The 143,309-nt window shown below is 43.1% G+C and overlaps 4 protein-coding genes across 35 annotated transcripts; 2 read left to right on the plus strand and 2 right to left on the minus strand.

Annotated features, from left to right (window-relative positions):
* Window positions 1-3,055: 3,055 nt before the first annotated feature.
* Window positions 3,056-50,463, minus strand: SEC31A (SEC31 homolog A, COPII coat complex component). 23 transcript variants are annotated; one of them, XM_054823632.1, is made up of 30 exons: window positions 50,227-50,402; window positions 49,655-49,877; window positions 48,915-48,997; window positions 48,258-48,381; window positions 45,112-45,310; window positions 43,723-43,818; window positions 41,694-41,834; window positions 40,257-40,399; window positions 39,153-39,252; window positions 37,737-37,898; window positions 37,399-37,551; window positions 35,759-35,992; window positions 35,102-35,176; window positions 32,620-32,670; window positions 31,758-31,835; window positions 29,151-29,220; window positions 28,310-28,488; window positions 26,270-26,396; window positions 25,117-25,262; window positions 23,115-23,288; window positions 22,365-22,538; window positions 19,644-19,736; window positions 18,859-18,988; window positions 17,489-17,845; window positions 13,997-14,044; window positions 12,189-12,247; window positions 9,740-10,006; window positions 9,234-9,350; window positions 5,763-5,834; window positions 3,056-3,805 (listed from the first exon to the last, which is right to left on the minus strand). In XM_054823632.1, the coding sequence occupies exons 3-30, from the start codon at window positions 48,991-48,993 to the stop codon at window positions 3,626-3,628; spliced, it is 3,828 nt and encodes a 1,275-aa protein (XP_054679607.1). In that variant the 5' UTR covers window positions 48,994-48,997; window positions 49,655-49,877; window positions 50,227-50,402; the 3' UTR covers window positions 3,056-3,625. The 23 variants fall into 23 exon arrangements, with proteins under 23 accessions (XP_054679607.1, XP_054679606.1, XP_054679609.1 ...); XM_054823631.1 differs by having other exon boundaries at window positions 9,234-9,353; window positions 49,676-49,877; window positions 50,227-50,401; XM_054823634.1 differs by having other exon boundaries at window positions 9,234-9,353; window positions 17,534-17,845; window positions 50,227-50,400.
* An 88-nt stretch (window positions 50,464-50,551) lies between these two features.
* Window positions 50,552-56,430, plus strand: THAP9 (THAP domain containing 9). Of its 3 annotated transcripts, none has more exons than XM_054823653.1 (5): window positions 50,552-50,916; window positions 51,023-51,218; window positions 51,307-51,601; window positions 52,367-52,520; window positions 53,965-56,430. In XM_054823653.1, exons 1-5 carry the CDS (start codon window positions 50,678-50,680, stop codon window positions 55,925-55,927), a joined length of 2,847 nt encoding a protein of 948 aa, XP_054679628.1. In that variant the 5' UTR covers window positions 50,552-50,677; the 3' UTR covers window positions 55,928-56,430. The 3 variants fall into 3 exon arrangements, with proteins under 3 accessions (XP_054679628.1, XP_054679629.1, XP_054679630.1); XM_054823654.1 differs by having other exon boundaries at window positions 52,370-52,520; XM_054823655.1 differs by lacking the exon at window positions 52,367-52,520 and having other exon boundaries at window positions 50,777-50,916.
* A 4,874-nt stretch (window positions 56,431-61,304) lies between these two features.
* Window positions 61,305-99,772, minus strand: LIN54 (lin-54 DREAM MuvB core complex component). Of its 5 annotated transcripts, none has more exons than XM_054825401.1 (14): window positions 99,633-99,772; window positions 86,081-86,808; window positions 81,090-81,210; window positions 78,030-78,175; window positions 76,368-76,526; window positions 73,822-74,038; window positions 72,972-73,045; window positions 72,621-72,818; window positions 70,732-70,823; window positions 69,436-69,507; window positions 67,016-67,118; window positions 66,688-66,825; window positions 64,572-64,774; window positions 61,305-64,003 (listed from the first exon to the last, which is right to left on the minus strand). In XM_054825401.1, the coding sequence occupies exons 2-14, from the start codon at window positions 86,771-86,773 to the stop codon at window positions 63,802-63,804; spliced, it is 2,418 nt and encodes an 805-aa protein (XP_054681376.1). In that variant the 5' UTR covers window positions 86,774-86,808; window positions 99,633-99,772; the 3' UTR covers window positions 61,305-63,801. The 5 variants fall into 5 exon arrangements, with proteins under 5 accessions (XP_054681376.1, XP_054681377.1, XP_054681375.1 ...); XM_054825402.1 differs by lacking the exon at window positions 99,633-99,772 and adding an exon at window positions 99,017-99,473; XM_054825400.1 differs by lacking the exon at window positions 99,633-99,772 and adding an exon at window positions 91,214-91,329 and having other exon boundaries at window positions 76,368-76,523.
* Window positions 99,773-99,911: 139 nt separating this feature from the next.
* Window positions 99,912-110,291, plus strand: COPS4 (COP9 signalosome subunit 4). Of its 4 annotated transcripts, XM_054825415.1 has the most exons (11): window positions 100,218-100,307; window positions 100,550-100,655; window positions 102,097-102,176; window positions 102,971-103,122; window positions 104,377-104,480; window positions 105,328-105,481; window positions 106,624-106,774; window positions 107,171-107,341; window positions 108,696-108,811; window positions 109,159-109,243; window positions 109,720-110,291. In XM_054825415.1, coding segments are annotated over exons 3-11 (1,068 nt in total). In that variant the 5' UTR covers window positions 100,218-100,307; window positions 100,550-100,655; window positions 102,097-102,175; the 3' UTR covers window positions 109,854-110,291. The 4 variants fall into 4 exon arrangements, with proteins under 4 accessions (XP_054681387.1, XP_054681389.1, XP_054681390.1 ...); XM_054825412.1 differs by lacking the exon at window positions 100,550-100,655 and having other exon boundaries at window positions 99,912-100,307; XM_054825414.1 differs by lacking the exons at window positions 100,218-100,307; window positions 100,550-100,655 and adding an exon at window positions 99,927-100,020.
* The last annotated feature ends 33,018 nt before the right edge of the window (window positions 110,292-143,309 follow it).

The raw sequence follows: 143,309 nt of genomic DNA on the forward strand, positions 1-143,309 counted from the left end.
CTTCTGCCAGCAAAACCAAGGTAAATCCATTACAGAGCTTTATGGGCAGAAAAAGGTTGTCGGTCAAGTACTTAGATGTTCTGCCCATGGTCAGCCTGCTCTGCAATACTGCCCCGGTTACATCCTCACCTATTTGCCTCAGCAGCAGGAGAGAACTGCATTAATGCTGCCCTTTCCCACAAACTCTCCTACTGGTGCTTTTGCCTGGATGGCAATAGCTGAAGTAGCAAGATACCTCCTCACGTCAGCTGCTGTTGAACAACACCCACGCTGCCGCAGATTACAGCTTTGAAATTCCTTCCATCCCTTTTTCTTGTAATTCTGCAGCCTTGGGGGGCCGAAAAGAGGAGTAGCTTGGTTGGTCTTAGTGCCGTGGTATAAATCTCTTCTCACTCAGTGAGATCAAAATTAGGCTATTTTGGGCCAAATTCTTTTACCAGCGTAAACTGGCAGGGCTTCATTGCCTTCTGTAAACGAAGATGGCCATTTGCATTTATAACATCAGATGGGTGGCTAATTGCTTGGCATTCCTTGAAGATATGAACAGATGGCAGCATAACTGATTAACTATTATTATTAATCTCAGCTGCTCTCAGGAGAGAAGTAGCAGATACTCACATCCACTTCTGTTATGTACTTGGGCAGTGCAGTTTTCCAGTCCTGAGCTGCTGAGCATGGCCGGGGCACAGGACAGCTTTCCTTTCAGCAAGGAGAGTGAGATTACTCCATTGCTGACATACGGTGTCCAGGCCAGTGGTGCAACGCCACCCAAAGATACTATCACCTCAAAAAACCCCATGTTTCTCTCTGATCCGGTGGTCTCATTTTTGACCACTTCAATTTCCAGACCAAGCTTACTTGTGGCCAGCCTATACCATGTTTGTTCTCATGCTAACACTGCTCTTTAGTTCCAATCAACCTGATTCCCTTGTGGTCTTCACTAGGTGAACAAGCAAAGTTTATTTAGTCTCTTCCCATTAAACAAACGCGTCAGTCCCCGCCATCTGTGTGCCTTGCTGAGTCCCTTCTCACTTGGCATCCTCTTTTACATGGATGGAAGTCTCACAAAGGCTTGTGCAATGCCATTAAATGTTCCTTGGCTTTTACAAAGCCACATCACACTGAGGAGCTGTTCCCAGCTAATCCTCTGAGATCCTGCTGCTCCTCTTATTCCCAACCTAAGAGCTTCCAATTTACAGCAATGCTTTTGCCCACAACCCTGCACACTGCACCTACTAGAAAGCGTCCCATTTCTGCCACTGCCGCCAGTCTCCCCAGTTGTTACTGCCAGAAACAGCTAGCTTCACAAACTGTGGACCATCTGCATGTCCTTCACAAGTGCCGCCTGCCACCACTCCTGCTTCTTGTCCAGGAGTACTCCCCAAAACACTCAGTGTGAGCATATGCAAGACCAGCTTCTGAATTCCCCTCCTAGCCTTCTCACAGCACCTCCCATCCACCAGTTTGATCCTGAAGTGCTCAGATTCTCTTTTGCTTTCCTTTCCTTGCTGACCAGCGTTATCACAGAAACATCAGGCCAACCCAGCACATCTGCTTTTCACCCTACTGAGGTTTTTTTATTCCTGTTTACCTTTGAATATCTTAAAATTTGTTCTTTCCCACCCTGAATTGAGACACAAGGGTCAGTGTTTCTCTGGCCAGACCATGCCCAGTTTGCTCTGAGGGAGGCATTAATACTGAAGTTCAGTGCAGCAGTCCCTTCCACATGTGCAGAGATCCCAGGGTACTAGGCTGTCCGAATTCTGCTTTTGCAGCAGATAGCAACATTTCTGCTTCTGTGCAGCCCTTTCCCTCCTGCCTTCTCCGTTATCAGGGCCCCAGCATTTCATTCCAAGCTTGCAGAAAGCAGTACCACAGAAGGAAAGGTGGAGCGCACCAAGCTGTTACCATTCTCACCTGCATTGGGAGGTACTGCAAAATATTTACTAGATAATGTGGTCACAGCAATCAGGATTGGGGCTGGTGACTTGAATGCTTTTCCCACCGAGGTAGACTGCCATTTCCGTATTACCAGTTTCTGGCAGCGTTAACATAATTCATGTTTTTGATGTGATTCAGCCAATACTAGAGGCTGCTGGGCAAGGATTTTTTATTAAGGTCACAGATGAATAAAGAATACCTGCAAACCTTCCAAATTACAGGAGCAGAATACAATCTACTTATAACACTACTTAGAAACATACAACCTAGATTAAGGGGAAGAAAATGACTCAAATTGTTTTTTAAACTCCTGACACAAAGCAACTCCAAATTGATGCTTTATGTTCACCAATTATAAAAGCTGATGAGCTCAGAAAATGCTGGAAAGGAAATAAAGTTAGGCTTAGTTTTGTCAGAGGAATTGAACTGTTTTGCCTGACAAATTTGTAACTCATAATCAGTTTAAGCCACAGCAGTCAGCAATGATTTGCATTGTTATTTATAATATTTCTTGCAGTACGTATTGCCAAATCTACATTCCACAGGCACTAAGTAGCTTTCAGGCAAAACTGCCTTTTTTTTTTTTAAAAAAAACTTGGACATTTCTTCCAACTGCTATTCTTCCTAGCCATACTTGCTATTCATAGCAGTTTCAAATTTTTAAAACTTAAAGCCAGCTCCAACCGTGCCACCGTGAAGGACAGTGTGCTGTGAAACACACCAGACCTAACTTGCTGATGGCCAGCAGAAGCACGCTGCAGATTCACAGCACAGCATGCCCTCACAATGGTAAGCAGTGCTGCAGGGACAGCAATCTCCAGGTTCAGGGGACTGCAAGAAACTATTTGCACCTTGTTTACACACTAAATATCTGTGTCTGAGTGGCTTAAACCACTCTGCATTATTTCCAGCCTTCACTTTTAAAAATACACACAGATATTAAGAATCCTTGCTAAACCTTTCCTTGAAATGTAAATCTCTCAGTATAAACAGAGTGTTTAGTGAAGATTATGGAGAAAAAAACCCCACACCCTTATGTGCCTAGGACACAACAGAAAGCTGCCCCACCATACTCTGGGTTCAAAATGTCTACGTTGCACTTCATAAAGACACATTTTAATAAATTAACATTTATTAAAAATATCACATTAGCCTTTATTTTGCTCATTTGCCTCAGTGCAAAATTAAGCTATTTAACATGTAAATTGTAATAACAGAACTGCAAGCAGCTTCATAAAATGAAAGACCAAATACACTTATAATACAATCAGACTGTTTAATCCGGTGGATAAGGAACAGTGGAGTGAAAGGTAATAATCTGTTTTAGGGTCTGATACACAACCTATCTTGTTATTTTAACGCATATATCTGTTATTAAAAGACACTGTTTTAGCAGTATAACATGCATCTAAAAACTGACAATATGAGGCCTCATCCATTAAATATACTATTTGTAGACAAGAATCATTAGGATGGAAAAAGGATTAAAATAAGAAGAAAAGCACCAGGGCTCCAGAGCCCTCTTAGAACAAAGTATTTTGCAGGGAGAGCGTAATGCCATTTGTCAGCACTCTACCACAACATGCCATAAGGACTAACATTTGGTCCATTTTCTGCATGTTTGCTGTAGAAAAGCACTTCTTTGGAAAAGCAACCGTCAAGGCTTTGCAAACGCAGAGTTACTTCAGACACCCAGCTTATTAGCCTGGGTGAGGACAACTTTCAGAACAGGCATGAAAGCAGAAGTCTCGCTGAAGTTGCTGGTGCTGACTATGTGCGTGTGGATGTTCAGTCCTTCCTGGTAGTTGCGGGTTTCGATGCTCTTCACAATGTTGTGCAAACCGCTAATGATGGTTGGAGAGAGCTGCAAGGAAGCCAGGCAAGGCAGGTCAGCAGGAAAAAAACCAAACCATCACATACATTAGTGCCAGAAAAACAGAAATCTTGAGTGTAACATTTGGCCCTCAGGAAGGTGCAGCAATTAATTCCTTTCTTTAAAGACAGTGATCTTCAGAGCTGCACCACACTGGGAAAAGTCACTGGGAAGTCTAACAGCAGACTTCAGCCAGAACATACCTTCTCTGCAGTACTGCAAAGCCCTGCAAGCCTGCACTGCCAGCCCCTGGATGCAGTTCCCTGAGGTGGGAAACCTGCTGTCACAGACTGTGGCACATGAAAAACCTACTAAGCTTTTATGGCTTTGGGATAAAGTTAGTTGTTCAGCAAAGATGGCCTGACAGTGACAGGATTAGACCACTTTAATCCTAAGATACTAAGAGATCTGGCTGGATGGTTGCACTCAAGGATTTGCAGTCAACAGCTCAGTGTCCAAGTGACGAGGGGTGTTCCTCTGGGGTCCGTATTAGGACCAGCACTGTTCAACATCTTTGTCGGCAACATGGACAGTGTGATTGAGTGCACCCTCAGCAAGTTTGCCGGCGACACCAAGCTGTGTGGTGCTGTCAACATGCTGGAGGGAAGGGATGCCATCCAGAGGGACCTTGACAGGCTTGAGAGGTGGGCCCGTGCGAACCGCATGAATTTCAACAAGGCCAAGTGCAAGGTCCTGCACAGGGGTCAGGGCAATCCCAAGCACAACTACAGGCTGGGCAGAGAATGGATTGAGAACAGCACTGGAGGAGGATTTGGGGGTGTTGGTTGGTGAAAAGCTCAACATGAGCCGGCAATGTGTGCTTGCAGCCCAGAAAGCCAACCATATCCTGGGCTGCTTCAAAAGAAGTGTGACCAGAAGGTCAAGGGAGGTGATTCTGAGACCCCACCTGGAGTACTGTGTCCAGCTCTGGGGCCCCCAACATAAGAAGGACATGGAGCTACTGGAGCAACTGCAGAAGAGGCTACAAGATGACTAGAGGGCTGGAGCGCCTCTCCTATGAGGACAGGCTGAGAGAGTTGGGGCTGTTCAGCCTGGTGAAAAGAAGGCTCTGGGGAGACCTTATAGCAGCCTTCCAGTACTTAAAGGGGGCCTACAAGAAAGCTGGAGAGGGACTGTTCACAAGGGCATGGAGTGATAGGACAGGGGGAATGGCTTTAAGCTTAAGGAGGGGAGATTTAGATTAGGTATAAGGAAAAAAACACCCTTCACTATGAGGGTGGTGAGGCACTGGAACAGGTTGCCCAGAGAAGCTGTGGATGCCCCCTCCCTGGAAGTGTTCAAGGCCAGGCTGGATGGGGCTTTGGGCAACCTGGTCTAGTGGAGGGTGTCCCTGCACATAGGATGGGGGGTTGGAACTAGACGATCTTTGAGGTCCCTTCCAACCCAAACCATTCTATGATTCTATGATCTAAGCCCAGTCCTTTATTCTGCCACAGACCTCCCGGAAGGCTTTGGAAAAATTACCAGATCTGCCTTCCAGTGAAGTCAGTGAGCCTCCAACATCTAAATCTTCTTGGGTTTTTTTGACCCCAGGTTGCATGTGTTTCACTTCCTGCTGGGAGTGGGGGAACTTGATGCGTTGGCTCATTCTGCCAGCAACTGGGGACAGGGACCCCCCTGATGCACTCACCCAGTGCCTACTGCAAGGAGCTCTGCTCTTTGGCTCAACACAGTCCCTGCACAGCACCATAAAGCTCATGACATGACCTCAAAACACTGCAAAGTCTGCACAGACACTTGAGGCCAAGCACTCTACCTAGCCATTTCTGTGAAATGCATAGAAACATATAAACGGATTTGAAGCACGCCTCCAAAGAACAAGGACCCGCTACATATTGCGAAGGGGTCCACCCCAAGTTCTTGGCCATATCTGCAATATTTGATGGACAGGAAAAAAACCAAAAAACCCCAAAAACCCAGAACTTACTGTCTGTTCTCTAAGTTTGTCATATAGAAACTCCAGGCGTTTATTTGCATCATCTAGTTTCCTCTTGGTTTGCTGCAAGAGAAATAAATACATTAACATATAGTGATTTTAAGACCACCACACTGATCTGGTATCAGTAGAGGTCCATGCAGCACATAAAATTCCTTTCTCAACAACATTGTCGTAATACATCATTTGAATTCTTTGCTCTGTATTTTTCTCCCCTGATTTTGCTAGGAAAGACCATGTGAACTGTAGCTCTCTACGTGTAACTGCTCTAGTTAGCTACAGAGGATAGTAAACTGTAGAGGTGCATCCCAACAGCCACTGGTCATTTGCAAAACACCCACTGGTATAGCTGCTATGGAAAGTGAGAGAATTCTGAGTTGCAGCACAAATTTTTTTTCTACAGTTCACTGGCAAAGCATAATGACAGCTAGATAAAGTTATTACTGGAATCAAGTATCCAGCAATGTCAATGAGAGCTTAAGGGCACATGCAGTCACTGAAGTCTAAGTATGTAAACTTGGTCATCATTTATGGCAAATCCTAATTATATTTTTAATTATGTGATTAGTAAAACCATGAGTTTAAGTTTTTACTGTCAACAGAAAAACTAATAGCCTAACCCAAATTGTCCTTACATGTCCTTTGCGCTTCCATGATTTTACACGGAGTAAACTACCCATTGATGTGTCCGGACTTACTTTGCCACCAAAGGCTTGTAAAATAACCCCAGTATATTCCAACTGGAGTGCCCACAGCAGCTGGTGGAGAAATGCATTTTTATCTGCTTTTTTTTTTTTTAAACAGCCAGCCACAGAAATGGAAGATTTTAATCCATAGTAATAAAACAGTAATACAACATCAAGGTTACAATTACAGAAGCACAAAAGAAGGTGGTCAGCAGCAGTAAAAATGGCATCAGTACACAAAAGTAATGGAATTTCCTCCTGTATCAGTATGCACAATCCATCTTCACTTAGGATAGTGCTATTCTCCCTGGCAACTGGAAAAGTTTCTGTGGATTAAATAATTGCCCAGAGAGAAAATAACAAAGCCTATGGGAATTCTCTAGCTCAGTGGTAAAGACAGATCGGTGGTTGCCTGCTGTGCTAAAAATTAGGGAAAGCTGTTGGGATGGCAAAGGGCATAAAAGAGAACATAGCACATGGATCTCAACTCACATGTAGAGAACCCCTCAGCAGTAGTTATGTTGTCAAGGAAATGAGACAAGTAAGGAAAAAGTACCGCAGGAGGAACAGATAAGAAACAAGCTAATTCTTTTGGACTCGCTAACTCTCTCAGAATATATGACTTCAGAAGATTTGTTTCAAAACCTATGAAAAGGCACACATGCTATTTTCATTCTACAGATGGTCAACTAGGACAAAGGAATAAATTGTGTTTAGTAAACAGGAATACATCTCTCCAGCCAAAGGAAGTCAGGTGGAAGAAGTGCAAACTGCTTGCTCTCCTCACTCTCTCCTTCCTGTTCCCATTTTCCACTTCGGAATGTAATAAATGAGTAGTGTCTCTGTTTGTATATATCAGTTACTGTCAGAACAGTCAGGCCAGCATCTCAGCACTGTGTGCTGGAAACACTGGCTCTGCCTAAGAAAATCAGAGACTTAACAAGAAGCAAGCAAAATGTGTTGACAGGTGTCCTGGTTTTGGCAGGGATAGAGTTAATTTTCTTCCTAGCAGCTGGTATAGTGCTGTGCTTTGGATTTAGCATGAGAATAATGTGATAAAACACCAATGTTTTTAGTTGTTGCCAAGCAGTCAAGGACTTTTCAGCTTCTCACACTGCCCTGCCAACGAGGAGGCAGGGGAGCACCAAAGAAGCTGGGAGGGGACACAGCCAGGACAGCTGACCCAAACTGGCCAAAGGGATATTCCATACTATATGATGTCACGCTCGGGATATAACTGGAAGGTTGGCTGGGACGTGAGGCAGCTCAGGAACTTGCTGAGCATCAGCTTCAGATGGTGACAAATTGTGCTGTTCATTATTTGTTTTGTATATTCCTTTTCTATCCTATTAAACTGTCTTTATCTCAACCCATGAGTTTTACTTTTTTCTTCATTTTCGATTCTGTCCCCCATCCCACTGGGGGGGGTGTTGGGTGGGGGGTGATCAAACAGCTGTGTGGTTGGTTTAGCTGCCTGCCGGGTTATACCACGACAGCAGAGCAGAAAAGCAGTCCCTGGGTGCAGATGTGAACTGAATGCTTTTGCCTTGTCTGTGTGTCTGGGAGTGGCACTCAGAAGGTCAGAGGGTCTGTGTGGTGTACGACTTCTATCCCTGAACTCTACAGCCTAACCTTTAAAGAAAGTATTTTGAGCAATCAAATGCTACTGAATCTCATGAGGTCTGTCCAAAGAAAGGTCTATGGCCTTGAGAAGCTTCTGTAAAGGAGTGCATGGGAGAGTCCACCCTGAAACTGCTGGGCTGAGACCCGCAGGGGAAAGGAGTACGGACAAGCAAACGTCAAGACTAAACTACAGAGCCAGCTGAAATTGTACTGTGAACATAAGACAGAAACGATGCTGAACGCCCAATATACTCCCACAGCCACAGAGCTCAGCTCCCAGTCACTGTAACAGGAGTGAGTCTGTGCTGCTGACCAAGCACATTTAGTGCACAAAGCCCTCTGCACACCACCACCCTGTCTTTCATCATCCACCTTTCAGCATGCAGCAGGCATGACCTGAACAGTCAGCATCTGGGCTTTGGGATAGCATGTTATTTGCTGATCACTGGAAATAAAAAGCTTTGAGATGGATGGCTTGTTTACAAAGTACTGACTGCCATAGGAAATGTTTTTCCTCTCCAGCTCCAGTGGTCATGTCAAAGCTCATAACCTTCCACTTCTCTGCCACCCATTGTTTCATTTTGAGATGAGTTTGTTATCAGAAATCACAAATCACAGATCAAAATCTGAGGCATGTACTTACTTATGTCTGTGATCAAACATGGCATAATACCAGCTGCTTCCTGCTCTGAATTATACGAAGCAGTTAAGCAAATGTACAGGGCACGCCTCCACAGTGATCGCTTCACAGAAGGAAGGACAGCTCTTTCTGAAGGTTTTAGAATTTTTTTTTTAAACCATCAACATCAGAACCTCAACTGTAACCAATTCCAACCTTCCTCCTTAGAGGAGAGCAGCAGAACAGGCCACAATGGGTTAATTCCCTGCCCATAAACAGCATCATTTTGCTCTGCCCACGATGAGGGCTGTAAGGTCTAGAGTTAAAGTACTCCGTCAGCTGGGCTGTGCTCTGGCCCCAGACTGCCACATCCTATGTGCATATGACTTTTCTAAGCATTGCTTTTGGCTGCTCGAAGCAGCCTTTAGAAGGAAAAAAGCTATCTCTAGGAGAGGCTGTGATGGCTAGCTGCACTGCAGGTACCAGCACAGTCACCAAACACAGGGATACTCTGGGAACACTGCAGAGACCTACCGGATCAGAGGCAGACAGCAGGCACCTCTGGATAAGAGCTTCAAATGTAGTCTTCAGAATAAGGTGCTCCTCAGGGATGGGCTTCTTGGTAATCTTCTCTGTTGGCAGTGCCTGCACCTGCTGAGAAACAGAGAGCAGGTGAGGCTTTTCCAGGTCACTGTGACCACATGTTGTTTTCAACTAAACCAAGTAGCATTATTCACCAGCTTGGCACAACTCCTATTTCTTCCCTGTGGGTGTGTGGAGGTGACATTATCAGCATCTACTGTTGCTCCCTCTGGAGAGCTATCAAGTTACAGAAGGGAGCAGCTTGTTGGTCCATACTGCAAAGAGGTAGCATCTAGGTGGAGATTACAGTAGCAAAATGCCAGCATGGTGCAAAGCTCACGACTAAAAACTCTGCAGTACACTTTGGAGGTACAAGAAATGTCTGACCAACAGGATCCCAGCCTGCAAGGCTCTGCTGATGTACAAACCAAAACTGTGCAGTGCTGGGGCTACGTTACCTGGATGGCATTGCCGATTGGGGCCCCAGGGGCCCCCTCCGTGCTGGATTTGGAAACAGTGGGTGGCATGATGCATGGCCCCAGGGGCTGGGGAGCAGGCGGATAGCCACCCTGCAGCACTGGCTGCCCTGTGGGGGGGTGCGGAGGCTGGAAGCTGGGTGTGCCTGTGGGTGGTGCCGGAGCCTGCTGCATCTGAGACTGTGGATCCACCAGTGGGTTCATGATGGGGGAAGTGATGGGAACCGGGGGCAGGAAGTTATCAGGGACCTGGGGAAAAAACAAACAGTAAATTTATGCTGCCATAGCTGCCACAGGCAGAGCGCAACATCCAGCTCCTACAGACTTCCCAAGCTGCAGCAATTGAGAGCTCTGCCAAGCAGAGTGCTGAGCCCCCAGGATACAGAAGTAACAGGGGCAGGCAATACAGGATTTCACTCTGGCTAAACAAACCCATTCCTCTGGCTGCAGCTGCATAGTAAGAAGTGCCCTAGGGCAGTAATATCCTCCAGCATTTCCAGTCCTGTGCGCTCTGCCTGTCCTCCTGCTCACACAGGGCAGGAACAGTCTGCCCATCCTGCCTCTGGCCACACAGGCTGAGTATAGCCACCTCAAATCAGAGCCACTCTCCCTCTGCTAAGGGCACAAAACACAGGTTAGACATACCAGCGCTAACATAAGAAAAGTTGCACTAATGAAAACTAACCCACGACTACATCTATTCTTACTATTGGGTCATTATATTTAGATTTTTCTGTCTCATTTTCAAGGGTACATTTTTGTCCATGCAGTACATAGGTCACAGCTATCGACACACACCAATAAAGCTTCTAAAAGCCTTTCAAGCTTCTGGCACACACGTTTGTGCTAAGACAGATTATGAGTGCATTTCAGATTCATCCCTAAGCATCTGCCAGTCTTTACACAGGGGTGTTTCAGAAACATTTGGTAGAGAAGAAACAACGAAATGAGCTGCTGGCCTCTACTACACATTATACAGGAATCCAAACAAACAAAAGAGGTCCCACAGGAATGCACGTTTCTGTGTGTACATGGAAAAAAAAGGAAAGATTACAGAACCCTGAATGAACGATGTCAGAATTAAACTAGTGGTCTGGGACAGCAAGAAAAATATTTCCAATCCATCACCAAAGTCAGTTATAAAAGCAATGAATCACAGCAATAAACTTTTGACTGGTGGATAAGTTCTTAGTTAGGTGGAAAACAGTTGCAAGTTATGCTGCGGCTTGAAAAGGCAGATGGTTGTATTTTACAATAGCCCATGTGGCAAGTCATTTTATAATATCCTAAACCACCTCCTCATACAGTGGACTTAAGGGAAACAAACATAGAAACATTTCTGACAGAGGTTTGTTAAATATGCAACAGGGAATGCAACAAACATGACTCCTAATTTAGAAGGGAGCCAACCCTCAAGCCCTGGTTATGGCAGACGTTCTGGCTGTGACACACACAGAGCAGTAGCAAAAACCCTGTTTGCAGAAGGCTGCTTCTTGAGCTCTCAGGTCCAGCAGTTATTCTCCCTGCAATTTTCCTCCTTCCACTTAAGAGCCTGAAGCCCTGAAAGACAGCATGCTGGCTGTGGTGCGACAAACGTCCCAGCACTGGGGCAGTCAGGAGCACACAAAGCATCCCCTATCTATCCTTGAAAAGCTGCTTAATCTTGAACCGCAGAGACCAAAACCCAAAGGGCAGGGGAGACTTCTGCCTTGACCTTCACCCAGACCTTATCTTGCCTGCTCCAGCTTTTTTTTTTCTCCCCACACTTTACACACTCCAGACTGACTCTTGCTTTCCAGATGCACCAGGCTCAGGCAGCAGCGGATGACACTGACTGCTGTGGAAATACACAAGACTACAGCAGCACAAGGGGATGAAAAGGCTCACTCTGATCTGTGCCAAGTATCCCGTTATTCTGTCCTGCTGCAAACTAAATCCATTTTATAAAACTACACTGTATCCATCACAAAAATTGTCTTACTCTCAGCAGATCTCTCAGAGTCAGACCCTTAATCAGGATAAATTGCTTTCAGCTCCAGCAAAGTCAGTAATCTATAACAATTTGCACGGCCTCATCATTTTGCGTAAGTATCATCTCCTGCAAAACTCATCTGCTTTACTGCAGATGAAAATAGTCCGAGGTATTTTCTTCCCTCAAACCTGGATCAATGTTATTATTAACAACCACAACTGTAGGAAAAAGCCACCATCTCTAGAGGCTTAAATATTTTGAGAGACAATGCAATATTTTGAGAAAGACAATGCAATACTTTGAGAGGCATAAAGGCCATTTCTGCCCACAAGGTGCAGCTTTTGTTTGCTGCTAACCCTTCTTTTTCCTTCTCCTGCCAACAAGTTTCCAGGAGCAGCTTAAGTTACTGCTTTTCAAGTGATCAGCACTCAGCTGTGTTGATAGAATTTCCTAGAGTACCTTTTTCTTCTTGGCAGCTCTGTTCAGGGCAGGAGGGTCATTCCAGCCATTCTGAGGCCCTGGGACAGAAAGAAAACAGAAACTGTAAGTACCTCAGAGAAGGGCAGTGATGCCTTCTTGAGCTCAGCTGAGCCAGCTCCCCTGCCACAGCTCTACTAGCAGGGGCTTGGCAGAGTCTGAGCCTGCCCTCACCTGCCTGCTCCTCTGCCTTTCGTTGGGGGCCAGAACAGCTCCTGCGCCAGCCAGAGCCTCCCAACGCCTCAGCCATCAGACCCTTTGGGCTTTGTGCCCACTGTGCAGGTTTGGCATCTTGACCAAGTCTTCTCAAGTTTGACAGAAGTTGAATTTTTTTTTTTTTTTATAAATAATTAACTTTCTTATCTTGCAGGAAAAAAAATAAAGTAATTGAGTAGACATGCCCTTTGAAAGGGCAGGCAGTTCCCTACCATGCCCAAAACAGAGCTCTGCTACGCAGACTGTATATGTGAAGACAGCTTCAGTTACCGATGAAAGTTTCTCTCATCTATATCATATGAATAGATGTGAGAACCAGTTTTGAACTTTTTTTCCATGATCACTGTAACATCATTATAAATACTAATCAACAGCAGAGATGTCAGAAACCATGGATGAATAAGAACATCATTAAGCTGCATCCATCTCCCAAGAGTTGCTGCTGCGATTGCATGCTGTCATGGATTTATAGATGACAGTTAAGACATGTTCGCCAGCAACGCAACACAGCAAGAAGAGGCCTAAGAGGCAATAGGAGCCTTAAACATTTCAGGGCAGTTTCACCCAGCCAACCCTGGAGACACAAGAGAACCATAAAACCAGGATTTCCCTGCCAGCTACAGGATATTTATGGTTGCTTTGTGTCCCAAAAGCACAGCAGAGCTGCTAGAGCAAGGTGACAAAATCTGGCTTTCTGAACCAAAGGCAATTTGTTTGAAACTGGAAGAAGCACAGAGGATGTCTGAGGTGTTGTTCTGTACCAAACCTTCTGCTCTTCCAAGAAAGCACGTTCCATGACACTGCAAGATTTGTATACCAAAGCTCATGTTAGGGCATTGGAAATAGTTCCCCATCTCATCACGGAATGCATGTAATCAGGATGACAGCATTATATCTCAGCATTACCATGGCCTCATCAAGTAATCAGGATTTATTGCACAAAGCCCCAAAAAGCTAACAAAACCAAATCCCTGCTCAATGGACTTTTTTACCACAGTGTTTTTCACTTAGAAGCTGATGAATTCACCTTAGACAGCAGAGCTTAACATCACTGCAGAATTTGCTCAATTTACCTGAAATTTCATTTGCAAATTTCATTTGCTCCTGAGCGTTTGTTAAACAAAGTTCCACATCCATGTTAAAGGGGTAAATGAAAAACAATTTAAAACCCCTTTCACATCTGCTTTCTCTTTAATCGAAGGCAGTGCCATCTCCCAACAGCCATGTGCCCCAGGGGCTCCTCTGTTCCTCCCTATCCAGAAAATTCCAGAGTATTTCTGATATAGGAAGTTAATTTCTGCAGTGCTGACAGTGGTAACACATTAAGAAAATCTCCCAGTTACTGCTGTTAATTTCCTGGAATAATTTTGTTTAAAAAAGGAAAACCAGCATTTGTTTCTGTGGTTAAAAACTCCAGATTTGTTGTTATTGGTTTTAATTAAGGAATTAAAAATTGATTTAAGTATAATTGGCAAACAGCATCGCACTTAATGTTCTCTGAACATGTGCATTATTGGTGTCTGGTCAATTAATTTCATGTAGTGGCTGTAATTATTTTTCAGGTTAGGTGGTACCTAGTTCACCTGCAAAGGGAGGGGCCTGGTCTTGAGTTGGAAGGCTTTCTGCAGATAAAATGCAAAGAGAACTAAAAAAAGGGTTTCTTTGAAAATAATAAAACAATTGGTCTGTAATTTTTGCTTAGCAATTTAGAAGTCAGGAGAACACACACCTAATCTAATTACAATGCCAGTTTAGAGACAAGTCATTTGTCCAAACCACCCTGTGGAATTGCTTTTGTCTGCCTTCCCTGAAAATAAGCCTGTTGCTCTTTCCATGCAGTAAATCAGTGTTTCCAGTTATTTCTAACTAATGTTGCAGAGTCCTGGCCCACTATCTTATCTCTTCTGGTGTTCTCATTTTCTAGTCCTACCAGCCAGTGCAGCTGACAGACCATTACTCTCTGCAAGAATCTTCTCACCATTGTTTTACCATTCCAGAAAGCTTTTCAGGAGATGCTTAAAGTACTTGACTTCAAGGTGGATGTCAAGTATTTTCCCAAATCAAGGCATGCTCTCAACTGCATCCAGCCTAGCAAAAAAAGTATGTTCACACAGCAGCTTTACATCCATGTGAAATGACACCTCACCTGCTCAGACCGAGCAACAAATCCAAATGACAAAATGCAGCCAATAAAGCCTTCACCATTTCAAAGAGAAGAAAAATGTCAGGGATGAGAGAACTCCTGTCCCTGGGGTTGGTCTGATGTGCTTATAGTTCTGGTACAAACCCTTCCCTTAGCTCAGAACTCCTCTATCACAATTTCAAACAATATTCAAGACTGTGGAAATTAAAACTCCCTTGAAAGCAGGTTCAAAGATCTATCACAAAAAGTGAGATAGGTTGAAAATGAAAATAAACATGAGCTTTTCTTGCTTACTGGAGCTCCAAGCACAGCTTAATATACTGATGTTATATGGATTTGCAAAATCCAAGATATTTATAGAACTGTTTCTTTTTAAAGTGCATCTTTAAATCTAAGCCAGTTCAAAGGTCAGTTGCTTTTCAAGACTTCAAATTTGAGATTTTATCCTTCCTCCCTTACCCCCGCCTTTAAATTAATCACATCTGCAAAGTGAAACATGACATTCCCAGATTAGATCATCATCACACACAAAAGCACACCACTTCAAAGCCAAGATCAGCATCACTACATGCTCTGCACTGGAATATTCAGAGTTACTTGTGAGATCTACTTCTGGCTGCAGATTTCTGTGGTTCTATGGGATCTCTTACCAAAGCATCCTTCACAAAGCAATGTAGCTACTCTGGAAAATATGTTGGTAGTTAAACATATTAAGCATGTACACTGTCATTTCTGCATTTACAAAGTTCTTTTTCCTTCTTATTTATGTGATTTTTGGAAGGCCTAATCTAAAAACTGGAAGGAGACAGAGTGTGCTCTTCAGATACCTCTTATCTTTTTTCCATAGTTCCCCAGCTGCAGGCAGCAGTTGTGTGTGTGCCAGCAGCTCACATGCGAGCCACCTGGCCTTGGCACTTCACCACGCCCTGGAGTCTACCTCTGCATTTCAGCCCAAGGCTGGCATTTGCCAGGAATCAGAGATTCCCAAGTTTGGATTCCTGGCTGCCTTCTCACCACAGCTGCTGGGAAAAACTCAAGCAGCACCGACAGTTCTCAAAGTTTTATAAAAAGCCTGGTATGGACAACTTTTAATTTTGAAAGGAAGTCTTGCAAGGTAATGTGGATAATGACTGCTTCAATTCTCCTTAAAGTGACATAGGCAAATGTGTTAGACTACTATGTGGCTTACACAATTTTACAAATTGACTCTTGTCATTAATGTCCCTAATTTCTATTATCCAGAGTACAGAGCTTCATCTGCTTTGAGCGTGCCACATGGACTATATCACTTCACTGTTAACGCAAGAAACTTAGCAAGTGACAGATCTGAAGTGCTTGTCAGTGATGCAAGTACGGTAGTAAAATGGATAAGAATGAACAATTTTCTTGTTCCTTGTATTTATTTGGAGAAGCAGAAGCTATGCTGTCTGCATTATAATGTGCTGCTTCACCTCCCAGGCCTAGAAACCTATCCAACACCTCCTCTTCTGTCCAATTTACGAACTCCTCTGGCTTAGAGATACAAGTTTGACATGCCCTGTAACATGGAGTCAGGAGAAGTCATGGTACAGTATCTCCAAGAATAGAGAGGACACCAAATCTGGCTGCAGGATGGAGGGAAGAGGCCTCTTCTCTGCTAGCAGCTCTGGTGGCTGCCCTACACCAGTCGTCTCTATTTTCTGACAGAGCAAAAGACCATTTCTCCCCAAAACATGAGTGTGTATGTGAAGGCAGTACTATGACAGGTGTGGGCTCCCAGCCTCAAGGACGCCAGGAGCACCTACTCATAGGACTGCTCCTGCCAAGACAAAGGTAATATACCTTTTCTACACTGCATCACCCCCTAACAGACTTTTAAAAGGAGAGGGGGAGTCACAGGGGAGTCCTTAGGGCCTGTCAGCTGAGTCAGCATCCCTGGAACATCCCTCAAATCCTGCCTAATTCCCAAATCTGGTCTGTGACTCTCCAGCTGGACCACCTGGATGTGAAGTATGTTTATGGCCAGGTTTAGAAAAGGACTGCTTGTACTTCCTGCACAGTCTGATGTATGCAAAGCTGTTGTTCCACAGGCTGCTAAGTGAAGACACAGGTTTGTTATCACAAGTGAGGTCACTGTCACACAGCAAACAGTTACATCCAGGCAGTCACAAGGAGACAATGAGCCCCATTCAGTGCATACTCTCTCACCATGCATGCTCAAACATGCTCTTCTATGTCAGCTGCACACACATGCTTTTGATTAACATTCAGGAAAGAGACATGTAAAAGCATTTCTAAATCACTTTGATTACCTTTGAGGCATTCACAGCTACAGTAAATCCATCCCACTAAGTGGTTATGAAAAAAAATAATGGAAGTGAGCTGATGCCACAGGAAATGCTGTTTGAATTAAATATGCTGCCAATCCCAGGCTTGAAATGCCACTCACAAAGTGGGGACACAGGGACAAATTACATTTGCAAAACTGTTCTGTGAGAAGAATTGGGATCATCATCTCTGCAGTGATCAGGAAAACTTGCTCATTTTTGTATTTTGCTCTCCAGCCACATAGCAGGTTTTGACACCAGCCTCACAATGTTAAAACTGTGCCACCATCCATCCACAGTATACAATAGCCTCATAACAAGACAATGCTGTAGCATCTTGTCTTGGGCAAGACAAAAGCTCTGTGTTTGTGGGCAAGGTTTGACTTGCAAGAGAAAGATGACTGCTCACACTGCTCAGCAAGCACTCACTGCAGCAACATAGCCGTATCATTGCCAGATGCACAGGGAAGGTGATGTGTTTTAGAAATGCTTTGAATTGACCTCTAAGCACAAGCAAGCTTTGTACAGAGCATTCACAAGGAAGATGTGCACATTTAACTGAGTAATAAAGCAAACCCCTCCCCATCCCTGCCTGCCCCCCCCGTCCAAGCGCAGACCTGTTCTCTGGGATGCAGGAAGGTCACTGGCTGCAGGCAGAGTACCTGTTGGTCCAGTAGGTAATGCATAAGCCACAGAAGTTGCTGGAGGTCCTGGCCTGCCATGCTGAAAGGATGTGCCAGGAGGAGAAAGAGGGAAGGAAGAGATGGGATTCAGGCTTGTTGGGGAGGGTTGAGGCTGCCCAGGGTACAGTGGGGAGGGCACAGAATGGGCAGGGGCAGAGGGCAGGTAGGGAGGGATGGTGTTAGGGGCAGGGTTTGGGTAAGAGGCTGAAGCAGGGACAGTGATAGGCTGCTGAGGCTGATAGAGCGCTGGTCCCCCTGTTCCGCAAGAGTACTGCTGTGTGGCCTGATACACTACAAACAGGGAGAAAAGACATTCAGTCAGTGAGATCATAACAGAGGAGGTTTCATCTGCCTCTGCTTCTTTCTCCACCTGACTCTCCTCTCTTCCTGCCCTTTTCCCCTCAAACCACTTACCTGACCAGCCAAATCCTGGCTCCCACAACTCTGCCTGCACTTGCAGCACTGCTCAAAACCTCAGCCTGCCACTGGGAGCGTGGAGCTAGAGAAAGGACTGCCTTGGCTGTAAGGACTCCCATTCTTCCCAACAGACTTTCCTGCCCAGAGCCACCATGCCAGTTGGGGTGGGGCTGAGGCACATGGATGTTGCTGCTCTGGCTGTTTTCAGGACCACAGCAATCCTCATGGTGTCTCTCAGGGAAGGGAAACCCCTGCCCCAGGTTTACATGAAGGGAAAGCCTAGGCCAAGGAAGTGAACAGCAGTCTCTGGAAGTGACTACAAGCTCACAGCCCTTCACTTGTGTGGCCTGCAGCTTAACTTCACTGCCTCTTCTCTGCCCATGTATGCCCAATTTTTTCTCCTTGGTGATTGTACTTTCAGTCCCCTGCTTTGAATGTGTCAGTGCTATGCCCCCTTCCTCACTCACCTCTACTACTGCCTTTGTCTCGTCATCCCCTTTCCCAACTTCAGGGCCCAGCCATGCACAGATGAGTTGGGTCCCTCTTTGCCAGACCTGTGCTGCTTCTCCAGGACTCACATTGGGAGGTTTCTGAGCCCAGCACACCCTTGGGAAGGGCCAGCTGAGGAGTGAGTCTTAGACGTGTGGACAGACACCTTCTCAGAGGAGACAGCATCTGACAGAGGGTGCCTGATGTCTGGATCTCACCAAGAAATGACAGTCCTCAGAGATCATCTCAGGAGCTTTTTCCCCAGAAGAAATGGGGGACTGGCTTGGTCTGAACTCTCCCAACCCCAAGGAGGGGACTGGCTATCCCCAAGTAAATGCAGCCTCATCACCTGGCTGGCCCACCTGGGTGGAAGAGAGAGGGGAGCTGTGGCTACTCACTCTGTGGGTAAGTTGGCCGGGCCCCTGCTTGTGAGTACAGGCTGTAATTGGAAGAGGTGGCTTGCTGCGGTGGCATGTTGGGGTTAACAGCACCTGGCATGATAAATCCTGGAGGAGGTGGGTTGTCTCCCTGTAAAAAAAAAAAAAAAAAATTGCAGGAAAAAGGGTAGGGGGAGATAGAATTTAGTCAGCAATGGTAATGCAGTGCTGAAGCAGAACTGTAGCAAAATGATCAGTTCATATTTCAAGGCCTGAAACCACATTCCCTGAAGAGCCACCAGCACAGAGGTAAAGGCCACCTCAGGGCACCCAGCATAATACTGAAAGCACAGCCTGCATGTGCAGTGACTTCAGCAGCAGCAGAGCTACACATACTTTCCCGCACAAGGAAGAGGTCCTTGCCAGCGCTGCCTGTTATTCAGGCAGTTTGAGAGGACCCTGCCATCCACAGCTTTCAACTAAACAAACAATAACTCAGAAGCTTCTTATTTCCATGGGAAAGAGGGAAAGGAAATATATCATCACACTTCAAATATTCCAGTGTGGGGCAAGGGCTGGGGGGGGTGGGCTCAGGTCACACTGAGCTCCCATTCAAGGCTTTCCAGAGCCACTCATCTGGGTGTTGGTGGAAAAAAAAGTAACCTGAGATGCAGAGGAGCAAAACCAGAGCACATGTGGAAGCTGCTCCTTCCACCTCTCTATCAGGCTGTGTCAAGCACACAGACTACACCAGGGGATATACTGGGGTAGAGCAGGGGCTCAGAGAGGAATAATGAAGGTTATACCTGTGTGTCAGAGGGACAGCCTGCAGGAGGATGGCTGGGAAGGGCAGTAGGAGTTTTGTTACTCCAGGTAGTGACAGTAGGGGCAATTCTAACCTGAATCGAACAAAGAAATACCAATCATGGAAAACAAAACAATAAAAAAGTCTAAAGGGTTTCACTAAATGAGATGCAAAGAAGTCAACACAAAAAGATTTGCATGCTGGCATTTCTAACAGCCATAAAATCTCAGAGGAAGAAGGAAAAGTGCATTCAATACAGACGAAATCACTGTGAACTGGAGCAGAAGTGAATTGCAGAGTGAAGACAAAGCACAGTGGAGATGCAGCTACAACAGACTGTGGAGGAAGTGCAGTGTTAACACATGCCAGTGAGCCAGGTCTGCGTCTTTCATCACATTTTCCTATTGCAGAAGCTCCTCCCAGGCTACTACATGACACCGAGCATCACCAACCACAGCTGGAAGTCCCAACTTCCACGTTAAATTCAAACATACTGCCTCACACAAAAGCAGTTTAAAATTGAGCTTAAAGCAAATTAGAAGAGGTTAAAATCTGACACTCAGCTCTTGGACATGCATAAACATACATCTTAATGCTAACTGCTTCCCAGCCAGTCTCCCATGGCTCCTTTCCCCTATCTCCTTTCTTTGCCACTCCAAAGCCTTTCAGTTCTATACGACCTCTACTACCTTCCTGATGGGAGAGAAACCAAGAACATCCTGTGCCTGCGACCTCCCTGAGCAAAGAGAGGGCATGCTGCCCAGCAGTGGGATGCACAGCAGCCCAACAGCCCACCTGAGTGCAGGCAGAGAGAAAGCTGTGGCCCTGAAGTCCTGGGTGGCTCAGCTGACTTCAGTCTGTCAGTCTCTAAACCTGCACAGTGCTGGACTAATGGTGCAATCAGCCGTACAACAACCACTGTTAATGTCTGGATAACTCTAGTGATGACTAATCTAAGACTTTTCCATCCCCTTTCACATCTGTTTTGTTTTCAGATGAAAAGAGGGTTAAAAAACCTACAGAGAAAGGAAACCAAGTTTTAAGTACATGTTCCTATTTGGGACAGCAATTAAACAAAGGATGCCTCAAGCTTGAACAAGCCTTGCATACACACTTTCTTAAAGGAAAGCCAAACAAACCAAGTATCCTAAGACTCAAATATCTAATTTCTTTCCCTTCAGGTTCATCAGCATACTGCTGGGTACCTTTCTGACACGGCACCTCTCCCCTTCAAGTCTTTCCTGCTGAGCAAGAGCTCCCTGGAAAGCCAAGAACACAGGGAATAACTTACTTGCAGTGTGCTCTTGGGGTTGTGATACACCCAGCCTTTTATTAATGAGCAAGGCTTGCTTAAATAATAGCTCGAGGCATTCCTGAAACAGTAGAACTCTGGTTTAAAAAGCATTGCTAAGATCATGCCATCTAGAGGACACCTGTTATTTTCCACAGCCAAATAAGAAATATGCAGCATTGCTTTTAAAGGCAATTAATTGGTTACAAGGAGGAAGGTCAAAGACACAGGAAAGAATAGTAGAGTTAATTATTGATAATGATGCATTTAAAATCATATGCAATGGCATTAGCAAGGTAACCTTGTATAAGAGGATGAAGGCTTTGTCCCCTCTGAAATCTACCTTCTTAACACCCGGGACAGAAGGTGAAGGCACACACAATTGTTGATATCAAGAGGGAGAGAACAAAGCACAACTCCCCTCCAGTTTTCAGCCCTTCCTCCTTCCTGCCTCCATTTCTCTGGCAGGCAGTGCTTGAAGGGCAGCACTGGAACAAGCAGAGGCATGTCTCTGAGTCTCCTCTGTGTAAGGAGAACACCTGCAGCACTAACGCAGCTTTGCTCTGCAAAAAGACTAGCCCAGAGCCCCTGTGTAGAGCAGGGCCAGATGAGCTCCAGCACTGTGCTGAACGATTAGGGACTTGGCGATCGACGCTCTTTAAGCGTGCACACAGCCAGGGCTGCCACTGCACCACACTCCAGTGACAGCCAACATGGTCTGACACAGTGTCATCCTCAGGCTAGAAGTAAAACCAGGGCATCTGCCTTCCTCATTTCTCTTCTTCCTCCCTGCACAGCCCCCAGCTCCCTTACTAGTCCCATACTCACCAGGTCTTTCTTCTGGTACAGCTCACCCTCAGCCCAGGCCTGCCTCCCCACTCCTGTCTCACCCCCTGCACGCCTGGCTGGGAAGGCATTTCCATAGTAGGCTGAACCCACAACTGCCAAAACATGCTCTCAGTTTGCTATTGCCAGTGCTCAGCAACCTCTGCAGTGAACATCAGAGTTGAGGGGAGGAAATAATCAGCCCCAGAAGAGGCTGGTGAGCAGCATGAGCAAGCCCTAAGGCCTGCGGGGTGGGAGAACATCAGGGACTATGAGAGCAAGCACAGAAAAATCCTGCAGTGCTCTCCCACGCAGATGTCCTTGGCATTGGTACTGAAGCACCATTTCAAACAAAGGGGGAAAACCACCTAATCTTCAGAAGCAGGCTAGTTGACAAGGTGTTTAATGGATGTTTCCAGACAAGGAGTCAAACAGGTATCTGTACTGATTGAAAAGCAGCACCAATGACTTTCACCATAAGGCTCTCAGCAGAGGTATGTCATACAGCCTCAGCTCAGACTAAGAGAAAGGAAAAGAAATTCCTCTATCTACCTCTCTCCAGAACTCAAGCACCATGTCCCTCCCTGACTGCCAAAACACATTTACCTGTTGGTAATACTGCTGCGCTGGAGCCTGGGGCCCTTGCATCTGTCCAGCCACAGGACTAGCTTGTCCTCTGGGCAGGGGCTGTCTCTCATATGGTGTCTTGAGGGCCTCCTGTCCCCCTGGGAGCTTCCCTTGGGCTCTGCAAAGTCTGTCCCGTAACAGCATGATGTTTGGCTGTAATCAGAAGAGGACAGTGAAGGAAGGTTAACTGCACTGCCTGTCACCCAGTGCATCACACCAAGAGGCTGACTGGTCACACACTGATGAGGTCACTCTCAGAAGCCTGCTCTGCTTTATTTGATTGGAATAAGTCTCTCTTCTGCATGAGACATAGGACCATTGGAACTGCCTTACATGTACCTGCCTCCCATCTTGGGCTGCATCATTCCCAAGTCAGCCTGTCTACAAATAGCAGCCGATGGAAGATGAGAGATCAAAAGAAAACCACCAACAAGTGTCAAGGTACATGTTTCACTGTGTCTGGCTTGCAGGAGGGACAGCTGCCCCTTTAGCAGCCACTAGCTGCAAGGACAAGGGTGCGAAATGAAGAGGGATAAGAGCAAGGCTATGTACTTCTGCCAGCTCAGCCAGACCAACGCAGAGAGAGGAGAAACAGCCTGACCATCAAATCCCGAGGTGCATTTGAAATGGCAGATCCACTGGCTAACTGCACTCTCCATGCAGAGACCTTTGCTTTTAGTAAACCTGTTCATACAGAGAGAAGGAATAAAAAACCTGAAGGCCCTGTACCTGGTTGGTGTTTGTAGGGAGGAAGGTCAAAGCTGCAGCAATGCTACCCTGGGCAGCCAGGAGGTTGGCGTACTGGCTCATCTTCTCGGCCAAAAGGGCCCCCACAGCATTAGGGTCCACAGCCTGGGTGAGCTGCACGGCTTTGCGCAGGATTACAACTTTCTCTATTAAATCCTGGAAGATCAGAAAAAAAAAAAGAAAAAAACACAAATGAGAACAACGGGGTGAAGTAGGCCCTGGATAATGACTGTCATGGAGGGCTGTTCCTCAGGGCAGCCCTGCAGAACCCCTCTCACCCCACAGGAAGCCCAAGCCAACTGCAGGTTTCCCAGATAGTTACAGCTGCATTGAAGGCACGACTTTCCTAGCACGTGAGACGATAGAACAGCAACTGGCAACCATGTACCAAGTGGCTTCTAACAGCAGAGCCAGCAGCACATCAGGTAGAATTCAAAGCCAAAACGAGAGCTTTTATTAAAGAGGATTTCAGGGCCCTATCAGCACCGAGCACGTCCACCAGAAGAGTATTCTTTCATAAAAATATCTGGTGAGAGCCATGAGAGCGAAAGGAAAACATGATGCCCATCACACTATTAGCACTGGGGTGTTGCACATTCGTTTGCAGCATTTTTAGTAAGTTAGTTCTTAACATCTTAATCAAAAGGATCTAAACTCCATTGGGAAAGTTGTCCATGGTTTTCTGGTTGTTACTGCAAAGATGGTTTTCCTAATATTCACCAGGAATGCTCCATATCTTGCCTGCCTTATGTATCCTCAAATACCAGAGTTGGTCTTGGTTGGGTTTCCTCCTAGTGCTAAGTTACAGTAACATTTTCTGGTCAGTTTTCTCATCTTTTTCTTACTGTATTATATTGGAAGATACCACAAATATTCATTTGCCAGTATTAACATGCAATCCCTCTTTAAAATCTTATTACAGATTTAATGAGAGTGTACCATGCATAGGATTTCAACCGCGCATCACTAATAAGGACTGTTTACTGACTGTTCAATAATACATTTTTGTTTTTCCCAACAATTCAACACTTCAAAAAAGGCATGTAAAAAAATATATCAAGATAACCAACAGCTTCTACAGGTTTCAGCAATTCCATATCATAGTAAACAAGCAGCCCAATTATGACTTCAACAATATTTTTCAATTTTAGTATCAGAGAGAGCAAAGCAATGCAATCAAAACACAAATTCAAACTGAAGGTAAATCTGTAAATGAAGCCCTCACAATCAAGAGATGGGAAAGTAATTTTGATAATTCAAAACTGGGGAGAGTTAATAATGCAAAGCAAAACTCACATATACACTCCAGTTCCTTCAATTAACTAAACAGAGACTGACTGCCAGGTAACATTAAGTACTTTCTAAAATTGGTCCTTCAAAGGCCCTGAACAGATGGAAGACATTAAGATTATACTATAAAATAAATTATTCCATAATTGCTTCATCTCACTGTCATTAATTCTATTTCCCCAAGATACTTGCTATATGCAATGTATTTCACTGCTGGAAACCAAACCCTGTATGTGCAATGCCCTAGAGAAAACTCTCAAGAGAGCCTTCCTACAGTTTTCTCTACAGATTTAACTCTAGTTTACTAAGATTTCTTCCCCTGAACATCCAAGCCATCTCTTCCAAAAGTAAAAATGTCCAAGTATTCCCCTATTGCAAAAGATGCAAGCATTCAAAGCCCCTTTACCAAAACACTCTGAGCCCTACAACTACCTTTTTACACAAAAAACATACTAGCACAACTACCCAAAGAACAGAGCAGACATGAGGGCCATCCTGCTTCACAACACATTTTCCAGTATGATATTTATGTGTTATTTCTACAAAAGTCACCCGTTCCAGAAGAAAAAGGCTCACATCCTGAGACACATACAGCTATTGGACAGCATCAAAGCTCTACACTGGATCATTTGATTTAAGAGCCAAATAATTGCAATGTGTTACTTCCTACATCTTTCTTAACACTATTACCAACCTGAAGGGACAAGGGGCTGTTTCCATCCTGAGCTTTGGTCCAACAAGCAACAAGTTTTTCCACGTTGCCGGCACAAATGTAACAGAGACAAGCCTGTGTCTGCAGAAGGCTGTCCCCCTCACTCTCCAGCCTGTTACCCAGAAGATCTAGGAAAAATATGAACATAGAAGATGCTGGTGAATCACACTGGTGATCCCTCCATCACTGCTGAGGCTGGGGAAGCCTGCAATGCCTGCTGTGTCTCTGCTGAGCACAGTGAAAAGGGATATTGCCTCTGGGCTGCATTGGTAAGGACATACTCTGGTGTCCAGCGCAGATAATCTCATGAGAGCCCAGGGCACTTCAGAGACAGTTTATGTTATGGAAGCAAGGACTTGTCAAATGCCTGCAAGCTTGAGACATGTCAGACGAGACAGGCTTATCTGCCAACACGACAAAGGACAAGAGGCCAGGGTATAATTCTCCCCTCTGTCACCCACTTTTTGCAGTCTCTTGTTTTAGGAGCATGACCCGAGTATGCAACTGGTCAAGGAACTGATCAGCAAAGCCATGATACTGCTCTGGACCGACATGTGCTAAAGTGAGTCATACAACCCCCTAGACACTGTGGCTGGTGTCTGAGGGGCACAGGGGTGTCAGGCACACAGCTATTGGCAATATAATTGCCCTATGGGTAAAACTGAGCCAACTGTCTGCCATGTAGCACACAGGAGGGCAGACATGCTCGCTGCCTGTGAAAGAGGGCTCCTTCCAAGAAGTTAAAATTGCTTTTGGGAAGGAACAGGGATGTTTCCCTGAAATACTTCCACTTGTGTCCCACACACAAACACTCCAGGACACTGGTCCCTTGGCTGAGACACCTGTCACATCAATATCACCATTACCCATGTGGAAACGGTAAGAGACCAGCAATGCCAGGACACAGGTGCTCACGAAGGTCTGGGTTCTGTGCCCAGAAAAATCAGAGAACATAGTGAGAACACAGCACCCCAGAGGTTCCTCTCCTCCTCTGCAACAGGACCAAAGAACTATATTATCCATCAAAGCAGCTAGCAAGGCATTACAGTAGTTTACTGGAAGGAGAACAACCATGGCAGAGTGTAGTTTTGCTATAAGTGGAATAAATGACATGCAGTTTGTAAAGTGTTCTTACCACAAAGGGCTGCAAACTCATCTGGCCTGGCGTAAGTGAGCACAGCAGCCAAAGCCTCTCTCCAATTCTGCAGATCACAAGACTGCACAATCTCTTTCCAGTTCTTTGTTACCACTGCAGTGATGAGCTAAACCAGAAGGAGAAAGACAACAGTTAAGATCTTGATAGGATTTCCTTTGTTTTTTATGATACAGTATGATTTGCATCTATTCAAGTGTACTCATCCACACCATATCCAGGATCACAGCAGATATTGCACTGCAATTCAACAGCTGCACAAGAGTACATTTTACTTCAAAAGTAGTTCAGTGAAAAAAAAAAAAAATCACAAAACAAGGTCAGATAACACAGGCCAAACATTCTTGCTACAAAATGCACAAGAAAAGAATGCACAAATCTCCACAAGCTGAGATTGCTGCAGATGGTATGCTATCTTTGTCTGCAAAAACAGTGCTGAAAACTAAGTATTTAGCTGTAAATCTTCTACACAATGCCCAGCAAGGGATATGAATTTTTGTTCATCAAACTGTTCATTCAGCTTTAAGCTCTTGGCCTCAGACTGACCAGTGAGGGGTAGCTGAAAAGGCTGGTCAAAGGAAGAAGTAAGTTGGCAGCAATATCAACCTGAGCTGGCTGCAGTCCCCCTATCCTACACCCACACACACAGTCTGCCTGTCCACAACCCCTCAGAATGAAATTCCAGTTTCTTCCGTCTCAAACTCTGCCTCCAGTTCTTGTGCTTCAGACAAAAGCCAGACTTGGCAGCTGTGCTGCTATTCAGTGAACAAAGCCCTTGTCATGCCAAGACTTCAAGCTCAGAAACAGCTGAGCAAGCAGTAAGTGTGCAGTCTGGGACCAGAAAAGAAAAAAACCAAACCACACCTGAACAACAAATGCAAGGTCCTAACTACAAGGTCCACACTCGTTAGCACAGGCAACTGGTCAGGTCTCCATAAAAATATCTTTTCCCAAAGGATGAACTGCAGTGAAGAAATTTCCCATACACTACAAAATTTTCCTTCCTCTTATTAGGCCAGATGCATGAAAGGAGCTGGGGGTGGGGGAAGAAATCCTGCAGTCTTAATACTTGAAGTTTTCCCTCTTTTCATTTGTCCAGTACTAGAAATGCAAATTGTTCCTATCTCAAACTGGATTGCAGGCGATGACCAGCAAAATCCCACTTACAGATCCTAGCCTGTGGTACTGCCTTAACTCCCCAATGGACTGTGCTTTGCAGCCTTCAGCCCTGCTCCAGGAAAGCACTTAAGCACATGCCTATTTTATAGGCTGCCTTCTGCTACTGTATAAAACACCCTCCTTTGACAATAGACTGATAAAAAGTGACCATAAGCAACTTTCTCCCCTCCTCTAAAAGCAGCCATCCCTGCTGAACCAACTGCCCTGGGCTGTTTTAAGGCCACTTCTCCTGTTTCATCCTCCTGTTGCTACTTTCTCATGTCACTAGTAAAGAAGAAAGATTTGAACGAGCAGCATCAGCAATCCCTAGCACCGCAAAAAGCTGAAAAGAATAATAACCAGCTGGTCATAACACACTGTCTCCTAGACAAAAGGTGATTGATCTACCCTGGGCATACTTAGCTCTCTTCTGTGCATGCAGTGAAATGAAGCATCAGCAAAATCTGTTAAGACTGACCACAGGCAGAAATCAACATAATGCTGCTGGCACTGAGTATAGGTCATGTGTGACCCTTGAAAAATGTGACAAGATAACAGACTGAAATGTTTGCTGCTTGAGATATTTATCAGTGAGAATCTACTAGTGTATATGCAACTCAGAGACACTGAAGACAAGGTAAAGAATACTCTTCTTGTGTATTGATATCCACATAGCATGCCTCTTCTCTCCTTATCAATGCATTAAAAAAGAATAACAGAAATCCTTTTGCTCTAAGATCTCGTGGATGACTTGAATACTTCTTAGCTTCTCACAGAAGTAAACCTATGAAAGAGCAGGAAAACTTTTAAGGTGAAAAAGTAAGTTGCCTACATGCATGTTGTTTCTTAAGCGAAAAAACATACCCTGGTAATTTTGCTCTGCATCTTAGCAAAGTACTTTTCCTGTGTCCTAGAAAGCAGCTCTTGTCCGCCTGCGATGGCCAAGATAATGGCGTCAGCCATGCGGTTATCATGCAAGCAGAGATCTACTGCGCTCTCAAAGTTACCCATCAGCAAAGCCTGGGTAATCAAACCGTCCACATCTGCAACAAGAGGAATGCATTTTCAAATGATAGCACAAAAGTCACTTAAATATACAACAGCAAGTGATTCTGTCCAACTGTATAACACTGTGCAATGTTCTCTGCAAACTAGCCTGCTCCAGGCAGGTACTTACAGGGATGCCTAAGTTCATCTCGAGTCTCAAACACACTATAGTCACAGCCATATTAGGTGGGGCACTGTCAAGCATCACTTACCTTGCTGCAGAGCAAGATGCTAGAGGTCTAAATGACCTCTGAAACAACTACCCTGCATACAGTGCCAGAAAGTCAAACCAAGACAGGGGTCAGTGGCTTCTGTGTTATTCAAAATCCCCTGGGAGTTTCTGTACAAACAGTAACATTAACACTTCATGCCTGATCAGGTGTGTGCTCTTTTATAACAGAAATCACTCAGAGTAGCTGCATTTCAGCTGTGGGGTATATGAGTGCTATATACTTCCTTTCCTTCCCTAAAGAACCTACAGAAGCTGTACTTCCAAATGCCTTGAGACTGCTGTGAAGTTAATGGAGTTAGAGGCAAGTCATGATTAATCCTTCACAATCTGTGCAGAAATTGCCTTCTGACTGGAATGCCAGCATCAACATCAATATTTATAAATAACAGCAGATACAATGACATCAAGATCAAGGGGGTTTTTTACCTCCACTAACAGAGATGTTAAATGTCTTCTTTGCAGATCCCAAATCTTCAGTGTCTTGTTCCTTCGCCCTCTAAGAGAAAGGAAAAGTGTAATTTTTGAGATTATGTAAGCACTTGGAATATACATGCACACTTAAAAAAAATATCGCTCTTGCACTACAAGTTAAAGATAGACCTTCAGACTACCAGTCACCTAAGAGATCATTAACTTAGAAGGGAGGAGTACCCCTGTCATTTGTTAGAACACTGCTTCAGCACACAATAACAACTTCCCCTGGTGCCTGCACAAAGCATCTCCTAAGCACAGTGAGAAAGGCCAGGGCTTATCAAAGGACCTTCAGTGCATGTAAACACAACATTATAAAATCAATGTTCTGAGAGATCAGAGTGGACCATTTTTTAAAATGGATGCCAAAGGGAAAAAACACTGGAAGCCCTAAATTTCTAAACATCGGGGAAGACAAAGCACAAGTGTGCATCCCTAGAGATCACAAATACCAGCAACCAGACACCTGGATCCTGGGTACTGACTTGCATATGCGCGTCTGTGCCCGCATACGCAGCACCCCCCTCAAAGCAGAGCAGCAGCCAAAACCACAAAAATCAGAAACGTTTTCCCTTCCCTCCTCTTTCAACTTCAACTCCTACTAAGAACAGTCTACCATAATGCTACCTGTGTTTCACTTTGCTCCACTCTGACTTTCAAGCTCATCCTTGAAACACCCTGCACTAGGCATACAACCAAGTTTAAGTAGAACACATGAACATATTTAATTTTCAACACAGAAGTCCAGCATGGTCCACATAAACTTAAGCACTTTGCACTCAGTACAGGAGTGATCAGCAGACAGAAGATGCTTTTTTATAAAACGCCCCCAGGAATTAAGATACAGAGCATTTCCTGCAAGTACTTGGATTTGGGAATTTAAAAAAAACAAAACCCAAAAAATCCTCCACCTTTCAATAATAAAAAAATAATACCAAGAGAGAAATCTCTCTCCACCATCATTTTTCGCAGCACAGCCTAAGAAGAGGACAGAAATTGTTCCACAAACTGGGTCCTCTGTCATAAGCCAGTGTGCTAGTACATGCAGTGGGATTTCAAGAGTCTGCTGGGAACACCCTGCTTATACGTTGATCAGTGAAACTGTACTTCAGCGTACAAACAAGTACACAGTCAAACAAGAACAGGCATTTGGGATGGGGAGGTAAGTTTGAAACAAGCTTTATGTTTGGCTCATGAAAGGAGGTAGCATCTGACATTATTTTGCTGTCAGATAACGCGTGATGCGTGTTTGGTATCAGCTGAGAGCATGTTGTGACTATCACAGGAATAATGTGCCCATCCAGTTACTTTATGTATGCGACAGCACTCCCCAATGCATCATCAGTGGCTTCAGGCCAATCTCACAAATATTTACTACACATGTTGGTAGGCTAAGGTCACATTTGGCTACGAATTCTCTCCTGAAAAAGATATTTGTTATGAGACATCTAATATCTTCATGATTGTATACAGAAAAATCCTTATGCAGTCAGATACATGTGTCTGCCACTACAGGGTCTAATGAATTCACAATCAAACACCTAACCTAAGGAGAGCACTCTGTTTTGGTGTCCTTAACAGGCTGTTATATGGAGTCAACAAGTGCACCACTCCAACATGCATGAGCCATAAACCACCATCCTCATCTTCACAGACAACTGCAGACAGGCACCAAGCACAGGGAACATAGGTAGTTTTGGGCTAACGGCTCAAATTTTAACCCAAAAGGGATACTGGGGGAACAGGGGAGAATGAAGCTGGCCTGTTCGCACAGCAATACTTGTATTTCCAGTGCTATGAACCTCACATGGCAGAGGCTGGGTCCTTAGTTCTAATTATAGACCTGTCCCCATATTTAAAACACAGGGCTGAAAATAATGCTGCTCAAATGGACAGAAATGAACAAAAGCTGTAGGATCCCAGAGGCAGATACGGTGAACTACAAACTGCCTGTGATAAGCCTGGCTGAACTGTTGCAGCAGATGTTCCTACTGCAGCTAGCTACCAAAGCTACTTGCTGCTCAGGTGCAAAGGGGATGGATGGCACTGTGCTGCTGGTGGGAGCAATGCAGATAAACATTCCCCCCTCCTCCAGCACCACAGCTGCATCTCTGCAAAGGGTTATACCTAGAAACAGGGCAGTAACAATCTGACAGCTTGGTAAAAATCAACCAGGAGGGAAGAAAGGAATGAGGAAAGGGAGGAGGGGGAAGGAAAAAAAAGAATGCACGACAGTTGTTGCAGCAGATCATTTAGTACATGTTAGGGAAATGTCAGAGTGAAAGTTATGGCAGAATAAAGTCCTTCAGTCTGGTGCCAACTGGACTGTTACAAAACGAGGTTGCTCCTCATTGCCACCAAAATCTATTCACATGGTGTCCGAGGCTTATGAGAAAGTCTCAAGCAACTTCACAAGACCCCACATTATACTCATTCTAAATAACTTCTTGTATTTCCATATATCCTCAGCACCCGGAAAAGCCAACAAAATAAAATGCTCTTAATAGTAACAATGTAAATACACAGGAGGTCAACAGGGTTAGTCTAGAGGGCAACAGATACCTCCTCCAAGAACTGCTCCTCTGTAGCCTGGCCTTCGTCCCCCTCGTTCAGCACAGATTCATCAGATTCTGCAGGAACCTTCAGCAGAGAGAAGATGCCATAAAAAAAAAAACACAGCAAAAGAGGAAGAGATACTTCACACTGCAGAATATAGCCACCTTCCCACTAACAAAAGCCAGAACCAGACCGCAAATGACAGAAATGCACTGGCAACATATGCTTGAGTATAACAAATAAAGTAGAGGCCCTCCATTTCCTTGCTCTTTTTTATTACACAGTACCTTGTGCTATTTTCATCTTAACTGTCTGAAAACATGCAGCAAAACTTTTCTTCCCCATTAGGCAACTACAGATGACATCTGAAATGTCTACAGCACAAAAGCAATGCAGTCCCCCTGTTGTAGACTCAGGCCATTGCAATTACTACAGGCAACGCCTGAACCGATTTATCACTGCAGGGAAGTGTTACAGGATCACACTCTCAGTCCTGCTTTTTTTAAAGACTGGGAAAGGCACTGCTCTTGAAAACAGCTACCAGGCAGCAAGGCTCTGCCCTACCCCACAGGCAGCACAAAGTATCACAGTGGGCAAGTCACAGGCAGCAAAAAGGAAAGGTGGAGGGACATCACTGAGACCCTGAACTAAAACCTGTGACTGAGAGCCCTTAATTGGGAAAGTGGGGGGAAAGCAGTGGTTGTGGTTTTTTTTTAAAAAAGTACCTTCATGTAGGAACTTGTCATATGCTGGGTTATTTGTGACTGACTTTAGGACAGCTACCAAGCAGAAAGAAGAATTATTCTTACTTTGCACATTACCATGTCATTATAAAACTAAACAGAGTTGTACACATGTGTTCGCTTACCTCTCCCAAGTCACCATCTGCGAGACCCTCTTTATTCAGAGTGGATGTAATCTAGAAAACAACCAAGATTTAAGTGCCCTTTTATTTTAAAGAGGCAGACCTCTCAGATTGCAAAACTGGCACATGTGGCTAATATGTTACTTGCAGAACACTTAAATGAAACTAAAGCCATTTCCTTTCCCAGCCTGGCGATGGATTTATTGCTAAGCCCCCTGCACCCCACTCTGATGCAAACAACAGCTGCTTTATGCCTTTAAACCTTTAACTGTTAACTCAAGGGCCTCAAACCTCACTAGACCTGCTGGAAACCACAGTAATAAAAATAGTATCAGAGCATGAAGGACAAAACCCTCTGTCTGCACTGGTTAGGGAAAATGAAGTGGTGACAATCCTTATGGAGCAGGAAGCCTGTACAGAAGCTGTGGTTTCAAGCACAGCAGGCACATGGCTGTGGGCTAGGATTTTCTAAGGTACAGAAGAGTTAAAATGCCCAGCTTCTACTGCTTTGCAAAGCAAATCATGACTCCAGATTCAATTATGACCCTCAAACACAAATTTAATGTGTAGATTTTAGAATACATGCAGAAAAAAAATACTAGTTCAGCATCTGGGAGCCTGGGTTTCCTAATACTGCTAATGTTATCTACTGCTTTTATCACTGCAGGCCTTATTTTACCTTTGTAGGCTGGTTTTCACAAAAAGCTGAGCTCATATTGCTGAGTTATTTTTCTCTTTCTTTTTTAATCATTAGTTTACAATAGAAAGGAGAAATCCAGGACTTGACTTGCATATGAGAATCACAGGTTTTAAGAAGATAAAAACCAAAACACCATGTTCTTAACAGCTTATTCCAAGAAGCTGAAATCTGTGACTTTTTTTTTTTTTTTTTTTTTACTTTCCTTACCCTACCAGTAACATGAAAAACAAGTTGTGATTTAGTGCGTTTATCATCTGGGTATCACAAATTTTCAGACAAGCTGTCCTGTATTGTTTCTTGACACTACAGAACATGGATTCAACTTCAATGTTGAATGCTTTGTTGAGAAACAGCTACATGAAAACATGGCCTTGCAGCTCCCCTCACCTATTCTTCAAATACTGAAATAATGGAGTAGGCCCAGCATTTCAGGCCACTGAATTCAGCTACATCCGTTTTCCCAGCTTCTCCCCATGCACAGGCATATCAAACCCAGAGCAACAGCAACAATGGGCTCCAGTCTGCATGAGGCTGCTCCACAGGACCACTACTAAGTATCAACTGGATATTCTAATTGAGATCTGCTTTTCAAAAACAGGATTTCGCTTGCTGTGCTTGCCTTTGACTCATATAACAAACATTTAGAACCTGAGGACGGACTGTTAGCAAAGCCATAATTTTTTCTGTAATCATAAGTTTGCCCTGGGGGCCTTTTAATTCATAACTGTAATGACATTTTTGTGGAGCTACCCTATGAAAATAAAACCGTTAGTTTAATACAATGAAAATGAGCCAAACATTCAAACCCACTGAATCAGAACTGAAGAAATACTAAACAGTTCCTGGGTACAGCACTGAAAGCAACAAAGAGCCAAAATGCACAGCAGGTATCCCCCTATAATATTGAGATAAGAATCTTCCAACTTTGAAGAAAGCTGTATACTTAAGATATGCAAGTTGCTTCCTGGTAATCCAAATCTTGCCTTTCCAAATATAAGTAGGTTTGATTTTTTCTTTTTTTTTTTTTTTTTTTTTTTTGGTAAAAGTGAATGGCATCCCGCACAAAGAGAGGACTATTCTAGGCTTCCCAAGACAGTCAATAAAGCCCTGAAGACTGCTTATATGTTCTTCAACCAGAAAGCCTAAAACCAGATCAGATTCCATGATGCTACAATAGAAGGATGTCACGTAAGTTACATGAATAGCTTGAACCAACAAATATCAAAGCTTCTTGATGGGTGAGAATTTCAGGTCAACACTGGACAGTCAGATGCAGACACACCTCTGAAGTCTGCTGCCTGCTTCGAAGTTTTCATTGAACATCCATATTGCAAGAAGATGACATAGCTAATAATAAAACCCAACAAAACAAACTGCTTGCTGTAAGAATTCTGAAGTTACTCATGAGTTGTTTATCTAGACAAAATTTAAAGAGCAGGGGAAGATTTCTAGTGTCCTTTAGAACAAAGGAACTCCTTAAATAACACAACTATATGAGTCAGCCATGTTTAAGCAGGCTGCAGCACCATGGGTAACAGCTGTGTTATGGCTATTAGGAGAGCTGCAGCACTGACAAATACTATCTGCTGGGAAACACACTGAAAATAACGTATAAAAATGTTTATTGTATTGAATAGCCTGTGGATACTGATAATTGCTCTTCCAGTCCTACTGGTAAATGAGTACTTCAATCATACATGGCATCATCAACATTTTAGGCTGTACTCTGCAGATACATCCATCAGTAAAGCATTTAACACAAGCACAGCTTGCAGGCACATTTACCTTCTTCCTCAGATCATCTTTCTTGTATCCCAAGAGCTCAAGGTATTTAACACGTGAATCTTCTTCAAAGTTTACCTTTAAAAAACAAAAAATAAAGAATATATTGCAATTCACAATTTTTCATTGTCTCCCTCATTGGCTTTTTACTTGACTGGCACAAATTACCCAGTGAGAGCTAGTGACTAGTGGAGATAGAGTGTAATAAAGAGAACTGAGAAGGTCTTGCAGGTAGGCAAGACTTCAATCTGGTTGTTGTAGGTGAACAATCTGCTTAGCTACTTTACTTAGAAACCTCAAAATGTTCATAGTGAGCAGTGAAAAGCAAATCTAAAGCTGTCCCAAAGCTTTAGCCCTTCTCACCAGGTCCCTGTACAAAGATGTACTGATGGGGGATGTGAAAAAACACAGGATACCTTTCCCTAAGCCTTGGCTTCTGCCATGATTTCTCACGACCCCACAAAGAACCCTTGCCCTAAGGACCCTCTCTCTTCTGGTGGGCCACCTCCAATGACAGGGCTTATGGGTGCTATTCCCACAGCCTACACTTTTAGTTTCCAGCATTTCTTCTGCTAAAACACCATAATGTGCAGAAGAAACCATTTCTGCACTGGCTTTCCAAGTCAGCGGGGAACTCCTGAACTGCTGTTATCCTGTTACCTTTAAGAAGGCCCACACGTTTTTCTCAAAGTCAGCCTGGGCCATGTCGATTTTCTTCTGGCAGTAGCTGACAAAGCCTTCGGACTGCACAGCCTCCTGCAGCTGGGTTGAGCGGTCCAGGAACTCCTTCTCTGTAACAACCTGGCTCACGTAGACATGGTGACGCTGCTGCTGCTCAACACCTGGCTGCTGCTGAGACTTGGCATTCTCAAATGTAACCAACTTGCCTCCAAACTGGCAGTATGTAAAAATACAATTATACACTGAAGCATATATGAAAAAGTATGTACATATGTATACATGATTTTATCTAGCATATATATGCTTATTGTCCAACTGACAAACATTCCTGACCAACTCATTGGTTTGTGGTTGGTTTTTCTTACTGCCACGCCATATTTCTATGCATGTAAGGAGCTTGCTGGATAAGTGGGTGCACATTTAATAAGATTTTTGAGCACAGCTACTCCTTTGCCTTTTTTCCCTCAGGCAAAAGACTGACTAGAAACTGAGAACTGGAGCTGTGAGTCTGTACAGTGCCCAACATAAATGGAGTATCTCACAATATTGCAATGTAATTACCAAAGTAACCTATGCATCATTAAATAAATGCTCAAGTATGATGTCTGCCCTGCTCTTGGCAGGCTGTTTATCAGTCAAAAGCCTACTGAAAGATGGGCAGTAAGTTATGTCATCATTTGAAGAGAAGTAAAATCAACAGAAGAAAAAAAATTAGTAGGGGCTTATAATACTATTTCATTATATAGATCTAAGTTAATTTACACAGGCCAGTCCAATAAATTACAAAGTCAGCATTACAAAAAGCAAAACCTAGCCAAGTAAAAGACTGACAGCTGGCTCCTGGAAAACGAGGATGAATAACAGAATAAACACCATCAGTCAGTGGCTAGGCAACATCATTTCTCTTTGATAGGAGAAAACTGCATGTAATTTGGGCATCAGATCGTGAATAACCAGACATATGATGCTGAAAATTGAGTGGTATTGCAAAGAAATCCATTTCAAGTGGACAGGCTAAAATCTTCAGGAGATCCCTAAGAAATGGCCTGTGGGTCTAGAAAATAAGCCAAAGGTGGAGCCAAAGAGCAGACAACTCTGCTCTCACAAAAAACAAGGCCTTGCCACCCTCTCACCTGGCTCCTTTGCAAATCAACCAGCCATGGAGGAGCCTTGCTACAGCAACTCCTGCTACGTTGATCAGAGCTAACCTGAGCATTCTCCACTGCACTGACTTACATAATAGCTTTGACCTGCACTCAAGTATCAGATACTCGCCCAGTTTGGTCCCGTTACCCCCTCCCTGTGTATGTTTATTCCAAAGCAAGCACTACACAAAACCAAAGCCCTAATCTCAAAGCAGAAACAAACAAATGTCTGTTGTCAACACACCACCACCTCATTTCTTTTTCCCAAGAATTTTTGTCATGCTTTTGCTGGTTCGCTGTCCCAAGCGCCCAGTCTGGAAGCTGCCGCAATCATCTCCCACCATGATGACAAACAGGAGTTCTCCCAAGGTGAAGCACAACGTTGAACTCCCCTCTTCCTAAAGTGTTTTGCAGGTGGCACCATTATTTCCCTCCCTACCTGGCCAACCATGCCCAGCCTTGTCTCATGCTTACTGAGAATGACGCTCCCACAGGTCGCCGGATCCATTTGGGTGGTTTCTTTAGGGGCAAAATGACACTCTGAGGGGCAGTCTGCTGGGGAAGCTGCAGGGGTGGGAGGGGCTGTCCTGTACCAAATGGATCGAGGTTCCCAAAAGACGATGAAAGCTTAAATAACAAAAGGGGAAAAAAGCAAAAGTGACATAACTCCAATAAACTAAACATAAGCATTTATTTGCACCAGATTGGTACTCTTGCAAGCAAGGCTGCAGACAGCCACTGAACACTTCCCATAAGCTCATGTTTCCTGTCCCCCTTTCTGTCCATATTCTTAGCCAAACATTTCTCAATACCTGGTCAACTTGCTTTTGCCTCAAGCCATCTGTGCTGCCTCCCATGATGGAGTAAATGGTGATTCGTCCATCAAATGAAGCTGCAGACAAGACAGCAGGATTCCTGGGACACCACTGGATATCAAAGCACCACTGTGTGTTCGTGGGCAACTCATACAGCACCTGGGCAGCAAAAACAAGTCCAGCAAATCAGGGCTTCTATGAAGCACCACATCCAACAGCACTCCTGCCTGCCCTGAGATTCTTGCTTCCCAGCAGCCTCCGCATCATTGTGCGCACTAACAGTGGGCAAACCCTGACAATTGCTGAAGAGGAGATTATCATACACCACACACTTCATTTCCTTCTCCACCCATTAAATCTTCTGTTTAATCCACACAGGATAATAGACGTAGGCAGGGTTTGTCTGTGCTGTCCCACTGCAAGCTGTGAGCTGCTGCTGATAGTCATGCTAGCTCATTCAGAGCTTATCTGAGTATCTCTACACACTACATGGAGACATGTCCAGGCTCCAAAGTAAGTCTGTTTTCACAGGAAAAGTGGAAAAGTTAAAACCTGCACACTGGGCAGATGCACTCTCCTGCCCTGGAACAGACAAGCCCACTACTGCAGCAGACATTAAACCATAAACTAGGAGAAACTCAAACAGCAAAATGCTAACTGCCTTGCCGTCTTCCAGGAGACTATTTCTTATTTTTAATAAAAACATGTAGTAAGATTCATCCACATGCAAAGCCTTCCTAACAGCACAGGATCCAGATCAGATAACTCATTTACCATCCCACAGCCTTTGCACTTTTGGTCCAATATCTGAATTTTAGAAACACTTCTCACTCTGTCCTCCAGGATTATTGCCCTCTGGAGGCAAGGAGCCCTCCAGTGTGCCTGAAGCCCTTCTCATGGTCTAGGGGCAAACACTCAACTTGTCTGAAAAAAAGGATCTGCATCCCCTTTAAAAATGTATCTCCAGGCCCAAAAGGTGGAGCAGGAACATGTTCAAGTGGCTCTCACTGATCTGCCTCTATTGTAGTAACCTACAAAATCCTTCTGGTCTGGATAAAAGTTCTTACACTTACAGAAGGAAAAAGGCAATTGCAACAGTAATCCAGCCACATCAGGCCCAAATCAAGAGAGCAGGAAGAAAATACTTAGTTTAAGTGGGGCCATTTCTACCCCTTATGAGCAGGGACCTTACTACTTAGCAGGAAAGAAGCAGTACGGACAAACATGTAATATCGGCAATACTAGGAAGGAACCCTGCACCACCAGAAGCAGCTCAGAAGGCACACATACCAAACACAAGTACACAGGATAGGGAGAAACATCCCACAGAAGCATCGCTCCCAGGAATGCAAGCACACCAACACCTGCTTTGCATGTGCCACTGAACAGAGATTTTTTTTTTAAGCACGATACCTCGCCTGTATTAGGGTTGGAGCAGAGAATTTTAGCATCCTTCCCACAGCTAAGTAGCAGCTCTGAATCCGCCATACTCCAAGCAATGGCCAATATACCCCTGCGTGAAAAGTCACAAGCAAAAAAAGTTTAATGTAAATGCAAAATGGTGATAAAAAAAGCATATTTGTAAGTTGACTTTCTACACTAGCTGAGAATTCCTCCTCAAAATGCCCTGCCCACTCCTTATTACAAGAGGAGAAAATTTTAATGTTATCAGCACTTTATTTATTGAAATAGATGCTTTCCATTTTTTGCATGAAAAGGTATAAAGGTGCAGCCATTGTATCTGAAAATTAAATGCAACGGTCATGCGGGAGAACCTGGACACCAATGTAACAAAATGGTTTGTTTGCCTGCAGTACCATTAACATACAGTGTGCAAACCTGTAGGTAAGGTTGGTGACTATGAAGTTTGTCAGCTTCTTTTTAGTAGCAGGAAATTCAAGTCAGCAGAACCACTGGCAGAAATTCTGGTAAAAGCCACAACAGACTTATTGCTGTTCTCTCTCCTTAAATCAAGCACTGGTTTTGGGCAATAAGGAAAGTTTCACCAACAATTGAGGAGGGATGAAAATTTAACAAAATCTTTCCTTGTACCCAAATTTAAGGCTTTTAGGGGACCGAGAGGCAGACAGACTGTGCATGTCCACATGTTGAGGATGTGTCCAGGTGTACCTTCAGTCCATTATTCAGGCAAAATAAACTACTATTAACTCTTTGCACTTCAGCTCCCTCTTCTTGAAAGGCATAGAAACAAACTAGCAGCTTCAATGTTTCAGCAGGATGTTTGGGGGTTTTGTTTGGTTTTTGTTTTTTGGTTTTTGGTTTGTTTTTTTTTTTTTAATTTATTTTGGGGCCTGTTCCTTTCAAACCGGCATGCCCCAAAAAGGCACAGGGTTGCTTGTCAGCAAGCCACCGTATAACACTGCCTGCTGCTGGAATCACCACCTCCAACTAAACGAGCCTTCACAGAGAACTGAGCAACAAGCGAGATGTACAAACTGCTACACAGTCACCAACAGTGCAAACACCATAAAGCAGCAGGCTACATAAGACTCATACCTTGCATGGCTTTCCAGAACACGAAGTGGCGAGGAGGCAAATCTTAGGTCCCACATCTGAATCACAGGCAACCTGTCATCCTCCGAGGCCAAAACCATCTGGGTAGCAACATCAGGGTGCCATGCCAGGCCTGAGCAGTGCATCTGAGGGATAACGTTGCGCCACAGTATAAAATAACTAAGCAGCACTAAAGGACAAAAGACAACTAGCCTAAATACGTCTACATGCATGGTAAAACACTGTTGTGAGGGAATTTACAGCTGTGTTTGTGGGCATTATTTCTGACTGTATTCAGACTGGGATACTCTCCTTGTTTCCATGGGTGAGGAGACTTACAGGTAGCTTCCCAAGGTCCTCTCAAAGAGATGACTTTGTGCTGCCTTGTTCACAATCCTATGTTTTAACATAAGAACAGTATAAAACCCTCTGTACAAACCTTTTTCTCTAATATTTTTATTGATATTTTCATAAAAGCCATCATTAGGTAGAGGTTATTGTCATGTGAACATGTATCACCAGACTACAATCACATGAAGTCAGCCTACTGTGCTGCTGTCATGTTAGGCAAATACATGAAACAGAGTTACACGGTTTATCAGAATAAGAGTGCAATGACCAAGCAGCTATTTCAGGAGCACCCATTTGTAAATTTCATTTTGAACTCTTGCTACATCTTCAGAGTTTGTTACAGCAATATTCAATTTAAAATATAAATTATACAAATATGTCACTCTCCACAAGTTCAACAGGCTCTTATTTACATTTATACTGCCTGAGGAGCAGGCATGGTGGTTGTAACTACAAGGCAGTGTCCCCTGTAACCTGCTCAATGGCAACACTCTTCTGTGGCACCCTCCACCACAGACCCTGCCCTCTCCAAGCTCGGCTGCAGCCTGCTCCCACTTCCATGTCCAGATCAGCAGAAGCACAGGCCCCAGCTCCATCAGCCATCAATGTCCTGTCAGGGCTCAGCCCACCTGTGATGCCAAGGAGGAAGCCCTCTGTCTGAACACTAAGTAATGACATCACCTGCTCTGCAAAACTAGATGTGCTCACCAAGAGCACGTCAGCTGCAACCTCATCTCTCCAGCACACAAAACATGTCATTTCTGACTAGCTGAATACAATCTTTCTGTGGTTGTCCCAAACAGATCAGTAATGGTTTTGTACAAACTAACTTATTACTCTAATAGGAAATCTGAGTGCCTTGCTTCAATCTGCATCTGCCTATTTTAATTTAAAATGCTGATAAAAGGCTATGTATATGCAGAGGGATTAAGAAAAAGCATTAGATATTTAGCATGTCGTATAAAACTGGACCAGACACCACTATCTTTATGTCATGTAAGAAGGGGTGCTACGGCCTGTCCCCACATGCCAAGAGGCACTCCACACCTCTCCACAAGCACCTGTGCAGCCACACAAGAGCTAACTCACCCGGTTATTGTGGTCACTGACTTTGATGATAGGTTCGTTCTTCCTGAGATCCCACACGGTAGCTCGGCCACTAGGGCTGGCAGACGCCAGGATGTGCTGGACTTGCCTGTTCCATGCGATGCAGCTGATATCCTCAAGAGGCTGTCACACACAGAGAACAGCCTGTCACAACCTTTCCAATAGAAGACTCAAAGCCTGCTATTTTCAGGACTTGCTAAGTGACAAATCTGCAGGGAGACTCATCCCAGGTACTGCATGTGTTTTGGTTTCCTATGTACAGGCACTGTACGGTTGAATGCCTGAAAACCCCAATTTATAAGCTGATAGTAATTCTCTGTAATATCTGCGTTTTCTGCTTTACAGTATGAAACATTAGTCACTTGAAGACTAAGCACAACTGTCCAACTGTCTTCAATAACAGAAAATTACTCCATGAAAGTATATCTGGGTATATGAACTGCCCTTTTGCCTTGGATTATTAGGTTTTGACTTAAAAAACAATAAGGTTGCCTGGAAGAATTCTGTGGGGTTTATTGGTTTTTTTTACCCACTCCCCCCCCCCCCCTTATTTTTAGTCTGAGAATTAAAAGCAATGTTAATCCAGTCCATGTTGCACCATTATTTCCAGCTGTCATTAAGCATATGAACTAAAATATTTCCCAGCCTAAAAAATTACTATTAGACATAAAATCCTATACAGACTAATCAAAGCATTCAAACCCACAGTTTAAACAAAATCTTTAAACTGAAGATCACTTCTCATCCTATTTCCTCACTTTGTTGTCTCCAAATTATCATACAGTAATAAACAGATTTTCTAGTAACCACAAACTTCTTGTGCAATTTTGTAACAGCTACAGAAACTTAAAGGTATTGAAACAACTTCCATTCTTTATCTCCTTCACAAGGCACGAAGTACAAAAGGCTATTGCTTTTCCCCATAGATCTTCTTTAAGAGACACAGGCTAAACACTGGCCCTTATGTATAGCAATTAAACACTCCTAAAACCCATGAAGGTAACTGCTAAACCTACTGCCTCATCTTCTGACTTCTCAGTAGCTGCTTCTTATCTTCCTCCTAACTGTCCCTTCACAACCTTCACATTCATGCATTGCAGTAAAACACACAGAGGAAGGACTAGAAGACGTCTAATGGTTATGGATATTTAAAAAATGGTGTAACAAACTAAGTCTGTCAGGTTATTACTTGTTGCTTGATAAAATGCAACATTTCTCAAAGACTAAGGGGATACTTCAGCTTTCCCTGGCCAAATACAATTTTTTAAAATAAAATCCCACCACATGAAGACGTGAATCAACTGCTTGTACAGCCAGTCAAAACTGCAGGTCTGTTGTGGATAAACATGACTGTGCATCCAGGGTTGCTGCATGGGAAGCAGAACAAACCACTCATTGGACAGACCTCTGCATGCTAGCACTTAAAAGCACAGTCAGGGAACTGCACTCCAGGGGCTAGAAAAACAGCAGCATCCAGTCACCCTTGTATAGATATGGGCAAAATGTCACAGCCAGACCCAAAGTGTGGCAAAATAGCACTGTCATAACTGACTTCCTTCCAAAAGCGTTCACTGAAAGCTACCTACACTGCCGCTCAGAGAGTACTGTCCTTAACGACATGGGCTCCTGCCATATGCTTTGAGTCACAGGCATGTCACAAGGAAAAAAATATCTCAAACTCCACAGTCTAATAAGCACATTATAAAAATTAAGTACCAATAGAAGGTCTATTTTTGTTGGCCTTCAGGTAAGCCACTGGAGAACAACATGCAGGAACATGTTTTTCTTTATTTTCATACACAGAGATCTGTTGTACCACTACTTAAGGACTGTACCTAACATTGCCAGAAATGTAGCTCATGGCTAACTAGAATTAACTGCTACCCAAGTTAGACTTCAAAAGGCTTCCCTCCCCGCAGACAGCTTTAAAATTGTAGGTTTCAACTTAAGTGACATGCATATTTTTTCATTAGTCCACTCTGCATTTTTCTGACAAATACAAATCTGGTACCTGTGTCTTCACTCCTGGTGTCATTGGTGTGGCAAAATTGTTCAAGTCCCAGATATAGATTTCAGACTCATTAGCACCAGAAGCCACTAGATTAGTCTGTAAGACACATTAATAGATGTTAAGAGTATTTTCAGCATCAGCTTTCACAGTCTTAGCTGCTGGGAGGCATCAGATCCACAGACTGTGCCAATTTCTCCTATCAGCTCAGGACGTAGCCTTTGGCTCACACAGAGCAGCTTAGGGAAAAAAAGCAAGGTTTTTTTTTTGAGATTGGAGGCAAGATTGAGTTAATTAAAAAAAAAAAAATCCATGCACTGCACTAGATTGGCATGCCAAGATCAAAATTCCCATTTTGCGGAGTGCTCTTCCACTGCACAGCAAACTCCCATGAGGAGACTGCAGGGACACAGCCATGGACAGGCAAGTGGAACGCAGTGTCACTTCTGGGAGAGGGCAGACAAGAAAGCAGTGCTGCAGCTATCTCTGCGACAGAGGTTTTCTCCGGGCAGACCAGGACACACAGTGCTGACTGGAAGGAGTGTGGCATTTGTGCCCCCAGCAGTGGACAGCACCCTGCCCACAGCGAGCGCAATCATCCAGAGCAATCCTGCATCTGGGACGCAGAAGTCCAGGCAGGGTGACATGAGACAAGGGCACCGAGTGCCCATTGATCACATCCCATGGCTGGTGACAAGCAAGTATCAACTTCGTAACAGGCAGAAAGGGAAAGGAAGCGATCTGGAGAGGACACAGTGAACACAGGGCAGCCTTGCTGAAAGCAAGCGTGCAGGGACAGAAGTGCTGTTTAGGAAAGAAATTCAGCTGAATTCTCACACAGCTGGTGGGGACAAGGAAAAACCAACCCACTGTATCTAGAAGGAAGTAAATGCTCATTAGTGATGGAGGAAAGCTTGCTGGTTTTGAGAGCTCTTCTGCTAAAGAGGCCATGTCGCCATGTTTCCTGTTCTGTCTCCTCTTTCCAAGCAACAATACTTGGAGGTCTTGAAGACAGATCCTACCCAATCATCAAAGAAGATTCCTGTGACATCAGATTTTAGGTAACATGAGCATGATGAGAACAACATTGGCACAGTACTCAGGAGCTAAAAAAGGAGACTGGCTAAAAACACAACAGAAGACCACCTCTATTTTACATGTAAGCTGAGCTAAAAAGACCCACTTAACTGAAGACAAACTGACAAGGGGAAAGAATGAACCTTAAATTCTTTCATTCCCCATCCTGAAATGCCAGGAACAGGACAGGTTTTTCCTACTAAATACAGACAGTCAAACATCATTTAGTTCATGCCTTTCAGGGAAGGGAAAAGGGACAGAAACATTTAAGGTTACAAATTAAAACAGGTGGAAGAACAACAGCAGAAAACCAACCTGGAACATGTTGACATCGAGCGCTCTTACTGGTCCCGTGTGCTTGTCTTTCTGGGCAATTATTACTTCAGCATCTCCAGCTATGATTTTGGCTGGGTCGTAAAGAACGACATTTCCATTTTCACCCCCAGCAATCAGGACTCCAGAGACTTGCTCACCCGAGGTCATGCTATGTGGCCCCCAGATCAGCTTGTGGTACCTGTAAGACACAGAGGCTCCCACAGTCTACAACCATCCACATACACTGATGCAACCCATTTTGCTCATCCCATCTAAAGGCTCCAGACTGCTGCTAACAGACAGAGCAGACACATCAGAGAAAAAACACTGCCTGCATTTCTCCTTAATGATGAGTCTCTGTCCTTACAACCCCTTCCGTCAGAAGGACATGTCCCAGTTCTGCTTGTTATCACAACATGCACAATCAATAACATCTCCCACCCCCAGGCTACAAAATCAGGTAAGTGCTCCCAACTGCACATGATTTTGAGCTCACCTTTGCAAAACTATAGGGGTAATCAAAGTAAGGAGTTGTAAGCCCATCCAACCACAGCCTGGAGTTAAGCCTCTGCTACTTGTGAGCAACTCTTCATACAAGAGAAAAAAGGTGAACTAGAAAAATTCCAAATCCTTTTCCATATCTGGGCTTCTGGATGTGTGTTTCATCTGCTGTACTGGAGGCTCAGCAAGCAGTTTATTCACATCATAAACAAGTGTCACTTGACCACAATCTATTTTCCAGGCTAAATCAAGAGGAATTAAACATACTTCCAAAAATTAATTATTTTCACACCACTGTGGCCATCTGCAAATACCCAAATTTCCTTCAACTCAATGAACTTGTTGCATAAGCAAAACAGCATTCCTGTGTATTCAGCCATGCAAAGAATTTCTTCTACATAAAGTGTCACATATCAGCTCTTATGCAAGCAGAAAGCAAACCCACATTGACTGGAAGGTGGCAAGGAGTTGCCACCAGGTAGCATTCACCATGCTATTATTAATCTCTTCATTATCTCTGGACAACTTTCAAGTAATTTCTTTAAATCACAGCAACTTCAGCATGATAAAATACATACTGCAGAAAGCTAGACAAACAGCATATGCTGGGTGAGAAATACTGTGACAGCCAAGTGCTCAGATTACAGTTGGGGCTCACGAAAGAACGATGCTACAAAGGGAAATTGGTCTGTGATACCAGACAGACCCTCTCCCTGAGTATGGTTTTTATACTTCTGCACTTAACTATGTGAGGTTACAAGAAGTGAAGTGACTGACAGGGTTGTCCAGGCATTGGTATTAACCAGCAAGATTCAACAGGACTTAAGATAATCCAAAATGAAAGCAGAAAACAGTGAGGAACAAAAACCAAAGTTAACTGTGCAATTACTTTCCTCTTGCCCTTTGCTCTTTCCAAGATAAAGTATGGCTCTATAAAAGCAGTGCAAAACTTTCCTTGGAGGAAAATTAACAAAGCTTGTTGCAGGATTTATCTTTTGTGACTTTAATCACCTGGACATTTTCATTTGCTGCAAACCAAAATAAAGCCTGATGTATACATTGCTAGCTGGGGCACTTGTTATCTTTAATTAAAAAAAAAAAAAAAAAAAATCAATCTCCTTTGTAATGCATTTTCTGGCGCAGAGTGAAATTCTTGTGTTGCTCACCAAGGGAAGTACTTTCAAAGGAGCACTGCATCCTGGCTATAAGAAGTGTTTTTTGAAATTCAGTAAGCAAATGTCACTTGGCAAGCTTTGAAAAATCTCAGTCATAATTAAAACAAGGTAGAACAAGGAAATTTTAAAAGATCAAACACCTCTTCCTGTCCTCAGCAGGTCACAGTAGGACATGTTAACATCAGCTTTGCCCACAGTGCAGGGCATTAAACAGACTGTGGATGTTTCTCGCAAGCTCCACATACTGAAATGTGGACAACTGCAGGGCACAGGTTGCGAGCTGCCTGCTAGCACAAGCACTCTGCCAGCCTCACGAATCATTACAACAAAACTGACATGGCACGAAGCCAGCAGGCTAACACCTTGTGCTTCCTCCTGCAAAAGCTACTGCAACCATTATTTACCCGAATCAGGAGAGCATCCCTAAGCAGGGTCACAATCTTGTTGCGTGCAAATGCACACCATTTCAACCCCTCTCAAGTTGTTTATAGGCAACACTTAACCTTTAGGAAACCAGCAAACTGCATTTGGTCAAGAACTTTAGGAAACAGTTGTAGGTCCTTAGGTCTTGAAGTTACAGCTTTAGAACAGATAACAAAGACTGAAGTCCAATTAATTTCAACTCATGTCAGAGGTGGGGGAGATGGCAATTGCTTCTTAGAAGTGTCAAATTTTTACTTCAACATACTGGCAAAACGCTGTAATTGCCTGCACCTCCAGTCATGTTGTTTTGGGTCACCAGAGGAAAGAGTGGTTTATACCGACACTGTAGCTGGTATGAAAAAGTCATGGATCCAATCCAATGGCAACAAAAATTTTCACCTTCTTCTCTACCCACAGAAACATCCTGCACTTCCAGCTATGTTGTTTCAGCTCACCCACAACAAGCAGCAGCCAGCAGATTAGCCACCAGAGAGCCGCTACAAGTGCTGCTGAGATGGAAATTGGACACTCTTATGCTAAGGATATTTATTTGGACAAGCGCACGGCAAGAAACTAAGAGCTAAGTGGAGTTGTACAGTTGGGAACTACGCACAACATGACCCAGTTTAGTTATGTTACAGGAGTCTTCCTGAAATACTTAAATGCAAACAGGATGGGGCAATATGAAAAGTTGCAACTGCATTTTCAAAATTTCACTTTTCCTTCTGTTCTCTAGAGAATCCCAGAGGCTCCCCAAGATAAATGGTCTGCATACATATTCAAACCTACCAGCCAATATCAGATTTTTTAGGTTTATGTCTGAGTACGAGCTGCTTGCAACTCCTTGGAGACCAAGCTCACTGCTTTCACAATGACACCTCACTGTCCCAGAACATCAGTGGCACTCACGCACCTTCTTCCTTCAGCGGTGAACTTCTGCTCCTCTCCTTAACAACTGCAGATAAACCTCATGAAGTGGCCTTTCCACACGCACTGCATATAACAGTTCCACAGCCATTACTTGTCTCTTACGACCCCACTGCTTACCTGTGAGAGGAGGAGAAGGTGGCGCAGGACTTCATATCCAGTGAAGGGTCTGATAAGTCCAACTCAAATATTTCTAGAGAAGCACTTGTACTGAAGGTTGCATCCAGCTGCTGAGCTGATGTACCTGCAAAGAAGCGTGCTTGGCAGTGAGAAAGCCATGATACACAAAAGAGCAATGCAAAAGCAGCACAAGGAGGGGCATCAAAACATCACCCTTGCAAAAAGGACCCTGAGATGGGGTCAGGTTTCTGTTATTTAAATGTAGTTCTATGTAACCCTCCTCCCCATGGTTCCCCCTTTGGGGTCTCTTAACCAACGTAAACAGGAAAAGCTTTGGGCAAGTGCCTCTCTCTCCCTGACAATGCACAGAAAATGATCAGAGTTACAAATGAACAGCAAGGGACAGTGAACTAGCAGTTAGGATTGCTATCACCTTACCCTGGCAGAAAGAGGAGGATGCTTGCTGTCACTTGCAGAACGCAAAGCATGTTTTCATGCACAGCACAACTGGAGAACTCTATTAAAAGCACCATACCACATACTCTGCTCCAGCCTTCAGGACACGAAATAACTCCTACAACTTTCAATTACGACCACTTCATGGCAGCCACCACACGTAGCCTGAGACCTGCTAGCACATGCTTCCCAGAAACTCACCTGTGGCCAGATAAATGGGGTGCTGCTGGGCAGGGCTCCATGCCTGCATGGCAGTACGATCAATTTCTTTCAGCTTCATTTCACTAAAAAATAAAATCAAGAAAGGTAATGCTTAAATGGAGCATGAGGAGACTGCACTGCCATGGATTCAGCAGCTGCATTAGGACTTGGCAGAAGCAGCTAGGGTGATCGTTTTCTTAAAGATATCCCACAGATAGACTGACACCAAAGCCATCCTCTCCAGAGCACAACTGGGGGAAGGGGAGGAATAATTCTCTGCTGACAGTATAACATCGACACGTAGAGGAAACTGATGGTTGCTGAACAGACCATAACACAGGAAAACGTGGGCAAAGCTTCAACTGCTCTGAAAAACCCTTATTCTAGCAGCATCAAGGCACACACTGGGCACTCTACAGCAGCTTTCAGCCTTAACCCTCGAAACAAACCCACTCCCGAGAAAATCCTCACTAGACCCCCGCCGCCAAACACCCTCGAAAGCCAGACAGATCAGAGGACGAAAAGCTGTTTAAAAGCCTCCACCGCCTCATTTTATGGTCTTATTTCAACACCCTGGGGCTCCCCCCGCCTCGGGAACACCGCGCGCGGCCAGCGGGCACCGGCGCGCGACCAACCGTTCCCAACGCTGGCCGCCTCGTCGACCGGCACCCGTGCCCCGCTTCCGATAGGGACTCTAGGGAAAAAAAAGGTGGAAAACGAGGGGTTTCCGCCCGCCTCACCTCCGCGTCCCCGCTGCTCACCCGTCCCCGACCCACTCCAACGTGGCAGCCGCGGCACCGCCTCTCGCCGCCGCAGGTTTCCGGGCGCGCCCCGCGCCTTCCGGGCGGCGGAGAGCGGGGCTCCACCTTCTCCTACGCGGGAAGGGAGGGCGGGGGGTGTGGGTGGTGCAGCCACCTCCTTTTTCGGGGTCTCCTCCGGGTTTCTCAGGAGCAGCGATCGGCCCTGGGGAAGAGGGAGACAGGCGTTAGAGGCGGCCGCCCTGCTGGGGTTTAGAGGAATGGGGGGAAAGCGCCTGCAACACGGGGGTTCCGGTGCCGCCTGTCCTTCTCAGCTCAACGGCAGTAATCACGGCATCGTCATGATGTGAACAGCAGTGAGGCTCATCATCGGACAGGGGCCAGACCCACGAGCGAGGGGCTTCCTCCGCCTTTCGGGGCGAGGGGGAATAGCACCAACACGCGTGACATAGCGACCCAGCCGCCACACCCGGCGACCCGCCGGCTTTCAAAGCCCGGGGGGGGGGTGGGCAGCTCATGGCTGGGGGCGCTTCCGGACGCGGCCCCCGACCCACCTCTCACGGCAGCCGGAGCACAGCTCCACTACCGCCTCCCGCCGCCGGATTCCGCGGCCGCTCAGAGGGCAGATGCTGTGCCCAGGGCGGGCGCTGCCCCGGCCCCATGGCGCCGCTGCAGCTCCCGCCTCTGCGAGGCTGAGCGCCCGTGGACAGCGGCATCACCATCGGGCATTTCTCAGCCGTGCTCTGCAGCCCTACAACCACCACCAACCACACGCGGCGGGACAGAGAGCCTCAACACGCGGCTCCGCCACATATATAGGGACTGGAAGCGCTGCTCCCATTGGCTGCGAGGATCACCGTTTGTCATTGGCTGCTTCTTCCTCCACCACCACTACCGGTTGGCTTGGTTCTCTTCCTATTCCCACCGTGCGCTTCTCTGCTTACGTCAAAATGAGACGGAACTGCAGCACTGCCACAAGAAGACCAGCAACGGCCGCCGCGCCCAATGGAGAAGCAGCTCCGACGGGAAGGCTGGGGTGTCATGGCTCACGAGCCAATGGAAAGAAGGAAGTTGGAAGGGCGGGCGGTGACAGCCAATGGGCGGGCACGTTCCGTACCGGGGTGGGGCGTGGCGGCGGGCCGCGGCGGTGGCTGGGGGGCAGCCATGACGCGGAGTTGCTCGGCGCTGGGCTGTACCGCCCGCGACAACGGGCGGAGCCGGGAGCGCGGCATCTCCTTCCACCAGTGAGTGCGGCCGTCCCCCGCGGTGGCACCCCGGACCCCGCCCGGCCGGTGGGGGGGGCCAGCTCCTGCTCGCCCTCCCTCGCCTCCCTCTCTCTGTCTACCGCAGGTTCCCGGTAGACGCTGTGCAGCGCCGCGAGTGGATCCGCGCCGTGAACCGCGTGGACCCGCGGAGCCGCCAGGCCTGGCGGCCCGGCCCCGGGGCCATCCTCTGCTCGCGGCACTTCGCCGAGGCCGACTTCGAGCGCTACGGGCTGCGGCGGAAGCTGCGGCGGGGGGCCGTGCCCTCCCGCTTCCCTCACCCGGTGCGTGCGGGTAACGGCCGCGTTTCCCTGTCCCCCCTGAGCCGGGCCGCGTCGGTGTGGGTGACCTCCCCTCTCCCTTTCCCGGTAGGAGCCGCTGGGCGTCGGCCGGAGGAGCGGGCCCCCCGTCCGAGCTCTGAAGCAGCCTCTCAGCCCCCCCGCAGGCGTCACCGCCGGGGACCACAACTACAGCCTGAAGGGGCGGCAGGCAGCGGGCCCGGAGGCACGGCCGCCGCTGCAGACGCCGCAGCAGCAGCAGCTCCCTGTGGCAGGGAGATGCTCCCCTGCACACCGGCCCAGAACGGTGGCGAACGTCCTCCGGGAGCTGGCAGAGAAGCTGCAGCTTTCTGAGGAAACTGTGAATTTGCTGCAGGCGCAGTTTTCAGGTACTGCTGGGGGTGTTTGCTAAGGCAGAGAGCTTCAGGGTCTGTACTCTCTCGCCCCTGTTTTATGTATTTGTTTGACTTCACAGTATCAGTAATGCCCGTTTGTTGGACTCCTAGGTCCAATGCTATAGCATAAAGGCTTTGTGATTTGTAGGTCCAGAATGCAATAACCGATCCTGCAAAGAATTAAAATCTCCCTGAAAAGTTCAGTTACTTGAGGTGGGCTACAGTGCTCAGGTCAGACCTGTAACCAAAGCTGTTAAATCAAGCCGTGCCACCGTTCAGCCGATGGATGACTCAAGGATAGAGTATATTTAATTAGGAAAATTTTGTCTTTTGTGCTGTCCAGAAGTGAGCTCTGTTAACAGTAATTTAACCTGAAGAAACCATTTCAAATTGCAGAATCAACTGCAAGTTAATGGCTTCTCTCCTGTTACATCAATTTTTAAGCAGCACCCAGATGTAAGACACAGTCTTTACTCAAAAGTGTGGAATGACATTAGATGGGAAAAGACACGTTGGGGACTCGGCCTCAGACAGCGTGATAGAGCACACATGCCCTAGCTGCTGCCTGTCCCTAGGAAGAGGTGAGGCACGGCGATAGTATTGCTGAGCTGTACACTTCACCCCAGACTTGAGGACTGAGTGATTCCAGAGGCCGCCCTGCTGCCTTGTATTCTGCAATGTGTTTGTATTATGCATCCCTCTGTTAAGTTATCAGCTATTTATTTGCTTCACTAAAGCTGACTTCTTGTTTTTTTTAAGCAGATTTGCCTTGTGAGTTGCACAACTGGAAGCAGATGGCAGAATACTCACCAGAAATGAGGCAATTTGCTTGTATTCTCCACCTCTACCATATTAAGGCCTATGATTATCTACGGAAGATTTTTCCCCTCCCTCATCCTTACAGCCTGACAAAGCAAGTTTATATTAATTCTGAATGTATTTCTAGGTACTCATGTAGAAATAGGTGTAACAGATCTGTCCTGAAAACATTCAGCAGTAGTAGTTTTTCCCTGCTTGCTTTTAGTAATGGAAGCAGAGTGGGAAGCAAATGTCAAGAAATATTGATACCCCTCATCTCAGAGAGCTGGAACATGTTTATGCATGTGGGTCACAGCATGAGAATAACACATCCCTCACATTAACAACTTTAGAGTTAGCGTGGGCTTTGCTAAGTATTCCTAGATGAGTACAAATGTGAAAAAAGCCACATTTTAGGGCCTCAGCTGCTGTAGGGTCTATATGTGTTTTACCATTCACTGGGGAGAAAGGAGGAATACAAAAAAGCAGAGGTGCTTTACTACAGTGGCACATGCTCGTGTCCTGTGATGTTCAGTGTAGACTTGTAAGAGGGGAAGGATGAGCTAAATAGTGGAAGGAAGGGCAAATACAAGTAAGGTCATCTAAAAAGAAGCAGCAGGAGGCAGTGTTAAGGGTGCACCTGCAGTACTCCACCAACAGCCAAAACTGAGTGAGAAGAGATGGGCAGGAGTGTCAGTAGAGGAAATTAAAACCTACTGGACTATACACGGAAGACTTTGGAACTGTTTTCTGGGAAAGGGAGAAGTCAAGAAGGAAACATGAGAAAGTATAGGACTGCATAAAGCAGTTAGACTAGAGCTTTGGTTTATCTTGCCTTGCCCCACAAGGACTCTGGGAAGTTAGTGAATCTTGACAAGCATCTGTTTCAAAATTATAGAAGGGAGATATTTCTATATCACTTAACTCAGTTGCATAACCCATGTAGGCTCAGAATTTACTACCTGAAGTGCTATCAGACCTGTTAACAAGGAGTGAAGTTGTAACAGCACACAAAACAAAAGCAGGTTTTGACTCTCAAACTCTGTAGCGCAGTTGGAGGATGCCTAGACACACATTGTCTATGCCAGCCTTTGGGTGGTTTCACAAAGCTTCCTCCAAAGAATCTGCTTGAAGGGGTGCTAAGAGGTAGTGGACAGAGAGTGTATTGAGGAGAGTAGCATTCCATATGCACTGCCAAGGCCTTCACATCTTCCAAACTGGATTAAAAGATGTACAGTGTGGAGAAAGCCAAACAGTTCTGTGTTTGATTTCCCCCCCCCTCCCCCCCCCCGTTGTCCTGATCTATACATTGGAGAGGCAGGAAGCTGCTTTGTTACTTCCCTCTGTGGTCAGTACTTTTGCTTGGCTTCCCATCATGAGGGTGTGAGAAAAGAAACTCAGATTATATATTGAGAGAGGCAGAGCTCTTTGCTTTATACTGTCTTAGTCTGCTCTGCAGCTCTGGACAGGGCTGACCATGTCCTAAGCGGTAAAAGGTGATGACTGTTGCTTCAGTTTTCTCAGAATCACATCTGATCGCATCCTCCCTTTTTTTCCAGTTGGCTGTCTAATAATGAAGCTGTTGCAGGCTTCAGCAACGACATTTTTCTCCGCCTTCAGGAAAAGGTGGAGAGAGGGGAACAGGCCTACTGCTACTGTGCCCTGATGGTACAAGACATGTCCCTGCAGAAAAAGCAGGAGTGGGACCCACAGACCCAGCGCCTGACAGGCTTTGTTGACTTGGGAACAGGCGTCCTTGATGCTGATGAAGCTCCACTGGCCTCAGAAGCGATAATCCTCATGGCAGTTGGCATCGCAAGTCCCTGGACAGCTCCACTTGGCTACTTCTTCGTGAACAGCACGACCGGCCAGTTACTTGCTCAGCTGCTTCGTCAGACCATCAATAAGCTGAACAACATTGGCATCAGAGTGCTGTCTGTGACCTCAGGCACGACTGCTCGTGGTGCTGAGACTGCCAGAGCTCTGGGGGTCAGGATAGATCCTGAAAGGATTCAGTGCACTTTCCAACATCCACCTGGCTCTGCTCACAGCATCACATATCTCTTTGACATTTGCCATGCACTCCAGCTGATAAGGAGTGCTCTGCAGTGCTTCCAGAACATAGAGTGTCTCAGTGACACTGTGCGGTGGCAGCATGTGGTGGAGCTGGCGGCTTTGCGGGAGCAGAGGGTATTAGAGCTATGCAGTCCCAAGTCAGGCAGACCTGGGAGTAAGGAGAGTTACCACTTGAAGGTCAACCTTGCTACTCTGTTGTTCAGTGAGGGTGTTGCTGATGCACTGGAACACCTCCAGAAGCTGGGCCTGGCCTCATTCCAGAACTGCAGTGGTACTGTGAAGTTTGTGCGTTTGATGAGCCATCTATGCGACATATTTCATGGCAGAGGTCCCTATAGAAGGGGACTGAAGGGGCCTTTGGCAGCTGGAAATTACACTAAAATAAGCCACCTTTTTAATGAGGCCAAGAACTTCTTTGTCACCTTAACAGACTCTATGGGGAGATGCATTATTAAAAGCAAACGCAGACTAGGATTTCTGAGTTTCTTGCTCAATGCTGAAAGCCTCAAGTGGCTTTACACCAACTATGTGTGTCCAGAAGACACTCCTTCCCACCACCTCCTGACTTACACCTTTAGCCTTGACCCGCTGGAGCTGTTTCTCAAGGCCCTTCAGCAAGCCTGTGGCAGCAGCGGGAGCCCCACCTGCACTATGTTCCAGGCTGCATATCACAAACTGCTGGCCAGCTGCAGCCTGGTGCCAGGCTCACCACACAGCGGTGGCTCAGGCAATACAAGCTCCTTGGACATATCCCTGTCTCGCAGGAGAGATCTGACTCTTGGCAGCATTCGTGCTCAGTATAACCCAGCTTGCGGGAGGACACTGGCAACAGAGTACCCCTATTGTGCGGGCCTTCTTTTGCACGGCTCTGCACTGAGTAATGCACTGACAGACCTATCACTGCATGCACAGAGTGTCACCTGCACCGCAGGCTTTGTTGCTGAGCAGTTAGCCTCTGACTTGCAATGTGAGGCTTGTCTTGCTTCCCTCTTTGAGTCAGATGACAGCAGGCTAAAATGTGGGTCGGTGCTCTATATAAAAAAGTTAGGTGGAGTGAGTCTGCCCTCAACAAGTGTGTACCGCATAACAAGCATTTCAGAACAAGTCCTAAACCGGTATGGCAAAGTAGGAGATGGCAAGAAAACCACCAAGCTATGGCATTTGTCTTTAGAACTGAAAGTCTTCCAGGAGCTTCTGGGAGGAAGTCCCCTCTTCCCCACCCTCACAAACCATTTATTTGATGGGGAGTTGTGCATCGACAATCACTATACTGTTTTAGTAAAGGAAATAACACAATGTTACTTAAACATCAGAACAAACCATGCCAAACACCTGAACTTGAAATACCATTGTGGAAGGCACAGATTGAAGAGACTGAAAGGAAAACATTTATTTCCATCACCACCAGGTAGCTGTCAGTCAAGCCAAACCCACATGGGGTCATGAGTACTCACTGCTGTTCCAAGGATGGCCGTCCCCTACTGAGGCTCAGCGATGGCCAGATCTAGGCAACACGCGTGAGTCAATAATGTGGTGTCTCCCCATGATTTGGCCAGCAAAACTGGTGATGTGTTGGGCCACTGCAATCCAGAGTCTGGCTGAGCAAAGCAAAGAAGTTCATCTGATCATATGTTCCATCTAGCAATCCTGCAAAGGCACTACATATTTTGTAAGACTCACGTGGCTGGTCAGGATGAGCAATGGTTGCTCAAGATGCCTGGGAAACTGACAGGGGAAACTGCAGAGTGTCCCCTGGAGGTGCTGTGTGGCTTGGTGCTGCAAGTGCTCTTGATGGAAGATGCATCAGTTTTCTCGTATGTGGTTGGGGGGCATCATGTGTGCTGACAATTTGATTTCACCAAAGCAGATCTGCTTTAAAAAAAGCTGGAAGCAAAGCTTGCAGAGCTTTTACTTAAAAAGGAAAATAAAGGCATGAAAAGAAAATGGAATTTAAGTTGTACCAAGTTCTAATCTCCATTGCTACATGTCTCATCAAACAGCTAAACAAGCTAAGTCTAGATCCCCTGGAGGAGGGACTACAATGTCAAACTGTGCCCCTGAAGCCCCATGTTTTACAAATGAGGTAGTGGATACTAAGCAGAAAGGCTGTTGCCCATGAAGGTGGGAGGGCAGCACCGAGGCTATGACCAGGCTGTTGTGCCCAGCAGCACGCAGGGGCCCAGAGGAGGATGTCAGTGCAGGAGCCCCAGGCACCAGCGTATGGGTGTGCTGCAGTAGGACGAGCATTCCAGGTCCCATTACATGGCCCCATCAGGTCACCCACTCAACTGTGCCACATGGCCCCATCCTCCCAGAGCTAGTGTGTTTCCTGCAGCCCAGGGCACAAGGCACTCCCCTTTTCAGATGTTATTTCCACTGATTACTTGAATCACAGATTTGATGCCACCAAGTAAGACAGGCTTCTTCAGTCAGTTCATTTCCGTGGCAAGGAAATGAATGCAGTGCTTTACCTAGAACAGCAAAGTTTGGCATAACTGCTTCTAAATTACTTCCCTTTGCCACGCAGAACAGCAGTTGCAACCAGAGAGATGAAAGGCAACTACTTCCCACAAAACTCTGGCTGTTCAGTTACTTTTGAGCTGCTCTTTGCAGATGGGATAAAAAAAAATGGTGTCCCAGGGCAGGAATAATATTCAAGGCACCATTCTGCCTACCAGTGACTTGACAAAACTGTCCCTGGTCAGTTTGGGTTCTTCTTCCTCCCCTTAGTCCTACTCACTCATGGTGGGAGCAGAGCTGCTGCACTCAATTCCTCAAGCTCTGCTTTGAGAGCAGCAGCACCACAGAACTTCATGCGTTCTCTGCTGGGAGTAGCAAACCAAAACCTCGATAAGCCTTTTTTCCCAGTCCAATTACCTATGCAAAAAGCCATGTTGACGCTCTCACTGCTATAGAGCCATTCCAGCTACAAGAAATCATAGAAATTATAGAATGGTTTGGGTTGGAAGGGACCTCAAAGATCATCTAGTTCCAACCCCCCATCCCATGGGCAGGGACACCCTGCACTAGACCACATTGCCCAAAGCCTCATCCAACCTGGCCTTGAACACTTCCAGGGATGGGGCATCCACAACCTCTCTGGGCAACCTGTTCCAGTGCCTCACCACTCTTAACAGTAAAGAATTTCTTCCTAACATCTAATCTCAATCGACCCTCCTTCAGCTTAAACACATTACCCCTTGTCCTGTCACTACACTCCCTGATAAACAGTTCCTCACCATCTTTCCTGTAGGCCCCCTTCAGGTACTGGAAGGCCGCAATTAGGTCTCCCCAGAGCTGCCTTTTCCCCAGGCTGAACATCCCCAGTTCTCTCAGCCTGTCCTCACAGGAGAGGTGCTCCAGCCCTCTCATCAGCTTCGTGGCCCTCCTCTGGACTCGCTCCAACAGCTCCATGTCTCTCCTGTACTGGGGCCCCCAGAGCTGGATGCAGTACTCCAGGTGGGGGTCTCACAAGAGCAGAGTAGAGGGGCAGGATCACCTCCCTCGACCTGCTGGTCACACCTCTTTTGATGCAGCCCAGGACACGGTTGGCTTTCTGGGCTGCAAGCGCACACTGCCGGCTCATGTTGAGCTTCTCATCAATCAATACCCCCAAGTCCTTCTCCTGAGGGCTGCTCTCAATCCATTCCTTGCCCAGCCTGTAGTTGTGCTTGGGATTGTACCAACCAATGTGCAAGACCTTGCACTTGTCCTTGTTGAACTTCATGCTGTTCACATTGGCCCACCTCTCCAGCCTGTCAAGGTCCCTCTGGATGGCATCCCTTCCCTCCAGCGTGTTGAGAGCACCACACAGCTCGGTGTCATTGGCAAACTTGCTGAGGGTGCACTCAATCCCACTGTCCATGTCGCTGACAAAGATGTTGAACAGTGCCGGTCCCAGTACCAACCCCTGAGGAACACCACTCGTCACTGTTCTCCACTTGGACATTGAGCCACTGACCACAACTCTTTCAGTGCGACGATCCAGCCAATTCCTTATCCACCGAGTGGTCCATCCATCAAATCCATGTCTCTCCCATTTAGAGACAAGGATGTCATGTGGGACAGTGTCAGATGCCTTGCACAAGTCCAGGTAGATGACATCAGTTGCCCTTCCCTTATCCACCAACACTGTAACCCCATCACAGAAGGCCACCAAATTTGTCAGGCACGATTTGCCCTTCGTGAAGCCGTGTTGGCTGTCACCAATCACCTCCTTGTTTTCCATGTGCCTGAGCATAGTCTCCAGGAGGGTCTGCTCTATAATCTTGCCAGGCACAGAGGTGAGACTGACCAGCCTGTAGTTCCCTGGGTCTTCCTTTTTACCTTTCTTAAAAATGGGGGTTATGTTCCCCCTCTTCCAGTCAGCGGGAACTTCGCCAGACTGCCAGGACTTCTCAAATATGATGGAGAGTGGCCTGGCCACTTCATCCACCAGTTCCCTCAGGACCCGCAGATGCAACTCGTCAGGTCCCATGGACTTGTGCACCTTCAGGTTCCTTAGATATTCTCAAACCTGATCTCCTCCTACAGTGGGCAGTTCTGCATTCTCCCAGTCCCTGCCTTCTGCGACCTGGGCAGTGTGGCTCAAGCATTTGCCAGTGAAGACTGAGGCAAAGAAGTCATTGAGTACCTCAGCTTTCTCCATATCCTGGGTAACCAGGTCACCCGTTTCATTCTGGAGGGGACCCACATTTTCCCCTGTCCTCCTTTTCTCACTAACATACCTATAGAAGCTTTTCTTGTTGTCCTTGACATCCCTGGCCAGACTAATTTCTATCAGGGCTTTGGCTTTCCTAACCTGATCCCTGGCTGCTCAGACAGTTTCTCTGTATTTCTCCCAGGCTACCTACCCTTGCTTCCACCCTCTGTAGGCTTCTGGTTTTTGTTTGACTTTGCCCAGGAGCTCCTTGTTCATCCATGGGGGGGCCTCTTGGTGTTTTTGCTTGACTTCCTCTTTGTTGGGATGCAGAAAACTATTTCCCTCTGATATATAGGCAATTTTTAGGACAATTGGCAAAATGCTGCTGAAATCTCAGTGGCAGACTGGTTGTGCTCATGTAACGTTATAACATTTGCATTGCCTAAACCTTGAGCCCCAGGATGAGCTGAGCTGTAGGGAACAGGCACTTCCTCGCTGCACATTTTTTTCAGCTGGACATAAGCCTGCTGCCATTTCCTGTTTACATCTGAGGGAGCTTGTCTTGCTCAATTCATACTGAGCCTCCTCCTGAATGGGACACTCTTGCACAAAGACACACATGAGCTCCTGGCTGCTGGGGTAAAGTTGTGAACATGGCAGGTTGTGCTGCACACAGGGCTTCCCCATCCCTGAATTTCTCATGGGTTTTGTGCAGTTGCTGCCAATCAGTGAACTGAGCTGGAGACCACTGTGTGGATAGGCTGATGTCAGGCTCTGCATTCCTGTGGCTGACCCACCTGTACCCATGACCACCACAGTTCACACATCTTTTTGTAATTCACTGAAATATTGATGACAGAGGTTTTCAAGAGATGTTGAAGATTTTCAGGGCTTGGCAGGATGATGATTGAGCAAAAGCACATTATTAGAAAAAAGTGTGACAGTTAAAGCTATCCAATCTTATAAGAAAGCTTGACAGTTGTTAAGGAACCCTGTACCAATTACTATTATTTTTCAGAAACAGACCTGCTGTTGCCCACCACAGATACTGCTAGCTGTATTCACACCACAGGAACTGTCAGGTTTCGGTGGAATTTTTCAGCATAACTCCACAATTGCAACCAAATCATTTTCTGCACCACTCCTTTTCCCACAATGTCTTTTGGACACTGCTTTGTCTTTCCAGCAACTCCTTGCTCAGATATTCACCATCTCTGAAACACCCTCACTCTTGCTAGCACCCCACCGCCCTCCATGAGGTCCATACAAACCCACCCCTAAGTCACTTGGAGCACCTCATTCCTTCTCTCAGTCCTCTATTGCAGCCTAAGATAACCAACAGCCTTCTCTTGCAGCAGCTGGTATGCTGGCCGGGGGGGGGGGGAGCTCAGTCCAGTAACATCTTTCATTCTCTCCACATCCTAACAACACTCCTAAGATTCCCTGAGTATTGATTGTATACTACCTTTACCAAGCTGCTAAAAAAAGCTGAATGTAGAAATTGGATGCACAAAAATAAAACCAGGTTTTACTTTGCAGAAAAAACCCACAAGCTCTCTTAACTGACTTGTATTCCTTAATGCAACTGAGTAATACAGCTTTGCAAGAGCTGCTCACAAACTTCCTCCCCATGAGACACATAAAAAGACATGAATGCCACAAGAGAATAGTGCATTGCATCCTTCTAACAAGCAGCCTAAGGCTCTCAACAAAGCTTTGCCTCCAAGTTTTGCCCAGAGTCCTCAACGAGCTCTGTGTAGCACCCCTGCTGTCTTCAAGGGTGCTGCAGAATGGCCTCACACATCTTTTCTGCTCAGTCTGAGCCTAACTCTTGTCCAGCCAGTGCACGTGAAAAAACTATGCTTTCTCATTGAAGAGTTTAAAAGAAATTGAGAAATTATCACATGGACTCAACTACCTGGTGCCGGCTTGTTTGACACATTTTGGCCCCTTCTGAACTGTGCCACAATATGCCATGAATTGCTATGCATGACAGTACACCAGTAACCAAGGGTTTCTCTCCAGTAGGAGTCAATCTCCCATTGAAAATCCAAACCAGTACTTGCATCAGAAGTGGGCCTAGTGTTAACAGATTTATTTTGATATTTCAGTGAAAGTCTCCTGTGTATATTTGTCAGTGTTGAAGGAAAGGAGTGCAAAAAAAAAAATCGTATTTACAGAATAGTATAAATGTTTATTTTTCTTTGTGATTTGACTGTTTTATTTGTACAATATAGAAAAGTGTATTCTTTGAATAGGTCTAGTAAATATAAATTTATTTTTTCTACTTTCAGATGTAAACAGAACTAGAAAATGAACCCCTGCCCCATTCCCAATTATTTTTATGTAACTGGATGAACTTGACTGTAAATCTTGTCCAGTAGTTTGATGCAAATGGCTAAGGAAGTACAAAAACCAATTCACACATTCTACACCAGGGAGAACAGAGAAAGAAATCCAAGCTTAATATTTGAGAAAGCTTGTTCAAAACAAAATAGAAGAACTAAGAGCATTTGATTGCACCTTCAAAGTCTTTACAAGCAAAATATTCTCAAGCATCATCATACATAATTACAACTGTAATCTAAATTTCACAAGTGTTTTTGCACATGTATATAAATACACATCACAAAAGGTGCAATTTAGAGTAAGACACAGAATATATACAAAATTAACATGGACTGAAGTCTAAACAAAAGAAGGCATATTGCAATCTGTTTGAAAAATAACGTAAGTAGGTATTACTTTATTCACTTACACTAATTTACATTTATACAAACCTTACTAGACATACTATATTAGGTCACTAGAAGTAAACTGAATATTTGCACTATCTACATGTAAAGTTACTGCACTGATTTTTTAGTAAATTCAAATCCTAATTATGAAAAAAAAATGGCATTTACTTACATGAGAGGTGGATTCCCTTTTCAGAGATTTGCACAAATATACTTGCTATTTATGCTCAGAGGGTTGTTAATAACAGACAGGGCCCTTCAGACAGTGACTAGCAGGTCAAACTTTATCTGCAATGGCCACCCAACTGGCCCACCGCTGCTGCTGGCTGCCTCCCAGGTCCTTCGCTCCCCTGAGGCATTTTGGGGAGGCACCAGAGAAGGGTCAAGGAGAAAGGGCCTTCTGCATAGGACCGTAGGGTGAAGACAGGAGTGGAAGCATCCTCCCATCCTACTGCCATCACACATGTAGGCACTTAGCTCTGCTGCTGGTTTGCCTAGCCCCTACCTTTCCCCAGCCTGGCCCTGCTAGAAAACCTGGAGGAAGAGCTCTGCTGCATTTCTCTGTATTTACAGTTTTACACAAGGAATACAAAATCCCTTCTGGAAAAAAAACTACCTAGTTCAGGCTGCAGTGAGACAGGTAATAAAAATGCCTGTGATTAAACATGGTTATTGATGTTCATGGTAAGTAATGTACCAGGTTAATTTTGCAAATGTGTTCCACTATCAAAAATGTGATCTGAGATTGCCTGTAACAAATACTGAAAGAATCCCCTGCCTTAGTCTATACACAGGTATTGTAGATTCCCCCTGCCCCCATCCTCCCTGCTTTGTGTAAAAGGATCCATGCATCTGTTTTGGTAGTAATCCTGATTCTGTGCTAGCATCCTTTCTGATCACTGATCTCACAGTCACTCTAAACAACACTAAAAAACCCAAAAACCTTACACCAAGTAAATTGCCAACATACAGAGAAGCAGCATCCTGAAGACCCACAACCAGGCTGAACATGATCCCTACCTGCATTTGCAAGTCAATTTGGATGCAGATTGTCTTGAGTCCTCATTAAGACAACTGTGGTTCCCACTGTCTCCCGTGACCTCAGCTTCTCAGACTTAAACACTTTTTCAGGGTTACAGCTCCATCCTAGAAAACACAATGGACTGCACAGCCCTAACTCCAGTGAGGGATTAGGCTGCTGCAGACCTCTGAAAAACCAAGCTTCACCTAAGCAACAGCATTCATCTACTGCACACTTAGGTAACACTGTATACTGGGGCAGACAACCCAGCATTGTGACATGGCTGCCCTTCCTCACTTCTGAAGACAGGCCACTGTCTTAGCCTTCAAGTTCCAGCTTAAGAAACATCTGAGCTCTCAGCCACATTCCTATCAAAAAATTCCCATTAATTCCATTTGTACTACCAAGTACTACCTTCCATTTAGATGCCCCCCCCCCTTTTTTTTTTAAACACACTTCCTTTCAGAACTATCTTTCATGCACTGATACCTCATTACGGATCCGTTGCCAAAAGCGTAACCTGGCTGTTGACATCACCTGTGTATTCCTGTATGCACGAAGTGATGCAAATCCATACACTGTAAATAATATATATTATAATAATTTATATATGCCCTTCAGGCAATTATTCTGGGGTAAGGGGAAAACAAATCTAATTTTTAAGAAACCCAAGGTAAAAGCTGTACATCAGGAAGAATAATTGACCTTTAGGCATTGTCTTAAGTAGAAGAGGATTTAGCTAAGATTTAAAAGGCTCTACATCTTGTTATAAAAGATTTTCTTGTTTCAATCTTATGCAGGTCAATTTACAACAAGCACCAAATTAACAAATATTATTAAATCTTCTATGCCAAGCCAAAGTGTCCCTGTGCCTTAAGTGTTCTGTTCAGTCCACTTTGTTGTGGCTCATGTGCACGAGTCAGCAGTTCATGGCACAAGGGTCACTTTTGGACTTCCCTGCAGAGTTAATAACTCTCATCAAACAGCGTCCAAACTCTTCCAGGATCATGCGCTCTGCTGCAGCTTTTGACTTGCCCATCTTCTCCGCTTGCTCTGCCTGCGCAAGAAGGCATTCACAGGTTGCATCAGCTACCTCCTTGGTTACAAATGTAAAGGGCAGCCTGAAACAAAAAGATCCACTCATTTCTCAGCAAAAACACACAATGCACCTAATTCCAAGGCTGGCCAACTTTTTTAGTATAAGGACTGATCAAATTCCATCTGTCCCATTGCTTCCAAGAGCCTTTAGACAACCAACAGGGAGTGAATAAACCACAGTTACAATCAAATGAATTGGTAGGCCATTGTGCTTTAGAGCTTTCCTCCATTGATGTTCATTTTGAAATAGACTTTGAAATGCCCAGGTACATAGAACAATTCTCCAGCTTTTACTACAAGGGCAGATCAAGGATTACATCCTCTCAGTAAGTGGGACACTTGTACTTCATGCTTTCTGTAAGCACATGGGCAACTATGAGAAGACAATGCTTAGTTACATGCTTGCACACAGCTGAGCTTGGCATACCCTTAGGTTCCACAGAAAACACAGTTGCATGAACAAAAAACTCCATTCACCTGAGCGCTCCTGCTTACACAGGTAGCATTCAAAGATGACAGGGACATACCTGTCCCATATATCAGAAAAAAACATGTTAGAAGCAACTGAAACAGGGTGCTGCATTAACTTACTTCCCACCACCACTGCTGAGTGCTGGTGTTGGCCTTGTCAGCAGATCTGAGATCTGGGAAGATAACTTGGTCTTTGCAGCGGTCTGCTGCTGGACTCTAACTTCTGCAGCATCTGCTAAATGCATCAAGGTCTTTCGCTCTGGGCTTTCTTCAAAATTTTTACAGCCAATGCATTTGCATATGGAAGAACACATGATTTTTGCCTGAAAGAAACAAACAAAACATGAGAAACCTGCTGCAACCTTGACTCTGTTTATGACAAGCCACAACTAAAAGGAGATCTTGTTCTAATGTATCAATTAGCCACTAGAAAAACCCCTCCCCAAGTACTAGTTTTCTCTCTAAATTCTCACCTGAAATGGAGATGCCTTCCCAGAATGTACACTTGAATCAAATGCAATCAATGGTTTCCCACTCATCCCTTTCTTTACCAACCTACTAGTTCCAGTGGAATTTAGGTGGCTGAGCTATAAGAGGGGTCGGTCTGCCACAGTCTCTACATCCACAGGCTGCCCAGTGTGTTGGGTTTTGTATGGCAAGGTTTTGGTAGCAGGAGGGGCTACAGGGGTGGCTTCTGTGAGAAGCTGCTAGAAACTTCCCCTGTGTCTGACAGAGCCAATGCCAGCCGGCTCCAAGATGGATCCGCCCCTGGCCAAGGCCAAGCCCATCAGCGCCTCTGTGATAACATATTTAAGAAGGAAAACAAAACAGTTGGGAGAGCTTTTGCAGCCGGAGAGAGGAGTGAGAAGATGTAAGAAACTCTGCAGACACCAAGGTCAGTGAGGAAGGAGGGGGAGGAGTGCTCCAGACACCAGAGCAGAGACCCCCCTGCAGCCCGTGGTGAAGACCATGGTGAAGCAGGCTGTCCCCTGCAGCCCATGGAGGAAGGATGAGGGGGTGTAGAGATTCCGCCTGCAGCCTGTGGAGGACCCCACGCTGGAGCAGGTGGAGGCACCTGAAGGAGGCTGCGGCCCGTGGGAAGCCCACACTGGAGCAAGTTCCTGGCAGGCCCGGTAGACCTGTGAAGAGGGGAGCCCATGCGAGGGCAGGTTTGCTGGCAGGACTTATGACCCTGTGGGGGACCCCACGCTGGAGCAGTTTGCTCCTGAAGGTCTGCACCCTGTGGGAGAGACCCCACGCTGGAGCAGTCTGCTCCTGAAGGTCCGCACCCTGTGCGAGAGACCCCACGCTGGAGCAGTCTGCTCCTGAAGGTCTGCACCCTGTGCGAGAAACCCCACGCTGGAGCAGTCTGCTCCTGAAGGTCTGCACCCTGTGCGAGAGACCCCACGCTGGAGCAGTTTGTGAAGGACTGTAGCCCGTGGGAGAGACTCCATGTTGGAGCAGGGGAACGTTGAGAGGAGTCCTGCCCCTGAGGACACAGAAGTGGCAGAGACAACGTGTGCTGAACTGACCGCGACCCCCATTCCCTGCCCCCTTGTGCCGCTGAGGGGGGAGGAGGTTGAAGCCAGGAGTGAAGTTGAGCCCAGGAAGATGGGAGGGGTGGGGGGAGGTGTTTTAAGACTTGATTGTATTTTCTCATTGCTCTACTCTGTTTTGCCTAGTAATAAATTAGATGAATCTCCTCTCTACATTGTCTGTTTTGCTCGTGACGGTAATTAGTGAGTGATCTGTCCCTGTCCTTATCTCGACCCAAGCCTTCTCCTTCCCATCCCACTGGAGGAGGGGTGAGTGAGCGGCCGCGTGGCACCCAGCTACCGGCTGGGCCTAAACCACGATACCAGTTAGCTGATGCAATAGCAACTTTTGCTTTCGTCTTCCACAGACTTGTTCTATCCCAGAGCATCTGTGGGATGCTGCTTCAAGTCCTCCTAGGGACTTGGGGCATTAGATTTCTTTAGGAAATACCGCTTTTCAGTAAAGGACAAATCCAAGCCTGAGTTCAAAGTTCCTGCATGGTTTAAAATTAAACTTCTGCAACAGAAGTGATCAATTTTGCCATATACATGGCTTTCTACGTGCAAATTGCTTGAAGAGATAATATTATAGCAACAGAAAAGAAAACATCATAGCAATACAAAGAAGAGACAAAACAAATTGAAGTCGCAGCACTAAAGGGAAAAAGCCAGTATCTTGAAGACAAGATAATGCTTTGTACCTCATAACATTCGCAGTAGTTTTTGAGACATCCCGAGCGTTTACAGTTACACCCTTTGCTGTGTCTCCGATCCGATTCTCCTTCCTTTCCTTTCCCTATTTTGGGCTTGAAGGCTTCAGGGTTTCTGTCAAGGCAGGCCTGTCGATACAGACCCAAAGAGTCAGTCACTGCACGTGGTGAGCACAATTTAGAGGTGCAACAAAAACTTAAGCCTTGCACATGTGGGGGGAGATCAGGGCATGATACACCCACTCTACCCCACGCCATAGCTTCAGAAGACGCAAGCTAAATGGCTTTCATCCCAGGGGCAGGGAAAGAGGCCCCTCACCTTTATTGCTTTTTGCCTATCATTTTCATGGTCCAGGTTGTTATAACAATTTGTACAGTTGCAGTTATTGCAGAATTCACCGTTTGCAAAACAATCACAATACCTGAAACAGAAGATGCAGAAGGCATTTGTAAACATGACCATGTGTACAAGTGGTATCAACCTCATTTCAAGGCCTAAATCCTCAACCACAGGTCTAGTTGCTGTCTAAAGACACAAGTATAGCTCAAGAGGGTCTAAGATGATGTTCATATAGCACAGGTCCCCATAGCAGCAAGAGAAGCTAATGAGATTTTTTTCTAGGGTGACTCCTTGGTGGCTGATCCACATATTGAGGGCCATCCTGCCACAGCTGCCTCATAGCCAGTTCAAGTCAGCCTTCAGGAGCTCTCATACAGCAGAAACAAAAGGCAAGCAATTGGAGTGCCAATCAACAGGCAAACTGACTAACACAGCAACGAGGTTTTTTTGTTAATTTTGTCCATAAGCTGTTTGCAGCTGTGAATTGATGCAGAGTTTGCCAGAGCAGGGATGAAAGAATAGAAAGGGAATAACAAGTGGTACACCTCACAGGCTTTGAAGCACAGGGAACTAGGGAAAGGATCTGAATGAGGATAAAGCTGTAGTCATCAGAGACTTTTTAAAGGGACAAATATGTGAATAAAAAGCAGCAAAACATTGACAGGAAAAGCCAATCACATTGCCATACCTCTTATGTACCTCTGCTACTCCCACCAAAAACAAAATCTCACCATCCTACAGATCTGATACATGGAAGCACCACATTCATCCCCAGCTTAAACATGGCTTTAGGCCGTGACAAACTGTGGCACATTTCAATGCTTTCAGTACCACCTCTAGCTATAGTTGATGGAAACTGCTGATGTCTTCAGTTGCTTTTCAAATCCTGCTGGGACCGTATGTTCGTTTTTAGGAGCCTAAAACCTTTGTAAAACTGGCTTCCTGTGGCTTGCCCAGAGTAACACTACAAGCACTAGATTAGGGTTGCCCTGGAGCCCACTGCAACCCTTCATCTGGTTGCATTGCATTTTGGTGATTTTTAGCATCCTGATTGGTTCCAGGGACAAACTACATCAAAAGCTTTTGCAACCTGTAATACCTCTCTTTTCTGTCCTGTTTAAAAATCAGTAGTGGAATGCTCTTAGTTTCCAAAACAAACAGCACCAGCATCAACCCAGAGCATCAGTGAGCAAATAACTTCTCTGAGTTCTCTTCTTTGTAGACTAGGTTATGTGCCTACCTTCAACATTAATTTGGGAAAAAGCAACTCCCCTTCCAGACAGGACAAAGTTTTACTAATGAGAAAGCATCTTTGCCAGAGCAAATTAGCCATTTGCTCTTCACCAATGCCTAGCCACTTAGATATAATTACAGTAATTTACAAGAAAATTTTGTTTCCAAACAGCATTCTAAAAGTGCAAAGTATCACCAGTGATGCCATTATTCTCCCAGAATTTCTAGAGCATTCAGGCACCAAAGACTAAAATAAGTGGAAAACCCTAAGCTTCTAACATACATTTGGCAGTATGAAGTCAGTCACATATGTTGTAAACATGAAAAAACAGCTTCACATCTTCTCATTTACCATGTCTTCTGTGCAACAGACAATTTTGAGGCTGGGAAGCACAAGGTACACCTCCCCACAGAAGACGGGTACATTACATGAAAAGAAACCCAAGCTGAAAAGTTTAAACATACTTCTTAACTTGGGTTCAGATAGTGTTGCATCACTTTCTCTTTGAGTAGCACATCACCAATTTCCTCTTCATTTTCTTCTGTGATTCAGGGAACCACAGATTAATTTCAGTATCTCCTCCTGGTATTGTCCCTAAAATTGGTAAACTGACTTTGCCTTGAGTTAAAGAAACTTAGCATCTCTTTAGCTTAAAATGCTTTTATATAAAATTCTTACAAAGACACTGAATGCAACAGCAAAATATCTCATGAGGATGAGCAAGACTCAGACCTATCACTGAGGAATCACTTGTCTATTCAGTCATTTAAGATACATAGTCCAATTCTTCTGAAGTATTTGATACAGCATAGTATTGCTGATGTGCTTCACCAAAGCAGGTACCCACTGATGATACCATGGGATGTTATTTCACTCATAGCAACACCACCACAACTACAGCTGCTGAGTGGAACTGGCTCTACCATGCAACAAAGCTGCAAAGCTGGAAATCTGTAACATTAGGGTCTACATAGCTCACAGGAGTTGCAAAATTACACAAGCACTGCAACATCTCCAGCAATATCAACAGCAACCTTAAAATTGCATCTAGACATAACATTTCTGACATACTTTAAAACATTATATTCTGATACTTGGCATAAATTTGTGATGTCAAAAACAAGGCTTAAAAAACAAAACAAAAAACAAACTAAGCCATACTTACAATTTCAAACACAGAGACTTAGTACAATTGCAAGGCTTCCTGGGGCGGTTTGCAGATTCAGAAGGAATTATTCTGTGGGGAGAAAAATACATTTTTATACATACACACTGTTTTATCAGTTTCTTCCTATTTTAAATTCAAGTAAATAGCTCATAATAAAAACTTTGAAAAAAATCTTTAATTCCTTTTGCATTAGGTTTTTGGCTGACTGTGTTTAAGTAACTACAATATATAGTGCCCTTCCAACCCAGAAAGAGCTGGGTTGTTTGCTGCAAATTTGTCTGCATGCTTAAAGTAGAAATGAGGCTTAAGGCTAAAAGAAGCATCATAACTGAAAACTGGAATCAGGGAAAACTTCCCCAGAAATCCTCTACATGTAGGGGGACTAGATCCAACTAAGGTTTACACAACTTGATTGTGCCTTTCCTTTTGTTCTAGTTGGAATAAAAAAAAAAGCTCCAGAATAATGGGAAAGTTAGTCAAAACACAGTAGTCAGTTTATAGACAAATTTTATATCAGAGTCTTTAACTGCTCTTAAAACTTGGATTTTGTGTCACCAATAGCTTTTGATAAGATTTGTTCCATCCCAACCCAGCAATTTCTGCACGTAATACCAGGGAGATTAAATCAAATCCATTCATTTGAATAGCTGCATCTCGATACGGGATTACTTTGCATCAGTTGAGGTTGCAGCAACAAAAGGCACCTTTGCATTTACAATTTCCAGCAAACAATAACACAAAAGGACTGTGCAGAGCAGCTAAGCCTGTTGGATTGGCAAAGGGAAAATAACACATTAGCCATTATTTTCATCCTTAAAGGAAAAATACAAGACTGAAAAATCCCAAAGCTTTGTATCAGGAGCCATTTTGGGTTTTAGTTCCATTTTGCCGTTTGGCTGGATTTCTGCATGTGCTAAGCATCTAGCTCTTATATCATCCAGCACCTCTTTCCAGCAACGTTGACAAATAGTTGAGGCCTGTAGCTCACAGGTGCTGATACAAAATGAAGAATGAGCAACAGGGAGCTTTCAGGTCAAATTCCTGATACACAAGTTCAAAAAACAGAAAGGAAAATACAGCCTTGATCAAGAGACTGGGTCAGTTTTCAGACAGATCCATGTCCTTTAGTCAGCAGGAATAACTGTACCACAATATACTTGATTTTCTTGGAAAATCCTCCAAACAAAACGCCAACACCTCAGCTCCCATCCTTCCTTATAATGGGACCGAAATAAGATGCTTATTCAGCAGTTTATATTGCACTGTTTGGGGTTTTTTTTGCACAACACTCACCCATTGAATGGCAGCCGTGCTTGGGACTGGATACTAGATGTCCCTGTAAAGCCAGTGTTGCTTGCTATAGATACATATGATGATTGTTGTAGCTAACAAAACAAAAAGGTTAATGTGTAACAAAAGAAATGATAAACAAGAGGATATATAGTTAGCCCTTTAATTAGCTCTCCAGATATTGTTACAAAAACAATATGCTTGTAAGCAGAGTTTTAGACATTTGTAGAATTTGGACCAGGCAGCAACCTCCTGCCTCCATACTTAGCATAAAACCAGTATTTTACATGGTATTTTTGTTCTCTATTACAGTGTCTACAGCCATACAGATAACACAGAGACTACACAGAGAAATATGCAGACCACAAACAGATCCAGCTCCTAAAAACATGCCCATTTTCCCCCTTTTCCTAAGCAACCCTGCCCCTAATAAAGCAGGATCACTTCCTGCAGAAATTACTTTAGAAGCTTCCTTAATATACAAGCCACTGACTACAGAATTAAATAAAAGCAAGTAAAATGATTTACATTCTAACTTCGCTGCATACCTGGACACACAGTTTGTTTTTCACATTAAAAAAGCAAAACCTCCTCAGAACCTGCCAAATGACACTGTTTTGGACCACCTTCTTTTGTATTACCTATGCATGGCCATTTTCTCCTGCTGGGACAAGTTCTGAAGACAGATTGACACATAACAAGGTATGGACCTACTGGGGCCAGGCCACAGGGGACAGATTGTGTCTGGAACACAAAACCTCTGAGGAGAGGTCCAACAAATGGTGGTATTTAGTTGTAGGTAAGATTTGTGGAAACAGACTGGAAGGTCGCAGTAAGAGTCTTCAGGGTCAAACTGCAACGGTGACAAAACCAGAAGGGAACCAGAGCTGATGTTGGTACCAGTAATGCCATGAGCTGACAGAGTCCTTGTTTGTATAGACTGGTTGGTAAGCCTTCAGCACAACATGCCATTTATTCTCCTTTTCATTCTGAATGTTGGTCAGATCTTGGCAAAGAACAAAAAACGAATTCCTAGACCTAGGCTGGTGTGACCAATACCCCTTTGCTTCTGACCCCTGGTAACATGGTTAGCATAACTACACCATTTTATCATGCAAGTAGCCATTCTCTGTGACCAAGCGGGTCACATACTCATTCCCTTTCCCCTCATTATCAGGCTCTGAGGTACTGTGAACCAAGTAGACAAATCAGATTTCTTCTTCCCCGTACTACTGGCCTTAAGGCTCCTGGGCACCAGGCTGATTACTCCCTTCTTTACTGGTTGTGAAGGACTCAGGCACCTAGACAACCAGGTGATGGTGATGACCCTGTCACAGAACAGGGAAGTGCAACAACACACAGAGCGCTGTCTATAAAATCATGCAGTTACAAGTCCTAAGCAATGAACTTGGACTGGAACTGCTGCTGGACAGCGAGACCCGTGACCCCCTGGTGGCCAGGGATGCCTCCACTGACATCTGCTCCCTCCAAGGACTGACTCGTATTCTTTTATATGATTTTTGAGTCTAGATTATGGTTGTTATATTAATAAAGCAAGCCACGTATTAAGATCTGACTCAATCTGTGTCTAGGTGATTAGAAATTATAAGTTGTATTATAAATTCTGTACTATGCTATATATAAAATTGTACTACACTTATTCTACTTATCCTGCACTATTGATTATAAATTCTAAGCTATGCTAATAAAAAAATTCTGTTAAGAAAATAAAGCTATGATTTAGCGCTGTCATCATGCTGCCAAGGACCCTAAAAGAAACTGTCTGTCCCCTTAGCATCAGGTGACAGTTGGGGAGCAAGAACCTTTAAGATGAAGGTAGTATGTTCCGCAACAGCACTATTTCCTTATTTATCTCTGGGTTAAGAGCATACCTGTGTGACATACTGAGCTGGAAGGACTGCATACCCGACGTTTCCTGTGCCAGGTGCTGGTGCCAGTACGGTGCCTGGTGGGAGGTTGGTGAGGTTGGGCTGTATCTGTGGCAGTGGAGTGGCTGGCATAATAAGTCTTTGTTGGGGCTGACTAGTAGTAACTATCTGGGAAGCTGGGTTGATTGGTTTGGGCACCACCTGGAGAGAAAAAGGTCTTTATGAAATCATTGTTTTGTTGACTCAGAATACACTTTTATTAATAAAACATTTAATTACAGTGCTGAAATAGGACTTTTTTTTCTGTCCACCAGCCAAAATAAGTCAGGAATATGGCTTTTACATTTAGCTCACCTGTTTCACAGTCTGTGCTGGCACTATGGGAACAGACATCCGCACTGGGGTCGCATTCACCACCACTGGCTTTGCTAGTATCAAGAAACGACATCACATTAACACACATTATTCACTCAAAGTCCACAGTTCAGTCCTATGGACTTTCATATGTGCCATAACGCAAAGGTATTTAATACTATAACTACGCGCTGAGATTAACTGACCAAACTCATGGCACCTAACACTTATGTCTAAAGAACACTTTTGTAAACAGGTTATTTGGCACAAGAGTGCTTGCATACATTTCACAGCAATGGCTTAAAAACCAGGTTGGGTGCAGAGCTCCTCTAGACACTGGATTTCCCCCAGCAAGAGGGGAATACAAAAATCACAGCTTGATTTGAAATCTTTCATTCCATCACAGCTCTGGAAAGCATGGACAGAAACCAACAGAAACATCTGGCGCTTCTAAAGCATTTTAGATGGAAGGATCTTCATGTTGCAAGAATTTTGGCAATATGTTTGTGGGCTGTCCTGGCTTCACACTTTTCATACAGAGGATCTGGGACTTGCCACAAGTCATCCACAAAGCTGGGAAACTAGGGAAAAGCAACCTAAAATGCTCCAAGGATTCAGGCCCAACTACAGAGCAGTTTAACAGAGAGGAGCATTTACATTTACAAACCAGAGGTCACAGTAGAATATGAAATTTATAGGAGTCTACCACAAAACCAAGTACATTTGCCAGTCTTGAAAGATCTTTATTATGTACTTCTTTTAATCCTTACAAAGCAAACAAGAAAAAAACCAAACAAAACCAAACAACAAGAAAAACTTACTTCAGACATACCTTAGCACCAGCACTTACCCTGTTGAAGAGGTTGTGTATTCGTACTGGGATTTTGACTGGCCGATTGGGTTGAACTATTGGCTGTTGTGGCTGTAACGAGTCTGACATAATGGAACTTGCTTCCAGGTACCTGAATCTGCTGAACATTGGGTGCAGTTGCCAAGGGAATAATTGTCTTAAATTGAGATGTACCCACTCCTCCTACAGTAATGGTCTGCACTGCTGATTTCACAGCCTGTTAAGCCAACAGACATCACAAAGTTACTTGTATAAAGGCAGAAAGAACATCAGCTTGTTTATTCCTCAATTTGTTAGTGAGCAACTCTTTAATCCATTCATGTCTTTGAGAAGTATGTCTGTTATCCCAATTTTTGCTTTCAAAGGTAAAACAGATGCAGAGAGATTAAATGCCTCTCAACAGCTCAGAGCAAACCCAGTTCCATTCTCTAACTCTACACCACACAACAGAGTAAATTAGTATTTACATGAGTAGGATGACTCAGTCCACTTCCCCAGATACAACTTCAGGTGACTACAGAAAACACTGCTCAGTTTGTATTCAAAAACCAAGCAATGAACAAGTCTAGAAATACTCCTACTAATAAAAACACATGGTAAGAACTTGCCAAACTGCTCATGCTGGACTGTGGCATGATTTTTCTTTGTGTGTACAGATTGTCCTGTTAAGACAGTTTGCAATTAATACACAGAAATCACGGTGCAGCCCTTGAGAAGGAAATGGAACAGAGCCCATAAGCTGATAGCTTGTGCCCTCTTTCTCATGTCTTCAGCTAAGAAATGAAAGAAGCAAGAACAATCAAGAGTAGCAAAACAAATTTATCAAGAAAAAAGCAAAAAAGGTAAAGAAAGAGAGTTTGGCAGACCTGTGCTACCTCACAGTTGGAATCACGGTACCTCCGGAATTTGCAAGACTTCATCTTTCCAATTTCTCTCAAACTACAAACTGATAACAAGCAAGTGTTTATTTCATTTATACACATTCAGAAGTCTACCAGTTTGATAATGGTCTCTTTTTCCAGCCTTGCTGACAACCTCAAACCTTGGTTTATTTGTCCTTTTTCTCCTTCCATCTAACTTCTTTTGGAGGTCAGCTTTTTATTCTCAGTATCTTTTAATATTGATATTAAATGTATCATTGTCCTTGGCATTAAGTTTTAGTATTAAATTTGGTTGATAGTATGATGTGACTTCTTATTAGAAGATTTTCCCAGCTCCCCAGCTTTCAGCAACTGCACAAATGAAATCTCAATTTGCGCACATTTCGCTGGAAGTACAAGACCCGTCTTTTAAAAGAAGATGTTTTCTTGTTTTGTTTTTTTTTTTTAAATATACTAAAACCTCAACAACCCAGAGCAATTCAAAATAAGCACTATCTGCAAGCACAGTCACATCCTAAGTGTTATCACAGGGAGACCAGCATGGGCAAAGTCCCCTCTAGCACACAAATTAGTGCCTGCCATTCAAGGACAACTGGGAAAATTGTAAAATTCAAGTGACGGTTCTCTAAGGGCATGTTCTTGAGCCCAGTGAAGACAGGTGAAACCCCTGTGTTGTGTCAGATAGTTCTGGATCAGAACTCGATATGTACACCACACAGACATCTCCGTTTCGTCACTTAGGGTGCTTGCATTAGAGTGACTTAACCTTTCAACAAATATTTCAAAAAGACAATTTTGCTGGTTTTACTCTGGAAAAAAAAATAATCAAATCATGCTGGTGTCCATGTCCCCATATCAGCATTCCAATTATCACCTATATTGGTAAGACAAGACTGGCAAAATCCGTCTGAGTGTCTGGTCTCATGCTGTACATGCAACTCTGTCCACTCCCTGCTATATCCACTCTGGTCATTTACATTCACACACATCCCTTCATGTTTACCAAAACAGGAATGCAGACATTAACATAGAAAAGGTTCACCTAAGATTACAAGAGAGGGAAAAAATAAGAACTGTGATTTCTAAGAAAGGTCAGTTTTGTCTTGTCATTCATTAATGCAAATCAATTTATCAAAGCTGTTACAGAAAAACTTGATATTTTTCTAGAAATGAGACACAGGAAATTAATAATTTTAATTCTGTAGGTCTCAGACCATGGTGTCTTGCTTACGCAGCCCTCTATCACAAGAATATGAACTCCATTGTTGCAAACCTCAGAAACACCTGTGAAGCAGCCCTGTTCAGTGGCATAGAAACACTGGTAGAAGAGACAAAACCACCCAAAGAACTCTTCCTCGTGTCATAGGGAGCCTTTCAGATGACTTGGGAGATTCAGTATACAGAGACGAGAACTTGCACCAAGTGGGGCTTTCCAGGTTGGAAAGCTGCTTTCTAACAGCATGCCCTTGTACGGGCTTGCAATGGTTTGCACCCCTTGACTGAAGAAGTGCGTGCCCCTCAGGGCAATGCTTTTGCCAATTCTTAAGCAAACACCATTACAAGAACACCCTGGGACTGACCACTGCCAATTTGCGGTTCAACACTCTGGTTTCCTGCAAGCAATGAGACAGACATGCTAGAAGACAAAGGAAAGTCAGTCTGTACCTGGGCGGTTGTGTGGTTGACTATAGCCTTCCCAGGGGAGGAGGGCGCTGACTGCTGCACTGTGAGGATCTGCTGTCCTAACGCTACATTCAGTGGGACGCCCACCGTCTTCTGGGGGGAGTTGGGAGGCTGGGAGGCCACTGACACCACTGTTAGCTGCTTGGCAAAACAAAGAAGCAGTTTAAATCTCTGTGCAGGATACAAGACCCTGTACATGTACATTCCCCTCCTCGTGAAAGTACAGTTCTCCACCAGTACAAAGAGTTCTTTCTGTGAACAAGGCTGCTGTATTTAATCACAACTCACACGGGTTCGACCATGCAACAGCAGCACATAGACACATTAGAAACTTCAAGGCATTACTGGTTTCCAGCACCAAAAGGCCCCTACAGAAAACTAGCACTACTTCTGTTTTTTTAATTTGTTTTTTGTGTGTGGGGTTTGTTTTTTTTTAAGGAAACTAGTCCACTGAAGGCTGAGCATTGTCAGGCTGGATTTTCTGCATAACAACTTTATAATTGGTATCATGACTATTTGATCATTAATGGAAATTTTAAAAGGAGAGCTGTGGAAAGGAAAAATAAATAAATAATATCACCTTACACTACTGATGCAGCCAAAGTATAAGAACATCAGTATTTTCAAATCTATTTTTCAGATTCCCGTAGAGATCCAGTCTTCTGACAGCATTTCTGCTGAGTAGTGTTTGAATACTCTATTTCTACATAGCTACACCACTCCCAAGGTTGGTTTTCTACTTTTTGTTCTAAACTTCCCTCTTTATGTTTTAAGAAAACTCCCAATTTTTGAAACCATTTGTTTTTAAAAGATACTTAGAATTACTTATCTACAGTAAATTCAAGATGTAACCCTAAGGAGTCTTTTCACGTCCACTCATTGCTACTTTGATTCTAGATTTATATTTTCTTCTTCCTCATGTTGCCTCCCTCACTAATAATTCTCAAACAGGTATCCTTCACTCGGGTAACACTGCATAGCTGAAGCACGGCCAAACTAAGAGAATTCTTTACTCTTACACGCTATGCATCTTGCCCCTCCAATTCTTCCTTTCTCCAGCAACATTCCTCTTCTGAAGACAAGTTCATCAAGTCTAAAATACAAGTGTCACCATGACACTTGTCTGTAACGCAGCTTACAATGGATGAGTTACCTTTTCTATCTACTGCCCACCTGTGCCAGTCTCCAGCTCTGTATTTGTCAACAACCATTGCAAATCTCATTTACTTCAGATGTAATTAGGGAAGATTAAATTATCTATGCAGTAGCAGGCAATGGTTAATAAGTACTGACCTATTAGCATCAAGGTCTCCTCTTAAACAGCCTGTTGATATTTTACAAAGACATTAAAAAATACTGTTTGAGCACTTGACTAAGAACAGCTGCTCTAGAAATGGTTACTTAGGGAATGGCAAGAAATGGCAGGAATGGGAAACTAATGCAGTAATGCATATTTACCTGAAACCGCAGTAAGGGAGCCAATTGCAAAAAATCTAGCTTAGGCAATTACTGCAGAGCATCACGATGCGCAATGGAGCTCTGGAGTGGCAAGATCATAAACAGCTTGTAGCAAAGACACAGAGAGCTCCATTCAGACCGCTGTGCAGGAGGGACAGAAGGCTGCAGCCAGCATCGGGTCCTTACCTTATTAGGCGATTTGAGTGGTGAGATAGCTATTTTATTTGGTGTCTGTTGTGGTGGTGTACTCAAAGATGATCCAATGACTCCACTCTCAGAGATCGTTATTGTCTTTGGTGGTGTTCCCGGAGCAGACTGTGAAAGAACCCTACCTATAAAGAGTGAAGATACCATCAGCTCAAGTTATCCCTGTTTACATTAACTTTTAAAGCCAAGTTTTCTCTGCATATTATGCAATTGATCCCTATTTTTGAGAGTGTATTACCTGGTAGGAAGGACACTGGTATTTTTAAAGTTAGATTTAGCAACAAATAAGAAAATAATTAGCATTATTGCAAATAAAAAGACAGTTTACTAGGGCTTAAAAAAGCAGAAATGTACATTGAGCTTTCTGTGACATTCAGCTGAAAATGCTTTAAAGCTAGGACAGCATCCTGAAGCACACAGCCCTCCAATACACCTGCGCTGAGCACAAACAGTCAGCTGGTAGTTTCCTAGAATCCCCTGGGCTGCTGCCAATGTATACAGAAACTGAGCTTCTGTGGGGGGCTACTGCCTTTTAAAATGTCAGTCATCAGAAACAAGCAGTGTTAATGACCAAGAAAAAGGTGTTTGGTCTATCTCTGCTCAACTCAGGGTTTGTTTTTTTTTCTTCTCTGTGTTGGCAGTTGTTCTTTTCACTGCCTAACAGAATAAATGACGCTCCCATGAAAATATGAGTGGTAATGTAACTCTACAAACTATCCGCTTTTACAACAGCAAAAAAGATTAAACTTCAAAACCAGCAGCTCCAAATCATGAAATCAGTCTTAGGAATATTACAAAACTCCCAGAATGGAAAACAGATTTTTTTTTTTTTTAAAGTTTTATTTCATACTTCTAAGTTTCTTTCCCAAGAGTGCTTGATGGCTGAGCTTTCCTCTGCTGCACTTTGGCTCACACTCATTTCTGTCACAGCTTCTGTCACCCATTCTCTTGTACTACATTTATTTTAATACGAAATAAACACCAGCATCATAACTGTTCCATCCAAAACCAACCAGTGTCATGACAATTAAGTCAAGTGGAACTAACAAGAAAAAGCATCGTCCTCGTGGAAAGCTGCCTTCCTGTGAGGTCTATGTGCTCTAAAATAACCTTCACTTTTGTGCAGCCTAAGTAACAGCACAGATTGTTGCCAGCAGCTGCTAAAGCCACACGCAACCTGAAAAATGTCAGAGTCTGTGGGAATTTTACAGTATTCAATACTTTGAGTTTATTTTTTCCTAGTGACAGCTTTCCCTTTCTCACTACCTCCCCTCTGCAACCCTTGGCACCAGCTTCTTAAACAGAATCTGGCTGCTTATATTGACAAGTCTTTAAAATTTACAACTTCCACCTCAGTTTGCAGAAATTCCCGGGCAATTAAAAATATTTATCAGATTCATAAAAACACACATACAAAATCAAAACATAACACACAAACGTTACACCTTCCCCAAAATGATGCCAGCCTCTCAAAGCTGGCAAGCTGTGCTGGCAGTTTGGGATGGCAAGAGGAAAGGCAGATGTTTAAAAATATTTCCTGCTCAATTAGAGAAGCATCTTCACTTCCCAGTGATGCTTCTCTCTCAGGCTCAGGTACTCTTATTTTTCAACATATTGATTTAAAGGCTGGAAGTTTATTTTCTAACACCTGCTTGTCAATATTACACAGGTATGCTTTGATTTGGACACTTCCCTTCATTGTGGAGGCAGCAAGCTTAAAAATATGCTCTTCTTAGTATTATTTTTATTGTGGCTCCTTACTGTTTACACCAATTTTCATGTAATGCCAGATGAAAATGTAATGCAGTTCCAAATGGCTCATTTCAGGGTTTTTAATATTTTTGGGTTGGGTTTTTTATTTGTTTGGGTTTTGCTTTTAAACACACAAACAGCTTAATTCAAATATTTATAAACATAGTGAAGCAATCGTCTTATTCACAGATCTCTACATTTGGTAGGGAATTGATTGAGAAAGGGGAAAAAACAGGGAATGGGATGGGGAATCCCTCTTTCAACCGAAACACGAGTTGGGCTTCAGGGTGCAGGCAGCCTGACAACTCAAGGAAAAGATTATGTTTCAGTAATATGCCATTCACTTGTCATCTATGCAAGTTTTAAATACAGGAGACACTTGCATTCTTTTAAAAAAAAAAAAAAACAGCTCAAGTCCCAGTTCTGTAAAGGCTTAACAAATTCATTTAAATATGTGGAAAAGATTTTAGGCCTACTTGGGTTGGTCAATCTGGAAGCAGTTGAAGACATCCTTCAAAGCTCTGAAGATGACTCTGGCTTCCTACACTTGTCCTTTTTGAGATAATTTACATGTCTCAGATGTTACTTGCATGCATGCAATGATGCATTTAGCAAGGGACACATCGGTCTCACTGCCATAATAAACAAATGATTACACTGTGGGTTGGTTATTTGTTTGGGGTTTTTTTTTTGTTTTGGGTTTGTTTGTTTGGTTTTTTTTAAGGTCACAAACATAGATTTGTTTTCCTAAGAGACAAACCATTTCTTATTTGCCTTAATTACTTTCTTAGAATCTTCTGCAATGCTTATTTTTGAAGTAGGTGAGCAACAGAAACACAGCTTTATTCACTTTTTTCACTCAAATATTTTTTCCTGTTATTTGCATGTATTACATTTAAGTCCAAATATAAGCGGATTAAAGTAGTACAAGAGCATGTGTCTCCTTTTCCTGCTGTGTATTTATATAATATATCTACAAATATTTTCTGTTTATTGAGTAGCCTTTTTTTTTCTCCTCCCCAAAATTCAGGAAGTAAAAACATCTTACAGTAAAAGCAAAATGATCAAACTCTACAATCAAAGATAATTCTAAATAAGCAAAGTGTATCAACAACTGCATTTATCTGCTTCTACTCACAAAATTCTCTGCTGATTTTTTTTTAATTGCTTGATGTACTTCAACAGAAACTAGAGTAAAATCATTAAGACAGGGAAATGTCTACAATCACCACCTCTTTGAACAGCCTTTAAAAAATGGTAAAGTAAAACAAGTCAAAGAAGTACAACCTGCAATGACTGGTGACACTTGAGTGGTCTGCCCTGTAACAGCTTTGCTATTGATTGGTTTTGCAAAGATCAGCTTGGTGATCACTGGCCCAGAAGTTGGGGTTCGGGTCTTCTTCGCAATCTGAAAGATGGAAGAATAAAATATCTAAAGTAACTTGAGCATTTTGGATCTAAATTATTGTATTGCTGAGTACATTAGAAGATAAGAAGGGCAATACTCACACACATAATTAGAAGAATAACTGCTTATCTCACATTTCACCTCTATTTCTCACTATGGAGAGTACTAGGATATCATCCATGCCACTTAAGAAAACCAGCCACCAAACCAGGATAGCCAAATCCCTTACAGCTTTTTTTTGTAAGCTATCTCTCTGTGCAAACATACCTCATCTTCAAGATGCTGAAATTATTTCTAACATGCCATTATTCTATATAAAAATGTTAAAATTAAATGCACAACTCTCAATATTTAAGTTTTAAAAAAAGTTAATTCTTTTTCAGCCAATCACAACAAAACTTGTTCCTCGAGTGATTTAAATATGACAACTACTGCTCTGAAACATCTCTTGACCTATTCTGACACAGCAGCACACTTTTACCCTGCAAATGGAGAAACAGTCTTCTGCAGAAGTTCTCAAGAAGGATGTGGGTCATCAGTCCCTGAAAGTTTTGGGTATTCACTAGCCAAGAACAAATCAGTTGGCTACATCCACGTACAACGGGGTCTTTTTCCTTCCGTGATCCAGCCTTCTGAATCACAGCTGGACTAGGAACATATACATGCAATTCAATGAGACAGATCACTTCAACTTGAAATCTTTATAAGCAGAGTTTTATAGTCTTAGAAGTCTTTAAACAGGACTTTTTCCCCTTTTCCATGCTGACAGAAGTTAACTACCAGATGCATTTATCCTCATAGTTTCTATACACCAGCATCCAGCTAGTGAATAGTTCAACTAAGAGGCTGACTTCTTTCAAGACTATTTTAACCTGTTGACTGCAGAGGCTGCCAGCAGATGCAGACTATTGCTAGGATCTTCCCTGAGTCCAAGTGAGCACACGGGAAAGCATTACTGAAGCCCTTACACTTACCTATCCCACAGGTCAGGCCCATATTGCCTCTCCTCCACCACACATGCCCAGCCACATCCCATGGGCACCAGCCACCAACTCCAGCAATATCAGAGAGGCATGACATTGGTATCCATATGGGGAGCCAGCTCTCAAAGGTGCAGAACCACCTTTGTTACTCAAGTAGCTAACTGGAGAAATCTCACTGATGTACAAAGATACAGAGATGACAGCTACTTTTAACAGCCTGATAAAGTTGTGAGTGCTTAAATGAAGCAATTGAGTAGGCTGGATGTTATGGTTTCCTACACAAAACCCTATTTATAGAATTTGCTGACTGAAAACATCACCTTTACAGTAGAGTAACGCCAAAACATCTGAAGTATTCAGTAGTACATAACAAATCCCCCAGCTGCCCCACAACTAGCATGCATGAGGCTGTTTCAGCACCTAGCAGGACACTCATGGCATGGCTGGGGAAGCCAGAGCTCCCCCCTGCTATGGCACTGGAGCTCTCCAGCCTCCCATGGAAAGCAAACACTGCCTCCGCATGCCTGACTTGTGCCCAGCCAAGGGAAGCCAGCAATGAGCAACTCTGACACCAGGCAGTGCCAGAAAACAGAACTCATTTAAAGGAAGCCATGTACTGCTCCAAAGTTACAGTACAAGTGTTCCTCAGAGGAAACCTCCACCTCAGAGCATTGGCAGGTGACGGTCATTTGTCCAAATATGCTGCACCCAGACCACACTAGCTTCATAATAGTCAAGGCTTAACAATGAAACAGAGAAGAAAAAAACCCACTCTTTTTGGAGATATATTAACTAAAACCTTGAAACATTAGTTGTTTGAAGAAGGAAGCTTCATTCACAGCCCAGTTTACAAATTTAACTCAAACCCATTTTACTATTTCAAGGTTTCAGCTCTCTTGGTGCATACACTGCTGATAGATGAGCAGGCATTTTATCAGTAATTTTTTTTGTAAATTTGCACACATTTTAATTTCTGATAAATTCCCCACATTTCATCTGCTTGATTTGAAATTTCCGTTCTGCTGAAATTAATCTTACCCTGCCATAAGGTATTATTGTAACTCAACAGCTATTGCTTTTACTCTCTGAAGCGAGGGCAAAGTCTGGCTCAGAACATGATCAACATCCAGCAGGAACAGCCAGCTCTGGACGACAGCAGTCGTTTCCCAGTAACAGTCAATAAATGTGTTTAAATGACTTACATGAATACATGTAAAGTACTAGCTATCCGTTACCATGAAGTATTTCAGGAAAAAAAAACATAAAAATCCCAAAATATAGCTGGTCAACACAAGTAGCCCTGCTTCCCTCAGACTCAACTTGCAGCATCCTCCTCAGATAAATTCCCCCCTGCTTTTTGGGTGAACTGTTTGTCTACAAAGAAGGAGGTCTAAGAAACAAGTGAATCCCCTCAGGGCTTAGGAAACATGGCAAAACTCAAATGTGGATGGTTACAGGTGAGGAAGAGTCCTTGGCCGCCAAATGCAGGCAGTACACTCCTGCTCTTACTTGCTGCCAAGCGAGCCTTTCTGAGGTTTTTGCCACTGGAATTGATAACCCCAGCCATCTGCAAGAGCCTTCTAGGCATCAGTGGGAAACTCACTACCCATTTCAGAGACTGGAGAAGCCAAAGGAAATAATCAAGATGACAGACTGCCCCTTTGAAGCTTCATAAAGTTCTTTGGAGCCTTCTGCCATTGCCTGTACTAATCACAAGAAGCTTAACATTACTCTTCTGCCTATGTAAGCTAAGCATGCTCTCTGCAAGTTACTTTGAATTAGACTGCAAAAATATTTCCTGGGGCAACATGTTCTTCCATAAGAAAATTAATGTATTTAGAAGCACACACCAACCTTCTTCCCCCTACAGCAGTAAAGATTTACCTGCAAGCATCTTTATGTAAAGGCTCAATTTATGTCTTCCGAAGCACTCTCCACTAGCAAGTTTCTATGGCCAGACTTTGTTTTCAGCTGTCAAACTGTGTTCTGTTCATACAGAAAGAGGCACATGCATACCTCGCATTTACTGCTAAATTGAATACCCACAGTCAGCTACCCCAAAGGAGCTAACATACATATAAATTTACTCCCTAGATGACCTCATGGGAGCTTGTCCATGTAGCCACATCCTAAGTAATTTATGTTTAGCATAATATGAAAAATCAGGGACTCCAGAAGAGGAGAACAACGTACTTCAGAAAAGATGAAGAAACAGCTAGAAGTGGGAGTTTGCTCTGAGGTTAGGTTAGTGTCTAGCCTCATAAATCCCTCTGATACTTTAGTAATTTCCTACAGGGAAAAGCACTGCCTGGGAAGTGCTAATGTAATCATCTTCCCTGCAGTGTATGCTTATAACTAACTGAACATTGCGTTCTTGCTTTCATTTTTATTTCCTTCTCTCCGTAGAGGAAAAAAGAAATTCCAGGTGTTAACAATTCAATCTGTTTTGCACAGGGAAGCAAAAGTTTAATTAAAGAGACCACAACAAAACAAATTTACTCAAACTGCAATTAACTAGATTTACAAATGGATGTGAGTCCATTTGTAGCAGCTTCTATTAAGGAACCTGTAGAATTCCTAATGACAAACAGCAGAGGTCAATCGCCAAGTCACTGTATTTCAGTCACTGATGGCACAGGTCATCTCATGGAACCAAAAGCACATCACAGCTAAGTCGTCGTCCTCCTCAGTTTCCTGTATCTGTTACTTGGCCAAGTAACAGCAACTGATCCACTCAAACGTTCCTATGCCGAGTCAAGAGCAGAGGCTTTTTGGAAATATATGACAATCATTTCATTAATGATCAAGGTACAAAAATATAACTAAGACAATTGATATCTTTCAAACAGTCATTATTAAACATGTTTTCCACAGGTATGATGTAGCAACAAAAAAGGAGAAAGCAGAAATCAGTGCAGGGATTATCTGCAGCTTTAAAACAAACCCTCTCAAGAGCTGTTCACATTTGCTTGCCATGAAATACTAGTCAGGAAACTTAACATTCGACTAATAACATGCTTAAAAGTTTGTAATTTTTCATGTGCAGCAAATTAGTTTTTACTAGCATACTTTATTTCTTATTTTATTTAGACTGTAAAATAAGTATTTTTCCATCATAACCTGCATCGAGTTCTACTTTTCCGTCACTTCCACGAGGTCTTATTTCTGCCTCACTGCCAACTAGAACAAAGTCATTCACATTTAGTTCTGCCATAGACCAGATGAAAATCAGGACCTTTGGGCCATAACCCAAGTCTTTTCAACACATTTTCAGATCCCAGCAGATTCTCTGTGGTTTCAAGTATCTCAAGATCCATGCCAGAGATCAGGAGCAAGACCCTGAAATGTACAGCTTATGATAGCATCTAGTCTATCATTATCTATTAACAAACTTAACTAGATTTGAGGCAGACAAGATATACCTTTCCATTCTTTTTCAAATGCTGGAAGGTTTTTTTTTCCAGAGAGTTTATTTAAACAAACTAAATGTAATAGGCAAAAGCTACTCTTTCATAAAGGAGTAAAGCAGCGTACACTTTGAATAAAGAACATCAGGCACAGAGTTCAATTCAGCCTTCCTGAAAGCATGTAGAATTTATTTTTATAAAATAAATAATGGGAAAATTGTCTTCAATTTACTGAATATAATAGCTAGTTTGCTTTCACAGAGGCAAATCATAAGTTTCTAGACAGTAACTAGGGGTAAAGGGCATAAAATGGTAAATGCATCCACAGATGAAAGCATGGGCTAAGATCAGCATTGTATTTTTTAATACAAGGAATAAATGCAAAGGCTGAAAGCAACTGTGTGTCAATCAGTGAAGGAAATGGACAACAGTTGCAGCAACAAAATTATTTTTAAGATGTTTCAGCATAAATCACTTTACCTGTACTGTTTTTAATTGCTGGGTCTGCAAAACAGAAGGCTGGGCTGCAGTGTTTATCAGCTGACTTCCTTGTGTCAAAGCTGAGACACCAACAACAGGTTTCACTTCCGACCGACCTCCAATAACAACTTTGATCTGTTGGCCTTGTACCTTGGAGTCTCCACCTTGGGCTTGGGACGTGGCCTTCTGTGCCTGTGGGAGCTGGCCGTGGGGTAATGCTAAAACAATAGGTTGGCCAGACTTGCCCAAAGTTGTCACAATTAGCTTTTGCCCATCTGGTTTAATACTCTGATTGCCTATTTTAATATCAGCGGTCTTGTTCAGAATAATTTGATTGGCTGATATAGTGACGGGGGTCTGAGCACCAAGTTTATGGAGGCCACTTGGAAAGGTAGGCTTTACTACTGCATTCACATCAGTTTTTGGGGTTGTGGTGTTCACTGTTGTGTCGCCTGAGTGATTGCTGGGTGCAGTAACTGATTCTGTGGTGACTGCGGCAGTAGTTGTAGCTGATGACTCGCTGGTGGAGCTTATGTTCACTATTTCTTCCAGTTCTGTTTCCATGGGAATAGAATCTCCCATCGGCGACGACACGATAACCGCCTCAATGCTGTCATCTTCCACCAGAGTTATACCAGTGTCCATTATTTCCTCAGGGAGCAAGCTGTTGACTTCTGCTGAAACCACCTCCATTTTAGCAGTGGTGGCAGTGATGACCAGAGCAGGTACTGCAATAATACGTTAAAAAGTTATTGGCTTCCAGAAAACATACATTTTCAAATTATTAGAAATTTTTTCAAACTGAAGGTATTGTGCATGCACAGGAGAGATATCATAAAAACCCTGTTATCAAAACATAACACATTAAGCTGAATTTACTCTCAGTAAGAATTTATATCAAACCTCTACAACATCATCCACTGAAGTCAAATCAAGGCACTGAATTGCTGTGGATTACCAGTCCACTTTTGACAACACAGTACACAAAGTAGCGCTTCCCTCCCCCCCGCAAGATACGGGCACCCTGTTCACAGACACTTAAGCTTACTGAAATAAAAAGCAAGAGTTAAACTACTTTAAAAATCTAACAGATGATAATGGCTTTTCTCATACATGTCAACGTTGATTAGCAGGCTTTCTTGCCTTGAGAGACTTATTATCCATACTAGATGTAACAGGGGTTCATTCTTGCCAAATCCTCATTTTAGAAATCTCAGAAATACAAATAGCCATCTAGTGATGGGCTTCAACAACTTCACAAGCTCAATCAACAGCCCACCTACCCCAGGATCAAGCCAAAGCCCTGCCCTTTCAGGATGAACAGGTAATTCCTCTATGCTGGCCATGAAAAGAACAGCCCAATATTTTTTTCCCTCAATACTCACAAGAAAATATAACGCCCAAATTCATGATTGATTTGAAACACATTCTAAACACAAAACAAAGAACACCTTATCTGAAAAACAGAATTTAAGCTAACTAGTAAGAGTGACCAATTTATATTAAAAAAACCCACAGTGAGATTCAAAGCCAGAGTCACTTCCCACTTGAAAAACCTTAAAGTGATTGCTGGAAATGGTCACATTTACCATTCCCACTAAAACCGTACCACTGTCAGAGGGTGAAAACAGATCACCTTAAGGCTTTTTCCCCACTTGCTGACCCCATCAGCCACTTGGACACTGGACAGGAAAGCACACTGTGTGGGTATGTGTACACACTCTTGAGTGCTCATTTTAAGCTCAAGAGGACAGGATCCTTGCAAATTCAGCTTTCTAGTTGCTAGGAAAAGCAGAGCTGAGTTATTTGTACTAAGCAACATTCATAATTGAGGAACCGTGCTACTAAAAACACTGACCAAATGCCAAGGTGACATTGATTCCTCCAGAGTCATTGTGGTTCCATTTTGCACAGCAGCTAACTACAGAACAGCTGCATTTTGGCCACAAGGTAGAAGGATGGGGAAAAAACCCTGCTATAATCTACCTAGTTTCCATGCCAAGCTCAGGAGGCTGTGCTGGAGCAGTCCATGGCCTTCCTGATCATGAAGGGTGCCATCTTGATTCTCCTCATCTCCAGAGTACAAGCCATATCAAACTGCCACAATACTCAAGTAGCCCAAGCTGCAAAAGAACTTGTTCAGATGACCGACAGTCAAACTCATACACAGCTCACTTATTGGCAGGCATTTAAAGATACAAAGTTATCTGATGTCACTGCCAGAAATACCTCCTTTGGAAAGCATTTCTCCCAAAGTAATGCCACCACAGCTTGCAGTTATGCCAGCCCTGGTAACTAGTGCTAGACAAAACAGCTTACTCCTAAGGACATGTTAGTAATAGTATCACATTGCTGTCAAAGTCAAATTGGTTAACTGCATATGAGATTACACAAAAACAGGAATAGTAAATTCAGATTGTTTCAGCATATGTTAAGGCCACTAGCTCTCCTCCTGAGCTGTGTTGCTTTATTGTCTCCTGATCAATCTGCACGGGCTTGTGCCTTAGATCTCTCACCTTCCAACTATTTCGGACAACCTTCCCCCCCGATCATCCTGTTCTATACTGACAAGCACAAGGCACTTGGATCCAGAAGTTAGACTCCTAGGGTCAACCACAATTCAAATAATGATTGCCTTCATCTAAAACAATTGCCAATCATCTAGATCAGACAATGGGGAGAATAAATAAATAAATCGCCGGATTCAGTAATGACAATTTTAAGTTACTTGATTTTGGTTTGTATTTGTATGTGTTATTCCCTAGAAAGGTCATATAAAAATACTGAAGAGATTAAGGAGTTTAAAATTACCAGGCCTTGAGTAGGTAGAAGCTGCCACAAAAGAGATCCAACTACAATCCAGTGGGAACACTGCAGTAACAATTAATTCACCTGCTCCCATTCCCCTTCCTAATTTTCCAGTTCTTGGGACAGAGGGGAAAAAATGGGATCTTGCAATTATTCAACCATGGAACAGTTACTGAGGTCTCCATACTTCTATCATTGACATATAACACTACAAAATATTGGCAAGGACATTTAAAACACAGTGAGCCAAAAAAGTCACAGAAGAACAAACAGAAGACGTTCTTTGTAGACATGCTGTAAAAAAATTAAAATCTTTTACTTAAGTTTTCAAAAATTTGTGTCCTAATGTCTTCAAAACAGAAATGTTTTACCAACACATTGATATGAAATACACTGCCTTCACCACAAAATGCTTTAGCTCATCATACCCAAAGCTTTAGAAGCTATGCATGCAACACGACCACACCTTCTTCCTTCACCACAACTGCTATTACAAGTATACTTTAAGACTTGGCTATCCCCTGACCTGTAGCTGTTTTCTTCACATCAAAATTAATTCTCAAATACACGGAATTACAGCATGCTACTACAGAAGTTAGATTACACACCCTGAGTACAAAAGTAATTTTTACAATCAAATTAACAAAGACCTTAGATATAGTACATAACCAAAAGTCTCCATGAGTCAGAGTACCTTTCAAGCTAAACAGAAGCTAGAAAGAAAGTGAAAAAAAGCCACTACTACATTTTTGGTGAAAGCAGCATTTCATACAAATTGTAAATGGTCAAATTACATTACACATATATGCAAGTGCATTGCTTGCTAGAAAAAACAGCATTTTAAAACACTCAGATATCTAACTCAATTGGACAACCTCCTTTTCACTGTAAGAAGAAAATATTACATTGCCCAAATGTACCATCAATTACAAAACAAAATTAGTAAGGAAGAACATTCTAGCCATTGTGAGGTACTACATAGTATTACTAAAAAAACCCAACAACACTCCAAGCACTTGCCCAGAATCATTAGTATCTACAAAACTAAACCACTTAAAGGTCAAATTACTTCCCCATGCCTGGTTCACAGCTGTTACTGAGCTCTAACATACTAGTTAAATGTCCATTAAGAAGGGGTCAAAACCATACCATTTTACTAATATTTGTCTGCATTTCAAGCCATTTCTATACTTCAAATTTGCATAGACTTCTACCTATCATAATAATCAGCTGACACTTTCAGCATTTGCTATTTGTGGCTCACAGCAAGTTGAAAACTTAAGACTTTCATGTCATTCTGAAGATGGACTAGGATCAGCAAGCTGATGATAAATCTGCCTCTTGAGAACTACTTAGTGCCCTTTACGAGTCTAATCCTGACTGGTACTAAGTAAATTCCAGAGTGCACTGAAGAGCAAAGGCATTACTATTATTTGAATGCTGATCTAACAGTGCAATGTTCTGCAGAAGAACACAGATATGTGTATATTTTTCAAGTGACTGGCATGTCCAGGCTAAGAAGGCAGAAATAGAGATGTACCTATGAGAGCCATTTATGCTCTGATTACCAACAAACGCATGCTGTTGACCACATAAAGAAATTCCATACACATCTGTACATCCTCTTCTCTTAAAAAGAAGTGTTGAAGGTCACTTTATCATTGCAAGGTTAAAGTCTTAAACACTGCTTGTTTAGCACACACCTTCCTTACAGCAACTTTCCAGGAAAGACCTGGAAATAACACTCATTGCAGCACAACAAAGCAGTTCAGTTTGCTTTCTGTAACTGGAAACAATGTTGTACTTTCAAGCAGTTTCATGCAAACTAAAAATAACATGGAAACCAAAAATCAGAATGTTTCCCTTGGTTTGCCTGCCAGTTTCAGTCATTTTCACAACATACAGTAGCACAAAAGCTGAAAAACAAAACTGCATGGCTGTTCTTATGATCATTAAACACATTCTGAAGGTGTTCACTGCCATGAACAATCCAATACTTGGGTTTGTAGATTACAGGGCCTTTACATTTAATGAAGCATTTCTAACCTTGTGTTCTATACAGACTCTGTGGTGAGACCAAAAGAAATAACCCCTAAAATAACTTCAAATTATTTCATTGTCTGCAGTGTTTAGGAGGCCAAAATTAAAGCATTAAGAATCTGAAATTAAAATTTATATATAGGTAACAGACTTAGCTTGACTGAAAAAAAAAAAACCCCAAACCCTTAAAAAAACCCATAACGAATGTGAAGAGTACTTATCTAGGCCCAAGAAATGAAGATTTCAGTGTTTTAAAAATAGCTTGAAATAAATAAATGGTCTTACTTTCCAAATTTTGGACACCTCTTGAATGTGAGGCTACAGAAGAATTCAGAACACACAGCGATGTCACACCAAGAACACTCTTAGAAACAACAAGCATGAAAACTGCCATCATAGGATTGATATCAAGTTCCCCGCAGACTTTTAACGGGTATTATCATATTGGGCACCTTTTAAGATTAGGCTTGCTGCCAGCAATTTCAGAAAGACTGCATTCTACCCCTGTATTTATGAGCAAAAGTTCATCTCAACGGAATTGTGACCTACCAATGTTATTGAGACTTTGCAAGTCAGGAAGCACAACAATTAGCGGTGCATTACATGTACACCTGAGCAGTGCTGCCCAGTCAGAAGGTACAATACATGAAGTTCATTCTAACGGAAACAAAAACACATGCCAACACTGATTTCAGTGGGGTATTTAATTTCCAAAAATATGCTAATATGGCACAGAACAGCATTTTGTCCTAAAAACTTAATTCCTTATGCATCTTATGCAATCATACAATTCTTTTCAAAGTTAGAAGAATGTAGAGATGAAAACCAGATAAAAATCTAAGACTATAAACTGCAATGCTTTCAGGGCAGTGCTGACAAGATTTGGAAAGCAGTGCAAGCTGCTATGGCCATTATTGCTTTTTAAACTTATCCTAGAAATCTAAGTTGGCTTTCTGTGGTTTTGAGTCCAAGGGAGCATTGAAGAAAAAAAAAAAAAAAAAAAGGCAAAAATAACTCAAACACATTGCAGTGACTCGCCAGAAAACATGCTTCTAGCTGCAGATCTCAGCAACTCTACCAGCCTTAAACATGACAACACTTAACAAGTATAGAATATATTTACTTGCAGAAGGATTGAGCTGAAGATAAATAGCTCACCTGCAGCTAAACCATGACTTGGTTCAGATGCCAAAAAACCGCCATTACCCCCTCCCTCCCACTTTAATCTCTAGATAAAGCACCTCTGTATTCCTTTTGCGGAAAACTTACAAAAGGAATTGTAAAAAAAAAAAAAAAAAAAGTAAAAAAACAATTACCAGGATTGTGCAAAACCTGACTGGCTTCTGTGGAATGAAATTCCACATTAAGATTTTGAGTCAATAGGAGAAATGGGAATTTCAGTGAAACCTTCACCTCTGCTCCAGAACCATGTGGGCCACTACAAATGCAGGCTTCTCAGACCTCTGAGGTCTCATTTATCATAACACAAAAGATTGAAAAGCGTGTGAAACACAAACTGCTAAGTAACTGGGTTTTCTTATGTATACCTAATTAAGCTTTTGGATAAACACCTCAAAAAAAAACCCCACCTCACCACCCAACAAAAAAAATCCAAATAAAATAACTTAGAGACAGGACTAGCCAGAGAGAAGCATTTCAGTGACTAGGACCACACATTATCTCTTACAACCTTTGTTTTCAATATTCTGAAAGCGACACAGACATATATTTACTGTATCTTACTCTATCCCTGGAGATGTTTTATTCCAGACACCATACCAAGGCCACCTGGAAGGAAGAGTTCTTTGCAAGCACCCTCTGTGCTGCTCAATATAATCCCTTTCTGTCCTTACAGACTACCCTTCCCAATTTGACTCCCATGGCAAACATGCTATACCACCAGTTGGACAAGTCACCACTACACTGTCCGAGTTGAAAGGGATCCAGAAGGTTCATCTCATTGTCAGAATTAATAAGAGAAGATACAATTATATGCAAAGCCCTAATTGTGTTTCTGCATGGAAAAAGTTTGGGTTTTTTATGTTGCAAGATCACCTAGTTAATAACTTCCCTCTTTATGACATCCAAGACAAGACAACTTTGTACACACAAAAGAAGTTTTTGCCAACTGTCAATTTATAATTTTGGGGATTGGAGATTAACAGTGTTGTTATAAATGATGGGACATTGAAGATGACCTGCAGCCTTGCCAGGTTATCTGTGGTGACTCAGCTGCCATAGCTGATCGCTACAATGTGTTAAAGCACCACATACTCACAATGAGCTAGATGCACCTGAAATAGAGTGTGTCTGAGCACCTCAGGAAGTTCCCCCAGAATGCAGCTCAGAACATGCACCCAAACAGCTGTGCCAAACTGTACAGTCTATCAAAACCAACTGAACAGTACAACTTATAAGTGACTGGAATCAGTTTGTGCAAAATTGTATAGCATCTGCATTGTTGAGGTTCTTTTTATCTGGACAAGACATAACTCTCTTCCAAGGACAAACCTTATTTTGCAGCCATAAACAAATATGAGAAGCAGAAGCAAATGCAACAACTCATGATAACAATGTCATTAAGAATTTTTGTTAAGCATCCAGGAGAACCAACTTGTCAGAGCTTTTTATTTAACTTATGTCTTTTTGCTGACATAACACCAAAACTCACCTTCCCATTCAACAAAGAGAATGTGCTTTTATTTTTCTCAGTCATTCTAGTAGCAATGGTAAAAATTCACAAGTAGACTCCCTCTTTCATGTTTTCTGCTTCTCTCCTGAGAGAATCCATAGCTCATATGCAATTGTTAATTTTTTTTTCTTCACAGGAAACAGAAGTGACAACCTTTGCCAATATCATTGTAGGTGCTAAATTTACTACAGCCTTGTTAGTCCCTCTGCTGCAGCCAGTTCACAGCACTGGCACTAGAACTATTTGCAAATGGAAAATACTCTTCATTTAATGTTCTGGACGTTAACCTAGCAAACAGAAGAAACTTATTTCAAGAAAAGATTGAATATATTACATAAAAACACAAGGCTTGTAGTTCCCACAGATTCTTGACCGCTTCCAAGTGACATAGAACTCCTACCTATGCAAAGCAGGAACTACAGTATAAAAAGTGAAGGCCACTTGTTTGTCTAAGTTGATTTCAAAGGAAAAAAAAAATCTTAGAAAAACAAATCATGTTATTGGGTCATTTTATAACCAAAATAAAGAACATACTAGTTCATTTCCTTCTTTACTGTGTTCTCCCATCCCTTTTTGCCAAGTACATACAAGCACACATCAACTATTCCAGACAACTGAAATTCACAAAGATTAATGGCACAAAATGATAGGAAATGCAGTTCTTAAACTCTTGATGCTGTACATGTTTTCTCTCATTTGCTAGAAAAGTCTTCACAGAAGCATTTGCATACCCAAGATTCATCCTGTACGGCAGGCATATTATCAAATGAAAGACCACAACTGCACATAGGTCATCTTACTGTACTACAATTCTCCTAATTAACTGCCATCGTTCAATTTTGCTACCATTTCAATAATGGGTAAAATAGTGTCATTCATTTTATGCATTCCCCATTTTCTTACTCTGACACTCTACATTTTGTGTCTAAAATTGAAAGGTTTGTTTTGCCGTAAGGCAAAGAATTACAAAATCACTCAGCACTGCATTTTTTCAACAGAGAGTCTTTTGTTTAAGCTTACTGAGCTAGACATTGCCTTAAAAAAAACACATCATGAAACAAAAAGAATCATAGCTTTTTCATGGATTAATAACAAAGGTAAATGGAAAAATTAATTATCTAAGACTGCAAACTCTCCGTGTTTGCATATGTAACAGCAGAGTGAAAGCAAATAGTTTGCACACTTCGCAGAGGATCATGGTTCTAGATTTATCAAATGCAATACCAATGGCAAACTATAGAAAGGAAAAAAACCCCAACCTTATTCTTTATCAAATGCTGAATACATAACTAGTGTAAGTATCCAGTCTTTTTTCATCTGTTACAAGGAACACTAAGAAACTATCAGGTGTTCTTCACCACAAATTTAACCTTCTATTGTCGCAAAATTCAAAATAATAGTTCCCAAGGCAACCATAATTTACTCAACCAATGCACACTGTTCCCTTCCCATTACTCTACATTCTGTTAAGTGAACAGTCCCCACGTGACACACCATACATACAACTGCATGCAGCATATCAGAGGAACGGGCAATGTACACAAATGAGCAACTCCTGTGTGGTTAAAGCAACAGTTATCAAGTGATACAGACATAAGTTTTATATTACACAGTTAAGGATTTTGGTTAGGTTTGATTTTTTTTTTAATGGGAAGAAAGATTAAGCTCAGGTCACCACTGCCATGTTTATAATAGAGGTGCTGTTTTCTTTTTAAGAATAGCTGGAGGAAAAAAACAAACCAGCCACTTTCCCACATACCAGTTACAAGGAGATCCTTCTTCCCTTGGCAAGTTATGGGTAATTTAACTTTCCATTATAATTTTAAAAGGAAAACCAACAGCTAAAAACCCTTATCTGTCAACAAACTGGTCATAACACACTAATAAAACAAGCACCTGCTACAATGTTTTAGGATTTACTGTGGAAAAATATCCTAGCAATATCTTTATCGCACTGTTGTTTCAAATAGCATCCATTGCTACTTTGACCACTGTATGCACATGATCAGCAGCATTACTTTCCTTATACTCCAATTCCCTGTGCCTATTAAGCCACCACTACAGCTAAAGCTGTCCTGTCCTCCTTGGGCACCTGCCTATTCACTTCCATACATACATTTTCTGTCTTCCTTATGCTAGCAAAGATTTATGTAGCTGCAAGGGCAGCCCAGATGAAGGAACTGAGATGGGTTAAAGTTAGCCATCCAAACCAAACTCTGAGCTGTCACAGCCCCACTTTCTCCACGCTGCTGACACTGGTGTTCAATCCAGGAAGAAAACTACTCCACAAAGTAGTGAGCAAATTCTGGTGGGTCAGTGTGCTGAGATAGCTCTGTTCAAAGTCTATGAGTACCAGAACAGCACCAAGGAATTGCAACACAGCCAACAATCCAACTGGGTCAAGGAGCTAGGGAAACCTGCACAGAGGGAAGGGGAAGAGTACAACCAACTCTTTTAGTGGTGGCAGAAAACTAGACTATGTCAGGCCATTTTGTGTAGGTTCACTCCAAACTAGAACAAAAGCCAGGTTAGTTTTAATGCAGATCAGTCTTTAACTGAGGTCTAGGTGTAGCTGCTTAAGTGCTTACAAAGCATGGAAGAGGAAGACACTGCAGGGAAGAGCAGAACCATCTTCCTCACCAGCAAAGCAGCAACAAGTGCTCATGGGATTGTAGCAGTGCATAGCCACATCTTCTCCCAAATAAATGGGAGAGTAATACTTGGAAAAAAAACATTGAAAGCAATTGAAAAGCATTGAAAACTACAAAAGCCATCAGGAAAGTTCTGCCCAGACACTACAATAGTAACAATTAACTGGATTTTAAAACAGAAAGCTTTCACTTGTTTGCAGATTGTGTCTCCTGTTCCATTCAAACATTTGGGAGGGAAAGCAGATTAAGCTATGTGGGCAGACCTGAGACCAGGTGAATTTTTTTGTAAAAGTAATATTAAAAAAAAGACCCCAATAAACTTTTCACAGGAACCACAGACTCATCTGAAGAAGTTTCTAAAACATTCTTCAGATAGGCTTCTTGGGTCCATACTAGAAACTGCTGTTAATCCAAATGAAGAAAAAAAAAAACCCAGCCAAACCATAGAAATGGGGATTTGGTAGGTACCTGGAACTTGTATGACAGATCACAGCAGATCCCAAAACTAAGGGCATAACCCTCATGTGGGTAGCAACGTGTTCAATTGCAGAAGTACAGCTTGTGAAAGTTCAAAGTTGGAAGAGTTAAGGAGCCACTAATCTACATCTGGATCTGGAACATGAGAAAGCTGAATCTCTCTCATCATGTAGTTATGCACCCCCATCACTGATCAAGGGATTATTCCAGCAGTCTCGTTCTTTCTCATGCAAAAAACCCTTTTATCTTTTCTAATGTCGTCAAGTGAACAAGCCTAGTCACAGGCTGTACTGAAAGCCACATGCTGCTTGCTGGTTTTCTAAGCAGCTGAGGAAACCAAGCTCCTCAAATGTAAGGCTTGGGAAAATACAAACCCTTGAATCAAGAGTTCAAGATACATTTTCCACATTTTCCACGGCAGCTTCTGCAGCTAAGAATAAAAGAAGAAAGCCAACCATGAGTTTGTCTCCTAGGTACTTGTTATAAATCCCACCACTGTAGTATACAAATTCTGTAGGACATTAAGATGCACCTCTAACAGCATGTGAATTAAGAAAGCACTACCTCTATAGCACAGGAAGGGAACAGAAGCACAGACTGACTAAGTGACAGATAAGGAAGCACAGTTTGTTGCCGAAGCAGAAATCAACACCATCACCACCCAGTCTACCTTACTTTATTTTTCTCCCCATGAAATATTTTTCAAAGTGTAATGGAAAAGAATATAAGGGGCTTTGACTGCTCTTCCAAACCTAAAATAAAAGATATCCCAACGCATGAGATAACATCTCCAAGGCTGAAATCTGACAGCACTCTTTATCGCGACATTTCAAATTTACCTGTGGTCAGCAGATACTCAGCCTGACACCAGTTAAAGCTTTTTGAGCTTTTTTGCTCTGAACTGTTCAGAGCATTCAGTTACAAACTATCTGAGCTTGGACATCACAGAAGTATAAGCAAACTAAACAACAGCAGATAGTTCTTGATACATAATCTGAACAGTCAACCTTGCATAACAAACTTTTGAAACTTACCACATTACAACAAGCCTGAAGTACTTTTTTTAACCCATTCGATAAGCAGGGCTGTATTTTCCAACATACTCTCCAAGCCAGCCTTTATGAGTGCTTGGCCTACAGAGCAATACAGCCATACATCTCTCTGTAGGTTGATGCAAGTCTGTACAAGGCATGTAACCAACAGCTACCACTTGCTGATGCATATGTAAACTTGATGTCTTGAAGAATAAAAAAAAGACAAGTGTAATGCATTTTATTTTATGAAAGGATTTCCCTGACAGAAGAAATATTCTCAGCTGGTAACCTGCTATTCTTCTTGCCTCCAGTAGGCAAAAAAAGCTATTGTGAATAAGCTAACAACATACAAGGCACTGCCTGTTATTGCCAGCTTTATGTAAACATTGCAAAGAATATTCCAAATTGTTTTTCTATAGTCAGTATTTTCTACAATAACTATATTTCAAGCAACTGTTCAGAAGGATGAATCTAATGAAAGATCATTTAAATATTTGTTCTTTCGTCACTTGAAATCTTAAGTCTGAGAGCTTTCCTCCTGTTCACACTATGTTCCAGTGGACGATTTCACATGCTGTCAATGCCATAGTGCTTTTCAGAACTCAAAACCTCCATACCAAGCATTACATAATTAGTACACGAGGTGCCTCAAAGTCAAGGCCACAAATAATTAATAACACATTCTGACCACCAATATACCTTGTAACAAGCAAGAGTGATGAAGACAGAAGCCGCAACTATCCCAAAAGATGGTCCAGCTAAATTCACTTCAAACACGGAGGCTGTCCACAGCCGTGCAGCAGCACAGTATGCCCTCACACTTGGGTGAGTTGAAGAAGTGTGAAAAACACCCTACACCGTTTTCACCGCACCCCGCTCCGCAGGGCAGAGCCCGAGTGAGCATCCCCGCAGACAAAGGCAGGACTTCCTCACCCCGGACCAAGTCTGGCGGGGCCCCGGCACGTTCTGGGGGGCAACCCAGTCCCCTCCAGCGGCCCACACCGGCGAGTTTGGCGAAGAGAGCGTCCTCGTGCCTAAGCCAGCCGCCGCTGTTACAGTCAGGGGCCCCAGACCGCCCGATGCGGTGTCCCGTGGCCCGGAGGAGCCGGGCCCGCCGGCCCCAGGCCCAGCACAGCGAGCCTCAGCGGCCGCGACCGTTGGCATCGCGCAACGCCAGCAACGGCCGCCCACCTCACCCGCGACCGTTACCCCCGCGCGCCCCCCAGGGCCTCACCTCATCGGCGGGCGGCGCGGGGGCGACCGGGCCGCCGGGCTCCGTCAGCGGCCGCCACCGTATTTCGAAAGATCCGCCATTTTCACCCCGTCACCGCCGCCCCCCGCGGCCCGCCCCCGCCGCACCTGCCCCCGCCGCACCGCCCGGGCGCCCCGCCTCTCCCGAGCTGCCCCGCCGCCAAACCCCAACTGCTTCCGGACCGGCAGGGAAGGGGGCGGCAGCGGGCCCCGCACAGACCCCCCCAGTCCGAGAAGGAAGCCTCGCCGCCAGTCTCCGCGGGTCCGTTTTAACCCCACCGCTCCGCTGCAGCTTTGGGCGCAGCTTATCTCAGCGAGCAGTGGTGAAGAGACCTGCCGAGCAGACATCCCCCGCGGCAGAGGGACGACTGGGGCGGCTATCCCCGCAAGCCCAGGGAGGTCGGCGAGGCCGCCTGGGAGCCCGCCCCGCCGCGGGGAACGCGCCCAGCGGGGCTGGGCCTGTGCCTTCCCGGCGGGAGACAGCTGTCAGCGCTCCGCCGCTCCCTCCCGGGCTCTGCCGCCCCCTCCCCGGGAGCGGGGCCGCGCTCACACACCCTTCTTCGTCCTCCTGCCGCCACTTTCCCGGCCCTCACACTCACCGGGCGGGTGCTCTTCCTCCTCCTCCTCCGCCGGTACCGATGCCTCTCGCCGCCGCCGTCGCCGCACGCCCTCCGCGCCTCGTGGCGGCGCCGCCGCCGGCCCCCTCCCCTCCGCTACCGCGTCCGGCGGCCGCGGCGGCGGCAGCGCCCACGACGAAGCCGCCGTGTTTGTTCAAAATCACGCGCCCCGCGCCATTCCCCCGCCGCATCCCATAATACTGCGCCGCGCCGCCCTGGCAACCGCTGGCGCAGCGCCCCGCGCGCGCGCCGCCCCGCGCTTCCGGGGCCGCCCGCTTCCGGGGCCGCGCGCGCTACTCCAGGAGGACCCAGCCTTGCCCCCCGTTGAGGCCGCTGACACGCGTGCACACACCTACGCGCGATTATATAGGTATATATCTTTATACATGCTGTCCTGCGGCCCTGGGGAGAGGCGTGTGTGGGGCCCGCCTGAGCTTTATGCGCATGGCCGGGCTCAGCCCGCGCGGACGTCTCTCTCCACGTGACCCCGCTGCGCGGTAGCCCCTCTAGCCTGCAGGCAGCGTGGCTCTATGGTAGGAGGACGTCTGTGGCGCGCGAGAGGGACGGCGGTGGGTTGACGAAGATGGCGGCCGCGGTGAGGCAGGACCTGGCGCAGCTAATGAACTCCAGCGGCTCTCACAAGGACCTGGCGGGCAAGTGAGTGCCGGCGCCGGCCTCCTCATGGCGGGGAGAGGCGGGTGAGCGGCCGTTGGGATTACGGCCGCTGGGGTGGGGGGAGGGGGGGCTGCCGGGCCCTGGGCGGGCGAGGCGGCTCTTGTCCAACGGCCGCGCTTCTGTAAATAAGAAGAAGAAAGAAAGATTTCACCTTATTATTCTGTCATTTTTAAATTTATTTTTCGTTTCTAACGACGGCTTGCCCTGTGCTGGTGGTATCCTAGCGCAGGCTCCCGCGCGGGGCCTTAGCGCTTCGCTGTGGCTCCCTCCTATCTGCCTGCCGCCCCTCAGAGTTCGGCTGTCTGCCCGTCGGCGGCGCGAAATCGATAGGTCGGGAATCATTATTTTCTTCGACTGCTATAGATATGTCAGTAACTCCATCATTATGATGATGATGTAGGTATTTTGAATGGCAAACCTTGGGGTTTGAGGTACTCATGCAATGTGTCGCATACATTTTTCTCTTCCCCGAGGGTTCAGTCAGATGTCAATCAGTCAACTGAAATTCTTTGAGTCCCAGTGTAGTTGCTTGTTTTCTAGGGCAATTGCTTCACTTTAAGGAGTTTCATGTAAAAACTTGGAAATGTTCCCCTCAAAATGTAGCTTCAACGTAAATGTAGTATTTCATCAGTATTGCACACACTGAGGTTATGGCCCAGGCAAAGTTTAATTAGCTTTATGAAGTATGAAAACTGGTGTTGCTATTTTTGCAGGAATAAACGCTTAAAAATGTGTAGTCTGTGCCTGTGCTTAGATCAAGTGGTCTGTGCTGGTTTTGGCTGGGATAGAGTTAATTTTCTTCATAGTAGCTAGTATGGGGCTATGTTTTGGATTTGTGCTGAAAACAGTGTTGATAATACAGAGGTGTATGTATTTGTTATTGCTGAGCAGTGCTTACACAGTGTCAAAGCCTTTTCTGCTTCTCACACCACCCCACCTCATCAGTGAGTAGGCTAGGGGTGCATAAGAAGTTGGGAGGTGACACAGCTGGGACAGCTGACCCAGACTGGCCAAAGGGATATTCCATACCATATAACATCATGATCAATATATAACTGGGGAGGCTAGTCAGGAGGTGGGATCACTGCTTGGAAACAGACTGAGCATCAGGGTTTTATTTCTCCTCCACAGGTGGTGAGCAATGGCATTTGTGCATCACTTGTTTTTATATATAATTTATCATCATCATCTTCCTTTGTTATCCTATTAAACTGTTTTTATCTCAACTCATTTTCAATTCTCCTCCCCATCCCACTGCGGGGGGGAGTGAGCAAATGGCTGCATGGTGCTTGATTATCAGCTGGGGTTAAACCACAACATGGCCATGACATACTACTTACCTCCCACTCTTTCAGTGAGAACACTATTTCTCATTCTCATTGAATATGGCATTTTGAATATTTGACTAACTTTATTAATCTTAATCCATGAGCAATATAGTCTTCATTACTTTTTCTGTGCACTATCCTAGGGACATGATTCTTTTTTTAAGGCTTCAGAATTGCACATATATTCACAGATAACAAAATGATGAGCTATGTTGTATAAGAATCTAGTCCTGGGATTTAAAAAGAGCCAGATACCAATTCCAGGTGAATGTTCCTGTCATTTGAGCACAAACACTTTGGAAAATTGTCACCTTAAAGGTATAGAAAATTAAGCAAAAGTAGGGCTCTGACATAGAAAATAAGCAGAGCAACAGAACTTGTTAGTGAAAAAATGTGCCCTATGAATGATTTTTTTAATTATTTTTTTTTTAATCTGTGGACAGATATCGTCAAATATTGGAAAAAGCCATTCAGCTGTCGGGTGTAGAACAACTGGAAGCTTTGAAAGCTTTTGTAGAAGCAAGTAAGTGCATCTGGTATAATTGGTTGCACACTGAGTGAAGGCCAGAGAACTATGGGATTGCATATTTGTAGCTCTACGTGAGGCTACGTAAATACATGATATTTTGGTCCTATTGGAACTCAAACACAACTAGAAGAGGAACCATCATCGCCACATTCGGAAGTTAAGGGAAAGCTTTGTAAAGCTTGTAAGCTTTGTAAGTTGTTATAACTTTCCACCCTGTCATTGTGACAGTGTCAGAGGGTAAAAACATAAAGTAGTCTCTGTTGAATGCTAAAATTGATACTGGATGCCAAGTGGTATTTAAACTAATAACCGCTTTCTTCCCACGTCTCAAGTTAGTTTGAAAAACTGTCAAGAAGAAATGGTTAGGGTTTTGTGTTGTATTGGATATTTGGCTTATTGAATACCTCTATAAATTATACTGTTGTAATTTGTTTTAAGTTGAGAATAAACTTAGTGAAACTTAATCTAAAGGCTTACTTTGTCCAAGGTGTTTCAGCAACTGAGAACAGTGATTCAGAATGAAGCATCTCTCTAAACTATAAATCAAAGTGAGAAATTCATTATTATCTGTCAGAGGTTAGAACTCTGGTGACCTCTAGTGTAAACAAACTGTTTCTGAGAGGAAAAAATTCACCTTTTAAAAACATAAAAACTCCACCCTTCACTTGGATACAGACTTAAAAACTTAAAATATTCAAATGTAATATAAAAGCAAATGATCACTTACAGTGAAGGCACTGATGCATTGCATCCATCTTGTGTTTTTCTTCCATGCATCTCTGAACCAGTGGTGAATGAGAATGTCAGTCTAGTGATCTCACGTCAGCTACTGACAGATTTCTGTACCCACCTTCCAAGTCTTCCTGACAGCACAGCCAAAGAAATTTACCACTTCACATTGGAAAAGATACAGCCTAGAGTTATTTCATTTGAAGAGCAGGTGAGAGATCAATGACAATGGGTTTTTGGTTTGTGGGCTTGGCTTTGGGATTTTTTCCCTTATCTGCTGACTATTTTAAGTCTCTGAAAAAGCTGTTCAAAACAAACGTTTCTACTTAGAGTCCAATTTTGCATTCCTGTACATACAAAACCTGAACTAAATGCAGAGAGTATTTAGGACTGTGCAAAGAATATAGACTTCGTCTCTTCATCAGGATGCTGAGCATGTAATTCCTATGTTACCAGAAAATGGCTTCTTAGAATGAAACAATACTTGAGCTACTGGAGGTACTGTTGAGAGACACACTGGTACTCATGTATTGCATTTTACCCAATTAATGGAACAGGCAGGTGATGTAAATAGAGAAGGATCTTGACAAATAGCTTTTGTTTCAAAGTAAATATTTGTGTATGTATTTTTGCCATAATCATTTTATCAGGAAAAGATGTTTTCTTTAAATCCCAATTCTAGTTAACTACTGAATGTGGTGCAGTTCTTTTTCAATTCAGGTTTTGGTTTTTATTCACCTGAGAGTTCTTACAGAAGATGTTTGTATAAAAAGTCTTTAGGATCTAGTATTTGAGAAGAAAAGCAGGGTAGTTTCTGTCATGATTTGTATTTGCTTCTCCTTATCTTTTGCTTTTTAAGCAGCTTTTACTCTAAGTCTTAACTGAACATGCTTGCCTATATGTTATAATGATTATGCAGAAATTAAATCCAAGACATTAGATGATTTCTTTTTTTTTAACCACACTTCTGCTTATAAAACCCAGATTGTAAGCAGTGATATTTTTACCTGTTAACAGCTGCTCTACAAAGTAAATTTTCTACATTAGGATCTAATCATAATTTACCTCATTCATATCTCACAGGCATGATATGAGGTATAACTGCAAGAAATGGCTTATGAATCTTGGTGCTCTGGTTCTTGAAAGCCTTATTTGATCTTACTAAAAGCTTTATGAAAGGTTACTACTTATCACTCCCTGAAGATGAACTCCTTTGATCTTGTCACAAGCTTAAGGAGAAATGCTTCAAATCAGCACTCGTATTTAAAAAGCTTGGTATTAAAGCTTGATCCAGGAGTCCCATGCAGGACTCCTCGTGTGGGAAGAGTTGCATGCATGCAGGTTGCTGTGTCTGTGAGCTGGGGTATCAGTTGAGGGGATTCATGAACAAGAGCAAATACTGCGAAGGTTAATGCAGAACCGTTCAACTTTTATAGCATTTGCTATTGATTTTATAATTGTTCAGGTTGCTTCAATAAGGCAACATCTTGCATCAATCTATGAGAAAGAAGAAGACTGGAGAAATGCAGCACAAGTGTTGGTGGGCATCCCTTTGGAAACAGGGCAAAAGTAAGTACTGTGCTAGACACAGTTGTGTGTTGTTAAATATACTTGCTCCCTTTGTACTTAACTAGACCAGTGAGTGGGAATTTTTGGGTTGCATATTTTCCCAGAGTTTCAGTAGTTCAGGCCAGAACTACTGCCAGATGGCAAAAGTATAGCTTGATGACTGTTCATTACAGTAAATAGTTTAGTGAGTCAAAATATTAGTCTTGTTGATAAACAGCCTTTTTGACAGTATTTTACAAAAATCCTTCTAAGGTTATTGAAAGGTTCTTGAAAGGTGGCAGTTCTTCCACATGTTTGTCTTTACAGTTCAAAATTAAGACATAGTTTGAAATTGGATGTTAACAAATACAGTTGAGGGTTTTTTTGTGGGGTTTTGTTTGTTTGTGGTTTTGTGGTGGTTTTTTTTTTTAAGTCTATAACCCTTGCTGTTACTTTTCACTGGCTTTTCTTTCTATCCTCTTTCTCTGTAGGCATATAGAAGGAGTTGCTGTAGGTTTTGCCTATTTAGCACTTACTTGTTCCATTGCAAATTTGCTTCTTAACTCAAGTGGCTTACCATTTACAGCTAACTTCCAATCCACTAAAAAACAGGTCATTAGAGCATACATTTGTGCCGTGGTGGACAGCATTACTTCCACTGGTGTTTGTAGGAGCCAGTTCTATATTGGCGTTCATCTCCAATTTCCTTACCCTGAACAGAGAGCATTAATTTCAGTGTTAGGGAAGAAGAAAGCAAGGTAAAGCAAATGTTGCCAAGTGCTTAAGAATCATAATATATGTTTAAAACAACTGAGAGCAAGGGTAGATGTGGAGCAACTCTAGCACTTGCTTTTCTGTTTCTCTGCAGACAATACAATGTAGATTATAAACTGGAGACCTACCTGAAAATTGCCAGGCTGTATCTGGAGGATGATGACCCGGTTCAAGCAGAAGCTTATATTAATCGAGCTTCCCTGCTTCAAAATGAATCAACTAACGAACAGCTGCAAATCCATTATAAGGTTGTCTAACTTGCTTTATTGCTTTCTCTTTCAAAAGGGAGATGATTCCACATTGAGATGTTTTTATGCAATGCCACTACAATTTTCATATTGAGAAAAGAAACAAAGGGAAAAGCTTCTAAATGGTTTTGGGAGCTTGAGAGCCACATTTTAGCAATAATTAAACAGCTAATTCCTTATAATTTGGAGATAAGTCTGTAAAGGTTCCTTAAATGCCAGCTTTAACTGATTGAAAATGGAACTTAGGCTTCAAAACATCTGAAATACTGTTGAAAATATTGCCTGCACCTTTGTCTGTAAATCTAAGAGGGGAAAAAAATAATGTCTGATATTAGGGACAATGGAAGCCCCCTGCCCCAGCAGTAATTAAATAGTAAATCCCATCCATAAAAGTAGGATTAAGTCTCAAGCAGTAAAGTAACTGCTGACCTTTCTGCTTATTTGTGGGTTTACTGTGTACATAGTTCATACACTAAATTCTCAAACCATTTGAGTAATTGGGATGAGCAGTGATAACTACAGTGTGACAGTACCAATCAAGTGTGTTGGTGTTTAAAATTCTACAACACAAAGCAGATGTGTCATGAGCTGTAACTCAGGGTGTGGTGGTTTTGGTTTGTTGGTTTTTCCTTTTCTTCCCCGCCCCTCTCCCCCCTCCCCCCCATATTTTAAAGCATGCACTCAGTTGGAAGTGTAAATATTTTCTGTAAGCATTAGAAAAGCACAAAGGAAGGGAGAGAAGAAATATCAGAAGCTGTTACAGCACTGAAAGGGAAAAGCAAACACTTGAAACATATAAATTGCTACCTAAGTGCTAGCCGTCAATGTCAGTAGTGAAGGGGAAGCTTACATAAGTACAATATCAGCTGTTCAATATTTAATTTACTTAGTTTCTCATGTTTAGATATTTGCAGTGTTCAGTGAATAGTGCTGGGAAATGCCCTTTCAATTGCTTTTCATGATACTTTAGCAAGTGCCTTACAAGTCAAGTTAATCATTTGAAGACACAGATTTCCCCAGGATGCAGTAGAGCCATATTTATGGGAGCTGTCACTTGATAAAGTGGCAATTTATACACACACACCTTTGTTATGCAGTCACCCCTGTTAGTTTTCTTTTTCTGAGACATACTTTCTTTCTAGGTTTGCTATGCTCGAGTTCTTGATTACAGAAGAAAGTTCATTGAGGCTGCCCAAAGATACAATGAGCTCTCCTATAAGAGCATAGTCCATGAAACTGAGCGACTGGAGGCATTGAAGCATGCTTTGCATTGTACTATTTTGGCATCAGCAGGTAAAATATATGTTACATTTTTGTATAAAAGACCCAACATAGGTATTTCATATCCCCTGAAGCAAGTCATCTTGTGCATTACTTGTGGGGAGGGATCTTGTTGCTATGATTTGGTGAGGAATCCAAAATTGTCAACACAATGTCAAAATTACATGTTGGCATACTGTTAACTGAGGGTTGGATTACTTCTGTGTCTTTGCCAGTGATAAGGTGGCATCTTGGCTAAAGATGCAAAAGATAGTCAGTGGCAAACAGTGTTTTGGAACTGAACACAACTGATAGATAGAGCTTTGTTGGTTAATTGCATATATTGAGAAAAAAAATGATAACTTTCTGTTGTTTACCTCTATCAGTGCTTTGGTGATCATTTATGAGGATTCTTCTTGACTCTCCTAGGACAACAGCGTTCTCGCATGCTTGCTACACTCTTCAAGGATGAGAGATGCCAGCAGCTTGCAGCCTATGGAATCTTGGAGAAAATGTATCTCGACAGAATTATCCGTGGAAATCAACTCCAAGAGTTTGCAGCAATGCTAATGCCTCACCAGAAAGCAACTACAGCTGATGGTAGGTATTTCTCTAAAGCTTCGTAATGCTAGGCGTTCATCCACAGGAGTTAGATTTGCCGAATGCAGTCAGGAGGTGTGATGGAAAAGAATGTAGTATGGCTTATATGATTATTTTAAAATTATTTCCCAGCATGTTACCCTCATGATCATAGTTTATTAGTAAAGCTTCTTAGCCATAGTTCCTCTTTCTGATTGGCTATTAAGGTTTTAAAATAATCTTCTAGAAGATAACTTTTAAAAATCTTGTTTCTCTGTCCATGTACGGTCCTTTTCACTGACAACGTCCCAGTATTTCTAACCTTGCCTCTTACTTTGAGTCTCTGTCCTTTTGAGCTTCTCCGGTTCTAAGGCACTGTTATAAATAGGATACCTAGAAGCACGTGACATGCATGTAGGCCATAAATGGTCTGTGTGGATGACAAATTTATTTGAACTGCTTCCTGACTTCACAGAAAGATGACATAGTAAGGGGATGACTTGGACCTCACACTGTCTTCAAATTGTTTTCTGATTCATCTCATTGACATTTTATTAGCTGTTCTTCATGGAACCTCTGAACAGTGAGAAATAATGTGAAGGAAGGACTTTGCTGGAATCCTAAACACACTGGTCTCAATTTTCTAAATTAGAACAACATCAAAGTGGAAAAATACATAAGCATGAAATACCTCTTAATCAGGAAAACCTTCTTAGTGGACAATACTCATTGATTAAGGACAAATAAACAACTATGTAATCGCAGAGGTGAAAACTGGTTAAAGGTACTTAGTAACAATAAGCTGCAGTCCTTTCCTTGCATCAGTTTGTTGTTTGTTTATAACCTGTACTGCTTGTCTACTTAAGTTAAAGAATGCAGGTCAGTTGGTTTTTAATAATATGCTTATCTTCAACTAGAGGTTAAGGGGCAAATGAGTTAAATTGTTAAATCAAGAAGAGAGAAATTGGTTGAGGGTTTATCACCATACAAGCACAGTAACAGAGAAGTTAATTGTACCCCTAAGAGCTGTAATGAATAATAAAAAAAAAATAGTCTTTCCATCTGGCAAGCTAGGAACTGATCACAGGAGGTCAAACTCTGTCATTTCAGATGTTGAGTTTGTAGCAAAACCAAGGGCTCCACTTTATTATTCTAGAAATGAAATAAAAGGTTTAAGCTACCTGTCTTCAATCAACCACGTGCCATCCATTTCTTTTTGTTAACTTCTGCGTAGCATAACACCAATGCAAGGCAGATGCATCTGGATGTTCTACACATGTAACTTGGGGAAAAAAGCGTTTTCCATCTGCTCTACAATATAAACTAAGTGTTTCAATCTTATAGTAATGGATTTTTTTGTCACCTAACCCCTGAGGTTCCAGTATCCTGGACAGAGCTGTTATTGAACACAACTTACTATCTGCGAGCAAACTTTACAACAACATTACTTTTGAAGAGCTTGGAGCATTACTAGAGATCCCTGCAGCTAAGGTAACACTTTCCTACATCTTTTGTAAAAACAAGAAGTGTCAGAGACATGAGGAAACAAATGTGGTAAATATTAGGAAAATTAGTTCAACATTAGGAAATAATTAAATATTCCATATTATGAGGAAGGTTAGCAAATCTTAGGAGAAGGAAAGGTACACGATGTGGAATGAGCAATAGTGGAGTCAGATGCCACTGATAGTATGGCTAATCATAGAGTTGTCTGTAGGTTCCCCCCCCGATGTGTGAAGATGTTGAAAAACTGATAAGGACTATTAAGTCTTAATCATTTTAAACTTCTTTCAGAATGGAAGAAGTTTCTAACATCTTTTATCTCTTCATTTTTTCAGGCAGAAAAGATAGCTTCTCAGATGATAACTGAGGGTCGCATGAATGGATTCATTGATCAGATTGATGGAATTGTTCATTTTGAGAGTAAGTTTGACCACAGTTGGTTATTTTAGCACCAGAGTGTGCTTTTTGAGTTGCTGCCCGACAAGGTAAGGAAATTACATTTCTTAGGATCTTCCATTTGAAGTGAGCTTGCTCCATCTTGCTGTGGCCAGGAGGTGGCAGTTTGCCTTAATGGAGGACCACACTTCACCAACTCTCCCTACTATGCATTCTCTTACCCACAGGAAAGCGTGAATTTATTCCATCAGTCTCCTTGTAGGAACAGGTTCACGAGGAAGGTCTCTGTTCAATTCTAATTTTCGGTGTAGGAGTTAGACTTGTAACAGCCAAAATTTGTAGCTTTTGAATACAGACATGAGCATGATGTAGCTGCAAGGAAGGCTTCGTCTGTGAGGTAGGTGAGGGCAGTGTCAGAAGGAAAGGTTGTAGTTGAAAAGGCAAGGGAATTGCTAAGACTTACTTTGTTTTATATGGGTTATTTTTTGGGTTTTTTGCAGCTCGTGAAGCTTTGCCAACTTGGGACAAACAGATTCAGTCACTGTGTTTCCAAGTTAACAACCTGCTGGAGAAGATAAGTCAGACAGCCCCAGAATGGACAGCACAAGCAATGGAGGCACAGATGGCTCAGTGACTGTGTAGCCATTGTCTGAATGGAGGCAATCAACTGCCTGCTGTGCTGGAAGAAAGGAACTGAGTAGGACCGTGAACCAAACAAATAACCCATAACTTCATTTCCCCACCTTCAGCTTTCACTCTGGCTTAGGACACAAATAGGTGATACCATGTTTGGTGTGACAGTCCCCCAGTTCTCTGAGCGTAGAATGATGCTGTTGCTGCGTCTGCACTGCACTCTGCTGACCTGAAAGCTGTGGTTTCCACGTAGAAGAAGCTGTAATGTCTGCAGCAAGCTTTGGTTTATTTAATTTTATTTTTTTCCACTGTATTGCTATAGCTTTGTAGCCCATTACTTCCTATAATGCTTCTCCTGCTGTGAAAATATAAGTGCCATGTTTCTTTTAGTTGTAATTATTCTAATAAAGGCTGGAATGAGCCACTTCGTTTAAGTGTTGCAGGGACCTGTTTGGTTTTTTCTTTTTTCTTAAGTAGTAACTTGAAATAAGTTGAAGTTTTGGAATTGTCAGTTTCAGCCCCTGAAAATGTTAAATGAAAACCAGCTTTTTTCCTTCTCTGTTTATAAAATGCAAGTTTGAGTTCTTAACTGAGGGAAATAATGACCGTTCTCCTGCATTGATGCAGCAGGGCAGAGTTATCTGTGCTGAGAGATGGGCTAAAGACCAGCATGCCCAAGAGAGCTTGTTGCAGTGAAATGGTAAGTGATGAGAACATAGCACATGCCAAATAAGGTAAGCCAAGCATGCTCTTTGTTTTATTTTGTAGGTCAGCATGAATTAGTAATTTTACAAAAGTATCCATAGTGGTTTTTTGGAACTGGAGGTGTAACAAGAGACTCTGACCGCTAGGGATTTTGCACTACAAAAGATGAAACACTTGAAACTGATGCAGCTGGAGAATACTGTGCAGATTACCTAGTCATTGTATCTCATTATATAAGTAAAGGTGGTGTGATAAGCAGGACTAACTTGAAATGCTTATGCACAGCAACAAAGTATCAAAGTGGCCCTTCTGATGTTTATCAGTCTGGAGTTGTGCATTCTTTACACATATTTATGGTTTGCCAGATACATGAGTCTTACTGTGTGATTTGCTGGAGAGGTTTTTACAGAGAGCTTTTCTGGTAATGGAGAGCCAACGCAGAGTTTAATCAATAGCTGTTCCTGTCCAGAGGTTATGTTTTAGTTTGATGCGATCTTGTTCAGGTTGTAATTCCAGCTTCGATGTGAATTACCTTAGTTCCTTTTTTCATTTCAGTCAAGTAATAACACTATTAATGAGATTTCAGTCTATGTTTATCCTAGTCTTTTTGTCTCAAGATCGGGAGCATGTTGATGTCTTCTTAAAGGTTTTGGCTTAATCCACAACTCTAATGCCTTGATTTTTGTTTTGCTTTTTTAAACATGTTTTTGCATTTAGATTTGTAGTGCTGTTAGATTTTTAGAAAAGCCAGGAGCCTAGTGAAGGGTGGTTCATCCATAAATAGGATGGACTTCTGTCAACCTGGCAGATGATATTTCTGAGTCCCAAAACAACTGGTCAAGTAAGTTACAATGGCTCCCAGTTGGTAGCATTCTTTAGTTCCTCGGGGGGGGGGGGGGGGGGGGGGGGGTGACAGAGCAGCTGTAGGAGCAGGAAGGAGCTGCCCACAGCTTGACGAGTTTACTGTAAAAGAGCAGAGGTGGAAGATTTTCCAGATCCTTGTTACAGATCAAGGTTGGGTGACTGTTGTCCTTCAGCATGGGCTGACATAGTCCAGTATAAGGGTCTCTGCCTACTAGGGTTGGTGTCTGGCCCTCTGAATGCTCACATCCAATACCCACAAAGGTCATATGTCTTACTAAATAGCCTCCTGCATTACCCTCTAAGACAGCAGATGCAAATAATTTATTGGCTACAGGAGAGATACTGGTATTTCAGTAGTAGATGGCCATAAAAGCCAAGCTGACGACAAGCAAGTCCCCAGTGCACTGTACGTGTCTTTGCTGTACTGTTTTTTCCAAGTCAATGGTGTCAGAACTCAGAGCTAGCTTTGACTATTTATTGGATAGCTGCTTTTATTTCCAGATTACTTCTTCCTCTCAACTCTCCCAATTACTTCAAAGGCAACTATAGTGTCAAAATAGTTATGTAGACAGTGTAAGACAGTTAGATACACAGCAACTAGTAATTACTCAAGTAATAATTAGTATCAGCAGAAAAAAATAGAGCATTCAAAAATTTGTGATTAGGCTTTTGATCAGTTCATTGAAGTACAGGGACTTACTTCAATAATTAAGATAGAAACTTCAAGTGATGTGGTAAATTCACTCCTGTAACTAGTCATACCATTACAGCTCGAGATCTGCAATGTAACCTTGGTTAAGAGCTGTTCTACGGAGGATCACATATCCTGTCTCCTTTCTTTAAAGCAGATCCATTGTTTGCCTGGCTTATCCACAAGTTATCACTTATGTTTGGACTTTGTTTATATTTTCTTTTGCCCTGGAAAATTTAAGTGACCCATGAAACTTAACGGTATTTGAGGTTGTTAGATGCACAAGCTCTTATCTGTTGAATCCTCCAAGGAGATTAATTCATGGTTTTGCATTAAAAAAAATTTAGCCTTACTGCAACAAAATATTCATTGCCAAGATTTCACTCATTTCACTGTTCCAGTCTGGGAGGAAAAAAAATAAATCAGAATCCTCTAACTATGAAAGCAACAGTTGTAGAGGAAGGCATTGTTTCCCAAATAAAAAACAAACAAAGATTTAGCTAGTACTGGGACTGATGTAGGAAAGATAGCAGCCTGAAAATTTTATATTTGCTATTAGTAAATATCTTATGAAACTTTCTTAAAGGGCCCCTCTGTGCCCAACGTCCTACTGCTGGCCGGAGTATCCTTCCCCCTTCCGCCAGGGCGTGCCCTAATGCAGGAGCCAAAATCACCAGCTCCCCACTAGATGGAGAGCTAAGCACGCATAACCACCATAGAGGCCTCGGCTCTCGTGGAAGACTACCAGCACATTCCTAGTTTTAGTTTGTGATTAAATTGTGTTCATTCGTAGCAAGCACAGAACAACAAATTAATCAGCCTCTGGGCTCTTTACATTTCAGAGCCTTTACTTCTACTCAAAGCGTGTTACAAAGCTTGCTTCCCACATGAATGGCTTGGGTTGTACTTCAACTAATGGGTCACTTGCTACTAGAAAGTTTTCCTTCCACCAGAGGAAAAAAATTACAAGAATAGGACTTAACTCAGAATAAGGGAGTAAACATTACCACTAGGCTTTGCGGAGTGATTCAAAACAATATATAATATGCTTTTAAGTATAGTGTGTGTCTGAACTTGGGATTCATGAGGTCTTGGTGTTTTTACAGTTATTTTTGGTTTGTTTTTTTTTTCAATAAAAGTTTAGTACACTGAATTGCATTTGTCTAGTAAAAAGGACTTCTATGAAGAAACTTGAAAATTATGTAAGTCATAAGGGAGACAACACCTATGCAAATCCTTCCTTTTTATTTTTTTAAAGCTTAGAGACTTTGCTTTACACAGGATAAATGACTTTTCTGTGAAACAATGTTTTCTTTGCAGTAGTTACTACTAAACTTTGTTATTTGTTGCAAAAGATAATCTAAAAGTAACATAAAAAAGTTATCAGACTACGAACATTAGACTAAAAAATAGGCAGCCTTGATTGATTCTTAGTAAGTATACAACATTAATTTTATTACAACAGCATAAACTCGAAATTATGACCATTTATCTAAGAAAAAACAGGACCAGAACACTTCCAGAAAACTTTTTTGTTGTTGCTGTTGTTTTTGTTCCCCCCCCCGGAAGGTTAAAAACCAGCCTGGATAGCTAGTCTAGTAGTAAGGCGCTCTGTGCTGTTTTGCCAAAAAGTTTTTATTGCCTAAGTAGCTACGCATGTTCCTGTCACACTTAAAAAAAAAAAAATTTATTCAATGGAAAAATAAAAAGATATATTCAAATAATCTAAAGTTTCATTGCCAGCTATGAATGCTTTTTTTGTTATTTCATATCTTCTTAACAATCTCAAGACACCTAATATAAAATCCAAAATATAAAAACTGAGAAACAAAGTTAAATATTCAACTAGAACATGCTACTTTTATGTGTTGCAAACTAATAAACCAACAATATTCATACTTACATTCTTCCTCCCTATTCTACTAATTATTAGTCTAAATAAAATAACTGCAAACAAACTCTTCTAACAAGACTGAGTTTTTATCAACTATTTAATACTATCAGAAAACCCCCAAACCTCACACATGGTAATGTTAGCAATAGTTTATATTTGAAAAATCTCTAGCTTTATTCAACTTTTATCATATGTTAAACTAAACCAACATATCACTCAACTCTTTAAAACCTGCAAAATCATAACATGACCTAAATGTTCTCTTTTCAAACAATTTATTTGGGTCTTTCTCCAGCTGCTTTTAACTAGTGTGCCCCTCCTGTTTAACAGTGCCTTGGCTTTAGGCCAAAAAATACTCCAAGTTTATATAAGTTTGCAGTGTAGGCTAGGTAGGGTTTTTCTTAGATTGGTTAGTATATTGTTCTTTTTTCTGTTTTAGAAGTTAATCAGGTGGTTTTTTGAAGTATCTTCTCCATTATTTTCTTAGGGTTTTTTTATGTTACTCTAAGCTACTTAGTAATTCTTTTCTAAAATTCTAGGAAAAAAAAATCTTTTCCTAATGCTCTATGTATGTTGTTTCTTATATTGCCAAGCATTGGGATTTTTAGGAAGGGGAATTTCTGAATCTGGAGCATTTCATGGTAGGGCTTCAAAGGAGAGTGGGTTGCTGAATAACATTAGGCTTGCTTTTAGCTACCTACGTTTTTATCAGTTATGTCTTTGGGAGAACTGATAATATGTCACTGATGTATTTGTACATGATAAGGGGAGGTCTGAAAGATGAGTTTGTACATAAAGAGGGAAGATCTAAAGTATTCAACCTATTCCATTCTTGTTTATATTTAAGGAACAGTTTATTTTATCAACTGTGCTGAGTTGATTCAACTGCATTTTAATTTCATTATTTGCCTGAAATGATGCAGTAAGCTAGCTGACCATGTGTCTCACAAGCTTGGTGACTTCTGCTAAAGTTTGATGTTAAAGAGTAAAGAAAGCTGTCTTTATATATATATATATGGCATTTGCTGTTTCTTACTTTCATTAATGCAAAATTTGTTTAGTTTCATTTTTTTGTTAAATGAAAAGAAAAAAATCTTTGCTCTGATATTACTACCATGGCAGTCTCAATTCCCACTCTCCCTTGGAGAACCAGGTTGCCACGCTAAATCAAAAGTGCTTCATAATTTCCTTTTTGCTTGTTACCATGCTATAAAGCAAGCAATTGATAAAATATTTTCACAACATAGCATGTGTAGAATGTGTTCGGGAATGATTGAAGAAAACATGCATTAGCAGTTACCACATAATTCAGGGAGAGGCCTGGCATGGTTATCTTTTTGTTGGCTTTCAAATGCTGCAATCATCACTGCAACTGCTACACTTGAGGGTACATACATGCTTCCATTTTTGTCTGTATTGGACTTCAGAGAATGATATCCGAGTACCTGATAATTTCTGGATACAAAACACTGCACTGCTGCTGTGACTTTGTTTTTAAAACATGCACTGCATTTACACACCTGAGTGCCATTAAAGCATCATGTGATGATTTGCAGTAATTGTTACTGAATGTTTTCAAAAGCCAGGAAGCATGAAGAATGCATTCTTCAGCATATTCTGCCTAGTTGGAGGCTACTATGTTTGGACAGTCCCAAGTTACTGCACTAACTATAAAATTAGATGTAAACAGTAAAGTGTAGTATTCTGTAACTGTTCCATATGGTTAAAATCCACTACCAGCTATAATTCTCTGCTCTGAAGAACGGGGAATAGTCACTTTGTATAGTTACTACTGCCTTGTTTAGCTGTGATGAGTATGGTATTTCATTGTGACTCCTCATAGCCTCTAGCATTATAGGCAATAATATGACTAGGTTTTTGTTCCTTGAATTAGTGTATTTATTATTTGGAAATAGATAATTATGGTTAAATATTTCTGCTTTACAGTAATGGATAAAAACAAGGAAGAACAGTTAGAGAGTTTTTTAAAGTACTACAGTCTTTGTAAAGTATCTTGTCACTTGAACGTGTTCCAAGCCTGCACTGTTTCCTTTTTGAGAGTGAAGTACATCCTAAGATACAAGTCCCATCGTTCCCCAGGTGAGATGGCAGGCCTCTTGCAAAGCCTATACTTGCAAAATTCTATACATTGAATAATCATAGAGACTTAGAATAAGATTTAGAAAAATTGTGGATTAAAACCGGAAAAACATTGTGCTTGTCTGTTCTCACCTATGTTGCGTTACTCTGTTCACATTCATTTTGCAGCACTATGGAGACTTAAAGTACCGATATGATGTGATACAGTTTTAAGCTTTGAATGAAGACAAGTATAGAAAAAAGAGGAGACAACAACATTAAAGAGTATATTGTAGTGGGAGGCTGGATGCTGAAGCACAATTCGAAGTCCTCCATATAAAGAAGCTCTTAAAGCTGTTTTCAAAAGCTTGAGTTCAGGTTATTTCTGTGCTAAAAAGTTTAAAATCTTCAAAACCAAACATAGCCAAACTCGATCCTAGTTCATAGGCTTTGCTTTGTACAGAGAAAAGAAGACAATGAAAGGGTGTGTGTATAGAATAAAGAGTTGCTGAAGGTAATCCTCCACTAAAGGCCTTTTTACAAACTTTTTAAGAACAGAAGCTATATATATATAAAAGTAAAGCTGTAGCTTGATATAAGACATTTCCTTTTGCTTAAAGCAGTGCTGAGAGATGGGGCCGGAAATCTAGACCTACCTTTGTAAGCCTCCTTTACCAGCCACTGACTAATAGCTTTGACCTCTGGGATTTTGGTAATGGAGCTCAATACCTGTTCCCCTAACCTGAAGGCATCTTCTCTGATCAGATGCTTTTTCCTTCCATGCAGAATAAAGGGGAGGGTTAGCAGAGAGGGGAAGATTATGACTCCCCTGGAGACTCTGTGTGGGTAGAGGCTGGTTGGGAATTCAGGATGTACACTCAGCCAGTGTGGACTAATATAATATGCACAGCCTGAGAAGGTACATTTGTACTGTGGCAGTAACTGAAGACCCAAGACAGGATCAGAAGGACTTTTGCTGGGCTGTGCAAAAGGTGCTACAACTTCTACAGCAAAAAAAACCCCACCCAAGCCCCCAAACCCTTCTTACCTACTCCAGGTTTAATTTGATTTTTGTAAGTATTTTTTTTAGCTGAAACTTGCCTTTGGATTTTAAGTGATGTTTCTCATCTTTGTGGCATGTGTGAAGAGCCAAACAGAGAGGAATTGATCACTGGACTGGGAGCTCATATTAGTTTAGGGCTCATCAATAGGCTTGCTATCCTGTCGGTAGTCCAAGGGAAAATATACCAAATTGAAATGAGATTCACTCAATAAAGAATTACATGTATTAGTGTAAGTCAATATGGCTTAAAGGAAAACAGATGCTAGCAAACAAGCCATGTGATGTTTCTTAAGTAGAAGCACTAGGGTTAGAAAAAGTAATTGTGCAGGTGTAGTAGATTTGGTGGACAAGAGGACAAGGTGGACTCCACAGGAGTTTGTGATATGTAAGAGTTAGCTGTTCAGAGGTGATAGGATAAGAATTAGTGAACTGATCTCATTCTAGCTATTGATTAAGAGATCCTTATCTGCTGAGGGCTTTTGTTAGAAGCAGCCACAACTCAGTATTTCTATTTACAGTCTGCAAGTAAAGAGGTAATAGAATCGTATTTGTGGATGCTGCATTATAGTGATGACAGACTGGTAAAGCAAGACAGTCTGGATGGAGGAGAGTCATTAATGCAAAACAGATCTTGTAATGACTGCATGCAAATTAGTCATAGGTATGTTAGTATTTCATTGCTTTTTAGCTAGCTTGCATATTGGTACTGGCAAACTGCTAAGAGAAATAAGCCTGAAATTTTGATACATGTGTTTTAAAAGGAGTGTCAAAGCATTGGGGCAATACAGCAAAGCATTGTCAGACTGATTTTTAAAAAGACAGATGTCTTTTAGGGAGGACCTGAGGAATCGATGCTACTCAGTTCTTTCAGAAGTCCTTGAAGGAGCTGAGTTAACTATGCATTTTCTTCTATGGAAAGCATGTTTACTAAACTAGGGTGAGAAATGCAATAACAAACGGGTAGAAGATGAAAACATGCAACTATAATGAGAAACCAAAGCAGCAGTTCCTAAGAGCGGTGATTAAGCTCTGGAACTAACTATCAAGGGGACAGGGTAGGTTTCCACTGTTTTGCTTTCTTGAAATCCAGACTGGCTGCCCTGCTGGAAAGTGGCTTAGTCAGCTAATACTGGCTGAGTTTAGTCCAGAGCTAATGGTGCAATTTAAGGGTCTGATCTGCAGGAGGTTAGACACGGTGACCTAATGGTCTGTTCAGGCCTTAAGCTTTTTGAAGCTATGAAGTAATTTGAAGGTGAAAAGATTTGTACCTTACCAATCTCTGCAGAGCAGCCATGTTGCAGGTTTTAATTATTTTTATTCTGTGATGCTTGTATTTGAGGCAGAGAGGCATCAGAAATTTATGGTCAGACAACAAAGCAAGCAAGGTCATCAAGTAATATCTACATTAACTTCTGGGTCTGAGTGGAAGGTTGCATTCCATTTTCCAATAAGGTAATCGTACGTTATCTGAAAGTTTGAATTTAACTAATGAAATACATGTTTAAATTCCTTGATCAAAAAGTGAGCTGCTAGAGTACGTATTGTCATGTGTGAAACACTTTTCTTTTCTCTCCCCTGTGGTGGTTTGCTATACTTGAGCCAGGTTTTCCACCTCTGGGTAGCTTTACGCCACATGCTTGCTTAGAAGTGATCTTAACAGTTTCTAGTTTTTCACTAGTCAAGGAAGTCTATGGGCCTGGGAGAAAAGAGGTACCTGGCTTCTCAGTGGTGCTCAGCTGAAGGAGATGCTGTATGCTTTTCTGTGGGAAGATGTGGGCTATCCTGAACACACTGGGCATTGTGAGCAATGTAGAGATTAGGCTTTCTGGAAAGAAGCTATTCTTGCCTTGTGAATAACAGACATAGTTTCAAGCACTGGTGTGGCAAGGAGTTAAGCAGCCTCAGTGAACACACGTCCCAGGCAATGCCTTGGAAGGGTTTTGCTATGTTAAGCCATTACCAATTACAAATGAACAAACACAAGCAATGTAGCAGTGGCATTAGGTTGCAGGCAAAGGAGATGAAATGAAAGGGGAGCCAGGATGTGGTGTGCTTGTGCCACGAGCTTGGCAAATACTTGTATCCTCCAGCAATGGTGGGATGTGTTCCTCTATTTGGAGACAGTATCATCTCTGCTGTTTTCGCTTTCCTCCACTGATGGTTGGAGAGTGGTGTTAGACAGCTAAATCTGTGGGAGTTTGGCCTCAGCAAATAATTTCTTGTTGGGAGTGCGGTCTCTGGTTTCAAAGCCCTTTCAGGATGGCCAGGCCTTTGGCCGAAGCTATAGGACTGTCATTAAATGACTGGGCACCTCTGGGCATGCTTTCAGACACAAGCCATGGCTAGCTATGGCATGCAGGTACCTTTGAGCAGTTTGGGTAATAGCTGAGAGATGACATTAAGACTGCCAGTGGTATCTGGCTGCTGATTTTGGACACCTGAAGGGGCAGAACAACTACTAAGCAGCAATGCTTGAAGAACTAAGTGTGTCAAATGGGAAGATACATATAGGTACATAAGCCTTTGAATCTCCTAATCACCTGGCTTTTTAGTCGTCTTATTTCCTGAGTTGCCTCTTGCAGGAGAATTATCAAACATGGGGGAGAAGCTAATAATAATTGTGCCTTACCTGCTAGTGAGGACTAGTGAGTGATATTGACATCTAATTAGTGCTGATGAGTGACAGAGCTAGATACTTGAGGAAAATGAAAAGGCAGGTGGGTGATTTTTCAAATCAGTCTTCCCTACCTTGCATGTGTGGGGGCCATTGTTAGCAGAATGGTGGGGTTCAGAAATGCCTTCTGCTGTCAGCTACAGCCTGTGGCATTGGGCATACTCAACATAATTTACAGACAGTGATGCCAGTCATTAAATTGTGCAGCTGTTCTTTGAAATCCCATCAGCATACTGCCTCCTGGCATGAATGTGGATAGCCTTTCAGATCCAGATTGGTAAAAAACCACTAAAGGAGAGAGAATGGATTATCAGTTATAATACTTCATCAGCCTGGACTCTTGCATAATTTTTAATTAAAAAAAAAAAAAAAGGTAACTGACAACTCAATTACATGTCCTGACATGCAGACAGTCAATTTTATAGCCAGTTGTTCCTCCTCTCTCTGCCCAAGAACAGACCTGGTTTTACCCTGATCTTACTTTTGATGCTTTGTGACTATTAATCTCTCATTGCCAAGCTGCTGTGTGCACGGATGTGTGTTGAGGAATCTTACTGCAGTTTGTGGGGCAGTCAGCTTGGAGCTACTGCTGGTAGGAAGAGGTCTGGCAGAAACCTGTCTGGCTTGTGTCAAAGGGTTATTACAAACCCACCTGTCCATCCTGTGCTCACATCAGGCATTGGGGATGTTTAAGTGTGTTTATGCATGTGGGAGCTGGGAGCAAAGTAACATAATGGGCAGAGTTGCAGGTGATTAAAGAGAAAGTTGGGTTTGCTTTGCATATATACTGTATTTAATGGTTTTAGGTAAGGCTGTTGAGGACAGATTCTGTACTGTAGTTCACACCAAGTAGATGGGTTGATTTCCACAGGTGGCTGTTTCTGGGCCTTTCTTTCACTAAGATACTGTAATTGCTATGTTGGTTTCTGATGACTTATTTTTACTCAAATGTCTCACTAGGAGACAGATACCAGCCAGCTGCTACCTGCTTCTGAGAGTCCAAAACAGTTATGATAGTTAAAGGAGAAGATGGTTAGAGATGTTACACATGTTCCTCCAAGCTAGTTATTTTGTTTCCAACACTTGTAGAGTTGGCAGGTATTTTCTTGCTTTGTTGACATATTGCAATTGCTTCCGGCTGCTATCAGCATTGATTGTGGTATTAGCTTGTATTACAGTAGGAGAGAATCTATGCAAATGGTTAACTTTTTTTTTTTCTCACCAGTGCATAGCAATCAATTCCTAAGCTGCTGGGGCTAGCAGAACAAATCATTGCATTCTCACAAAATGAGATGGATATATTCTGTTTTGGTGAGAAGCCCCTTGTACTTAGCTGGATTGATTTTACTGAAAGCACTATGAAGTCAACTTAGGATTTCTGCAAGTTAGATGCAGTACATGGGAAGGGAGCCTCACATTTTAAGGGCTTCAGAAATTAAACATCGATTCTGTCTCACAGCAAATATAACTAGGTTGTAGTGCGTGTATGGGCCTTCTGTTAGCACCTGCGCATCTCATGCAGGTAACCAGTCTTACTGTTCTTTTACACTAAGCATGGACACATAATGCAATTTAAAGTCAGTGGTGTTCAGTAAATTTAATAAAAGTCGTAATTGCTTTCTGACTAGCTGTTGCAGACTTTGCCCTCGAAGCTTGTCTGGGGGAGCTGAAGAGTGAACCTCATAGTCTAACTGAAAGGTAGCCTTTTAAGCTAATTCTTTGAAATACCTTCCAAAGTGGATAATTGATTAAAAAACCAACTAAACAAAAAAAAAAAAAACCCAAACCCCCCAGAACAGAACAATGAAAATGAGGTCATCAGGAATAAAGAAATGAGACTGTACGGGGCAAGGGTTTTCCTGTAATTACCTATTTGTTCTCATGGTGGTGACCAGAGGTTTTCACAAAGGGTAGCCCTGCTTTATAGGCAGTTTGATCTGCTGTACTGGCCTTGTGGCAGACAGAAAACCAGTTCAGGTCCATTGGTGCTGAACACGGATGAAAATTGCTGTACTCAGACTGACTCAGCCAGGTAAAGAGCCTTTTGTTAAAACATGTTATCAGTTGTTAGTTTTGGGTGTTCACCAACCATTTTGTATGCTAGGTACAGTTATAAGACTGTCCTGTGTCCTTCCTGTTAAACAGAGTCTGGTGAGCTGCACGTGGCTGGGACAAATGCCCTGGACAGGCTGGAGTTACACCTCCAGCGGCTCAGGATGCTGTGTTTTCCCCAGTAACAGTTACGGAGTTGTAAAGATGTCCAAAAGTGCAAGAGTAACTTAGCCTTGTTTCCAAGGAGTAGCCTGTGAGAAGGGGAGCGCCCAGCTTGAGTTAGCAGAACTGTACTTCCGAAAGCTGGTGTTGCATAAAAAGGGGGCATAGTTTGGCACTACTTCAATAGAAGTATGTTGGCATGGGCCTAATTCTGAGCAGGTGAGTAATCTCTGAATGAAATGGATTGCAGGATTAAAACACCTGCAGCAGAAGCTAGTTAGGAAACCAAGTGAAACTGTCCTGTCGTATTACCTAGTAGTATAAATGGCTGCTGTAAAATGGCCTTGGTTTTAGTACCTAAAATGTTCTCTATCTACATCCCATTAAAAAGTTAGTCTTTAAACCGATTAGTTGTTTTGGGGCATGTCTTAAAGAATCAATCATGTGCACTATTGGTTTAGCTTGTGATAAAGGCTTTTCTTTACTGCTGTGCAAGGGATGGTTTATTCATGTTTTCCATGCAGTTGTTTTTTTTTTCCCTGGAAATGTCTGCTATGCCTGGTGACCCGGAGAGCCACCTAATGTCTAAACAGCATCTCAACACCTGTGAGGCTGAAATAACTGGGTAATTTTCCTTACTGAGCAGCTGAGTCCCACAGTGGAAGTTCCACTGCAAGGGAAAGGCTATGTCTGCAGGATGCAGCAAGCTGCTCTTGCACCTTATTCTGTCTGTCAGACATTGACTCCTGTGGGACCTGCAAGCAGAAGAACAAGAGAGGAAGCCGTGCCAACCCTCACTGCAAGGCACTTTCTTTGGGTTTTGCCTTATGACAGTCAGCTGGCAGAATGTGGATTTCCGTTTCAAGTTTATGGTCACCTGCTGTGTCCCTGCCGCAATGGGTTTTGTGCCATAGACATATCCAAGCTACTTAGCGAAGGCAAGTAGGACAAAACAGACTGTGCTGAATTCTGAGCTTTTTGTACCCAACCTCTTGCAGGCTCTCAGTTCAGCTCAGTTAAGGCTTGCCTTTGTATCTTTTGATTGTACTATGTCATAATTAGTTTGCACATGGCTAATAAGAGCTTTAATTGGTTTGAAAAGTACGAGCTGCCTTCTCCAAGCATAGTTGTGGCCTTACGGCATTTGGCTAGTAAAGGGATGGATCAGGTCAGCACAAACTACTTCTAAAAAGCAGCAAGAACAGCATCCAGCATAGAGGAACATGCTGCAGAGTATATGAGAAGTTCTCAGAGTACATCCTGTGGTTATCAGCTTTTAAAAATTGCCTTCAGGCTCTCACCTGACTGCATTGCTTCCTGCTACCAGCAGTTTGTATGCTTCACAGCAGCTAAACTCCTTTCTTATTAGTGACAGTAAGAATCTGCTCAAGGAAGGGTTCTCTCCAGGCCATCCCTCCTCTTGAACTCTTTTTTGTGTTCCTGCAACACTGAACAAATCTGCTGCCATAAAACCTGAGTGCTAGCCATACAACACTTAGTTAATTCTCAGACACTTGCCACTGTCACATGGATCATTCTTGATGTACTCTGCAGCTGGTCTCCTTTGCCACTCCTAATCTCTGCTGAAACATTTTAAGCTCCTAAAGACACATAGTGATTCATACTGGTGTCATGGTTTATTTTCAGTATTAACGTAGAGGAAGCATCTCACTGAACAGAAGACCCTCCAGGCTAGGCCATTAGGGAGTCCCAGGAAAACCCTAAAGGTTACTGAGCTGAGACTACAAAAATCCTTTCTTAAACATGGTAAATGAAGAAACTTTTTAAAAAAACTTGATTTCTTCTCTATCAGAGGTCTTGCTGGTGGTTTCTGCAAATTTCTGCATGGAGCATGTTAGCCAGAGATTTATTTTGGTTAGATGAAAAATGCCCTACAGGGATTTCTCTAGCACTGAAGGGCAAACTTGAATTATGCTGGTCCCTGGTGGCACCTTCTGGGTTTAAAATTCCTCAGAGGAAGGCTGGAGAGAAGGCTCAGCCAGAGTGTTTTTGTTCCAATACCTGGAGGCAAAAATTAGTCTTTGCTCTTCCATTGGGTCCTCTTTAGGAAACAATAAGCAGCAGTGTATTTCTAAGATCTGTTTAGACAAGAAAAATTACAAAATGCAGCCAAGAGTTATGTAAAAGTTTAGGATCCCTTAGGGGTTCGAATTTTTCAGGCTCGCTAGGACTGGAGACAAATCTTGGAAAGAGTAGCCTGAAGCTGTGATGGGAGGCCACACAAAGCCCTTGCGTGTCCAGGCAAATGAGTCCCATAGTATTTCTCAGAGGTAAAATGCAACCCCATCCAAAACCTCCTTAATGCCAGTGGTTCAGATAAGGGAGGACATGGACCTTTTTCCTGTACCTTTAATTTACAAACAACCTAATACTAGCACACCTGAGTTAGGGTTTCCAGGTACCACAGAGGACAAATATGAGTTGTCCCAAACTATCTTAGTGTGGCCTGCAAGGTGGTCAGGGAGTAAGTACGCTTCTCCTGCAGCATTACCTCTTGCACTGTGTGGATAAACATTCATCCAGTCTCCTGTAGTTGAGAGACACCAGAGGAGAGTGGTTCACCTTTTAAAATGTGTGGGACATCTCATGCCCAGGAGAGCACTGTTTTCCTACTTGCCTATGGAGGCAGCCAGCATGCCTTGGTTATTACATGCCTACACCACCTTTAGATAGCATTCATTGGGCAGGACAAATGGTATTCAGAGCACTCCCTGTTACCATGACTTCAGCTGCACAATCCCAAGGGTTAACCATTCTTCTGAGAATTATATTCAGATCACCCCAATTGGTTAACCTCTTCTGTAGATATTGAAATGAGTCACAGATATGCTCGCAGGAATGGAAGACATGCTTGTGTTGATGGCAGCAGAATCAGTGTAACTAACATGTGACAGTACATTACTGTTGTCACTTCAAACTAAAAGGGAAAAAAGCTAGTTCATTCATGTCAAGACAGAGATGGGACAAAATTATTTCTCCTCTTGTCTGAGTATGTTTCTGTGTATGACTTTCTGCAGTTGTCCTAGCTATTTCTTTAACTTGTAATGACAATTTTCTTGACAATGCTTCCCTTGTTATCAGAGCTTGCAATCTGATGGATGGAAAACTGCCATTTCATCTTTTACAGTCAGTTGACCTACTGGAATAAATGCACTTAATTCAATTAGTCATTGTGGGTTTTTTCCTCTTCTTACTTGAGATGGCTGGCTCTTTGGTGCAATCTTCCTTTCCACACTGCAATGCAATTAGTAAAAAGCAGTTGAATGTTACTGATGCTGTTTGGTGCTATCGGTCTTCTAAGAAAGAGTACAGCAAGGGAAGCTAGCTTCTGCGTGCCTGTGGATGTGTATATGCCCTCTTGACTGCACAGATGTGGAAACAATCATATTGCAAGATGCTGATTCTCAAACTGGGATTGCTTCATGTTCAGTCCCTATTTCTCAGTTAGTTTCCTGTGGCTGCATGAGCATCAGGTAGATTGTTAATCCTAAGGGAGCGGTGGAAGAAATGCCTTCTCTTCAATGTGTACAATCTCATAAATCACATGTATGATAACTTCATATTCATCTAAAGAGAAGTTCCTTTGGCCCCTGTCTGCAATAAACACTATATTGAGAAAGCAGAGCCACTGGTGCTCAGTGATTCCCAGGACTGTGCTTTGGTGTGCCTCTCCTCACATGTTGGGTGATAGAACTTGACAAGAGCACTGTCAGAACTGAGAAGTCCTGCTTTGTAAGGAAATCTTTGAGGTAGTAATATGGAAGAATCTACAAAATCTAGCCTGAAGCAAGTGCTCATTTTCAGCTGAAATCTTCCCAGCAGCTCCTTGTCAAAAGGAAGATGGAAGATATATAACAGGCTCTGAGCTGTCTTGGGTTTGGGGGGCAACGTTAATACAAAAATTGTCACACAGTAACAATAGGAAAATATCTTCTCTACTTACTGTAATATAGACTTGTCTTGAATAAGGGAGTAGCAGGTAATAGTCAGTGCTGAGGGCAGCTGTAATGAAGATGGTGACTGGGTATCTTGGGATTAAGGTTTTGATTTCTTTGCAGAAACTATTTCAATGCTTTTATCTGGAGAAACTATTTTGCTACTCCTTTAAAATGTGCCACAGTTAGCATCACCTATGGTTGAGGGAAAGTAGAACAGAGTTGTTCTGGCTATGGTGGAATGGGAGCCACAAAGAGGGGATTAAGACATGCAGAGACTATTCCCTCTTCTCTTGCACCTTCCATCAAGTGTGCAGGCTTAATAATTATGTAGCTATAGGATAATGGATGGAATTGGCTCTGCTAGAGTTGAGGTTGTACAGAATGCTTCAGTGTGTCTTCAGCACTTATGCTGTCTAAATGGGAGGGATGGATGGATGAAGCAGGGGAGTAAACTCACAGGAGAGTAGAAAGTGAACCAGATAGATTAGTGATGTGTCTGAAATTCTGTGAGTTTGAGGGGAGAATTTGTGTTTGCAGGGCGCACGATTGCATGTATATGCTTGAGAGACAGATCAGCAACTTTATTGATATATCTGGTAATCCCACCCAGTACAAACTACTGTGCTTACGAGGGTCAGGGGTGTAGGGCTTCTCATTTAGGTGTGAACTATGAAACTTTCTCTGTTAATACAATACTGATCCTGAACACAGGGGTCTTGCAGCCACAGGTTGGAATGGAGGAATTCAGACAAGGTAAAGGCTGTTTCTTAACAAGTTTGTACTAATGAAGTGTCGTGCTGGTTTCTACTACTCTTCTGTTTACCCAAATGCATTTACCATCATGTTTTCTCAACTTGCCTGCATGAAAGCAGAATAGGGACTGTATCTGCCCCTTAAAACTGCTGCAAATCTGTTAGGCTGTGCACATGATGGATCTAAATATACATTTTGGTAAAATATATAACACAGCTGCTAGGTAATTTATTTTCACCAGTGGAAAGACTATATTTCAAGACAGTGGTGAAATGTCAAGTGAATTATGGGGTTTGTCCTCTTACTTGTGAAAATAAATTGTGTATTCTATAATCTGAACCAGACTAGTTTTTAATTATGCGCTGTTTTGCTTTGATTTACTAGGCAGGTTATCTAGAGGCCAAAACACTAGCAGATTTACTGTAGTCAGTCTGGAATGACTTAAAGGGCAAACATTAGACCAAGCATTTAATTTTTAACAAGCTACTATAGGTTTTCACTAGGCTTTCTTTCATCTTTTGCCTACAAGATTAACTCTTTTGTGGATTAGTATCAGCTTCTCCTTTCTGTTTTATGTTTTGACTATCAATTATCAACTGTGTAGATTCTGCATAAAGCTTATGTCTGTAGGTTTCTGGAGAAATAGGTGTAACTTGAATTTGTCTATGCAGGGCTTTTAGCTAATTGACTGCTTTTTCTTGTGGAGATCTGAGAGTGGAAAGATAAGCTAGAGGCACTTAATGGTTCAGTGAAATGTGTGCATCTCTGTGCTCAGGCAGTGGTCCTCAATCTGTGACTGTTGGCCCTGTGCTTGGGACCCTGGGCAAGACTTGGGGCCACAGGGAATTAAAGCCAAAACAGACACAGCTGCTGCTGCTGCTGCTACAGCGCAGGCTGACTGGGAGAGCGAAGAGTGGTGATGCTGGGAGGCCTTAATTTCTTGGTATCGCTGCCCAGAGACAAGCAAAGACTGGGAGCCACAGTCAGTGCTCCTGTTAGACCCCTTTCACCATAAGGCTAATTTTCTGCTGATGGTTTGTGAGGAGTAAGGCTATCCAGTCTGGAGGAGTGGTGGAGTGCATCCCACCTTTAGGCCACTGCTGTGATGCCTGTCCACAGCCACCTGGGTGCTGCGTAGCTTGGCAAGGATAGGTCTTGGGCAGTTTGGGAATGGTCAGAGAAAGGCACCTGGGATGCAGAAACCGCCAGGACCAAATGGTATCTGGTTAACTGGAGCCTTGTGGACCTCTTGGAACAGCTCTGGTTGGCACCTCATGACAGGAGATGATATCCCTGCATGCTCACTATAGTCGCGCACTACCAATAGCAATGCTGATGCCTAATCTTCCTAAACATAGATGGTCCAGCCAAACACCAGTGAGATTTTACCCTCTTGCTGTGGTCTCATGCTTGAATTTTGTGTTCAAAACAAATGCCAAATGTTTCTGCAGAGAGATGAGTTTAGAGTCAGACAAGCATTTCTTATCAATGGATTGAGCGCTTGTGGTCAGTAATGAAAATCCATCATAACAGTTGTCTTTGGCTTTTTCCTGCATGCTGGTCAAGGATAAGTCTCTATTCTGACAGCACATTGAGAGGTGCTGTGGGTAGACTTCCAATGTTACAGTAACACGTCAGCCTCTACAACGGCCAGTTGAAATGGTTAGTTTGGATTAGTAAAGATAAGAACTGAGAAAAGCTAAATATAAGGACCATGTGTTAACATCCAAATCTGCATGATTAATCTAGTAGATTTGGTAGAATTAATAATATACCGAGGCTGCAAAACTGTCCTTAGACCAGAATCCCTGTGTAAAGTACCTAGTAAATTTACCTAGTGTAAAGTAACCCAACAGCAACATGAGGCTGTTTTGGGCTGCCATTGTCTTGGAAGGTTTTTTGAAGGCAGATGATTCAAATGAAGGCTGTTACGTGAAAATAAGGAGATGCTAACCTTTAGTAGAAAGTATTTTAGAAAAGATGTTACACCAATAATTTGGAAGCAGGAGTTCAAAAGGGACACTGCAGGCAGGCCGACTGTCAAAAGTTAGTGAGCACTGATATTGTGCTGGAAGAATGACTACTGTTTTCATATCCACTGATACTCTAACCTGACCTTCTTCCTTCTGGGGTCTTAAGTTCTTTCAGCATGTTTGATGCCTTAGATAACTCAGCTGTAAAATGGTCACATGGACATTCAGCTTTTGTGCTGGAAAGTGATTTCTTGACATGTGATGAAGTGCTGCAAAGCAAACTGGTATTTGGCATTGAGCAATGGAATTGGATTTCTTCACTTGGATTCGTAATACTAGTTACTTAAGTAAGACTTTGAGTTGCTTTTAGGTTATTCTTATATGAGTACAAAATTTATAAAAAGGCAACAAATCTATCTGAAGAATTATGTAAGTAGAAAGCCAGTTATTCAGTAGCAGTAGTCTGTACCCTATATAAATGCTCCTAAAGTGTATAGTGCCCATTACTAGTTTGCAATAGGGGAGAACAGCATCTGCCTCGTACATATCCATAGCTGTGGTTTCTAAATTAAGTCAGTGAAGAAAATTTGGCCCTACTCCACAAATAGCCTTTTTCTTTTTTACAGTTAAATATCTCTGTTTTAAAGAAACTCCTTAACCAGCAAAACTGGGTGGAACTCTTCATTCACCAGCTTTGCCTAACAGTAAGTTTTCAATGTATGTACTGACATTGCTATAAATATTGCCAGAGCCTACTCTGACCAGCCTAAAGCAAAGACTGTGCTGTTTTCATTTACTCATCATGCAGTTAGCATGCACTGGCAAGGTTGTGGAGAGCTAGGTGAATTACTTGGAAGCCAGGTAGTGTCTCAAACTGAATTCTCCCCAGAGCTAGAGCTGCACTTGATTATTGTTAATTACGTTGTCACTTACGTACACCAAATTTGCAGACAGGCTTCAGTGAGTCTGCATATTGCAGTACAGCTACTGAGTGTAGCACAACATGGATGATGTGCTTTATCTGGTAGGTCTGTCAAGAGAGTTTTTTAATTCTTCATATTACTATCAAGTTATTGTATATACAACTTTAGAAGTGTGCATTTTAAAAATTTTTCTCTTGTAAAACATCTATTAGGAAAAAGAAAAATTACTAGTTGAGAAACACCTTTTAGCATCCAGAAGCAATGCTTTGCTCGCTGCCTTTTAGTATCAGGGTAGCTTCATAAAATTTTTTTGCTGCTGTGGTGAATGTTTGCTGCTAGAGCCACATGACTAACTACTGTTTAGGCAAATTATAGACAGATATAGAAGGAATGGTTGCACTTTTCAGAAAAGGAGGAAACAGCAACAGGTTAGCTAATTAAAGTGATGATCTTGTCAAGTTAAAGGCAAGGGCCAAGGAAAGGCACTGAAAGCTGATGTATAAAGAAGTGCTTATGGGAAACAGGAGGAGAGAAATACTGCCTTGTACTGCATTTGCCTTCTATCTGGTGACTAAAAAATTAGCCGCAGTTGTCTGTGTAATACTACCATGGCTATGGTCTGACAATCACCATTCGTTCCCAGGCAATCTGTTTCTCTCATGGAATTTGTTCTTCTGAAGTAAATCTGAGAGAATAGTTATATAAATATATCTGTCTACATCATGAATTTATTTTCATACTGTAAACAAGTATCTAAGGCAAACTTGTGGACAGTGTCAAAGCACAACAATTGAACAGGAAGAAAGTCACTCTAGAGAGAGCCATCTTGTAAAGAAGCAGTTAATGTTTGTTGTAAACGCTTCAGCAGTGCATAGAGGGCTGTAATTTGCACTTCCTTTTTTGCTTCATATGACTGTGCCCACTACTTTTTCCTGTTATACATTAAAAAATAGCATAAGGTTTTCACAGCAAATGGCATTACTTAACTGAGATTTTTCTTGCTAAACTTTAAGGTCAGTGAAGTTTCTCTAGGTCACAGCAGAATCAGATACTCCACAATACACAACCCAGGTTTGTTCTTTGCTTGAGACTAGATATGTAGGAGTAAACCAGGTGGTAAGCACAAATGGTAATTCTGTGTTTCTGGAGATACTTTGTGTGTCGCTGACATGTGGGAGGTCAGGTGGCACAATCAGACTTGTTCCTTTTAGATTTGAAATCAAGGAATCCATAAATTGGAGGAAATCAAAATATTTTACCCGCTTATCAAGATCTATATTTCAAATATGCATATTCAAATGTAGCCATTGAAATTCTCCATTTTGTGGTCATGGTTTCAGAGACTGAAATGTTTAATGCCCGTTAATGTGAATGCAAGTAAAGCATTCACCCAGCTGGGAATCAAGCCATATTATGAAACTTGGGTGTATCCTTGAAGAAAAGAAAGTAGATAATCTCCACTTAGCTGCATGAAAAAAAAAAAATCCTGTTTTCAATACTTGTAGTGTATTATGTAGTATATTTCTAATTAATTGTTGCTAGATTGTTGGATGTGTGGCTGTTCCTTGGATCCCTTTATAGGTGGGTGAATTGTATGCTACCAACACATCTATTAACCTTCATCTGATAGAATAACTAAATAAAGCATTAAAAAGCTATATTACAAAGATAGATACCTGTATAACCTGGTTGCTTCATGTTCTGGTTTACTTGAACACTGTTGCATAATAGCAGTGTAGTGTTATTTATGGCTTATCTGAATAGGATTATCAGGGTTTTCCAGCAATTGCTTCCAGCTGTTTCAAAGATAAGTGTGAGAAATGGAAAGCTTTGTTGAGAAGTACTGGATGCAGATACGCAAACTCTTCAGACTCTGTGTGATAAATAAGAACATGTGAATGTAAGCACTGCTGATTTGAGGATGTGTAACAAGGATTTTGGGGATGGTGCCATGTGACAAGTATACTGGATGCAGACATGGAAAAGATCAATTATCTCATGTAAAAGTAATAATAGCGGTATCATATTAGTGAGATTTCCTGACTACTTGGTAATGCGTGGTAGAGTGACACAAAGAATCCAATTTCTCATTTGCCGTTACATTTCCTGAGGGTGGAAAAGATATTTTATTGCTTTTTGCAAGTAATACTTCCGTATCTAAAGCAGTTGGTTGGGCTGGATGCTTCAGTGAGGCCCTATGCTGATTCCTGATAGCTGGGAACCAAGCCATGGATACTACCAGAAGTGAAATTAAGTGATGTGGAAATGAGCACCATTCATACAGCCAGGAACACCATCTTTAGAAACTGTTTGGCGGAGTCCAAGGATTGTGCACTCCCAGTGTTTCTCATGGTCTTTGTTATTCAAGAGTTTGAGGCCTGAAGTCCTTACTTGACTGCTGTTGGGGACCCTGGAGGCAGGAAGGTGTAGTCTAGCAGAGAATCTGTGTAGTTGAAACAGTAAAGGAAAAAGTGCTATTTGTGGGTTTGCTCCTATTTTGTATTATTGATGCAGCAGCACTCAGTGCCTCAATACTGCAGTGACATGAAACAGGTAAGCACATGATATGTCTACAGGTGCCCTTCAATACCCCCTTTGCCAGTGGCCAAACTCAAGCGATCCCTGGTCTCTTACCCATTTCAAAAGCAGGGCAAGTAATTTTCTCGGCTTGGCTATGCTCCCGGGAAATTTTCCAGAGCTGTAAAGTTTGCAGTAGAAGCTGCTTCCAGTCACACTGAGCAGGCAGACCTTAGGATAGAAGGCAAGCCCAAGGACATGAAGTTTGAGATCAGGTGATGTTCAACAGGTGGGTCACACTCATCCCACCCTCCGCATGCTTTATCTTGTATAGAACTGTATGTGAACATACCTGTAAATATTTTACATCTAAGGGATGTAGATTTTTTTTTTTAATTGATAAACAGGGCACCCATTCGTCAAGGTTTTTGCAAGGAAGGATCCCAGTATGGTCTTAAATCAGAAAATTTTTCAAAATATTTTAGGCCACTTAGGTGGTGGGTTTAGTTTCCAGAAAGGGTTCTAGAATAGAAACAAAATGCTTATAGTACCAGTGGCAAATTTCCTTTGAAAGGAAATATATGTTCTATAAAAATGTTTTTCACAATAGGTTAAAATCATAAAATTGAAAGTTGGAGAGGGACTTTTTACAAGGGCATGTAGTGACAGGACAAGGGGTAATGGCTTTAAACTGAAGGAGGGTAGATTTAGATTAGATGTTAGGAAGAAATTCTTTACTGTCAGGGCAATGAAGCACTGGAACAGGTTGTCCAGAGAGGTTGTGGATGCCCCATCCCTGGAAGTGTTCAAGGCCAGGTTGGATGGGGCTTTGGGCAACCTGGTCTAGTGGAGTGTGTCCCTGCCCATGGGATGGGGGGTTGGAACTAGGTGATGTTGAAGGTCCCTTCCAACCCAAACCACTCTATGATTCTACGAAACTCAGAATAAATACATATTACTGATACACTAATAGCTAAGTTTGTACCTTCTGTATGCTCCTGCAGTCAATTACAAATATTTTCACAAATAAGTTGGCAGTAGAGAGTTAATAAAATACCTCCTCTGCAATCAGTCAAGTTCATAAAATGTGGTAAGCAGAGAAAGGTCTTAGTTAAATTAAATGAAAAACATTTGATGTCAGACAGGGGCGGCATAGCTAAGAGTGTGTGCTTCAGATGATTTTCTACTGTTTTGTTCTGCTCAACTGAGATGTCTGAACCACAGTTATGGTTTTCCCACACAAGAAAAGCTTTGAGCAGACTTTCTAGTGGTGATTTTCTGTGGAATGCTATAGTATAACAAAAAGATGCACTGGAATGCAATATCATCTGGTCAATATTCAAGCACCACTTCCTCCAAGCTCAAGATCTCAAAGAATAGGAAGGCAAGCAAAGGAGGAAGGAGACCTGCATGGATGAGCAAGGAGCTGCTGGAAAAACTCAAAAGGAAGAAAGAAGTTTACAGTATGTGGAAAAAGGCAATGGCCACTTGGGAGGAATATAGGAATGTAGTCAGAATGTGTAGGGATGCAACAAGAAATGCTAAGGCCCAGCTGGAATTAAAACTGGCAGGGGAAGCAAGGACAACAAGAAGGAGTTTTTCAAATACATCAGCAGCCAAAGGAAGACTAGGGAAAATGTGGACCCGCCGGTGAATGAGGTGGGTGCCCTGGTGATGGGGCATACAGAGAAGGCAGAGTTACTGAATGCTGCCTTTGCTTCAGTCTTCACTGCTAAGGTCAGCCCTCAGGAAACCCAGACCCTGGAGGCAGGAGAGAAAGTCTTGCGAAAGGAAGACCTTCCCTTGGTTGAGGAGGATCAGGTTAGAGAACATCTAGGCAAACTTGACATCCACAAATCCATGGGCCCTGATGGGATGCATCCACGAGTGCTCACGGAGCTGGCAGATGTTATTGCTAGGCTGCTCTCAATCATCTTTGAAAGATCATGGAGAACAGGAGAGGTGCCTGAGGACTGTAGGAAAGCCAATGTCACTCCGGTCTTCAAAAAGGGCAAGAAGGAGGACCCAGGAAACTACAGGCCAGTCAGCCTCACCTCCATCCCTGGAAAGACGATGGAACAACTTATTCTGGGGGTTATCAATAAGCATGTGGAGGAGAAGAAAGTTATTGGGAGTGGTCAACATGGATTCACCAAGGGCAAATCATGCCTGACCAATGTGATAGCCATCTATGACAGCATGACCAGCTGGGTGGATGAAAGGAGAGCTTCATCAAGGTAGATGTTGTCTACCTTGACTTCAGCAAGGTTTTTGTGGTGGGTTGACTCTGGCTGGGGGCCAGGTGGCCACCAGAGCTGCTCTATCACTCCCCTCATTCACTAGACAGGGGAGAAAAGGTATAACAAAAAGCTTATGGGTCGAGATAAGGACAGGGAGAGATCACTCGCTAATTGTTGTCACGAGCAAAACAGACTGAACTTAGAGAGGAAATACATCTAATTTATTACTAAGCAAAACAGAGTAGAGGAATGAGAAATAAAATCAACTCTTAAAACACCTCCCCCCACCCCTCCCATCTTCCTGGGCTCAACTTCACTCCTGGCTTCAACCTCCACCCCCCCTCAGCGGCACAGGGGGACGGGGAATGGGGGTTATGGTCAGTTCATCACACGTTGTTTCTGCCGCTTCTTCCTCCTCAGGGGGAGGACTCCTCTCATCGTTCCCCTGCTCCAGCACGGAGTCCTTCTCATGGGAGACAGTCCTTCACAAACTTCTCCAACGTGAGTCTTTCCCATGGGCTACAGTCCTTCATGAACTGCTCCAGCGTGGTCTTTTCCACGGGGTGCAGACTTTCAGGAGCAAAGTGCTCCAGCGTGGGTCTCTCCCACGGGGTCACAAGTCCTGCCAGTAAACCTGCTCTGGTGTGGGCTCCTCTCTCCACGGGTCCACAGGTCCTGCCAGGAACTTGCTCCAGTGTGGGCTTCCCATGGAGTCACAGCCTCCTTCAGGTGCCTCCACCTGTTCCGGCATGGGGTCCTCCACGGGCTGCAGGTGGAATCTCTACACCCCCTCATCCTTCCTCCATGGGCTGCAGGGGGACAGCCTGCCTCACCATGGTCTTCACCACGGGCTGCAGGGGGATCTCTGCTCTGGCGCCTGGAGCACCTCCTCCCCCTCTTTCTTCACTGACCTTGGTGTCTGCAGAGTTTCTTACATCTTCTCACTCCTCTCTCCGGCTGCAAAAAAGCTCCCCCTAACTTGTTTTTTTTCCTTCTTAAATATGTTATCACAGAGGCGCTGATTGGCTTGGCCTTGGCCAGCGGTGGGTCCATCTTGGAGCCGGCTGGCATTGGCTCTGTCAGACACAGGGGGAGCTTCTAGCAGCTTCTCACAGAAGCCACCCCTGTAGCCCCTCCCGCTACCAAAACCTTGCCATACAAACCCAACACACTTTTGATACTCTCTCCAATAATATCCTCGTTAGAAAGCATAGGAAGTGTGGGTTGGATGAGTGGTCAGTGAGGTGGGTAGAGAACTGGCTGAAGGGCAGAGCCCAGAGTGTTGTGATAAGCAGGGCAGAGCCTAGTTGGAGGCCTGTATCTAGTGGTGTGCCCCAAGGGTCAGTGCTTGATCCTGTCTTATTCAACATATTCATCAATGACCTGGACGAGGGGATGCTGATGATACTAAGCCGGGAGGAGTGGCTGACACTCCGGAATGCTCTGCTGTCATTCAGCAAGACCTGGACAGACTAGAGAACTGGGCAAAGAGGGACCATATGAAATTCAATAAGGGCAAGTGTAGGGTCCTGCACCTAGGGAAGAACAACCCCAAGTACAGGTTAGGGGTTGACCTGATGGGAAGCAGCTCTGCAGAGAAGGACCTGGGAGTCCTGGTGGACAACAAATTATCCATAAGCCAGCAATGTGCCCTTGTGGCCAAGAAGGCCAGTGGTATCCTGGGGTGCATTAAGAAGAGTGTGGCCAGCAGGTCGAGGGAGATTATCCTCCCCCTCTACTCTGCCCTGGTGAGGTCACGTCTGGAATATTGTGTCCAGTTCTGGGCTCCCCAGTTCAAGAAAGACAGGAGAGAGTGCAGCGCAGGGCTACAAAGATGACTAGAGGACTGAAGCATCTCTCTTATGAGGAAAGCCTAAGAGAGCTGGGTCTGCTTAGCCTGGAGAAGGGAAGACTGAGAGAGGATCTTATCAACACTTATAGATATCCAAAGGGCAGGTGTCAAGAGGATGGGGCCAGACTCTTCTCAGTGGTGCCCAGTGACAGGACAAGGGGCAACAGGCACAAACTGGAACACAGGAAATTCTGTCTGAAAATGAGAAAAAACTTCTTCACTTTGAGGTGACCAAGCACTGGAACAGGTTGCCCAGAGAGGCTGTGGAGTCTCCTTCTCTGGAAATATTCCAAACCCTCCTGGACATGATCCTGTGCAACATGCTCTAGGTGATCCTGCTTTAGCAGGGGCGTTGGACTAGATTATCTCGAGGTCCCTTCCAACCCCTACCAATCTGTGAATCATCTGCAGTTCTAATGCAACTTTGGCTGTAAGCTATGAAGTTGTAACTGTAGGTTCCCATGGCTTTAATGACCACACTCTGAATTCCAGGAAATGCTGATTAGTATTTTTCTCTACCTCTTTCCTTACTTAACAAGGCACCCAAACAAATATTGTGCTTCTCTTCTTTCTTGTAGAACACAAGGTTATTTCTAGGAGGTTTAAATGTTTGTAAAGACACGTATGAATACATGGATTTTCCATCAGAATGATATAGCTGCTCCCACTGGAGTGGTCAGATGATCTAATAAATTTTCCTCTTTACAAAGGGAGAGTTAGAATGCTGTTATTCCATTGCCTCATTTAAAAAGCAGTTGAGGAACAGCAAGTAACAGCATTGTGTTTTCATACTGTTTCTTTTCATATGAAATCCAGAGAATGAGATGAAGTTTGGAGACACAAGTCACAACCCCTGTGGTTAAACCAGCAGTTTTCTTCTTGACCTTTGTCCTTTAAGTGGCATCTTCTCTTAGTAACTCCAAGTATGTGTTGAAATAGAATTTACTGTATTCTAGAAACAAGAGTTGGAATTTACTTTTTTCAGCTATATAAATTATCTCATCTCAAAAACTTTCCCATCTACATTATAAGTGTAATGTTACTTAAGTTAGTTTCATATTTGTTGTGGTTTTATTGGTAAAATCTATTTCTGAGTAAATCTGTTGTACTCCTTATTTATGGCCATGTCAAGTAATGAAAAGTTATGCTGATTACTATTGCACCACTATGCTTTTCATTCTAACTGATCACTTACAAGCACATGACATGAACAGGACTGATATTTAGTGAAGTTACAAAGTTGTAGAGAAAAAAGATTCCCCAAGTCATTATTTGTTTTATGCGACTCAAGCACAGACTTGGCTGTTAATGGAAGATATTGCAGTCTACAGCAAGGTAATCTTTTTTTTTTTCATGCTAGAATACTTAACAAATTTCAGTCTCATTTCTTTTTGATAATAAAAATAAGTAGAGGTAATGTTTGAACAAATATAATTGCATGAAAAATTTGTTATCTGGGGGAAAATAGTTCAAGAGCAGGGAAACAGTTAAATTTCTGTCAGGTTTCATTCTGTTAGTAAGATTTCATCATTGCATATCTTTGAGCTTCACTTGATTCATGCAGGCTTAATACAGCAAATATAAGTTAACAAGGGATTAGCACTTTGATCTATCACTAGCATGTGGCAGCAATTGCCCTGTGTTGACAAACGCACAATAATTGATAAAGTGCTCTAGGATGTCTTTAATATAGCAAAGCTGGAGAAGTTTGAATGCTGGCACCTGTTGCACTCAGATGACACTCTTTCTGCAGGGCCGCATTGCACTCTGTTAAAATATAGGTATTTTATCTCATTTTTCACTGCAACTAACAGGGAAATAATCTATCCAGCATTTGCATTCTGCTAATTGCATTGCAGGATGAACTCATCAGCTACACTCCTCCTTTTGGTATTGGAGTTTTCACTTCAAGCCCCTTAAAGATGGTGTCTATGACTTTGGGCACTGCAGGTAAGACTAGGTGCCACAGATGGCCTTGGCAATGGAGGAGGTCTGTGGCACGGTCGTAGTTGGGGTCATTCCCTCTTTCTGCTGTCAGCTTCCATCTAAGGAGGTACTTGGCTGCTAGGCCATTGCCACCAATGTACAATCCTAATGAAGGACAGCAAGGATTTTGATATGTAACAGTTGGCCAGGAGGTAGCATGGTGTAATGCCATAGATGCCTCTTCAGTGGCTGGACATGACTGTTTAAGTCCTCAGCCATGGAAATTACTCAGTAGTTTATACAAAGCATCACCTTGGATTTGATTTTGTAGTATGATCATGAGCCAGTGGTTGTGCCAGATGAAAAAGTCTGGCTGACTGCTTTGATGAATGAACCTTAAATTCTCTCACTAATTGTCAGCAGTAAGTAATTAATCCCCTCTTTGCTCCCACTTGTGTTTTGGATGCTTCACAGGATTTCAGAACAGAGCTCTTGAATAAGAGGTGTGTAGGCACACAGAAAAGTGAATCTAAACTGTTCTTTACTAGATCTAGGAGGGAACCTGCAGATGTTAAGACCCAAGGAGACTCTTTACTAGCCTTGATTGGAAAAAAAAAAATTGACACATCCTTCTTTATCTGGGGCTGAGGTATCTCAGGCGTGCATTTGTTCAGACTGAGCTAGGATTTCGTTAACTGCTGCTTTATCTGTTTGATGTCCAAGTATTCTCACCTTTAAATGCTGTGTGCTTTCCATGTGCTCTTCAGATGTCTCCAAGACTCTAGCTGAGACAAGTACTTGAACTGAATCACAGTCCTGGAGAAAGATGTTGGCTTCCAGGTGAGTTTAAAAAAAACCAAAAGTGCTCCCAAACTTCTGAGGAATGCAACAGCTCCTAGGCAGGGTTACCAGCTGTATCTTTGTGTCTTGTTAACTTGTTGGTGCCCCAGGCACTAGCAGTAGAGCGACATCAGTAGTGCAATGCTGGAACTGGCCTGAGGCTAACTGGGCAATGTGGAAATGGTATGCAGAGCCAGCACAAGGTTTCTGTACTGTTGGAGCAAAGTTTGTCCCTGTCCCAAGAACAACTATGAAGAGAAAAGGAGGAAAAGGCAAGGATCTTGCAGGATGAAGGACAAGAGACTACAACTGCTACTTCCCAAACTACAGACACCTGATCTGAAATGCCAATTAGAAAAAGCTGTTGGTTTCTGGACAGCAGCAACTGTTTCACAATTGAAGTTGAAACTGACTTTTCTGTAAAATCCCTTTTATCCACCTTACAGGAATTTTCCCAGAGATACTACTGTGTTTGCCTTCAGGTATGAGAGGTAGATGCTTAATTTTCTTTCCCCACATCTGGCAGCAATGTGGTTTCCCAGCCAAAACGAGGCTGTGCCAGTGCTATACTGCTGAACACCCTTGCCTGAGCTTTTGTGCAGTAGTGAACTTCATCAGGAGAAATTGATGGTGGTTAAAAGTAATGAAGAAAAAATGAAAAAGAACAGAAGAGATGAGTTCTTCGGTGAGATGCACCACTTTGACAAACAGTTGCCTCTGTGCAGAAGAGGTGGGGTGAGCAAGAGCTAAAATTTGAAGGTGACACCATCTCTTTTACTTCAGTACAGTCCTAAACTGATTATGAAAACATAGCTCAAGTATCCGTCTGGTCAGCCCAGCCTGTGCAGATAACTTGAAGGACTTGGATTGTGAGAAGTGCCATGTGGTTTATTGGCATACATTTTCCCTTAAGTCTTGCTTTTCAAAATGATTAAAATAAGACACATGCTGCTTTTAAAGCCAGAGTCTGAAGCTGCAAAATGCCTAGTGTCATAGATACGTGACATAGCGAGGAAAAACCTGACACCAATATGTGTCCATGTGTGGAGCAGTGATCTGAGACCCTGAGCTTCATCTCTCCAAAGCAGATTTGCAAAACTAAGGTATGTATCTCAATTACTAACCAGGTCTCAAGGCTGTAAGGAATGTCTAACCTGTAGAGTCAAATGTTGTGTGCTCATCCTTGTTTTTGCCAGGAAGTATTGTTGTTAATGCTGAATGCAAGCACTGAGGTTTGGGAGGGTGGTGACATTTAGTGGTGGATTAAATGAGTGCTAAAGCTGTTCACATAATGAGCAGTCCCCAAGGATGAGCATGATTTCTCCTGCAGAAGCCATGGATCCTGTGCTAGTGCCTCAGCTGAACCACGGTCAAAATGGCTTGCAAAAGGAAAAGAGGTTGTCTATGTGAAGGGTCCATGCCCTGCTTGCTGCTAGGGGAAGGTAGGTCAGATGATTTGGGCAATTCAAGGTATTTACAAAGAGAATAGATGAGAAAGTGAATATATTTGAGTAGGGAGCAGTCACACAGTTCATGTTCCTGCTAGGACAAGTTTGTATTGTTCTGTTAATATAAGCAGTTTCTTAATACAGCTGGGAAAGCAGGCAGGCAAAAATTTTGACACCCAAGGATATTTGCCCAAGGTTTTTTCTTCAGAGGTTATATCCTATGAGGCTGATTCTGATAAAGGAAAATCTTTGTGCATCTTTCAAAGTAGGAAATGACCTAGCAGTTAAACCAACTTTGACTTTTGTTATTCAGATTCCTGTTGCAAGGCTTAGTACTTTCTAAAGTTAGCTAATCAACTATAGTATTTATGTAAGCTTTTTTGTCCTGTAGGGCTATTTTTCTGCTTGGAGAGACTTGTTATTTTCTCACTAAGTATTGGCTGAAATACACTGAAAGGGCTTCATTGTTCATAAAGGAGTTTAATCAGTTTGGAACAACACATCTGTGAGGCATGCATATATCCAACAGGAAGCGTGTCATAAGGATAGCACATTGTTACCTGGCTGCTCCAATGCTGGGATACTGGGGCCAGTAGCCTGGAATTAGAGGGTAGGGAAGCCAAGCAGCTGGGATCCCTGTCTAGGGAAGGGGACATTAACAAGGCGTTTGGAACAGGGACACAAGCCCTCAGCCTGTGGAAGCAACTTGAAGAGAATATGTCCTACTCCCCACCTGTACAGACCAATATCTCAGCTATTAGGAGTAAATGTTCCTCTGCTCAAGAGAGAGGATACAGTGGATACACGTGACAAGAAACCCTGTGGTTTTACCTGCGTGACCATAGAGAGGACATGAAGAAGTGGGATGAAAAAACCTATCTTGACCCTAGAGGCATGAGTAAGTGAGCTGCAAGGCAAAACAATCGCAACAGGGGATTCTTCCAGGAAAAATGCCACTCTAGTTTCCAGCGAGCAGTCCCCCAGACCAAGTAGAAGACTTACTCGTACACATGATCCTCTTGAGGGGATTTCTAAGTCATTTTTCCAAGAATCATAGAATCATAGAATGGTTTGGGTTGGAAGGGACCTCAAAGATCATCTAGTTCCAACCCCCCATCCCATGGGCAGGGACACCCTCCACTAGACCACGTTGCCCAAAGCCCCATCCAACCTGGTCTTAAACACTTCCAGGGATGGGGCATCCACAACCTCTCTGGGCAACCTGTTCCAGTGCCTCACCACTCTTAACAGTAAAGAATTTCTTCCTAACATCTAATCTCAATCGACCCTCCTTCAGCTTAAACCCATTACCCCTTGTCCTGTCACTACACTCCCTGATAAACAGTTCCTCACCATCTTTCCTGTAGGCCCCTTCAAGTACTGGAAGGCCGCAATTAGGTCTCCCCAGAGCTGCCTTTTCCCCAGGCTGAACAGCCCCAACTCTCTCAGCCTGTCCTCACAGGAGAGGTGCTCCAGCCCTCTCATCAGCTTCGTGGCCCTCCTCTGGACTCGCTCCAACAGCTCCATGTCTCTCCTGTACTGGGGCCCCCAGAGCTGGACGCAGTACTCCAGGTGGGGGTCTCACAAGAGCGGAGTAGAGGGGCAGGATCACCTCTCTCGACCTGCTGGTCACATCTCTTTTGATGCAGCCCAGGACACGACTGGCTTTCTGGGCTGCAAGCGCACACTGCCGGCTCATGTTGAGCTTCTCATCAATCAATACCCCCAAGTCCTTCTCCTGAGGGCTGCTTTCAATCCATTCCTTGCCCAGCCTGTAGTTGTGCTTGGGATTGTACCAACCAATGTGCAAGACCTTGCACTTGGCCTTGTTGAACTTCATGCTGTTCACATCGGCCCACCTCTCCAGCCTGTCAAGGTCCCTCTGGATGGCATCCCTTCCCTCCAGCTTGTCGACCACACCACACAGCTTGGTGTTGCTGGCAAACTTGCTGAGGGTGAAGTGATTAATGAATCCAATGAGCAGGATTAGAGGGGCCCTGCCTCCAGCTGGGTGGAAGAAAGGGACAACTGGGTTTACTGGACTGTGTGGATCCAATGGCTTGACACATCAGACCCACAAGAGTACAAGGCTCTAGTACACAGAGCACAGTGTACCCTAATGTTATCAAGCCATGAAGGGGTAGAACCTATCTGTATTACTGGAGTGACTGGGGGATCCCAACAGTTGACTGTACTGGAGGCCAAGCAAGTCTAACTGGAAATGAGTGGCAAAAGCACCCCATTGTGACTGGCCCATGCATCCTTGGCATAGACTACCTCTGGAGAGGGTATTTCAAGGACCCAAAAGGGTATTGACAGGCTTTTGGTATAGCTGCATTGGAGATGGAGGAAATTGAATAGTTGTCTACCCTGCCCAGTCTCTCAGGGGATCCTTCTGTTATAGGGTTGCTGAAGGTTGAAGAACAACAGGTGCCAATCGCTACCACAATGGTGCACTGGCAGCAATATCACACCAAGACTCCCTGATTCCCATCCATAAGCTGATTTGTGAACTGGAGAGTCAGGGAGTGATCAGCAGAACTCGCTCACCCTTTAATACTCCCATATGGGCAATGCGAAAGTCTAATGGAGAGTGGAGACTGACAGTAGACTACTGTGGCCTGAATGAAGTCATGCTGCCAATGAGCTCTTTCGTGCCAGACATGCTAGAACTTTAATAGGAACTGGAGTCAAAGGCAACCTAGTGGTATGCCACAATTGATATCATGAATGCATTTTTCTCAATTTCTTTGGTGGCAAAGTGCGGGCCACAGTTTGCTTTCACTTGGAGGGGCGTTCAGTACACCTGGAATCAACTGCCCCAGGGGTGGAAACACAGCCC

This window comes from Grus americana, chromosome 4 (assembly GCF_028858705.1).
Source record: "Grus americana isolate bGruAme1 chromosome 4, bGruAme1.mat, whole genome shotgun sequence".
NCBI lineage: Eukaryota > Metazoa > Chordata > Aves > Gruiformes > Gruidae > Grus > Grus americana.

Coding starts and splice junctions, on each gene's coding strand:
- SEC31A (XM_054823631.1), bottom strand. CDS start 48,993: ATGAAGCTGAAAGAAATTGATCGTACTGCCATGCAGGCATGGAGCCCT. Junction 32,671..35,101: donor AAGATGATCTGAGGAAGAAG/GTAAATGTGCCT, acceptor GTTGTTTTCTAG/ATTACATCCACTCTGAATAA. Junction 28,489..29,150: donor TAACATCTCTGTTAGTGGAG/GTAAAAAACCCC, acceptor CTCTTGTTGCAG/ATGTGGACGGTTTGATTACC.
- THAP9 (XM_054823653.1), top strand. CDS start 50,678: ATGGAGAAGCAGCTCCGACGGGAAGGCTGGGGTGTCATGGCTCACGAG. Junction 50,917..51,022: donor CGCGGCATCTCCTTCCACCA/GTGAGTGCGGCC, acceptor TGTCTACCGCAG/GTTCCCGGTAGACGCTGTGC. Junction 51,219..51,306: donor CCTCCCGCTTCCCTCACCCG/GTGCGTGCGGGT, acceptor CTTTCCCGGTAG/GAGCCGCTGGGCGTCGGCCG.
- LIN54 (XM_054825399.1), bottom strand. CDS start 91,325: ATGATGGCAGTTTTCATGCTTGTTGTTTCTAAGAGTGTTCTTGGTGTG. Junction 66,826..67,015: donor ATAGGCAAAAAGCAATAAAG/GTGAGGGGCCTC, acceptor CTGTATCGACAG/GCCTGCCTTGACAGAAACCC. Junction 64,004..64,571: donor CTCAGCAGTGGTGGTGGGAA/GTAAGTTAATGC, acceptor TTTTTGTTTCAG/GCTGCCCTTTACATTTGTAA.
- COPS4 (XM_054825412.1), top strand. CDS start 100,234: ATGGCGGCCGCGGTGAGGCAGGACCTGGCGCAGCTAATGAACTCCAGC. Junction 102,177..102,970: donor GAAAGCTTTTGTAGAAGCAA/GTAAGTGCATCT, acceptor TCTCTGAACCAG/TGGTGAATGAGAATGTCAGT. Junction 108,812..109,158: donor TAGAGATCCCTGCAGCTAAG/GTAACACTTTCC, acceptor TCATTTTTTCAG/GCAGAAAAGATAGCTTCTCA.